General features: G+C 46.1%; 7 protein-coding genes and 1 non-coding gene across 26 annotated transcripts; 2 read left to right on the top strand and 6 right to left on the bottom strand.

The window, feature by feature from the left end:
* Window positions 1-4,074: 4,074 nt before the first annotated feature.
* On the bottom strand, window positions 4,075-9,739 carry zgc:112416 (uncharacterized protein LOC550509 homolog). 4 transcript variants are annotated; one of them, XM_064327527.1, is made up of 8 exons: window positions 9,306-9,739; window positions 8,465-8,522; window positions 7,461-7,534; window positions 6,338-6,538; window positions 6,016-6,127; window positions 5,643-5,797; window positions 5,270-5,490; window positions 4,075-4,906 (listed from the first exon to the last, which is right to left on the bottom strand). In XM_064327527.1, exons 1-8 carry the CDS (start codon window positions 9,360-9,362, stop codon window positions 4,891-4,893), a joined length of 894 nt encoding a protein of 297 aa, XP_064183597.1. In that variant the 5' UTR covers window positions 9,363-9,739; the 3' UTR covers window positions 4,075-4,890. The 4 variants fall into 4 exon arrangements, with proteins under 4 accessions (XP_064183597.1, XP_064183598.1, XP_064183599.1 ...); XM_064327528.1 differs by having other exon boundaries at window positions 4,075-4,911; window positions 5,254-5,490; window positions 9,306-9,738; XM_064327529.1 differs by having other exon boundaries at window positions 5,254-5,490; window positions 9,306-9,738.
* A 1,122-nt stretch (window positions 9,740-10,861) lies between these two features.
* On the top strand, window positions 10,862-64,573 carry pcnt (pericentrin). Of its 9 annotated transcripts, none has more exons than XM_064327518.1 (56): window positions 10,862-11,034; window positions 16,121-16,297; window positions 16,982-17,128; window positions 17,942-18,088; window positions 18,497-18,640; window positions 19,032-21,173; window positions 22,661-22,756; window positions 23,534-23,632; window positions 23,915-24,149; window positions 24,557-24,636; window positions 25,257-25,458; window positions 26,528-26,649; window positions 26,908-27,007; window positions 27,251-27,497; window positions 27,716-27,794; window positions 28,259-28,475; window positions 29,381-29,595; window positions 30,184-30,503; window positions 30,614-31,574; window positions 33,468-33,677; window positions 35,362-35,472; window positions 35,964-36,086; window positions 37,054-37,214; window positions 38,120-38,286; window positions 38,669-38,883; window positions 39,547-39,709; window positions 39,839-40,030; window positions 40,363-40,389; window positions 40,794-41,026; window positions 41,390-41,509; window positions 41,767-41,787; window positions 43,255-43,491; window positions 43,910-44,077; window positions 44,702-44,854; window positions 45,590-45,757; window positions 45,944-46,981; window positions 48,308-48,478; window positions 48,907-49,434; window positions 49,540-49,642; window positions 50,266-50,438; window positions 50,852-51,019; window positions 51,259-51,429; window positions 51,667-51,862; window positions 52,271-52,493; window positions 53,105-53,255; window positions 53,664-54,593; window positions 57,045-57,256; window positions 57,764-57,863; window positions 58,198-58,371; window positions 59,459-59,623; window positions 60,252-60,490; window positions 61,788-61,876; window positions 61,971-62,118; window positions 62,249-62,379; window positions 63,454-63,606; window positions 64,127-64,573. In XM_064327518.1, exons 1-56 carry the CDS (start codon window positions 10,987-10,989, stop codon window positions 64,165-64,167), a joined length of 13,551 nt encoding a protein of 4,516 aa, XP_064183588.1. In that variant the 5' UTR covers window positions 10,862-10,986; the 3' UTR covers window positions 64,168-64,573. The 9 variants fall into 9 exon arrangements, with proteins under 9 accessions (XP_064183588.1, XP_064183587.1, XP_064183586.1 ...); XM_064327517.1 differs by having other exon boundaries at window positions 10,863-11,034; window positions 38,672-38,883; window positions 57,042-57,256; XM_064327516.1 differs by having other exon boundaries at window positions 10,863-11,034; window positions 57,042-57,256.
* Window positions 64,574-67,536: 2,963 nt separating this feature from the next.
* On the bottom strand, window positions 67,537-71,641 carry LOC135250798 (hatching enzyme 1.2-like). The gene is made up of 9 exons (XM_064327515.1): window positions 71,514-71,641; window positions 71,352-71,403; window positions 71,188-71,253; window positions 70,781-70,933; window positions 69,452-69,569; window positions 69,169-69,347; window positions 68,984-69,065; window positions 68,275-68,399; window positions 67,537-68,034 (listed from the first exon to the last, which is right to left on the bottom strand). Coding segments are annotated over exons 1-9 (843 nt in total). The 5' UTR covers window positions 71,580-71,641; the 3' UTR covers window positions 67,537-68,032.
* Window positions 71,642-72,221: 580 nt separating this feature from the next.
* trnak-uuu (transfer RNA lysine (anticodon UUU)) lies at window positions 72,222-72,294 on the bottom strand. The gene has a single exon. It is a non-coding gene; the product is annotated as a tRNA-Lys (tRNA).
* Window positions 72,295-75,845: 3,551 nt separating this feature from the next.
* Window positions 75,846-78,470, bottom strand: LOC135252043 (stabilizer of axonemal microtubules 1-like). The gene is made up of 3 exons (XM_064329927.1): window positions 78,211-78,470; window positions 77,584-77,690; window positions 75,846-76,585 (listed from the first exon to the last, which is right to left on the bottom strand). Exons 1-3 carry the CDS (start codon window positions 78,246-78,248, stop codon window positions 75,936-75,938), a joined length of 795 nt encoding a protein of 264 aa, XP_064185997.1. The 5' UTR covers window positions 78,249-78,470; the 3' UTR covers window positions 75,846-75,935.
* A 1,820-nt stretch (window positions 78,471-80,290) lies between these two features.
* On the bottom strand, window positions 80,291-93,245 carry atg9a (ATG9 autophagy related 9 homolog A (S. cerevisiae)). 2 transcript variants are annotated; one of them, XM_064327514.1, is made up of 16 exons: window positions 93,081-93,245; window positions 92,615-92,675; window positions 91,383-91,566; window positions 90,542-90,585; window positions 90,158-90,222; window positions 89,797-89,946; window positions 89,563-89,704; window positions 88,110-88,858; window positions 87,393-87,546; window positions 86,739-86,918; window positions 85,849-86,088; window positions 85,307-85,581; window positions 84,683-84,800; window positions 84,366-84,570; window positions 83,832-83,977; window positions 80,291-83,183 (listed from the first exon to the last, which is right to left on the bottom strand). In XM_064327514.1, the coding sequence occupies exons 3-16, from the start codon at window positions 91,483-91,485 to the stop codon at window positions 83,175-83,177; spliced, it is 2,580 nt and encodes an 859-aa protein (XP_064183584.1). In that variant the 5' UTR covers window positions 91,486-91,566; window positions 92,615-92,675; window positions 93,081-93,245; the 3' UTR covers window positions 80,291-83,174. The 2 variants fall into 2 exon arrangements, with proteins under 2 accessions (XP_064183584.1, XP_064183583.1); XM_064327513.1 differs by having other exon boundaries at window positions 91,383-91,531.
* Window positions 93,246-93,907: 662 nt separating this feature from the next.
* On the top strand, window positions 93,908-107,286 carry ankzf1 (ankyrin repeat and zinc finger peptidyl tRNA hydrolase 1). Of its 7 annotated transcripts, none has more exons than XR_010329016.1 (17): window positions 93,908-94,148; window positions 94,972-95,107; window positions 95,303-95,433; window positions 96,388-96,490; window positions 96,668-96,879; window positions 98,061-98,170; window positions 98,334-98,487; window positions 99,410-99,632; window positions 99,744-99,851; window positions 100,125-100,301; window positions 100,717-100,842; window positions 100,925-101,201; window positions 101,745-101,856; window positions 103,039-103,206; window positions 103,329-103,562; window positions 103,704-103,720; window positions 104,088-107,286. XR_010329016.1 is itself a non-coding variant. In XM_064327510.1 (16 exons), exons 2-16 carry the CDS (start codon window positions 94,978-94,980, stop codon window positions 104,212-104,214), a joined length of 2,229 nt encoding a protein of 742 aa, XP_064183580.1. In that variant the 5' UTR covers window positions 93,908-94,148; window positions 94,972-94,977; the 3' UTR covers window positions 104,215-107,286. The 7 variants fall into 7 exon arrangements, 1 of the variants encoding a protein (XP_064183580.1); XR_010329018.1 differs by lacking the exon at window positions 103,704-103,720 and adding an exon at window positions 103,721-103,817 and having other exon boundaries at window positions 103,329-103,471; window positions 104,088-104,212; XR_010329017.1 differs by lacking the exon at window positions 103,704-103,720 and adding an exon at window positions 103,721-103,817 and having other exon boundaries at window positions 103,329-103,507; window positions 104,088-104,212.
* glb1l (galactosidase, beta 1-like) lies at window positions 105,890-118,369 on the bottom strand. The gene is made up of 16 exons (XM_064327511.1): window positions 118,049-118,369; window positions 117,226-117,395; window positions 116,877-117,027; window positions 116,358-116,418; window positions 114,845-114,939; window positions 112,824-113,004; window positions 112,329-112,387; window positions 111,978-112,099; window positions 111,111-111,151; window positions 110,820-110,938; window positions 110,547-110,621; window positions 110,317-110,406; window positions 109,651-109,764; window positions 109,295-109,426; window positions 108,509-108,730; window positions 105,890-107,918 (listed from the first exon to the last, which is right to left on the bottom strand). Exons 1-16 carry the CDS (start codon window positions 118,112-118,114, stop codon window positions 107,715-107,717), a joined length of 1,902 nt encoding a protein of 633 aa, XP_064183581.1. The 5' UTR covers window positions 118,115-118,369; the 3' UTR covers window positions 105,890-107,714.
* Between the last annotated feature and the right edge of the window lie 591 nt (window positions 118,370-118,960).

Here is a 118,960-nt window from a genome sequence, read left to right as displayed (position 1 = left end):
TCGGCAATCAAAAAAAAAAAAAAAAAAAAGTAAAATGAATTTTTCTTTAAAGTATTTTAAAGAACAATACTTCTGTTCCCCAAGTACTTATTATATCATTTTTATTTAAGTGTTTATTTAATGAACAAATACATTATTTTGATATTCCTGGCCACACTCAGTGAGAATACCTGTTGGACCAGTTTGGGCAGATATAATGTCTATCCCTTTTTTAATGAGCATGAATTCCATCAAGTCTGCAGCAATTCATGGCTTAGAGGGAACAAGAAGGATCTGAGGTTGAAGAGGGCTTTTCTGATCTGTTGAGTTCAGAACAAGATTCACTGGCAGCTGGGCCAACTGCTTGGGGGAGGGGCTCTTTTTATGTGGTCAGCAGTGTGCTTCCTTTCTGACTGATGGGGATAGTCTGGCAACAAACAACTGGTCCCTGCCAGGTCACTGAAAACAGGTGAGCCACACCAGGTGGTCTGAAATGGGAACATTTCAACAGTAAGGTACTGTGTCAGAATCAAAGTCAGTCAGTCTTTCACTAACAACTAAGGTACTCACCGATAAAGTGCAATGTTGAGGCTCTCGAGCAAGCTATTGCATGTTATCTTCTGTATCTTACCATACCAGAACATACCATAATTTCTTAAACAGTGCAAGTTTAATTTACATAACTGTCCAAATAACTGTAGCTATATTCGACAGCTAATTACAGAAAATAAATTCAGTCCCACTCTCTTCCACACCTACACATGTTGTGTATCAGATACAGTACTAATTTTCCCAGGTGCAGATTGAATGTTTTCTTCAGTTAGCTCCAAACTATCCTGTTTTTGTGAAATAACTGATTAACAATAGATGAACAAATACAATATATTTTCATATATACTTCAAACATATCACACTTCTGAACAAATAAACAAATACATTTTCCCTGGATGAGTGTATGAGTAGGTTAAACTTATTTTTCCCCTGTAGCCCTACAGCTCTAGTATGCCTGTTCATGCACAGTCTACATGGTGGATAGCAAACCATGATTATAAACCACATGTACGCACTATCGTTTTATGGAGCTGTAATTTTGTGGTTATTTAGAAAAAAGAAGAATGAATGCAAATTTTAGTAGTAACTGTAACTAACTGTAACATATTTTATTAACCTTAAAGGTGAAGAAATAGCTATTAAACCGAACAAATTCCCTACCTGGGATGTTTTTGGGAGGTTTGGTGCAAGTCTTAATAAACTTTACAGCCAACACTCAGCTCATAAAGAGAGCACAGATAAAGTTGTGAGAAAGCAGGTGTTTCTGGTAGTGTAGTGTAATGATTCTGCTCTGAGGTTATAACTGTTAAGATTGCATATTGAAATCCAAAGTGGGGCATTACTATACTGAATTTGAGCTTCAGTGCTGGTCCCCTGCTCTGATACCATGTTTTTCATTAAAACTCGGGTTTAATGCTGGCGCACAGCTGCAGCCGAGTCCTTTGTAGAATCATGGAGCCATTTTGTTAGAATCGGTTGGATTCTGATCACATTTCACCATTTCCTGCATAGCAGAATGAATTTGAGTGTTTGAGTTTACAAGAGTTTCTGTTCCCCAGCACTGATACCATGTTTTTCATTAAAACATCCTTTGTAACGCATATAGACCTTTCTCACTCATGACGAGCCAAAACCACTTCACAACCATAATAAAAATGTTGGCTTTATAACCAGTTACTTCAACTACATAGCTATAGGAACCCTCTGAACCTATCTGTGTCGCTTTATACTTTGCCTCAGAAGTTGAAAAAATATATATTATATCATCACAAATGAAATATTTCCCTTTGAACCACACTTGGTGGTTTCTTTGTGTTAAAGTGTCACGCAATTGCATTTATGTTTTGTCACAATATTTTCATACTGGACTGTACATTTACATTAATTCAAGTGTTTTTCACCTCTGTTGTTTTTGATGTCATACATACAATTGTGAAACTGATTTTTAAAATTTATTTTAATTTTAAAAAGCAAGCTGCCATTCCTTAATATGTCTGTCAGTATTAAGGTTATTATAGTTTTATTATAAAGTATATGTTTTTAAAAATTTAGTTTTCATTTCTACTTTAGTTTGAACTACACTTTCTCATTGTTTAGTTTTGGTTTTAGAGTATGTTTGTTAATTGTATTTTAACATTTTTCTTTCACTAATTACAGTTTTTTTTTTGTAGTTTTTTCATATTTTGTTTAATTTTTGTTTTTGTCATTTTATTTCGGATCAATAGGAAGAAGATGTCTAAAAATGGCTGTGTATAGGGAATGTTTATTTTATGTTTAAGAAAGTACACCATATAAATCAATGAATTCCCTTGAGATAAACAAAATATGTTAAATCTAGTTTTCAGATAATAATGAGTGACTAAAAAACAATCGTTGTTCTAAATTTAAAGACATTTATTTATTTTTTATGTACTGTTTTGGATAATGCTGGAAACTACCACCAGTAGTATAACATTACCAGCATACAATTTACACACTAAAAATAATGGGTTGAAAACTACAGAAATTGGGTAGTTGTTAATTCAGCTGATGAGTAAATAATGGATAGCACACATTTTTGGGTCGATTCAACACATCAGTAACATTCCTGCACATTGGGTTGATCTTTTATCTCAAAGTTTAATATGGGTCAAACTAAATCATTAAATGGTTTATGTTCTCATGTTCTCATTTATTTATTTTTTAAAGTTAAAGTCACCAGATTTTATAATGATGCAGTTTGTAATATGCAACAGGTTTGCTACTTTGACAAAAGCCAATACACTGCAAAACCACTAAAGTTTTAAAAACACTTTATTTTAAAATGTTGCCGAATGGGGTTCTGACATTTGACAGGTCCTTGAAAATTCATAAAATGCCACAGAAATAAAAAAAATATCTAAAAATCTCAATTTATCCCTATTATCGAGGTGGTTAATGTAACATCCTTGTTTTTGAACAAAGCAATATAGATTCATTCTGTTTCACATAATCTTATTTTCATTTTTATTTCAGGTTATGAATATGTTTCATCACACCTCTCTATTTTAGTTTCAGTTAACGATAATTGGTTCAAGATTGTTTTTTTATTTTTAAATAAGTGGCTGCATACATATCTGAGTTTATTGGCGCTTGTGTAACTTAGGATTTACAGTATATAATAAATAAACTGCTCTTGTAAATGAGGCTTCCAAAGTGGTACACGATGAGCAAAGTCTGAATCATTAGATGGTCTCATAACCATGATTACCTATGTTTCCTTCATGAAATCACTATAAAATCCTAAATTGTTAAGATATGGTTCTACAGTTAAATACAATATAGACTTAAAGCTGTGTCATTAACAATAAGTAAAATCAAAAAGAGAACATATTTATAGTGGACTTTTTTTTGTTGCAAATCCACTGTTAAATATGGAACAGAAATGTATTTTTAAACATTTGGGGGATAGTCTTGCTTCAAAACTAAACTCTGACTTTATTATTTTATACATTGTAGTGTAATTTGTGTAGGTTCTTAGTACTTGTACTGGTACTTTACCTTGTATGTCAATAATGTAACATTTTATTTTTATATAATGTAATGTAATATTTTTATATGCTCGTAATATATTGCTAATGTGCACGTGTATGTATGTGTTATACCATGTTTCCTTTTATACTGAGGATTGATTTACAAAATGTCTGATCCCACTGAATATTCACCATTGGACATTAAGAGCAGGTATGTAGTCTCCTCCAAAGAGAGCCAAATGATTTTGGCTGTTTGCAAGCTAAAAGCATAAACTTCAATGGTAATTGCATTCTGTCAATCGGCGAGAAATTATTTTTAAAGTCACAAGCCAAAAAATGAAATTACCTTCAAGTCTAGCGCACCTTTGCTTGTCAGCCAAAACATTTGGAATCATATTAAGGTAAACAAGATTCCATTAAGAGAATGCACAAATTTTGGTCAACATTGGGATCCCAAGATATCTCATACTGTGATACTAGACATCACTAACTCTCAGTTGTTTTTCATGAGTTTTATTCTATGTTACCAAAGATTAAGACAACAACAAAAATATATATTGAAAAGATAATTATTTTAATATAATAATATCTATACAGAAACACCCTGATAGACCTAATGCAATGATATGAACAAACAAATGATTGCTGCCAGGTAATCTGAATCTAATTTTATGAGTGCCATTCTTACTTCAGATGCCATTATTTGTCTTTAAAAAATCAGCCTATACCTTAGCTGAGAAATATATTCTAGAAGTGTATTAATTCCCATGAATTACACACTGCACTTGGGAACAGAAAACACAATTACTTGTATAATCGTTAGCATTTCAAACATGGTCAGCTTGTAAAATAATGATTCTGTCATGTATTAATTTACAACATTAGAAAACATCTTGTAAATTAAATTATTCAAATGTAGATTTGAAATCATTTGACATGCCTGCTTCTATTCAAGTAAAAGTCAGAAATCTACCATGTTTGTTTGTTTGCTTTTCTGCTGAAAGTGACAGTGCTCCTCATATAATTAAAATCACCTGTTCCTTCAAGCAGGAGCTAGAGCAGATCATGGCCCAACAGACCAGTAAACAATGACCAGTCATATTCACACTTAAGGAATCTATTATAGTGTATTGTAAATACGTGGCTCTTTTGGAGGAAAATATAATGATAATATGTAATCATTTACATATACAGAGTGCTATAATATTTTATGGTCTTATTAATATATCCTATTTCAATGTATTGCAGTACATTCTGTAAGGGCAGATACAGAAATGAGTAAATAACTGTGTAGGTCGAGTTATTTATCTGTCTTCTCCTGATATCTTCAGTGCTCTTTTTGTCTCAAAGACCCTGTGGGATCCTTTGGTTATACCCATCCATAGCTACCCTTAAAAAGAGAACACAGAAAAAGAGCCAATGTGAAGCAGTATAATGCAGGATGATGGGGTGTGGGCATATTAAATATTTTAACCATTCATTTGAACAACATGCCAGCCATATCCATTTTCTCTGAAGAACTTAGTCACTGTGACTTTCAATTTTGTATTGTTTGTGTTGGTATATTGATAGTTATCATATTCTATAATTCTTTATCTCTTAATTTGCTTTATTCAACATTAGAAATACTGCCCAACTTTCTTAACACACAACTGTCTGGTTGCACCAGGCAGTAGCAACTGCAGTGGACCAAAATTCCCCACTGGTTCTATATATTGTGAAGTAGCTTCACCTTAATAACAGCTTACAGATTTAGTGGTGGAAGTGTGATGTGTCCAGGTGAATGCTGTACTGTTGGATGATAGGCTCCTGCTGGCCCAGGAGAGATTGTTGACATCATGGGAGGCCACACTGGATAGCCAATGGGAGGGAGCTGTGGTCCAGGAGAGCCATAGTGGTGGTGATGATGGACAGAACTTGCTTTGGGCTTGCTTGAATGCAGAGTGATGGGTGCTCCCAAGTAACTTCCCTAGTTGACGACATTTATCATAAAAATATTACTAATAATAACATTTATCATGACCAAATATTAATAATAACAATTATCTTAAGAAAATACTAGTAACATTTATAAGTCTAAATGTATGAAGTATCTTTTTAAGTAATAGGGACTTCACTGACCTGGCAATGAGGAGTAGCAGGATGGAGAGCAGAGTTAGGGTGGCTGGCGCCCCCTGGAGGCGAAAATGCCATGGGGGGAATGGCCTTCAGCATCATATTGTGCATAATGATCTGGTGCATTTGAGCATTCTGCATGAGCATCAGCTCAACCATGTCTAGGCCAGAAACATAACACATTCACTGATTCTGCTCCACCATACATGAGTCAAGAAAGGAACACTCAGACGAACATGTTTACAAGTGCTACACTACACTCGTCCTCAGACACCTTAGCAGTGCTGTTCTTATCAATATTGAATATACCAGCAGCTGCATATGTGCTTATGTCATATGCTAATGTTCTTGAAAAATGTATGTGGGCAGCTTATGTTACCCTCTTTGATGCTCCCTGATTTGACTGGTTGAAAAGGCTGTGGAGGCGGGATTTGTGCAATGAGAGGTTGCTGTGGGAGCTGTTGGATTATTGTTGCTGGCTGTTGTGGCATCTACAATGACAGAACACAGGAGGATCAGGTGCTTGGTTGCACCTTTAAAATAAAATACTGTTTTTTCTTTGATGAAACATTCTGAGGACATTGATTGTTTTATGGAGGAGCAAGCGTGTGCAGGCTTTGATCTCAAAAACCCCAACACATCACAGACAGATACACTGATGGCCTCTACCAGCAAAGTCTACATCGAGAGGTGGGTCCCACCATGTGCTGAATGATGCGTGGGGGTGGTGGCGGTGGTGGTGCTGGCGGTGGGGGTAGCACTGCAGGTAGTGTTGCGGGCAGAGGCGGTGACTGGTAGATGTGGATGGGCTGAGGTGCGAGGCGAGGGTCCTGTCGGTATCGCCTGTGCGTCATCCCACCCCAAGTATGAGGCCGCCCGTTATCATCCAGTAACTGCTGGTCCTAAAAGAAGGGCACAGATACAGTATGCACACACTCACACACCAATGCATGCACCTGTACTGTATACAGCATGTGCTAAGGTTTTACCTAAAAAAGGCAATAAGAACATAACCTTGAGCAGTAGCAAAACTAGTTATGATTGGATATCATAAAACAGCTATGAGTGCAATAAAATATTTGCTTTGAGATTTTTCGGATGAAAATTCAGTTTTTAATGCAGTTAATCAGTGAAAGTACGAGCAATAAACAGGAAACATAACAGCACAATACATAGGGGGCCTGTGCTCTCCTTTTCCTACTCTTTCTACTTCCCATACATTTTCCACAGTGAATGAATGGCAAGCAAAAGGACTGTGAAAACTTGCAACATGAAACATTCTGCACACAATTAGATGAACACATGAAATTACATTCATTTAAAAATGAATTCAAACTGAATTAAATTTGACAGAATTTTCCTGGTTTGAAAATATGGACAAAACACAGAAAAAAGTTTGTTTTAATGCACACTAAGGTGTGAATCCCTTCAAGCACGCTTGGTATGAAAGTGCACTTATTTGTAAGTTGCTGCTGGTGGGTCATAACAACCGTTAATAATTACATTTTGCAAAGTTGAAGTTTGAATCAATAATCAGACACTTTTTTTGGTCAAAGGTCAACCAAGAACTGAAGATTAGTATTGTGCTTTAGAGGTGACTAATGTTTCTGAGCTGAGTGTATGACTAGCTCATGATAAGCAGGTTGTATGTAAACAGATAATTGTCTGAACTGACAGGCGTGAAGTGGTAGAAAAAAATCTTGTCATCGGCTTGTGTGCCACACAGTACATGCTGAATATCAACTAACATAACTGTTAATATCTAATAAACGATAATATATATATGTAAACCATAACATTAGGATATGATGTCTATAATGATACCCTCAGTTTCTGAAGCAGGTCCCGCTTTCTTCTCATTGCATTGTGCAAAGCATCTTCAAGACCATCAGCACTCCCTGCACCCATAAAGTAAGGACAAATATTATGAAATACTCTATATGTTGTTTAAATTCTCTGGTTTTGCTTTAAATTCAATACTTTTAATTAACTTTAGTGCTGTTGCACTAAGTTAAAACACAAAGCATACTGTGCATACAGTCATAAATGAATAAAAAATAATAGGAATGCTAATCTTACACTACAATTTTTTTTTCACTGAATCAACATCATTTTATTTGAGCTCACATGCTGACAAAACAATTGCAAAAACAAAAGTGTCCAGGTGCACAAAAATAAAATAAAAACAAAAAACAAGATGTGCAGATATTTCATTTGCTCATTCAGACCTTCATCACACTCTTGATTTTTTAAACCATTTGTTTGTTCTCCATGTATTTGTTTTCTCCCAGTTTATAATTCCCAATTGAATTTGCATGCCTGTACCCCTACATCACCATCTCTGTCTATTTGAGAGACCAAAATATAGCGTGCCCATCTTCTAAAATGCACACAGTGAACTGCTACATCTTTTTACTCTACAGCCCACCAACTGACATTTGCAGCCATTGCTTCAGAGGAAACGAAAAGTATCACAGCAACTGAAACCCTTCCTCAGTGGGCAATGCTATTGGCAGTTATAAATGTCCAGTACGGCTGAAAGATTCCATGGACAACCAGAAATGAGCAAATTTGCATGCCTGTACTGTGTGCTTTGATTTTAACTCATTTTGAAGCACACAGACATTTTATGATAATATTCTCATTTCTTGTTAAGGCACTGCAATAATTACTAATGTGGGCCCTCTATATGGAAGTGATTAAATGAAAGTGACTTTCTTTCACGCTTAGCCTGTACATTAATGTACAGCAATGCTGAAATTCAATCTGGTTATGCATATCAGATTACAGGCTAACACATAAAGTCCAAGGCTCTAACAGACTCTTACTCATGGAGAGTGCTGTTCCTGCTCTTTCATCAAGATTCTCCCTCTCATTCTCCAGTCTCTGTAGAGGACACACATTTACAATTGAACATGTCACAGCACACAATCCAGCGTATTGTTGCTCTGAGAGAACAAGCAAAACAGGGAGTGTTTATGTCCCCTCCCAACCATAGCAATGCCTCAATTTAGAAGAGGAAACGGGGGACTGATGCTTAACTGAAAGGGTGACCTAGGAAGTGGTTGAAACAACGGGATTTCCCATAGGGGAAACTTTAATAACACAACCTCTCTCTCCAAACGACGTGTTTCCATTATCAGTTGATTGCAAAAAACAATATTTTAAAAATATTAATAAAATAAAAAACTACACAACAGGCGTTTATGTCATAGAACACTCCACGACATTCTATGTTGTTGACCAGCAAGAGCTTGATGGCACAATAGTCTGATGTATAGTTTTTGATATTATTGTAAATCTGGGGATAACATTCTGAGGCCCAGTCACTTCTATGTAGTAGGTGGGACTTTAACGCTCTATTATAGTGCTTTAGATGATACAATAATTGGGGGGAAATTTGTCAAAAATAACATATTAATTACTGACACCAGCCAACAGTCAACGAACTAACCAAAGAAAATTAAGTACAGATCAAAATTTGCGCTGGAAAGCCTTTGGTAGCCTATTTTTTTCTTTGGTGAGAAGAGAAGCACCATTCTCACACCGGTTCACAATGGTTTGAATAATGGATCAGAACTATTCCATTAAATTGTTTATGACAGAACTCTGGCTCAGCTGAGATAATAAACTGCATGTAGCACATCAAAGATAACATCGAACACTCACCTTTTCCAGTAGCCTCAGCTTCAGCCTGGTCATCTGATCCAGCACAGGGTCTGCCATGGGAAGTGTCCGAAACAAGGAATCTTTTTCACCTGAGCCCTGAGGCCAAGCAGCAGTGTGGCTGGATTTATCTTAGTGTGATAGAGTGAAAACATGCATCCACAAAGTCATCTCAGAATTATGAAAGCTGCTAGCAAGAGCATGGGGAGTCATTGTCTCAACAGCCAAAAATGCGCTCAACCTTGGCCCTGAATCTCTGGCCTTCTGAGTCAGGTTTTTTGTGTTTCCCTTTTCGTCTCCATGTCAAACAATGGTCACCTGCCCTGTTGCTATGCAAGCCTGTTTCCTTCAGCCCAGCCCTACTCTACAAACTGGTTGCTAGTAACCAGGGTAGCAACCTGCCACTCCAGTCCAGGCTGCCAAAACAACCCATCTCCAGGCAAGCGGAAGCATGTCAGACTGACTTTATGATTAAATACCACATTTCAATTCATTCTACATGATCATTTTTATATAGTTTCAGCCCCCTGCCCCCCTCCCACCCACACATATTAACATTTATTAATAAAAGTAATGTTAATCAAAACAAAATACTTAATTTAAAAAAACTGTATTCATTTAGCTTTCATATTCCATATTTAAGTTATTGTACGTCGCTTTGGATAAAATTGTCTACCAAATAAATGTAATGTAAGTGATTTAGCTATCGTCCTGGTACAGGATGACACCATGTCACATGCAACAGTGGCTCAGTTGAGCTTCCCTGTAAAGCACTTTGAGGCCATTAAAGGCAAATGTAATACATTATTACAATGATTAACAGTATATAACTGCAATATATAAAACCAAGAAAGCTCATGTGAATATATAAGAATCAGAATCAGAATCAGAATCAGAATCGGGTTTATTGCCAAGTAGGTTTACACATACAAGGAATTTGTTTTGGTCAGGTGGTGCGTAACAGTGAACATAAAATAAGATAAGAAAGGGGACTATGATGCTTTTAATAATTAAAATCTAGTGGTTGGTTACACTTCAGAAATATTTTTACGGTAAAATGTTGGTAAAATAAAATAGCATCGTTCAATGATATCAGTCCCACAAACGTTTACTTTTAGTATCGCCGTTGTTAAGAGGCGGTGTAAGTAAGTAACAGGTTTTCAAATGGCCCGCTTAAGTTACCCGGGCATAAAGTTTGCGCATTACTATTGGCTGTTTTGTGGTGGGGAGGTCTTATGGACTACAAATGAACGAAAAAAATTATGAAAACCAAACAGTTGTGTAAAAGCTCTTCGTACTTAAACAAGAGGTCAACGCGTTTATTTTCTCATTCACTACCGATAGGCCATTACACATGCCAAATGAGAGGTCACTTGCAACTATTGGTTGTTGACTGTCCATCACAGATTCAAGTGTGTAGTGTAAAGAGTTTTCGAAGGTATCGGGAAAACAGTCTGGAGCGGTTTATTTCATTGGTCAGGAAATCTTCTTTGAGCGCTTTGATTGGCTTTGTCGAATAGGGGTATTCGATAAGGGCGGAGTTGACGGTGCTTGGCGGCCATGTTGAAATTGTTACTGACAGTTATTCGGAGGACTTTGTTGTGAACAGTGAGATAAGCATTCACGGATATATTTTGTTCACGCAAATATAGTTGAATATTTATTGTTTTATTTTATTTAACACATGGACCAAGAAGAAAGGCAAAAGAAACTGGAGGCCGGAAGAGCCAAGGTCTGTACCCGTGCATTAAGTAGCTAGCTAGCAATCTTTATGGCAAACTAGACAATGCTATTCATGTTAGCTTGCTAGCTAAGTTGCCTAGACTAATGTTAGTTTAATTAATTCTCTTTAACAAAAACAAAGATGACCTTAAGCTTATTTCATTGTCCGGTTTTCGAATGTCAGAAAAGTTTAATGACATTAATAAAGTTTAATGTTGGCTACCGATAATCTGGCTAACATAGTTAACTATGCGACATGATAAAAGTGTAACGTTACTGTTTAAAATGGCTGGCTAACGTAATTGCTAGCTAAATAAACGTTGGTGTTTCAGCTAGCTAACTAAAGAAAGCTTGCAATACTGGATTAATACACTCTACTTTTATGTATAGCTATCTAGCTAACTATGCAACTGCCCTGGCGGTTTGCATCCTGGACAGCTAACTAGTCTAATGCATTCGGTGGCAGTTCCCCATGAGCGAACCTGCGTGTTAAACTTAAAGCAATCGTGGCTAACGTTAATCAGCAAACTTAATCATCATAGGTTAACTTGCTAGACTAGCTAAACGTCCACCTTTTTTACAGGTGACTTTTAGGTAGACTAGGCGACGTTGTAACTGGATAGATAACCGGTATGGTGATAATAAGGAAAGGAAAAGCGATCTGTTTTTTTCGCGTGTGTAGCAATTGGCTAACTGACCGTTATAATAATGTAGACCAGCTAGTCTAATCAATTTGAAACCCTGTTGCTCTAGTTAAGGAACGCTCCGGTTTCATCAATAAATGAAACCGAAACCTTATGAAAACTAGCGTTAGCTAAGTTGCTGGCTCGCTAACTGCACAGCTAGCGGTTGGTAGCTGCTTAAACTGTCTTAATTTAACCGTAAAATGTTCATAATAATGTACAACTGTGAAATGCCTGTGTCACATTTATAATGCTTATTTTGAAAAACAAAAAGCTTAGCTATATTAGGTAGCTAGTTCCACAAATGCAACTTCGGCGCTATCTTGGGCATATCTCGAAGTTATTTAGACTAGCTAGCTAGCAATCGGTAGCAAAATGAATTTATTAAAACCGTTAGTCTAGCGATATACCCGGAACGTGATCCACCTGCGCATAAGCGCGTGCAAGCAGTTTAGCAGAAAAAGTAACATTAAAAAGTACCCTGCAAATGCCGACAATTAAAATGTTGTGAATATGATTGAGATTAGGTTGAATAAACTACCAGTGTGATGACCTGGATCGAACCGTTCCTAAACACAAAGTGCGACGCATACTTGGCCAAGTTACTTGTTAGATTACGTTATCTTTAAGAGATCGTGCTGTTATATCAACGGTGAGTGATACGAAGCGTGTCGGTGTCTACACGTCTGATCTCAGCACAGTGGGTTAACATTAGGTAGTATTTAACTGTTTCTGAGAATGACCTGCCTGTGCATAGGTGCAGGTCATTTTCTAGGCAGCTGGTGAGGCTGTTGGAATTTGATACAAGCCTGTCTCCGGGAGGGACCGGTCCTCCTCACAGCTGGCGGGTTAAATATAGCTCGCTTGAAGTGCTGACAACTTTTGAGATCTTCTGGGGAAATATCTCGGAGAGCGCAACGTTTAATTCCGCTTTATACAGATTATTGTTTTCAAAGCTTCTTCTTGACAATATTCCTCTAGTTACAGTAAAGAAAATCTGAAGTACAAAATGAAAGCTTTTCTTTTTAAAATAGTATAGCGTGTGTATAAGAAGGCTATGCCTTTTAAATTAAGACTTATTGCAAAAGCAATTTTTGCAGATTTATGAAATATCAAAATAATACCAAACGATGAGCTATTTCGAAATACAGATTCTGTTCTACAGAAACTTAGCAGAAGTTAGTTTAATAATTAAGCGTAGTGTTTAACGCACTGCTAAAGTCAGAGCGATGTACAGTCTGTACTGGGAAAAGACATTTGCCCCCTTTACATCGCTTCCTCTTGTAGTTAATTGCTCTTGCAGACTACGATCACGGCCCGTAGGTGGCACTTCAGTTCTTCCGAGAACTTGACTGGGAAACTTGGATGCTAATTCACCAAAATCAATTTCATTGTGCTTCGAACAACTTCTCCATCTGTCATGTTTGTCGTTAAACTTTTGCATAAATGAGATGTATCTGGCCCTTGAAAGGACTTTGCTTTGCACATTCAAGTGGCAGTAAGACAGTAGCATGAAAACACTAAGTGCAAAAAGTTAAAATAAGTATTTTTTCTTTTTTAAAGTTAAAGTTCTTGATCATTCAGGAGGTCAAGGACCTGAATTCTTGAGGGTAAATGGGGTCATTTTTGTTCTTGTTGGAGCCATTGGGTCACACTAGCCAGAAAGAAAGGGCACATACATACATCTATGTACAAAGATTTGCATGTGAAAAATGTTAGTGTGATTAAAATTACAACGTTCCCAGTTCAGTTTGATTTTTTTAAGTGTTTGAAATTGCTTTTTAAAGCTGATTCATAATAGCTCATAATAAATCATACCATGCAAACATTGAGCCTACAAGGCATTTTGCTAGTTTTTGAGGAAAGTTAAATTCATTTCAATGATAGCATAACCAAATGCTGACTACGATTTTTACTTTTGGGGATATCTGTCACTTATTGTTCAAAATAGCTAGTAATACTAAAAGTAGCTTAGGAAAGCAGGGTGCATATTTTTGGAAAAAATTTTGGAATGCAGTCCTGACTGAGCATGATAACTGACACTACTACATGTCGTGTCTAACTGTTTTCAGACATTGATGCTACTCATGTTAGCCACTGATGCATGGTAGGTGCGCTCCTGCAGTTGCCCTTGGCCTCAGAACTGGAGTTGGTCTCTGGGCGCTGCACTGTGGCTGCCCACTGCTCCTAAGTAACTAGGATGGGTCAAATGCAGAGGATAAATTACCCCACGGGGTTCAATAAAAGTATATCTTATCTTACGGACGTAAGTTCACGTGGACAGCAAATTCACAAAAATGCTTTGTATATGTACCTACTTCATATTGAAAGCCTAAAATATTTCCGTAGAGTTTGGCTGAACTATCAGTTGTCACAACATGAGCCTTTATTAAATCTTTAATCTGTTCTGGAAATAACTACCTAATTATTTCGTACTGCTTTGTGTTACATTTTTATCATTCCTGTTCAGGTTTGACTTAAACCTGTATGCAAGGTTTTTTCCTTGAATTCAATTTTTTTCTCATCAAACCAGAAGATCAAGGAATACGTACTTTTTCACATTTATAAACAGAAAAATAATACATTTCCTTTGATATGAAGTATGTCAAGACTGGAGCTGTAAGGCTAACATAGCATATCTGTTATGTACGGATATCTTCTGCTGTTTTACTTCTTCCAGGACCATGGTCTTTGAATGGCCAGTATGCGGTAGTCCCGTCGTGGGCAGTATAAGGGGCAGACTTCTTTCAGGTTATATTTTAAAAAAAAAAAAAACCCTTTACAATCTCAACGGAATGGTATTAGAGTTGCTTTATTATGTGTAATTTAACTAATAACTATAATGAATTGCATTATTTTGATTGGCTGGGCTCTTTAATCACACAGCTGCATATAAGTCTGGTTTGACCTCACCGTCTCCACGATGGCCGCAGAGTGCACAGCTGCATATAAGTCTGGTTTGACCTCACCGTCTCCACGGAGGCCGCAGAGTGCACAGCTGCATATAAGTCTGGTTTGACCTCACCGTCTCCACGGAGGCCGCAGAGTGCACAGCTGCATATAAGTCTGGTTTGACCTCACGCCCACAGAGTGCACAGCTGCATAAAGTCTGGTTTGACCTCACCGTCTCCACGGTGGCCGCAGAGTGCACAGCTGCATATAAGTCTGGTTTGACCTCACCGTCTCCACGGAGGCCGCAGAGTGCACAGCTGCACGCCGTTGCATTCCGGCTCATTGCCGGTGACTGCTTCGGACGTTCCGCCGCACTGAGCGCGCTCACATTGCTTATTTCTGCTCTAATGCCAGGGGCTTACTTTTATTTATTTCCACTTCATCTGATGCGACAGTGGGGGGAAAACAACTGGCTTGATGAATATTGCCGAAGAGGAGGATCTCCGCCTAACGATGCGGAACCCGCCCACCCACCTACGCGCTCGATGCCCGCTGTTCACACGCGGGTGCAGAACTGGGGCAGCGGCAGCGACGGTTCGGGCTTTTTCCCCACCTCTCTTTCCTTGGGATACGCGAGTACTCCCTTTGAGAGTCTGCTTGCCGTGAGATAGCCACGCTCGTTTTGCGCTACTTTACCGCCACTTTTCCCGCTGTTAGTCTGGGGGGGGGGGGAGCTTTACCGGGCGCGCGTCGTCCCCGGGCGCAGATGTTGGCCGTCGGGAGGCGTCGCATTGTCCTGTCCCCGTCAGAGACCGTTTAGCGGTGTGCGGTGTGCGCGCGCGGGCCTCTGTTTGAACACTAATCCCGCGTAAGCAGCTTAAGAATCCATCGAGAGGGATGGGCTGTGGAATGAAATCAATATTCTGCGCTCTGGTACTGCTGCGGAGCTCTGGCAGTGTGTCTCTGGACCCGTACCTCTCTCTCCGGGCAGGTTCTCCTGCCATGTGGACTTCGCTTCCGCCGGGGGTGATGGGAAATTCTGGGTCCGAACCGCAAAAGCGACCGAAGGGTCGTGGATCTGGAGCGATACCAGCTGGAATGGGTTTTTGAAGCTCAGGAAACCGAAGCGTTCTGTTTTTTTTTTCGTGGATGAAAAAGAATGGCCTTTAGAAGAGATGTTTTTCAACCCTTGATATTCAAATGTTGAGTGCGGTGAACTTTGAGATGGCATTAGTACAAGCGTGCCTTCCTGTGATTATTCCATCTGACGGCTTGTATTAGGGCCGGTTGTGTTCCTGGTTCCTCTTTCCTTTGGTGCGGCGGTGCTTCTTCAGCCGGTCGTGCTTACATCGGGAGAAATGGAGCGAGAACGCGGAGGCGTTTCCTCCGCACGGGACGCAGTCGACCCCTGACCCTTGACCCCTGACCCTTGACCCCCCTTGGCAGCATGCTCCTGCTTTGGTCCTGCTACCTCTTTCTCACGTACCTCTCCCTCTACCTCTCCTTCCACCTCCTCCGCAGCTCGCTCACTTTAGGCAGCGAAAGGCAAAAGGCGACGGCGCGAATCCGCAGAAAAAGACGCCGAAGAGGAAGAGCGCTGTCCACGCGAATGACCTTCCGACGCAAGAGCGCCCACTAGCGGCCAAGGCGTGCCCGCTGGACAGTGCGCCAAAAAGAAGCAATGGAACGCTTGCAGAGGTCTGTCACGTTTTTTGCCTTTTTTTTAAATAAAGAATTTAAAATATGTGAGGCTGGCCTGTATAAGAGAGATGAAGACTCTAGATTGACAGAACAATTAAGAGGCGGGCATAATGCATTTTTATCAATTGGTTAACAGCAAATGCGCATTTATGGGAAGTCCAAAGTCACCTGCACATGTATGCGTTGTTTTTGTGTTATTCCACCTGAGGCAAAAGCTGAATGTCTTTTATATACTGTATTTCAAATTTTAGTGCAGTTTGTGGAGAATAGATTCGAGGCTGTAGATGTTTTGTCTCTGTGATGTACTTGTGTGCCGTGCAAGCATAATAATATGCTTGCAACAATGTAATGAATTGGTTTATCATAATGCTTATTTAGATTGTGCAATGCTGCTGGATTAACCTGAATCTGATAAAAGCGAAAAATGAATTTTGTGTTGTTTCTTAGCCACCAGATGCGGCTTCATTTTTTGAGCGTTAAATCAGATTTGTCTCGGCGGAACGAGAATTCAGTCCTGGTGTTCTGCAGAGGCTAAATAGTTCTGCGGGCAGTCCTGGCTCGATATTGTAGCATTCATTTTTTATTTTAAAATGAAAATAACTCATTTCGGCTGTGCTTGGAAAAGCGAGCGGCGGTTACACGCGAGCCCTTGGTAATCGCGTGAGCGCGCGTGTCCTTTAGGAGGCGCCGAGGCCTGCTGTGGACTCCGCGCAGACGGAGCCCGAGCACGAGGCCGCTCCGGGAGACGAGGCGGCCGTGGGCGTCTGTGAGGAAGAGGAGGAGCCGAGGGGTGCGCTCGTCAGGAGCAGTGAGAAAGATCAGCGGCAGGTAGGTCCCCACTCAGCCACGACCACCCACCCACTCAGTCAGTGAGTTTGACAGGGACCTGGACTCCCAGCCAAATCACTTGCAGTGGCTATCAGTGAGGGCCGTGAACGTACCCTCAGTGTTTCGCCACCCCGGTTGCATTGGGTAAATGCTTTCCGTAGTAGCTGGTGCATTCAGACAAGTCTGGTACAGCTGTGCCCCAGGAGCCCCACGGTCAAATTCGGTTAACCAATGGCAAATCGCTTGCTTTCAGGGGACATTCATAGGCCAGTAATATTAGGAAACGTGTAATTTGGGGGATTCAGGTAGTTGGTTGTTGATCTGCAGCCATTATCCGTCCGTAGCATCCTTATTTCAGAAAAATTGACAAATTTAAATTTCCAAGATAAGGTAAAAGGGGCAAAACTGTTTAAAGACATAACATAATAAATTGACCTTCTGGGCTGGAAGAACTTACTCTACTGATCATTAGCTCTTCGGCATAGTATATAAAGTGGAAAATGTGTGTTTTAATTGGGTAATTTCCAGTGGAATTAAAGAAATTGGCACAAACTTGCATTCAGTGGTTTTTAGGCTATGCACATGTGCTGTATCTTTGAGGAAAGTGTCTGCAGTGAACTGAAATCCTCCTGTCCCTTACAATTGGTATCAAATGACAAGAGTAATATTTTATTCGTGGAGTCTGATGTATAGTGCAGAGAGTTTTAAAATCCTGCTACAACCCATATGGAGTTTTGTCAGTCTGGCAGGCTTCTAAATGTTTGTTTTGTTACACAGTTGTAAATGAACCCAACGGGACTGTTTCCTCTGCAGCTGCAAATAGCACTTGAGGAGCGCAACGAGATAATATCTCAGCTCACCGCCAACCTCCAGGTGGCGCTAGGGAGCCGGGACCAGGTTCAGGTGGAGGTTATGGAACTCACCAACCAAATCCAGGCCCTGCAGCAGCAGCTCCAGCAGGTACACCTGTATTCATACTGTAATTATACAGCACACTGAATTTCACTGTACAGCACATTTTTCCCCTGCACAACCGCTATTGTAACATAACATAACATAATGAGGAGAACAGGCCATTCAGCCCAACAGTGCTTGCCATTTTCCTAACTAAATTGTGCCTAGTTCTCAGATTACCCACTGGCTCTGTATCAAGCCTGGTCTTGAAAACCCCCTGAGTTTCTGCCTGTACTACGTGACCTGGTCTTTATCATACAGCCTTTATGCCACACACCTGTCAGGATGCCACACACCCACTGCCATTACACGTGAATTCATACAGCTGAAAGACGGGTGGTGCGGAACATCAAATAAGCAGCCAGAGTCTGGCGAATGTCAGGGAAATTGGCAAACGAAGGTGGCTCTTTTCAGGCGAGCGAATTCCTGCGGGCGCGCAGCCAGAGCAGCGCGGAGCTGTCCCAGGCCCAGCAGCAGATCTCCCTGTTCCAGCGCAGCCTCCAGGACCAGAGCGCCCAGCTGGGCCGACTGCAGGAGGAGCTGCAGGAGAGCCAGCAGGTAGGAGTCGCGCGCTCCCCACACAACCGCAGACCACACAAAGATTCAGTTCGAGCTTCCATTAAAAATGTGTGCAGGCCTGAATTTCCCTAAAGCTGTAATGCAGGGGTCTCAACCTCCGGTCCTGGACGGCTGCAGTCTCTGCTGGTTTTTGTTTTTTCCTTTCACTCAGAAGCCAGTATAGGCCTTGGAAGCAAGGTGCGCAGTCTCTTTAGCCAACCGATGACTTAAGTTTAGCACTTAACTGCAGGAACACATCAGAAGCCAGCAGATTCAGCAGCCCTCCAGGATTTGAGGGTGAAGTCCTTGCTGCAATGGATAAACCGTTTTGTTTAGCTTAAAGCTTTAGCTTTTAGCTCACTTTGTAAGCTTGTCGTTCGGCCTGCTGTAGCTCACTCGAGAGCAGCAGTGCCTCCTCACACTGAAGGAAACGGAGACGACGGGCCTGCTGGAGAAGCTGAGCACCACAGAGTCACGGCTGCAAGAGGCGCTGTCGCTTCGGGACCAGGAGCCAGCGGCTCCGCGAAACGGCGGCCGCGCCGCAGAGACGCACGCGCAGGACGCCGGGGACGGCGCCGACGCCCTGACGGAGCGGCTCCGGGCGGAGCTGCAGGCGGAGAGGGGGCGCAGCCGCGGCCTGGAGCGGCTCGTCCGCGACTTCGAGGAGGAGCGGCGGGCGCTCGAGGAGCAGCTGGCCGAAGTCCGAGAGGAGCTGAGCATGGAGGCCCGGCAGGTGGGCGAGGAGGAGGAGGAGCTGAGGCGGGAGCTGGCCCGGCTGAACGACCTGGTCCGCGGGGCCCAGGAGCGGCTGCAGGAGGAGGAGGCGGCCGGCCGCCGCCTGAGGGCCAAGCACGAGGCGGACATCTCCAACTACGAGCTGCGCCTGCGGTCCCTGGCCGAGGAGAAGGGCGGCGACCGCGAGGCCGAGCTGCAGAGCCTGAGGGACGAGGTCCGGTGGCTCCGGGAGCACCACGGAGACCGCAGCTACCAGAGCGGCTCGGAGGACCCGGGGGAGAGCCCCGGAGGAGCCAAGGCTCAGAAGGAGCACGTGAACCAGGAGACCGCCGGCGAGAGCAGGGAGGAGCCCGGCCTGGACCTCCCCTTCCCCAGCGACCCCGACCACCTGATGGAGAAATACCTGGCCTCCGTCGCCCCCAGGGACAGCACCTGGGGCGAGGACAGCCTGGAACACAGCCTTCTGGAGAATTCCGGGAATTACAGGTTCGAGGTGGACGGTCAGGTAGAACTCGAAAGACCAAAGTCTGCGTGCCTAGTCCAGGATGACAACGAGGCAGCCGGTCAGTTCACGGATATGCCATTGCCTTGCGGCCAAGGCTACGAAGCGGCTGAGCCTAATGAAGAGTCACAGATCTCAGATCAGTGGCAGACCCACTTCTCTGCCTCTCTGGGCCCAGACGAAGGTGGCGACTCGCTGATCTCGGGTCAGGGGCCGACCCGCTCCTCTGCCTCGCCCGGCATGGACGGGGACTCTGAGGTCGTGGACTTGGGCAAGGCTCTGCTGGTGGAGCAGTGCAGGGATCTGAGCGCCCAGCTGGAGGAGAGAGACCGGCAGGTGGAGGCGCTCGAGGGCCGGCTCCGGGGCGAGGCGCAGGGAGCGTCGGAGAGGTGGAGCAAGGCGGCGAAGGAGCTGGAGTCCGCGCGCTGGGAGCTGGAGGCGGAGCGCGAGCAGAGGCAGCGCTGGGAGGAGGCCGTCGGCCTCAAGGCCTCCGAAGCGGACGACCTGAGGAACCAGCTCAGCCTCCTCCGGAGCCGGCCGGAGCGTCCGGACCAGACCGGCCAGCCCCCGGGCGCCCGGACCGCCGACCCTCTGCTCCTGGCCACCGGCGACCTGATCGGCGACCTGAGGGAGGAGAAGGAGCTGCTCCTGGCCCAGCTGAGGGAGCAGGAGCGGCTGGTGCGCGACGTCCAGGAGCGCAAGCTGGCCGGGGACTCGGTCACCAGCGAGGTCCAGGCCCTCTTCGGCCGCCAGCTCTCCGCCCTCCAGGCGCACCGGGACGGCCTGCAGGCCCAGCTGGACTCCCAGAAGGCCAGGGGCCAGGCCGCGTCCGAGCAGCTGGGGCGGAAGGCCCTGGAGCTGGAGTCGGCCCTCGGGGAGCTCCGGAGGCTCGGGGAGGAGCTGGAGGAGAGGGAGGGGCGCCTGCGGGAGGCCGGCGAGGAGGAGGCGGACCTGCGGTCCGGGCTGAGCCGCCTGGAGCAGGGCCTGGCCGACGCGGAGGAGGCCCTGAGCCAGGGAGCGGAGGAGCAGGCCGCGCTGAGGGAGCGTCTGGGAGAGGCGGAGACCCGAGCGAGGAACGTGGAGAACACGCTGCAGACGCAGAGGGAGGAGTTCCTCAGCCAGCTGCGGACCCTGAAGGAGAAGGAGAGCGCCCTGGAGGCGGAGCTGGAGAGCGCCAGGAAAACCCTCGGAGAACAGGGCCGGGAGCAGGACGAGGCCGTGGAGGCTGCCATGGCCCAGCTGAGACTGGCTCACCAAGAAGAGCTGTGCAGACTGCAGGGACAACACCAAGAGGAGGTCAGTGCTTTGGTCTTCAAACCACTCTCCTATTGCTCTGTTTTTCCTGGTTCTGTGTTCTCCTGCTTTCCCCTGGTTCTGTGTTCTCTCCCTTTCCTGTTCTGTTTCTCTCTCCCTTTCCCTGGTTCTGTGTTCTCTCCTTTCCCTGTTCTTGTTCTCTCCTCTTTCCCCTGGTTCTGTGTTCTCCTGCTTTCCCCTGGTTCTGTGTTCTCTCCTCTCTTTCCCCTGGTTCTGTGTTCTCTCCTCTCTTTCCCCTGGTTCTGTGTTCTCTCCTCCCTTTCCCCTGGTTCTGTGTTCTCTCCTCTCTTTCCCCTGGTTCTGTGTTCTCTCCTCTCTTTCCCCTGGTTCTGTGTTCTCCTCCCTTCCGTCTGGTTCTCTCCCTCTGGTTCTGTGTTCTCTCCTTTCCCTGGTTCTGTGTTCTCTCCCCCCTTTCCCCTGGTTCTGTGTTCTCTCCTCCCTTTCCCCTGGTTCTGTGTTCTCTCCTCCCTTTCCCCTGGGTCTGTGTTCTCTCCTCCCTTTCCCCTGGGTCTGTGTTCTCTCCTCCTTTTCCCCTGGTTCTGTGTTCTCTCTCTTTCCCCTGGTTCTGTGTTCTCTCCCCCCTTTCCCCTGGTTCTGTGTTCTCTCCTCCCTTTCCCCTGGTTCTGTGTTCTCCCCCTTCTCCTTTTCTGGAATATTCAAGTGGGTTACGGTTTAATACACCACGACTGTCTTAAGTACATTTTTGTCCTTCAGAGATTTGTTACTTATTCTCAGCTAAGCTTTGAACCTCTTATGACTTAATCCTATTATGTTAATATTGTTCTTAGCCGTCAGCATTGTCTACATTTAAACACATAGAAGCATTTGGCAAAAACTATTCAACGTTAAGTTACGAATTTACTGATGGTGTATGAAATAAGGAACTGCAGATGCCATGATTGTCTTGCATGCCTTCCCTGTTTGGGGCTAGCTGTAAGTGTCATAGTTATTAACTGGCCATGCTTGCTTATTTATACCTTCTTAGTGTTCTGGTTCCATATGCTGCATCCTCACAGAAACATTCACTGACCATTCCAAAAAAACAAAGAAGTGTCTAAAGACATGACTTTTTTTCACAGAAAGATTGTGATGTGTAGACTTTATAAAAAGCAGCTGTCCATCTTTGGATAGGTCCTAACATTCATGTTTCTGAATTGTTTACACAAGTTAGTTGATATTTTGATTGCTTTTCTTGGCACGGTGTTTTTGGAGTACATGTGAATCGGTGCTTTTAGTGTCCACAATAAACAGCTGTGGTACTCATGTTTCTTTAGATTTGGTTTTAAAAACTTTGCTTTTAAAAATTCACGTCCCCGTGTATCGGAATGCATATTGTGACCCGTGTCGGGATACGTATTGTATCATGACACCTGTATGTGTTTTGTATTGCAAGGCACCTGACAATATCCAACCCAAATATATATATTTGAACCAGACTCTAGTGCTGAGTGTTTTGCATGTGTCCCCAGGTGCGCGCTCTTAATTTGGAGATGGAGAGGGCTCTGGCAGACCAGAAGGCCAGGCTGGAGGAAGAGCAGAAGAAGCAGATTGCACTGATCAAGCAGGTACATTGGGCCTCATTTACGAAACATGCGTACGATCACACTTGATCGGTAATGTGCTTATGAACGTTTCAACAAATATTTCAGCATTAGTTTTTTCTTTTATGAAATGCGTCTTTTGGTAACATCAAAATCTTAACATCAAACTCGCGTTCAAGGCATCAATGTTTCTATTTAGAACAAGTGTTATGTTAACATAATAATAAATTAATGTGAAATGTGATATTGATTTGAACTACTTTAAATGTGCGTATTGTAAGTTTGGAGAAACAAGCGAGAGCTAGATTTTGGAAAAAAATGTTCCACCCCCTCACCTTAGCTTTCCCTCCAAAGCCCCGCCCTCCAAACACATGCACTGCTTGTCATCTGAGTAACATTGCTGTTGAGAGGACAATATGGAAAGGTTTTTTTAGTTTTACAGGCATTTAGCAGACGCTCTTATTGGGAGCGACTTATTGTATCCATTTATACAGCTGGATATATACTGGAGCAATGCAGGTTAAATACCTTGCTCAAGGATACAACGGCAGTGTCCTACCGGGCAGTCGAACCTGCAACCTTTAGGTTACAAGACCAACTCCTTAGCCGTAAGGGAGAGTGAAAGCACATCATGCCTCATTCACAGTTAGAAAATAAAACGCATAACGTCTTCATAATGAACGTAAACTATGAACATAGCTGTAGCTTTTATTTACTACTAGCGGCTAACAACAGTCAATAACTGTATGCAGTGCATCGTTTGTCCCCATGGAAACAAAGTTCCCTGTCCTCCTGACGCAGGTGCACGAGCGAGAGCACCAGCGCGAGAAGGCGGAGCTGGCCAGCAGGCACAAGGACGCCATGGAGGCGGCACACCAGGAGCACCTGCTCCAAGCACAGGTTGGCACGCGCGCAAAGGCGCTCCTGCTGACACACATTGGGTCACACTAATTCACACTGTCACAGGCACGTACTCACATGGACACACACATCCCACGCAAAACCGCTTGCTACGCCTGCCACTGTAATGGGCATCCCCATTGTTTTTATTATACTTTAACTGGATTGTTTTTTTTTTTTGTTTGTTTTTGCTGGTTTGGAATATGTGCTATTTTGTGGAAATGTCAGCCATTTTGTGCCGGAGTCCATATGAGTCCAGTGAGAGCTGCGCTGTGTCCCCAGGCTCAGCAGACCCTGGAGCTGGAGGCCCTGCGCCTGAGCCTGACCAACCTGCACACGGCGCAGCTGGAGCTGAGCCAGAGCAACCTGCAGCGCGACAAGGAGGCGGCCCTCAGCGAGCTGCAGGCCAGCCTGAGGGACAAGTGGGCCCAGGAGAGCGCCATGCTGCAGACCCGCCAGCTCTTCGAGCTGGAGAAGACCAGGGAGCAGTGCCGTCTGGAGAACCAGCGCGAGCTGGGTGAGTGAGGGGGGCGGAGTCTGTGGGCGGGGCTGTGGGTGGGGCTGTGGGCAGGCTCTCTGGCCAACACAGTTTATTTTTCTAAACGACAGTCAAAGGTAGTTAAAAAGATTAAATATTTCAATATTGTTTTTAAAGTGTGCAAACCCTATTAAGGTCATGCAGAAATAGCAATTAATCAAATTAAGTGGGGTAAAATGGAATTTAAAAATGTAATAATTGGGGGAAAAACTTGATTTAATTCAGCTTGCCTGTTAATTCTTTCTTTTTTTTATTTATGAAAATGCACATATTCCAGTTTCCTGAGGCCCTTTGTAGAGAGTGGACCTTGGGCTTATAGTTTTTGAGTTGGTTCAGTTGCCATGGTGATTTTTCCAGTGTCATGCATGATGGTGCATTGTTTTCAGATGAACTGAAGCGGACATGGGAATCGCAGATCTCCGAGGACCGTTCCAAGATGGAAGCCCTGGAGGCAGATAAAATCAAGGTATTTGGGCTTCTGGGTAATTCACCTAGCTGAAGTCGTGTAACGTTACAATGGGTTTGGAAGCTTTTGTAGAATCAATTATATTTGTCATGTTATGTTGCGGTCAGGGTCTTGAACATCCAACTGCACTCTTGGCAAGAGGCAATCCATGCTGTACAGTATGTGTAATTGTCAGGCAAATGGAGCAAATAGCTTTTGGCAGTCCAGCATAACTGGTCCACTGGATCGTCTGATGAAGTCTTCCAGTCATTATATGCTCTTTTTAATAGTGTCCCCATGTTCTCTACATACGTCCAGTAGTGGTTTTGATGGTGACAGAGCGAACAGCTATTTGGTTCGTTTAGAAGTAACAATAGGAACTGCTATAGTCTCTCCTACATGATCCAAATGCCTGAGCAAGCTAGCTTGCCAAACTATTATGCAGAAAGCTTTATTGTCTCGCTAGCTGGCACAGGTATTGGGGGAGTTCTCAGCCAAATTACATTTTAGAATTTAACACAATGACTTGCAAGCAGTGCCACTGCTAAGGGTATGAATGTAATACGTGTGTATGAGGAATTTTCAGCCTCTCTGTCCTGACGAGTTGCAGTCATGTGAAAGTGTGCGCTGGTTTGTCCCAGGCTCTCAAACAGGACTGGGAGCGGGAGGCAGAGAAGGCCCAGGCTGAGGCCCAGGCCACTCTGGCAGAGACCCTGCAGGCCCTGTCTGACACCAGGGGGAAGCTGGGACAGCTGGAACAGCTGCAGGCCTCCAAGGACCAGGAGCTCCGCTCCCTGGAGGAGGAGCTGAGGCAGGCCTGGTCTGATCGAGATGCGGCCGCCAGTGAGTGATCACATGACCGTGCTCCCATAATTCCAGAGCTATACATCAGGCCATGCAGCCCAGGTCAACACAGGCTTCGTCAATTAGCATTATTTAGCTAGCTAGACTCTTAATTTAACTGGAAGTTGCTGGAAACTGCAAGACTGATGACTTTGAACTGTGGTTAGAGTACATATGGCAGTTGGTAAATTGTGACTAATATGAGTTCAATTATTCAATGCTGACAAGTATTTAGAGCGTTTACATTTTCATTTTTTGGCATGCTGGGATGTCGCCAGAGGCCTATAGCTATGAACAGCAGTTTGCAGAGCGCTGTAATGAAAGTGGTGAATCTAAAATTAATGTAAAAACAGATGGTGCTGCTCTAGGATGTTACTGATACAGGACTTTTGGCAGCAGTACTTGGTGGGGTTCTAATAATTGGGCAGTGAAAAACATTTTGGGCAGTGAAAAACATTTTTTGTGTGAATATCTTTGGACTGTGAAGAGTAGTCAGTGTGGACATATTCCTCCAAATTCTGTACTGCTTTTAAGAGTTACTAGAGGAAGAGGAGAAGTGAGAGATGAGAGCTGTTCATAGCTCTGAACAGCCTCCTTCACCCAAGTAGATTTCTGGCTTTTGCAGTATGCATCATCATCCAGCTAGTTAAATTCATCTATACAGAACTGCATATATTCTCGTCTAGATATCTGGCACATACAAGTAGGCACATTACGTGTACCCTGCCAAGTATGTTTTAAAATGTGGGGAATGTAGTTTCAAATTAAAAGCCATTTGTGGAAGTGCATTCCTTCCCCAGCTGTTTTAAAAAGGTTACTAGGGCGCCAATTCAAAGGGCCAAGGTACCAAGGTGAAAGACCAGTTTGCAAGTGTATTTGCTGAGCCTAGTGCACAATCCTTTTAAAGAAAACAACTATAAAATCAAGGAAGAGAACTGATTTAGTGAATCACCAACATGTACTTTTTTAGAGGTGCTTCTGAAGAGGTTCTGTGCGTTAACTTGGAGCTTTTATTTGCATACCGCTGCTTGAGATTTGGAATAGTAACCGATGGTAACCGTGTCTCCAGGAGCTGTGGAGGAACTGGTCTCCAGCCATAACGTGGTCCTGCAGGAGCAGCGGGACCGTGCCCAGCACCTGGAGGGCCTGGGCGCGGCCGGCACTGAGCGGGAGGAGCAGCTGCAGCAGCAGGTGAGAGTGCGGCTGGTTCACACCGCCCCCGGGCTCCCGCCTGCAGAGGAATGCTCCTGCTCCTCTGCCATTTCCCTTTCCATGCGCACTGATGATCTCACTCTGTCTGAGTAGTTCGTCCTCACCAGTCTGCCTCCCTGTGTGTGTGTGCTTGTGTGTGTGTGCGCGTGTGTGTGTGTGTATATATGTGTGTGCATGCATGTGTTTATGTTTGTATGTGTGTGTGTGTGTGCATGCATGCGCGCATGTGTGCGTCAGTTGGAGAAGCTGCAGGCGGAGCACACCGCAGTGAAGCAGAGCTCTGAGCATCTGTGGACCCAGCTGGAGTGCATGAGGGCCAGCCGACAAGAGCTGGGGGGTAAGTGGCCCGCCCGTTCCCGCCGTCGTCTTCATCATCCTCAGTCCGAGCGGCGCGAGCAGTCTGGTGAGGCTGAAACACACAAGTCAACAAAACAGGGTGAACCCACACGGCAGATGCTCTTGAGAGCTGAGCTTTATTTGACCTCGCGTAGCGCGGCTTGTGCTGGCTAACTAGCCAGCCGGCGGGCTCGGCGGCAGGAAGGGGGGCGGTTGAGCAGGGTGCGCTGTGCTCTGCCCGCAGAGCTGAGGGAGCAGCTGCTGGCCCGCTCGTCCCGCGTGGAGGACATGGAGCGCCTGAAGCAGGAGTTCGCCCAGCAGCGCCGCGACATCCAGGAGCACAACGAGGCGGAGCTGGAGGGCCTGCGCGCCTACTTCGAGCAGCGCCTGCGGGCCGCCGAGGAGGGCTACCGCCAGGAGATCGCCCTGCTGCAGCTGCGCCTGGTGGAGGCCGACCTGGAGGACTCGGTGCTCAAGACCGGGGACGACAGGTCAGCGGGGTCCTTTTTGTAGCAGTATCGCGATATACCGACGGTGCTCGTTTATAGCAGTGTCGTGACATACCGACGGAGTTTGTTTATAGCAGTATCGCGATGTAGCAACGGCGCTCGTTTATTGCATCATGTAGCAATGGCGCTTGTTTTCTGCTGCAATGTACAAAGTGCTAACCCAAACTGAAGACTGACCGAAGTGTGCCTTTTTTATCCAGCTACCTTTCTGAAGGGAAACCAGCCGAGGAGAAGAATGACCTCATTGCAGAGATCACTCTTAAACTGGAAAAGCACAAGGTACTACTGCACTGAAGTTCGGTGTTTCCTTTGACATTAAAGGAATGCACGAAGGATGAACAGTGAGGCCATAATACAGGTTTGGTGTTTGGTTCGGTGACTACGTTTACATGCAGCCTAACATTCTGGTGATAAACCAAACTCAAATGGGCCACGTCTGAATGAAATTTTGGAACTGCCAATTTACAGGAATGAAGGCTCTGCAGTAATTCCGAGATTATGATATTCAGACGAAATGGTTTCATATGTTAAGCGAGTCCCTACCGTTACACCACCTGAATTTTGCGATCATATAAACCGTTTGTTTGGAATGTTCATTTGCCATGAATTCCAAATGGCTGGTGTCTATCAAATTCAGCTGGAAGGGTTCACTGGCTTTGCAGACTTTTTACGTTTTCCCCTTAAGATCGAGGGCTGTGAAACGCGACCGCGTGACGTCAGCCTCGTTTCCCCGTCTCCGGCAGGAGGAAGTGGACGCCCTGCGGGTGGACCTGGAGGGCAGGCACCGGCAGGAGCTGGAGCACCTGAGGGCCAGCCTGAGCCTGGCCTACAGGGAGGAGCTGCTGCAGGCCAAGACCGACCTGACCGACCGCTACTTCTCCCAGATCCAGGACCTGAAGAGCCGCCACTCCCTGGAGCTGGAGCAGCAGCGGGCCAGGCTCTCCAGCAGCCACATCAAAGGTCTCCGCCCCGCCCTGTTTTTAACCCTTTAAGGCTCAAGAACGTTCATAACTGAACAGTCTAGTGCTGATGGTAACGACTGGTAATTTGGAAGCAATGGAGTTACAGAACACTGACTTGGAATTTTGAAAAAAACATTCCAAAAAACCTCGTCTCCCTTAGGCCTCTGACTGTCCAGAGGCCCAACCCTTGTCATTCCTATTCTCGTTCTGACGTTGTTTACTTTGTTGCTCTGTGATTGGTTGAGACTAGAAAGCCTCCTGATTGGAGCTTCAGTGGGGAATCCTCAACTATGTTAGCGTGAGTCTCAACATGGGTGCAAATCTGGCGCAGTCCAAAATGGGTGGTTTCAAGATTTTCACCAAAAGGCATTGTGGATTTTAAAAAATAGTGACATCCAGAATTAGCTTTTAATATATATATATTTTTAAAAAGTGCTTAACATTTTATTTATTACACCGCTGGTCTACAAATACTGCTATGTTGCATAAAATGAAAAAAGTAAACTTTCTTTTCAGCAGTAAAAAAAACATCTGTTTGTATGCACTTCTAAACTTCCCTTGTTTGAAAATCATAGTAGGCAGATTTTGCTTTTATTGGTTTTCAAAATTGAGTACTGGTTTGTAAAATATTTAAATTAATGATCTATTGTTTTAACCTGTGCTTCCGTTTGTGGTTCTGACCCATTGCCTCAAGCGCACCACTACTGGAGATGCAGCTTGCTTCCTCCTTGGGCTGCAGGGTTAGCTCTGAACGCTCCCCGACCGTTTAGCCTTTTTTAAAAAACTGGTTTGGGCGGGTTTTTCCGCGATCCGTTGGAAACCCGCGTAGCCGCAGTGTGAAGACAGTCGGTCCTCTCCGAGCGCCTGCCCGTTCACACTGAGCTCCCGCTCGCACCCTCACAGAGCTCACCAAGCTGCGCGGTCAGAGCGCTGAGGAGGCGCCGTCGAGCACGGAGAAGGAGCCGGAGCCGGAGGTGGAGAAGGAGGCGCGAGCTCGGCTGGATATGCGCATCCGGGAGCTGGAGGCGCGGGCCGAGGCGCTGGCGGAGGAGCACGCTGCGGAGCTGAGGCGGGTCCGGGAGGAGCACGGTGACCTCCTCTCACAAGCGCAGGAGAAGGTGAGCCCGGAGCTCTGGAGCTCTGGTCCTGCATGCTGTTATTACCTGTGAGAAACGGCTGTGTGTGCATGGATTGGGTTTTTCCTCAGGCTAAAACGCTATCTGTCTGTGATCAGAATTGATTGTTTGACTGTCTGTCTGCTTGTGCTCTGGGGTGACTGTGTCTGTCTGCCTGTGCTCTGGGGTGACTGTGTCTGTCTGCCTGTGCTCTGGGGTGACAGTCTGTCTGCCTGTGCTCTGGGGTGACAGTCTGTCTGCCTGTGCTCTGGGGTGACTGTCTGCCTGTGTTCTGGGGTGACAGTCTGTCTGCCTGTGCTCTGGGGTGACAGTCTGTCTGCCGGGGTTCTGGGGTGACTGTCTGCCTGTGCTCTGGGGTGACAGTCTGTCTGCCTGTGCTCTGGGGTGACAGTCTGTCTGCCGGGGTTCTGGGGTGACTGTCTGCCTGTGCTCTGGGGTGACAGTCTGTCTGCCGGGGTTCTGGGGTGACTGTCTGCCTGTGTTCTGGGGTGACTGTCTGCCTGCCTGTGTTCGGGGGGTGACTGTCTTTGTGGATGAAGTGTAACAGTCTGCTGTCTGCTGTGATGTCAGCTGAAGCAGGACTGCGAGGAGGAGCTGTGCGCGGCGGTGGAGGAGGCGCGGAGAGAGGAGCGGGAGCGGGCGGCTCTGGAGCTGACCCGGCGGCGGGAGGAGGCCGTGGCGGCTCTGACGGAGGAGAGGCGGGGCCTGAGCCTGCAGCTGGAGGCGGAGCGGGAGCGACTGCGCGCCCTGCAGCACAGCCTGGAGACCGAGCGCGACCCTCAGCTCGCCGCCGCCCGGCAGGAGATCCACAGTGCGGCCGAGGAGGCGAAGGAGCTGAGGGCCCGGCTGGAGGAGCGGGCGGCGGCCGATCTGCGGGAGGCTCGGAGCAGGTAGGAGGGCGGGAGGGAGGTGCGGGTTGACTGGGGTCTTTGTTCTATACGCAGCTGATTAACCAGCAGGGTCGCTGTGGCTGCTGCTGTAATGGGTTTGTGGGTTGCAGGCTGCAGGAAGAGCAGCAGGCAGCCGCTGAAGAGCTGAGGCTGCAGCAGAGCGAGGAGCATGGGGAGAGGCTCAAGGCGGAACTCAATGCTCTGGAGGCGGAGCTTCGTGGGAAGCACAAGACGGAGCTACACGCTCTGGAGGCGGACCTTCATGGGAAGCACAAGGTGGAGCTACACGCTCTGGAGGCGGAGCTTCATGGGAAGCACAAGGCGGAGCTACACGCTCTGGAGGCGGACCTTCATGGGAAGCACAAGGTGGAGCTACACGCTCTGGAGGCGGAGCTTCATGGGAAGCACAAGGCGGAGCTCGATGCTCTGGAGGCGGAGCTTCATGGGAAGCACAAGGCGGAGCTGGATGCTCTGGAGGCGGACCTTCATGGGAAGCACAAGGCGGAGCTGGATGCACTGGAGGCGGAGCTTCGTGGGAAGCACAGGGCCCAGCTGGACGCACTAGAGGCGGAGCTTCGCGGAAAGCACCGGGCGGAGCTAGACGCTCTGGAGGCGGACCTCCGTGGGAAGCACAGGGCGGAGCTGGACGCTCTGGAAACGGGCCTGTGTGCGAAACACAAGGCGGAGCTGGACTCTCTGGAGGCGGTCCTGCAGGAGACCAACCTGGCCCAGCTGGAAGCTCAGGAGGCGGAGCTTCAGGCCCGCCACAGGCAGGAGAGGGAGGAGCTGGAGGCCAGGATGCTCTCCAACATGGACACCCTGGAGACCACCTACCTGGCCGAGATCCAGGCCACCCGGGAGGAGGCGCAGAGGGAGCTGCGGGAGCTGAGGGAGTCGTGCGACGGGGAGCGGGAGGAGGCGGAGGGAGGCCGCGCCGCCGAGCTGGAGAGGCTGGGGGCGGAGCACCGCGCTCAGCTGCTGTCCGTCACCGAGGAGCTGAGGAGGGAGCTGGCCCAGGTCCACATGGACAAGTTCACAGCCATGGCCGCCGAGCTCAGAGACGCCCAACAGGTGAGAGACGAGCATGAGCGCACGTCCCCTCTGTGCCTCACAAACGAGTTCAGACCCCATAAAACCGTTTAATTTACTCCGCTGTACAGCATTGCAGTCCTCTACATTTCTGTATTTTACACATTTATATAAAGGAACATTTATGTGTGAATGCAGCTGTAACCCTGAGTAGTCCTGCTGGGTAACTGTAGTCTGGGCGTGTTCCACATGCTGATGGTGTGTTTCTAAATCGATGTCTTCTCTCTGGTGGGTTGATTCACCTGCTTAATTCGCAAGCCAATTAATTTCCGGACACCTGCTGACTTGCTGTGTTTAGCTGCTTGTAAACACAGCTCCCTGTGTTCAGCTGAATGGAATATTTATCACATGTATGTCGATTAGGGGTGTGGCAGTTCTCCAAATCCATGGTTACTTTGAACTAAACACTTAAAGGGTTTGGTTTATACCCCGGTTCTTTTTTGGGGAGCTTGGGTACATTGAGGGGAAAGTGCAGGGGGGGGGGGGGAGGATCGTTATGATGCACTAATTTGGTTTCTAAAACAAGTAAATGAAAAGCAAAGTAAATTCTCACTTGTCTAGACAATCCGAAAAGGAACTCTTCTGTTGCTGTGCTCAAGTTGCTAACCGCGCATTTGTGAATGGGCTTGAGTTGAGCTTGTAGGGTTTCCCTCTGTGCTGTAACCATGAACCCTGCTGTGGATGCTTCTTTATTAGCCGTCAGTGAACGAATCCACTTTGTTCTTGTCTGCTCGTTTTACCTCGGCAGTTAGGTCATGATTGGACTGATACATTGCGCACATACATACCGCACACCTGTTGTGCTTGGAAACGGTATCAGCTTTCTCTAAATTTGCTGCTAGAACAATAATTCCGAGTTGATCTATGTGAGGTTACCGCGGTAATGATTAGCTAGTCACTCTAGTTCTGACAGGTTCTAACAATGAGGCCAACAGCCAAGGCCCAGACGGTTAACTACCGGGCTATTGAAACGGCTAACGACTCTGCTTTAAAGACTTCCAGAGCGGGGGGCTGCTCCCAAACGCCTCTTCGTTGCCATGGGAATGGAACGGCTTGCTGCCACCCCCAACACCGAGCCGGCGTTTCGGTTTGGTCGTTTGTGTGTGTGTGGAGACGAAGTCACAACGGCTTCATGCTCACCTGGGTTAAACAGGCTAGTTAAATATTAACGTTGCTATAATAACAGTGTGCTGAGCTGAACCGTGTCTGAAAGCTTTGCCCTGCTTCTCTTGTTCGGAGGTTTGTTGATTGAGGGAGGTGCTTAAGTAGAATGGATCTGTATCCACGGCACAGCATTGTTTTCTGTGTTGTACCACATTCTTTTATTATATTCTTTTATGAGCAGCTAAACTAAGCAGTCGATTAGTTCTCTACTTCTGATTTGTTCCGTAAACATCCTGTGGCTGTGCTGTCCGGGAGGGAGAGCAGGCTTGCTTGCACACACACACACACACACACCCACACACGCGAGCACACACACACACACACGTGCACGCACACACACACAGACCTAAATCAGATGTCGATGGGGCCAGCTAGATTCCAGTCACACTGGTGCGATCAGTGAAAATGCTTAGTGCCACTAGGCAGGTTTTACCCTTGTACACGAGTGAAACGGTTGCACTCTGGAGCCCTGTTTAGTGATGTGGAAATTACAGGCTAATGCTAGTGTCTTAGCAGTGTCTTGCGTAGGTGTTAAATGGGGTTTGTTTCACACGCAGTATGTGTCGGGTCACATTTCATTTTACAGCCCCAGTAATGGTAGAGCAAAGTCCTGCATGCCCAGCCCCCATGTATTCAGCGCCGTATACATCAGTGTAACCCGCCGTGCGCGTGCGTCCTCCGGAGTGACCCCGCCCTCTGCCCGTCCCCCAGGCGGAGCTGGCCCAGGCCCTGGCGTCTCAGCGCGAGGCTGTGGAGGCGGAGCACCGCGGGGCGCTGCAGACCCTCCGGCGGGAGCTGCTGGCTCTGGACCAGGCGCACGGCGCCGCCCTGCAGGAGCTGGGGGAGCTGCGCGCCGCCGAGGCGCGGCAGGGGCAGGAGCGGCAGGCCGCGCTCGGGGCTCTGCACCAGCAGCAGCTGCAGGTGTGTGTGTGTGAAACACGGGCTAGGGCTGCGCTCTGGCTGTGAGCGCTGTGCAAGTGTCAGCACTGTGCTCTGGCTGTGAGCGCTGTGCTCTGGCTGTGAGCGCTGCGCTCTGGCTGTGAGCGCTGCGCTCTGACTGTGAGCGCTGCGCTCTGACTGTGAGCGCTGTGCGTGTGTCAGCACTGTGTGTGACTGAGCGCTGTGTGTGACTGAGCGCTGTGTGTGACTGAGCACTGCATGTGTGACTGATCGCTGTGTGTGACTGAGCACTCTGCATGTGTGACTGAGCGCTGTGTGTGACTGAGCACTGTGCATGTGTGACTGAGCACTGCATGTGTGACTGATCGCTGTGTGTGACTGAGCACTGTGCATGTGTGACTGAGCACTGTGCATGTGTGACTGAGCACTGTGCATGTGTGACTGAGCGCTGTGCGTGACTGAGCGCTGTGTGTGACTGACCGCTGTGCATGTGTTACTGAGCACTGTGCGTGACTGAGCACTGTGCATGTGTGACTGAGCACTGTGTGTGACTGAGCACTGCATGTGTGACTGAGCGCTGTGTGTGACTGAGCACTGTGTGTGACTGAGCACTGTGCATGTGTGACTGAGCACTGTGCATGTGTGACTGAGCACTGTGCGTGACTGAGCACTGTGCGTGACTGAGCACTGTGCGTGACTGAGCACTGTGCATGTGTGACTGAGCACTGTGCATGTGTGACTGAGCGCTGTGTGTGACTGAGCACTGCATGTGTGACTGAGCGCTGTGTGTGACTGAGCACTGTGCATGACTGATCACTGTGCATGTGTGACTGAGCACTGTGCGTGACTGAGCACTGTGCGTGACTGAGCACTGTGCATGTGTGACTGAGCGCTGTGTGTGACTGAGCACTGTGCATGTGTGACTGAGCGCTGTGTGTGACTGAGCACTGTGCATGTGTGACTGAGCACTGTGCATGTGTGCCTGAGCGCTGTGTGTGACTGAACACTGTGCATGTGTGACTGAGCGCTGTGCATGTGTGACTGAGCGCTGTGCACGTGTGACTGAGCGCTGTGCGTGACTGAGCGCTGTGCATGTGTGCCTGAGCGCTGTGTGTGACTGAACACTGTGCATGTGTGACTGAGCGCTGTGTGTGACTGAGCGCTGTGCATGTGTGACTGAGCACTGTGCTCTGACTGTGAGCGCTGTGCTCTAACTTAGTGCTGTGTGTGACCGGTAGAGCTGTGTGTGTGACTTAGTGCTGTGTGTGTGACTTAGAGCTGTGTGTGTGACTTAGTGCTGTGTGTGTGACTGAATTAGTGCTGTGTGTGTGATTAGTAGAGCTGTGTGTGTGACTGAATTAGTGCTGTGTGTGTGATTGGTAGAGCTGTGTGTGTGACTTAGTGCTGTGTGTGTGACTTAGTGCTGTGTGTGTGACCGTTAGAGCTGTGTGTGTGATTAGTAGAGCTGTGTGTGTGACTTAGTGCTGTGTGTGTGACCGGTAGAGCTGTGTGTGTGACTTAGTGCTGTGTGTGTGACCGTTAGAGCTGTGTGTGTGATTAGTAGAGCTGTGTGTGTGACTTAGTGCTGTGTGTGTGATTATTAGTGCTGTGTGTGTGACTTCGTGCTGTGTGTGTGACTTCGTGCTGTGTGTGTGATTGCCTGCCATTGCTGTGTCACATGACCCTGTTTGTTAACTGATCCCAGGAGCTGAGGGAGTCCTCTGCTCGGGAGCTGGAGGAGGAGGTATCCCGGCAACGACTGCGCCTCCAGGAGGAGGCGGAGAAGGTGCTGCAGCAGCGGCTAGACCAGCTGAAGGTGAGGGCGTGGCAGAGGTGTGGCTGTACTGTTTAGGGTTGAAACTCAACCCCATGCGCTCCACACCGGCGTTATTGGGGATCGGTTTCAGGTGGCTATAGCAACAGGGCAGACGGCTGTGCACCAGGCATAAGAGAATCAAGGGGTTTGAAGGGAGTCACTGATTGGTCAGTACAAACTGTGTTCATTCATTTCCTGAGTTGAGGTTTTCCGTGTTAAAGAGTGGTATAGAGTCCACTCAAAGCCTTGGTCAGTGGTGTATGAAGCCCTTCCCTGGATCACTCCCCGTCTGGCTTCATTCCCAGGCAGTTTATCGGAGCTCTGCCTCTTTACTCCATGATCCCTCCCCCGTGCCTGTGTAACGCTGCAGGACAACCCAGATGTGATCTTCTGCTCTCCGCACTGACGAGCAGCCCGACTCTCTCTCTCTTTCTCTCTCTTTCTCCTCTCTCTCTCCTGGCTGTGTCCTGCCGTGTCCTGCGGTCTCTCAGGAGGAGCTTGCGGTGGAGAAAGCCGCCATTCTGGAGGAGTGTGGGCAGAAAGCGCAGGTGTGCGGGGAGACCGTGGACCAGCTCACCAAGCAGCTCCAGGAGCGGCATGCGGAGAGCTCACAGGTACTGGAGCGCACACCAGAACAGCCTCTCCCTCTCCCTCCCTTTCGCTCTCTCTCTCTCTATGTCTCTCTCTCTCTCTCTCTCTCTCTCTCTGTCTCTCTTTCTGTATCTGTCTTTCTTTTTCTCTCTATACTTCTGTCTGTCTGTCTGTTTTATCCCCCCTCTTCTTACTTTCTCTCTTCTTTCTTTCACTTTCTCTCCCACTCAGTTTCACTCCCCCTTTCTCCATTTTATGTACTCCCTTTCTCTTCTCCCCTTGACTATATCTCTCTATATCTCTCTGCATATCACAAACAAGCACACCTCTTATCACATATAATGAAGACAGGTGCCAGCAGTGATTTCTCCAGTCATTCTCTGGGCTTCGGGTGCAGGTTAAATTAAACTTGCCACAACATGCCACACTGTAGCGTACGCCGCCTCTCCCCGCCCAGTTTAATTGTGCCGGTCCCAAGCCGCTCTCTCTCTCTCTCTCTCCGAATCCCCTTGTGCTTTCCCCGGAAGAAAGCGCTCGCGCGTCCCGTCGCCATGGCGTCGGCTTCGCCTCAGGGGAGGCGTCCCGTCAACCTGAATGCAGAGGGCAGAGGCGGTCGAAGTTCGGGGGGGACTGTTCTGTCGCCCGTTGCCGTGGAGACGGAGTCGCGTCTCGGGGTGCGCGCGGCCAGGGTGCGAGCTCGCGTCGCGGGCGGCTCCGGTTACTCACGCGGAGGTTCAGCTGGCGACCGTTCGCTTGTTTTGTGTCGTTAAACGGCGGGTTTGAGATTCTGGAAGCAGTCAGGCGGGGCTGGCTGAAGTGGACGCGGTCACAGACGACAGGGCTGGACTTTGTACTGGGTTCTGAGCCCCGGTGGCCCCCTGGAACAGAGAGAGAGAGAGAGAGCTGTGCGCGGCGGCAACGGCGGGAGGCGATGGCGCGGCCGTAATGACGGGCTTTCTGTCCTTGGCCTCCGTCCTGTCTCTGCCCCAGCTGCGCGCGGAGGTGTCCCGCCTGCGGGGGGCGCTGCAGGGGAAGAGCTCGGAGATGGAGACCCTGGAGACGCTGCTGCAGCGCAGGGAGAGGGAGAGCCACGAGGGGGAGAACCTGCTCACCATGCTGAGAGCTGACCTGAGCACAGCCGCGCAGGAGAGGTGAGGGACCGCCGGCATCGCACACTGACCTCAGAACAGCTGCTCAGGACAGGCTCTTCTGATGTGCCCTAATAGTCAAAGTATTTTACAATGAGACAATTGTTTCACTGCAGAGCACTAGCAAGGAATAATGCAGGTTCAAATGTTTCAACGTCAAGTTTTTTCAAATGTGAATGATACATTTTTAAACCGGAACAAAATTAGATTCTTAATTAAGTTTTCTATGTTATGAGTTCATGGTTGTCCAGCAGAGGTTCCCTTTACATTGTGTTTATGCATGTGTTTGTGTGGGTAAATTTGTAGCTCCAGTTAAGGGTCAGTGTTGATGCGTGTGTGTAAATATGTAACTCCAGCAGAGGGGGGCATGTTTTAGCACGTGTGTGTGTGTGTGTGTGTGTGTGTGTAACTCCAGGAGAGGGGCAGTGTTAAAACGTCTGTGTTTGTATGTGTGTGTGTGTATATGTGTGTTTGTAAATGTGTAACTGCAGGAGAGGCTCAGTGTTTATGTGTGTGTGTGTGTGTGTGTGTGTGTAAATGTGTAACTGCAGGAGAGGCTCAGTGTTTAAGTGTGTGTGTGTATATGTGTGTTTGTAAATGTGTAACTGCAGGAGAGGCTCAGTGTTTAAGCGTGTGTGTGTGTGTGTGTGTGTGTAAATGTGTAACTCCAGCAGAGGGTAAGTGTTGAACGTGTGCGTGTGCTGCGGGGGTGCGAGTGCTGTGGGTTGCTGTGAAATGTGTAACCTCCAGCAGAGGTCAGTGTTTAAGTGTGTGTGTGTGTGTGTGTGTGTGTAAATGTGTAACTCCAGCAGAGGGTCAGTGTTTAAGTGTGTGTGTGTGTGTGTGTGTGTGTAAATGTGTAACTCCAGCAGAGGGTCAGTGTTGAAGGTGTGTGTGTGTAACTCCAGGAGGGGGCTGCAGAAGGTGCTGCTGGAGGTTCTGCGGAACACGATCGCCACCGAGGACCTGATCAGCAAGAAGATCAGCGCCTGCGTGAACAGCAGGGCGAGCGCTCGCGGCGACGAGCCCCACCCTAAGGCCACCCGCAAAGGGAGCGTGGACACCCCGGAGAAAGGTGAGGCCCGCTCACGTTCTGCCCCACACCTACCCTGCCCAACCACTCCTTCTGCCCCACACCCGCCCTGCCCAACACCCATTCTGCCCCACACCCGCCCTGCCCCGCACCTACCCTGCCCAACACCCATTCTGCCCCACACCCGCCCTGCCCCCCACCCATCCTGCCCCACACCTACCCTGCCCAACACCCGTTCTGCCCCACACTTGTCCTGGCCCACATCCAAAACCACAGAGCTCCTACAGAGCACGGCCACGTTCACAGCAAAACTCCCAAACAAGGTTTTTACCACCCGGGCTCAAATGCGCGCAGGGTAACTTTAGCCAACAGCCGGGCGACAGAAATGTGTTTCTCTGAGCGCCCGTCTCCACGTTCTCCCCAGCAGAGGAGGGCGAGGAGGAAGACTCCGGTCCCGACAGCAGCCTGTGGTCGGCGCAGACGGACGAAGGCCTGGAGCTGTCCCAGAGGCTGTCGGAGAGCCTGTTCGCCGGGGCGGAGCTGGAGGCGGAGGGGGAGGAGTTTGTGCTGGGAGCCTGCGTCCGTCTGCGCGCCGCCGTGGACAAGCTGCTGGAGCTGGTCACCGAGTCCGCCCGACAGGTATGGGGGGGGGGGGGGGGATCACCCCGCCCCAAATCTGAACATCCTCCTGAGACCCGGGGAGAAAAAATGTCATTATTTTTTGACATAATGCAGGTTTCTGGGATGACAAAAAAATGTCAAAATGTTCCAGTGGGAATATTTTCAAACACATACATTTTTTTTGTTATTGAATGCCCCTTGAGTACGTTTCAACATAGAATATGTGGTTCTTGAGATGAGGACCAGAGACTGAAAGATGAATTGCCGGGCCTCAGGAGGATGGAACTGGCTTGTGGGTAATGCTGTGAAAGACCGGTCCTGTGTGCCGCCTTCTGACCGGCTCATAACCCTGTACACGCCTCACACCTGAGCGTGCTCATTAGCAGCTGAACAAGATCTCTAGCTGTTCAATGAGGCGTGCGCTGTTATTGTTGGAGTCAAAACCAACAGGACAATAGATCTCCAGGAACGGGGTTGGTTACCACTGATCTAATGTGACATTTGTACAGTGGGTAAGCAATACACCGAGTCTTCCTGGCTTTAGGTATCTAAGGTCTGGTAAGGTCTGCGCAGTCGGAGCAGCCGGTAAGGTCTGCGCAGTCCTGAGCTGCCGCGTGTTCAGCTGAAGGGCAGCGTTGGGTCTGCGGTGCTCAGCGGCGTTTCCCCTCCCCTCCCCCTCAGCTGGAGCAGACCCACGGGGCCCAGGCCCACCTGGAGGAGCGCTTCAGCCAGGGCCGGCAGGACGCCGCCCAGCTGGTGCTGCAGCACCGCCGCGTCCTGGAGCAGCTGGACCTGGAGGCGGGGCTTAAGAGCCAGCTAGAGCTGGAGCTGCACAAGGCTGAGGGTGAGGGGCCTCCTCCTATTGGCTGCTGCCGTTTTCACTCATCAGCAGACTCTTTTTGATGCTTACTACTGCATTAGCCTTGTAAACGTGAGTGTGTTTGTTTCACCGTAACGCGTACGTGTGCTGCAGGTCTAATGGAGGGCTACGTGGCGGAGAAAGCAGCCCTGGAGGAGGTGCTGCAGCAGAAGGAGACGCAGACGGAGAGGCTGGTGGAGGAGCTGGAGGGGCTGCGGGTGCAGCTGCAGGAGCTCAGCGAGGAGCACACCCTGCTGCTGCGTCAGAGGGACGCCATCGCTGGGGGGCTCGGGGAGCCTGAGAAAGGTGAGCAGGAGCAGACTGATCTACGAGTGCCTTGTAATTATTGCACGAATGTCCAGAGCAGCTGTTTTTTAAAGTTCGGTTTTTAACCTTTTGAAGAGTGGGTTTTTTGGAATGATTTTTTTTTTCTTCCCTAAAATTATAAATCTGTGTTCTAGAACTCCATCACTTTAAATTACCATTAGTGATTGTTACATATGCATCAGTTAAGAACATTTTTCTTACAATGGTCGTGATTTTACATCTTACAGAGTCAATGGAAAAGTTAGCAATGTCATTGCTGTTGGTTACAGTGTGGTTTTATGGGTAATGGAGTTGTTTTTCCTGCCCTGTAGGCTGTTCTGATGATGCAGATGACGCAGGTTTGTTGCTGTGCTCGCAGTAAATGTAAAGCCTTGGTGTGGGCTGGCTTTACGGTTTACTTTGCGGTTGGTCTCCATAATTTTGACTGGACCCATCCTGGCTTTCGATTGGACAGATTTGTGAAGCCGCTTTGTTTCCTGCTAACCGCTTGTGTTGTGACGAGCGAAGGCATGGCATGTCTGTGTGCGCGCGGAGTGTATGGTTTTACTCGTCAGCCAATCGGGCGGCTTGCCTGGCAATTATCACGGTAATTGGCGACGGGCTGACGAATCGTTCTACTGGTTGTGCTTGTTCCCCTAACCCGAATGTGGATGAGTTTGCGGTGCGGTGATCGTTCGGTGTTCGTTTCGGGAAAGGCCTGACGGGGGCGCCGTTCTCCTCCATCCCCCCCCGCCCCATGCAGAGCTGCTGCGGGAGGCGGAGCGCCTGGCGCAGGAGAAGCTGGACGTGCAGCGGCAGGCGGAGAAGGACCGCGGAGGCCTCCTCTCCCGGCTCAAGCTGCTGGAGAGCGAGCTGGAGGAGCAGGAGAGCAGCCGGCAGGAGCAGGAGGAGAGGAGGAGGGCCCACACCGAGGACCTGCAGCAGCACATCCAGGCCCTGGAGAGGCAGCTCAAGCACCACCGCCAGTTCATGGACGTGAGTCTGCAACCCCCGCCCCGGGACCTGCGGTCACGTGACTGTTCAAATTCATCGCTGAGAACTGCGGTTTCCCAATGTTGCACTTGTTGTACAATGTTGTATTTGTGAATGGTGTGGTGTTCATGGTAGAAAAACCAAACGTTCTGTCAGATGCAGGACTATAGCAGAGATGACATTTACTGTACGTGCCTTTTTGGACAGGGTAATGTGCCTCTAAGACTGAGCTGCAGTTACTGAACACTTTTAAAAGCGTGTGTGTGTATGTGAGACAGAGAGAGAGATCGAGAGAGAGAGGGAGAGCAGGCAGTGGAGAGTTACGAACACTTTGTGAATATTGTGTGTGCGCCTGTGTGTTTCCAGGAGCAGGCAGTGGAGAGGGAGCACGAGAGGGACGAGTTTCAGCAGGAGATTAAGAAACTGGAGGCTCAGCTGAGGCACCCGAACAAGCCCAGCGCCGGAGGAGACTGCAGGGGGCAGAAGGTACGGCCGTCTGGAACCCCCTTCCTGCATGCGTGCGCCCTTTTATGGATGCAGCGCCGCTGTTTTTTCAACCTCCATCGAAAAGTGCACTTAATAACGTTTTAAAGTCGTACGAAGAGCAATATCTAACTGCATATCTGTGGCAGGAATGTGAATGCTGTGAAGTGTACTGGGGTGTTTTAATAACCCGAGTCTTTTGAAGAATCAGCGTTTGTCATCTTAACTTCTTGTGTTCTCTCTTGATGGCCCTGTTGCAGATTGAGGACTTGGTTCTGCAGGTACGGTGTCGAGCTCGGTAGTAGCTTCTGCTTCGCGCGCGCGCGCCCCTCGACGTGCACGCGCGTCCGATTTATCCGACGGCCCGTCGAATAAATCGAGGCTGTGCTTCTGCTCCGTCTCGCAATCACGCTCAACTTCCTCTTAATCGCTAACACGAGAATTGGTGTGGAGATCGTATTCCGATCTTCTACAGCAGTGGCTCTCCACCTCGCTCCTGGGGGACCTTTGTATGCTGGTTTTCCTTGCAACCACAATGGCAATCCCAGAATTTTAACAGGCTGTGAATGTGAATATGGGACTTTTATTCTTTGCATCATGCGTAGCTATTTTTGACCTAATGTGGCTTAAGAGGGTAAATAATCCCTCTAAACACAAAAAGCACCTAATTAATTAAAATGAACAGCCTTTTAAAAATTCTGGAATTGTGGAACTGTGGTTGCAATAAAAACCAGCATACGGAGGGGCTTTCCAAGAACAGGTTGGAGAACTGTTGTGTGACTGTAACTGAGGTCACTTTGCTTTCATGTTGACCTCACGGTGTCAGTGTGATGAGGGACAGGAGCTCTGCTGAGTCTAATTGGTAGATCAGTTCTTCTCAACCCTGTTCCTGGAGATTTACCATCCTGTAGGTTTTCACTCCAACCCTATCAAAGCACACCTCACTCAACAGCTGGAGATTTATTTGAGCTGCTAATTAGTAGAATCAGGTGTGCCAAATTAGGGTTGGAGTGAAAACCCGCAGGACGCTAGTTCTCCTGGCACAGGGTTGGGAAGCACTGGGATAGACTTCCCTTCGTCCTCTGTCCGCTCCTCCTCTCTCCGCTGCATGTGCTGTGCAGTTAGCTCTGTGGAATGGCTTCTCTGTAGTGCTTGTGCCTCTAATCATAGTGGTCTTCCAGTGGCTGCAAGTCTGTCTCCCTAACTCAGTCCCTAACTGCTCCTGTAGCTTTTTTTGTGATTTGCATTGTCGTTTTGTCACACGTTTAAAAAAATGTATGTTATGTGTTGGTGTAAAATATACATCAAGTAGAATTCTGAAATGATCTGTTTTGATTAGTATAGATTTCTGGGGGAAACCCTGCTAAGGTGAATGCTGTTAATCAGTCCATTCATGCTTTCTGTTGCATAGACATTTTTAAAATAAACCAAAATTTGTATGCTTTTTTGCTGAAAATTAAATTCATTGGAATGAACCTATGTACCTGTCGGAAGTGCATTTGATTCAGCAAGATAAACAGCGTGATCTTTGCTGAGCTCTAGCAGAATAATCGTTCAGTGCTTTCTGAGCTCTGTAGATGGTGCTGGAATGCATCCGTAAAATGGAAAAAGCAAATGAGTCATGAGTGACGTTACTGGGTAAGGCTGTCTATGCAAATGGAGTGCAGGGTTCCGCGCGGAAGTCACTTTCATTTCAGTGGAGGGCTTCGGACGGCGTGTTGAACCCTCGTGTGCTCCGTCTTCCGCAGGTGGAGACCCTGCAGGCGGCCATCAAGGAGAAGATGGAGGACTACAACTCGCTGCTGCTGACCAAAGAGCAGTACCAGCGCGATCTGGCGGAGCAGAACGAGGAGATCGACAAAATGGCCGGGCGGATCCGCGAGCTGGAGCAGGCTCTGCTGAACACCTCCGAGTCCAGCCGAGCTCTGGGTCAGCTTGAGCAAGAACTGGAGAAGGCCAGGAAAACCGAACAAGAGCTCCTGCAGGTAGGGCCCCCTCTCTCTGAGCTCCTGTAGGTAGGGCCCTTGGCTCTGAGCTCCTGCAGGTAGGGCCCCCTGCTCTCTGAGCTCCTGCAGGTAGGGCCCCCTCTCTCTGAGCTCCTGTAGGTAGCGCCTTTGGCTCTGAGCTCCTGCAGGTAGGGCCCCTGCCCTCTGAGCTCATACAGGTAGGGCCCTTGGCTCTAAGCTCATACAGGTAGGGCCCTTGGCTCTGAGCTCCTGCAGGTCGGGCCCCTGCCCTCTGAGCTCATACAGGTAGGGCCCTTGGCTCTGAGCTCATACAGGTAGGGCCCTTGGCTCTGAGCTCATACAGGTAGGGCCCTTTGGGTCTGGGCTCCCATAGGTAGAGCCCCAGCTGTGAGCTCTTGTCTCGTCATCTTAATGAAAGTGTCTTTTGTTCCCGCAGGACAAAGAGGCGCTCCAGCAGCAGCAGTACTCCAGCCGGCTGCAGATCTCCGCTCTGCAGTCCAAGCTGGACGAGGCGCGCCACCGCTTCCCAGAGAGCACGGCGGAGCAGGCCCTGAAGGAGCAGCTGGAGGCCGTGCAGCAGACCCTGCTCAACAAGGAGAAAGAAGTGAGTCCCGGCCTCCTCCTGCATGGGTCTGGCTCAGTCCGCCATTACTTCGGATTCCTTATGAAGAATCTGGTATCTGAACATGTTAACAAAGAAATGAGGGTTTAGCTGCCACATCTTATCAATCACAGGGACCAGACTGACCTCAGCCGGAGGTCATGCATTCTGTTATTGTCCCGCTCAAACACCACCTCTAGAATGCACTACCGAGACACTCCCATCATATAAGATGAGCATAAAAACTTGCCTCTTCATGGCTTTTAGCTGAATTTCTTGCCAATGTTTGTCTTCCCTGTATTTTATTGTGAGTAATTAATTAGTATGTTTTTATCATCTATTGTATTATTCATTGTACAGCACTTTGAGGTTGTCTAAATGAAAGGTGTTTTATAGGTAAAATGCATAGTAGTGAAAAAAATCCAGAGTAGTGAAAAGGTAATATCAGTCTGTGAAGTTGTGTCCTCTGTAGACCAGTTTATGGAAATGCAGGGTGGGTGGTGGTGTCTTTATGGGTGCCTGTATTAAAATATGGCTGTCCTTAGGTGTAGTTCACTTCCCCTGGGCCAGATGCCCGTTTGATAGCGCTGGTAGAAGGGTTGATTGTGGAGTCCTTGTGTCTCGCAGGCGGAGGTGCTGGCGGAGCAGCTGGAGCAGGTGCAGCGGGACCTGGCCGTCAAGGCCGAGGAGGTGCTGCAGCTCCACCTGCAGCTGACGGTCCTGACGGAGCAGAACTCCATCTGCGTTTCCCAGCTGCAGAACGAGATCAGCTCCCTCAAGGTAGGGCATGGGTCCTGCCCGGACTCTGAGGGGGTTTCATAAGAAGCAAAGTAGAGGGCTAAAGTGTGCGGTCATTCCGAAACTTAACGGGTATCCTGCTCTAGGATTGCCTTCCAGTTTCCAAATTCAATACTAGCTTTGTTTGTTTCATCATATTCTTAAAGGCTTCTTAAAGATTAAATTATAGAACCGAACCCAGAGCAGGATTACTGAGTTAGCTGTATATCTTCGGTGAGTAAAAACCTAAAGCCCTCCCAAATCTGGGGAATGGGCTAAAGTAAAAAGAGCTACTTCTGGGTTTTACTCAGCACAGTTATCCTAACGACTCCATAATCCTGCTTCGTGAAATCAGATTTTTTGTGTTGATTTTGATTTATACCCATCTTCCAATTACTTTTTGCAGTAGCACAGATTTGAATATAAGTGTGTAAGAATTTGTTTGGAGAAGTTCTCCTACTTGCATAAACTAGTGAACGGTTATCAAAAAAACAGGGTGTGAAAATGGCAGAGTAGCAGAAAATGAAAATGCATTTTTCAGCTCATATGAGCCTTTATGACCTCATACAAGGTTATGCAAGTAGGGAAACTTCCAGAAAATGTCTTATATTGATATAAAGCCTATTCTGAAGTTTCTGTTGAGCATTTCGGCCATGGATATTGTATGGAGTAGCGTTCCAAACCCATGTATCAGTTTGTTGAGTATAAGGGTGTGAGCAGCTCCCCTGTCCCCCGCAGGAGACCGTGAGTGAGCTGCAGAGGAGGGGTGGAGGCGAAGGGGACGACCCGGCCTCCGTGCTGCAGCTCCCCCTGGCCCTGCTGGAGGAGAAGAACCAGGAGATCGATCACCTGAACGAGCAGATCCTCCACCTGCAGCAGGAAGTGGACGTCTCCAACGACGACAAGGTGGGTCGGCAGGGCGGTTGCGGTGACCCTTGGGCGGAGGCTCGACAAATTTAGGAGCTGAATTTGGGAATGAAGGGTTTCCCGTGGCTGTCACTTCCAGGGTATCCATAGTTAACTATGAGCTTTTTCAGCTCCTGAGGCGTCAGCAGGTTTAGCCTCTTAGCGTCTCTCCCTTTGCCGCTTCAGGCCGTGGAGGAGGTGCAGGCGGAGGTGGAGGAGCTGCGCTCCCAGGTGGAGCGCCTGCTCGGCGACCAGGCCCGCCTGCGGCAGGACAAGGAGGAGGAGGTGGAGCAGCTGCACGAGGTCATCCACAAGCTGCAGGAGGAGCTGGCGCAGCTGGGGCCCAACCGGCACGAGGTCAGCGACTCCCAGGAGCACAGCCCCCAGCCCCACTCCTTCTGGCCCCCCCACGGCCAGGAGGAGAGCCTGTGCCAGGAGCTGAGCCTGCAGTCGTCCCGGGAGCGCCTGGACGAGCTGCGCGCCCAGCTGGACCTGGCCTCCGGCGAGAAGGAGGCCCTGGAGCGCCTCCTCCACACGCAGGAGACCACTTACCGCGGCCAGGTGGAGGCGCTGGGGCAGAGCCTGGCGGAGGAGAAGCGGCGGCTGCTCCGGCTGGAGGAGGAGGGCGGGGCCTTGAGGGCGGACCTGTCCCAGCGGGAGGCGGAGCTCGAGCGGCTGTCCTCTCGCGTGCGCGAGCTGGAGGACGAGGCCGGGAAGAGTGACGGGCGGCTGCGGGAGGCGGAGCTGCAGAGGGACAGAGCGCTCGCTGACCTGGGCAAGGAGGCGGAGCTAGAGGAGGAGCTGCTCGCTGTGAAGGAGGAGAAGGCTCAGCTGGAACAGCGGATGGAGGTGCTGCTCTCTGTGAAGGAGGAGAAGGCTCAGCTGGAACAGCGGATGGAGGTGCTGCTCTCTGTGAAGGAGGAGAAGGCTCAGCTGGAACAGCGGATGGAGGAGCTTCAGCAGGTTAACGAGGAGGGCTCAACTGCTGCAGACGCTCAGAGAGCAGCGCTTGCCGAGCAGGAGGCTAAAATTGAAAACCTGGAAACGGTGAAGCAGGAGCTGTTCCAGGAACGCCAGGCCCTGAGGCAGCGAGAAGGCCGACTTCAGGAGGAAATAGAGAGGCTAAAACAGGAAGTCACATCGAACAGCTATCACATCCAGGAACTGAACTCCCAGCTGGAAGAGAAGGTGTCCAGGCATGCGGAGGCCCAGAAAGAAGTGCTGGTGAGTATACTGGGCTGCTGCTCAAGAGTGTGTGATGTGCTGAATTTTCAGCTTTGATAATATACGGCTGTACCCGATGTGGAATTTTCTTTTTTTCCGGACTTTTTGGCGATCTGAAAAGGCGTTGGCATCTGTTCAGTGCTGATTTAGATCACGTTAGCAACTGAGTCACAAGAACGTGTTTTTGAGCCTTTAAAATGAGTAAATTCATTAAGATAGCTGCTTTTGATGCCAGATTTGAGCTGCCGGCAGATTTGAATTGGACATGGAATACATTAGGCTACTGTGATTTGTCATAATTGAGACAGCACACAGGTCTTTCTGGTTAAATCAAGCTCTTCTAATTTATTTTGCTTTAAACATTATAAACAAATAAACGTAAATGAAATGAAACCATTACTTGGGAGAAATGAACCTCCTCACCACGTTCAGCTTCTGACAGTTTTCCCCACCAGCTCAAGTTGTCACATAGAATTTTTATAGCACGCTTCATCTGGTCCTGCAAGAATATAAAAACTACATTTATAATTTGCATTATTTATAATTCTCTATTGTAATATGTAACCTGTGTCAGTTTTTTGTTACTTTCTATACGTTTTATTCTGTTTTTGTAACGCACATTTAAAAAAAAAAAAAAAAAAAAAACAACTATCTGATCGACTTGTTGACTTTCAGGGGGGCACCCCTAGTAATATGTTTGAGTCCCACAAAACAACCCTGGACCCCAGGGGGCCTAAATCTTATTAGCCCCCAGGTTTTGGCCCGCTGAGAGGGAGAGAGACGGTGCTCAAGTCTACAAAGTGAAGTTCTCGCACACATTTGTTTATCTCCAGTTTTTTTTTTTTCGGCCTGGTTTCAAGGTCTCTCTGTGGAGGCATCATATGGAACAGATTCAGTCCCAGAGTGGGCAGGTTTAGCTTGGCTGTGGGTGGGTCTGCAGCGGAGCGCTGGTCACAGGAACGGGAAGTGTGCGAGAGAGGAAAGGGGAAGAAGGAGCGTCTTTCCATTCTCTGCTCTTCTCTCAAGGTTTCTTTAAAATTGAAAGAAGCTCAACTGTGTGCTTTTACTTGTTGGGGAAAAATTGGGTGGGGGAGTTGATTGTTGCCAGAAAAGGGACTGGAGGACTTCAGAACTGCAAGCTGTGTTACATTAGAGGTTTTTACAGCCTCAAATCTTCAAGCATTTTACCACAAGAAGAGGAGTTAAAGTTAGATGTCCTGTGCTAAAGACAGCTTGTTTATTTTTTTTCCCCAAGGTGACTCACTGTGCGAGTAAGACATGACTGATATGTTCAACTTTTAATGAGGGCCGTTGTGTTCCCACCAGACGTGCGCAGAGGAGACGCTGGCCAAGGCAGAGGGAGCGCTGAGGGAGAAGGAGGAGCAGCTGAGCCAGCTGAGGGCGGAGCACGAGGCCCTGAGGGCGGAGCTGGCCGCCGTGAAGGAGGGGCTGAGCTCCAGCACAGAGAGGGCCGAGAAGCTTCTGGAGGAAGGCCAGGTACCGCGGCTGCGAACGCTGCGCCTCAGAAACGCTGCTCTGCTTGCACTTGTCCCTCTCTCTCAGTGTATGCGAAATATTTGGAGTGCTTTCTCTTCAACCGCGTTGTGCAGCTGCTTCCGTTCGTGTGTAACTGCAGGCAGACTTAATGGATGTTTTGTTCTGAGGTCGTTTTGTGCTGCTTTAATCCCTGTTGGAAAAAGGCATTGTGCTTTTTAGTTTGTACACACCTATATTTAAAGGTGTTTCTGCTTCATTAATTACATTGATTATTAATGTGTAACTTGAGGTGGTAACAGCTTAGAAACAGTCTAGTTTGGTAACCATGCTTATCCTGGTTTGGACATGGTTCGGTAGCCGTAATTATCAAGGTGGTGAGATTTGCTGGTTTTTGAGTGGACGTTCCTCTCCCTCAACCTGCATTTCAGACGAAGGACAAGGCTCTCGCCAACCTCGAGGTCCACAACCAGCGTCTGAAGACCGAGCTGCGGGGCCTGCAGGAGGACCTCGCCCTGCAGGAGGAGGAGGTGGCCTACCAGCAGCGGGAGCTGGCGGACCTGCGGGAGCGCTACAGCCTCCGGGGCCCCACCTCCAGCTCCGCCCACTCCCACTCCCACTGCCCCGCCCCCGCCGGCAGCGCCCTGCGCGGCAGGCCGGAGGACGGCTTCCTGTCGCTGCTGTCCCACGAGCGCTCCCCGCCCTCGCCCGAGGTCCTGCGCAAGCTGGACTGCAGCGAGGAGCCGGCGGCGGTGTTCCACGCCTCGCGCCTCTCCGAGCTCAGCGGCCTGCACAACTCCAGCCTGGACCTGCACATCAAGGGCTCCCCCGTGGGCAGGGCCAGCTCCCAGCCCCCCGAGCTGCTGTCCCCCGAACTGGAGCCTCCCTCGAGCTGCTCTCCGGACTCCGTCGCGGCCTCTGGCAGTCTCTCGGCCCTGGACTCGCTGGATGCTCAGAAGGTGTGCGTTAGGTTTTGGTGTTGTTTAACCCCTGCAGTGGGCAGGATGGCTTGTATGTGTGTGTGTGTGTATTTTGAGCTTTAATTGAAATGTAAAATCTTGCAGGTGAATGATTTTGAGCAGCTTGGTTTGACCCCGTCTGCCTCCCCTGGATGTTCCACCTCCACCCTCTCTGCTCAGGAGTGGGTCAGTGACGGCTACGGCAGCAGTGAGTGTCTAGACCACGTCCAAGCCTTTTACTCAAGGGAGAAGTCAGAGTAAATATGAAGGATATAGAGAAGTTTATATAAACATGAAGGACATAGAGGAGTAGTTTATATAAACATGAATGTCATAGAGGAGTAGTTTATATAAACATGAAGGACATAGAGGAGTAGTTTAAATAAACATGAATGTCATAGAGGAGTAGTTTATGTAAACATGAAGGACTAAGAGCAGTACTTTATATAAACATGAAGGACATAGAGGAGTAGTTTATATAAACATGTATGGCATGGAGGAGTTGTTTATATAAATCTGAAGGACATGGAGAAGTAGTTTATATTAACCTGAAGGACGCGGAGGTTTCGTTTATATAAACATGAAGAACGTGGAGGTTTAGTTTGTATAAACATGAATGACGTGGAGGTTTAGTTTGTCAACATGAAGGATGTGGAGGAGTACTTTGTGTAAACATGAGGTCATAAAGGAGATGTCATTTAAAAATAGATAACACAGAGGAGTTGTTTGTGTAAACATGAGGACATGGAGTAGATTGTAAATAACCAGTTCTAATCAGTTCTTGCCTGACAAATAAAGACTAAAACCTATAACTTTTTCCCCCCTCACCAGATGTTAGTTCAGAGCTGGGCACTAGGCTGAATGTAGAACTGGCAACAACTGAACGTCTGGATGCCAACTTTTTGGAGTACCTACGGAACCGTGACATGGACCTGACAAACAACACGGACAGCGCTGCTGACAGCGAGGGGCCGAGTCTCGAGCTCCTCTCACCCGAGCTACAGGTACAGGAAAGGCCGCTCGCCTCATCCCCTGTGGGCATACTCGCACCCAGTGACCCCCGCAATGCCAAAACGAGAGCGTGAGCTTCCAGGTCGCTGAAAGCTTACTTGCTAGCTGGCTATGCAGTTCACATTTAATGTCATATAACGAGTCAAAATTAAGTCAGCTTTGGAGGTGCGCACATGAAAATCTGAACCCAAAAATAGCAAGCACGTGAGGTCAATGAACCAAGTGAATAAGTTAATGAAGTTGAATGTCCTTACAGCTTAATGCTCCCAATGAAGTTTATTTGAAAAACATGAGAAGAAAAACGTTTAGTTTTTTTGTGGATCTTAGTCAGCGGGATGGAAACGTTGTGGTGTCAGCGTCGGTGCAGTGTAACGTGTGCCTAACCCTTCCGTTTTGTGCTGGTCAGGTGCTGCTTAAGAGGGTGTACCAGGAGGGGTGCAGGGTCCTGGCCCTCTCTCACCGCCCTGCCCCCGACGCCCCGCCCCAGACCTGGCAGACAGAGAAGCGAGCCTTGCAGGAAACGGTCCTCTCCCTCAGGGAGCTGCTCTGCAAGATGGCCGACAAGCATCTCAAGGTTGGCGCGCCCGCCCTCGCCGGCCCCTCCCCTCAGCTGCGGCTCGTTTCATTTCACCTTCATTTAATCCCAAGAAGTAGGAACTACTGACTGTGCTTGCTCATTGCCGTGCTTCCTGGGCAAGGGCGTCTCATTGGTCAGCGCGTGTGAAGTACATTAAGCGAAGGCGTTTGAGCGTGATGTCGGTGTGCGGTAGAGCTAGCGGCAGTGAACGTGAAGGCCTCGCTGTGCTCGCGCAGGTGGACGGCGGGGACGCGGACTGGCGCAGGGAGCTGCTGCAGGCGGTGCGCGGTGTGTTTGACAGCGAGGGGCTGTCCCTGCGCTCCGAGCTCCAGGCCCTGCTGACGGCCCAAGGGCTCCTGGACCCCGCCCCACTCATGAGCCAGCTGGAGCAGCTCCTCAGACAGCAGGTACTGAGAGATTCGGGAAGCCGAGTGCTTAGGATGTTGGGGGAGAGGATGACACACGCGTGCTCTGTTATGCGTTGTTGGGTAGAACCTTTGTTTTCTAATCTAATGCATTTCTCGTGGTATTTACTTGCAATTCACATATAAAGCATGGGGGTTGCAGTCGTGATGTTTTTTTTCTTTCCCCCCCCCCATCCCCCTCCCCTGTCTGCGGTTGCCGGTGGTTACCCGTCTCCGCAGGAGGAGCAGCAGTGCCGCTCCCTGGAGCAGCTGCTCTGTGCCGATCGGCGCAGCCTGCTGGCCGAGGTGCAGAACCTGCAGAGCCAGCTGCGCATCTCCAGCCTGCAGAGCCAGGAGCAGCTGCAGCAGCTGCACGGGTCCCTGAGCGCTGCGCAGGAGGAGGGCTGCCAGCAGCAGCACCAGCTGCGCAGACAAGGCAAGCGCACACAGCTTTAATACTTACAACTTGAAAAAACAATAATAATAAAATAAGTTGTGGTGAGATTTGGTTTTATTCAACTGAAAGGAAATGCATCTGTTGTCTGAAAGGCAACTTGTTGTAGTTGGTTTCATGCTTTCATTCAGTCTTGTGAAAGTGAAAGTTTTGGGGAATTTAATTCCCATTTATATATATATACACACGTGGGCACACACACACTTACCATATGCATGTAAGCAGTTAAAGGAAAATTTGAGTAATGGCAGCCAACACACTGCCTACATCAGTGTTTTAAAAATAATTAAAACAGCAGTTATTAAAGTTATCAGTTATCCAAATGCATATTCAGAAGGATGTGTAAGACTGACAGTCGTGGTGACTCATCCGCACCCCTGCACTGCGCAGTGGAGCTGCTGGAGTACCGGCTGCAGCAGGAGCAGACCTGCGCGGAGGACCTGCGCGGCTCTCTGAGCGCGGAGCAGGCGCGGGGGGCGGAGCAGCGCGCCCTCCTGAGGGCGGAGCGGGACGCCGGCGAGCAGCTGAAGCGCCGGCTGGAGGAGAGCGGCGAGCGGACCAGCGCCGGGGGCCACGCCCAGCAGGAGCTGCAGCAGGAGGCCCGCAAGCTCAGGTACCGCCAACGAGCGGGGTCACACGCAGACTGTGTGTATGCGTGTGTGTGTGTGTTTGTACACGTGTGAGTGTGTGTGTGTGAGTGTGTGAGTGTGAGTGTGTAGTGGAGTGGATGTGTGTGTGGTGTGTGTGTTTGTAGGTGTGTGTGTGGTGTGGTGTGTGTGGGGTTGTGTCACGGTGGTGTGTTGTCACGTGTGTGTGTGTGTGTGTGTGTGTGTGAGTGTTTGTACACGTGTGTGTGTGTGTGTGTGTGTGTGGGTGTGCGTAGGTGTGCGCGGTGTGTGCTGGTGGTGTGTGTGTGTGTGTGCGCGGGTGTGCGCGGGTGGTGTGTATGCGTGTGTGTGTGTGTGTTTGTACACGAGTGTGTGTGTGTGTGTGAGTGTGTGTGTGTGTTTGTACACGTGTGTGTGTTTGTACACGTGTGAGTGTGTGTGTGTGTGTGTGAGTGTTTGTACACGTGTATGGGTGTGCGTAGGTGTGTGTTGGTGTGTGCTGGTGGTGTGTGTATGGGTGTGTGCTGGTGGTGTGTGTGTGTGTGCGCGGGTGTGCGCGGGTGGTGTGTGTGTGTGTGTGTGGTGTCGGGACTGTAAGAGCTGTGTGCTTCGGCAGGATGATGCTGGAGAGCGAGCAGGTGGAGAGGCAGGCGCGAGAGGAGGCCTTGCAGCGGGAGCAGCTCCAGGTGCAGCAGCTGCAGGAGGAGCTGCAGCAGGAGCGACTGCGCAGCCAGCGCACGCAGGACCAGGAGGGCCAGGCGCTCGAGGTACGCTCCGGCATCCCCCCCCCCACCCTTTCTCCACATAGCTTCTGAAACAATGCCTCCGAGGTGTTAATATAGTAAATGTACGGTGGGATTTTATATTCACACAGAAACTCACTTCAGGGCCCATTCATTTAATTTATTCCCCATCCTAGTACAGTACTGGGCATTGTATCTAAAGAACAAAGTTTTGAGAACGCATCCATCATTCACGTTTCCTGAGGTGGTTGCTTGAGTGGCTTGAGTCCGCTTGAACTAACACCGGTGTTAATTACCACTGGAATTAGTTCAAGCAGACTGAGGAGTTGACCTCAGCAGAAGTGCAGTAAGGGGGTGGAGCCTCAGGGGCCCGTAGCGAGCGAAGCGCCGAGGCTGTGCGCGCCACTTTCTGAACCCCTGCTCTCTCTGCAGGCGCTGAGGTCCTCTCTGGAGGACTGCAGGGCTCAGATCACAGAGCTGAGAGGGGCCCTGGAGCAGGAGCGCGTGCTGAGCAGCAACCTGCGCATGGAGCTGCAGATCGAGCAGTCCCGCTGCGAGGCGCTCATCGCCCAGGAGAGGAGCCGCGCCGGCCGCGCCCTGGAGCAGCTGGAGGAGCAGCGCGCTCGCTGCGCCCAGCTCACCGACGCCCTCACCCAGGGGAAGCAGGACCACAGCCGGAGACTGGAGGAGGAAGTCGCCCGGGAGAAACAGAACTACGCCCGAAAACTGGAGGAGGAAGTCACCCACGTGAAACAGAACTACGCCCGAAAACTGGAGGAGGAAGTCTCCAGTGCAAAACTGGACTACACCCGTAAACTGGAGGAGGAAGTCGCCCGGGAGAAACAAAACTACGCCTGGAAACTGGAGGAGGAAGTCACCCAGCAGAAAAGGGACTACACCTGTAAACTGGAGGAGGAAGTCACCCACGTGAAATTGGACTACACTCGTAACCTTGACGACGAGGCCCAGCAGCAGAGGAGGCTGATTGTGGAGCTGCAGGCCCAGCTGGAGCAGGAGCGCAGGCTGCGGGAGGAGCAGACCACCGCGCTGCAGCGCCTCCAGGAGCAGGCCGCCCAGACCAAGCGGCGGCTGGAGGAGGAGGCGCAGCAGGAGGCGGGCTCACGCCTCCACGCCGCCATGGAGGGGCTCCAGTCCCAGAGGCAGGAGGTGGCCCGGAGCCTGGAGGCGGAGAAGCAGAGGGCCGCCCTCCTGCAGGCGGAGCTGGATGCCCTGAGGGAGAAGATGAGCTCCCTGAAGGAGAAGGAGCGGCTCCGCGAGGAGCAGAGGGACCGGCAGAGGAGGCTGGAGCGGCAGGAGCTGGCCGACAAAGAGCGGCAGCAGGAGAGGACCAGCGAGAGACTGGTGAGTTACACAGCCCTGACAACAGAGCGCTGAGTTGCACAGAGTTACACAGCCCTGACTGAGTGCTGAGTTACACAGCCCTGATAACAGACTGCTGAGTTACACAGCCCTGATAACTGAGCGCTGAGTTACACAGCCCTGACAACAGAGCGCTGAGTTACACAGCCCTGACTGAGCGCTGAGTTACACAGCCCTGACTGAGCGCTGAGTTACACAGCCCTGATAACAGAGCGCTGCGTTACACAGCCCTGACTGAGCGCTGCATTACACAGCCCTGACTGAGTGCTGAGTTACACAGCCCTGATAACAGAGTGCTGAGTTACACAGCCCTGATAACAGAGCGCTGAGTTACACAGCCCTGATAACAGAGCGCTGAGTTACACAGCTCTGACTGAGCGCTGAGTTACACAGCCCTGACTGAGCGCTGAGTTACACAGCCCTGATAACTGAGCGCTGAGTTACACAGCCCTGACTGAGCGCTGAGTTACACAGCCCTGACTGAGCGCTGAGTTACACAGCCCTGACTGAGCGCTGAGTTACACAGCCCTGACTGAGCGCTGAGTTACACAGCCCTGATAACAGAGCGCTGAGTTACACAGCCCTGACAACAGAGCGCTGAGTTACACAGCCCTGACAACAGAGCGCTGAGTTACACAGCCCTGACAACAGAGCGCTGAGTTACACAGCCCTGACAACAGAGCGCTGAGTTACACAGCCCTGACAACAGAGCGCTGAGTTACACAGCCCTGACTGAGCGCTGAGTTACACAGCCCTGATAACAGAGCGCTGAGTTACACAGCCCTGAAACAGAGCGCTGAGTTACACAGCCCTGAACAGAGCGCTGAGTTACACAGCCCTGATAACTGAGCGCTGAGTTACACAGCCCTGACAACAGAGCGCTGAGTTACACAGCCCTGACAACAGAGCGCTGAGTTACACAGCCCTGACAACAGAGCGCTGAGTTACACAGCCCTGATAGCTGAGCGCTGAGTTACACAGCCCTGATAACTGAGCGCTGAGTTACACAGCCCTGACAACAAAAGCTGAGTTACACAGCCCTGATCGAGCGCTGAGTTACACAGCCCTGACTGAGCGCTGAGTTACACAGCCCTGATAACAGAGCGCTGAGTTACACAGCCCTGACTGAGCGCTTGTGAGCTACACAGCCTGATACGCCATTACCACCTGACTGGGCGATTCAGTATAGGGCGGGGTTTACGCTTGATAACAGAGCGCTGAGTAACACCTGACTGAGCGCTGTTGACAGCCCTGATAACAGAATGCTGAGTTACACAGCCCTGATAACAGAGCGCTGAGTTACACAGCCCTGACTGAGCGCTGAGTTACACAGCCCTGATAACAGAATGCTGAGTTACACAGCCCTGATAACTGAGCGCTGAGTTACACAGCCCTGATAACAGAATGCTGAGTTACACAGCCCTGACTGAGCACTGAGTTACACAGCCCTGACTGAGCGCTGAGTTACACAGCCCTGACTGAGCGCTGAGTTACACAGCCCTGATAACAGAATGCTGAGTTACACAGCCCTGACTGAGCGCTGAGTTACACAGCCCTGACTGAGCGCTGAGTTACACAGCCCTGATAACAGAATGCTGAGTTACACAGCCCTGACTGAGCGCTGAGTTACACAGCCCTGACTGAGCGCTGAGTTACACAGCCCTGATAACAGAGCGCTGAGTTACACAGCCCTGACTGAGCGCTGAGTTACACAGCCCTGATAACAGAGCGCTGAGTTACACAGCCCTGACTGAGCGCTGAGTTACACAGCCCTGATAACAGAGCGCTGAGTTACACAGCCCTGACTGAGCGCTGAGTTACACAACCCTGACAACAGAGCGCTGAGTTACACAGCCCTGACAACAGAGCGCTGAGTTACACAGCCCTGACTGAGTCTGCTTGCTGAAGCTGCACATAAGCTACTTCCTCCAAATCATGTCTGTGGGGACTTGTATTGTGGGCTGTGGTGCTAAAAGAAGCCGCTGGCAACATCACATGCTTTGGAGGAGCTCCTCGCGCACTCCTGCATCGACTGCAGAGGTCCCAGCATAAGCTTGGCTGTGTATGATTGGCTAGTCAAAAATAAGGACAAAAGCATTAAATATTTGCTTACAATATTTGCTTAGTCCCTCCCTCTTGGAGGGTAGTGTTTAACATTGAACAATATCAAAAGGAAACATTAAAAGTGAAGCACTCCTTTTAGTTTGGGAATTGTTTAAATTTTTACTTGGAGGTGGGGGGATTTGAAAAATTCTGTGTACAGTTGTTTCTTTATTCAAGTCGCAGTAAATGTCAAGTATGTGGTGATTTGATTATTCAAACCTGAGGTTTATTCATTTTTAATCAAAATATGAATTAAAATGATAGAGAAGCGATGAGTTCCACCGGAGAACCGCTCGTGTGCTGATGCTGCCCCCTGTTGGCCCACAGCAGGAGCTGCAGCAGCAGAGGGCGCAGGACCAGCAGCGCGTGCGGCAGCTGCAGCAGACGCTGGCCGACCTGGAGGAGAAGGAGCGTCAGCTGACCTCGCAGCGCCGCCACCCGGACTCGGCGCAGCCCAACCTGCCGCAGCTGCGCCTGGCCCAGCAGCAGCTGCAGCTCGCCGCCGTCAAGCTGCGCAGCTTCCTGCACGGACCGCCCGTCAGGTGACTCACACAGAGCGCCGCTGCTCTTCTGGCTCAGATTACAGGCCTCAGGCTGCTGTTTTTCAGTTTGCCTGTGATCTACAAGAGGCGGGGAAGTTGACACCCCACTCTTATTGTACAGTTCTCCCCGCCGACAGTCAGAGAAACTCCTGTTGGCTGTTGATTTCTTTTGCACACAACTGATTTGGAGTCCGTTTCACCTTACGATATGTTCATTACAGGCAAACCGTAAATTGTGGAAATATGTAGCTTGTTAAAAATGTTTTGTTGACACTAATGAGGTCTGCCATATTGAATTTTTTACTGTTGCAACTTTCTTCGTCTTTAAAAGCTGTATAATCAAATTGCTGCATAAAAAATCAAAGTTGTAGTGAGCCAGTCAATATACTGTGTTTGTGTGTATCATGGGTATGAGTTGCGCACATGAGAACAGACAGAAAGACATGAAACTTGGTAGATATTGTACTGTATGTAATGTTTAAGGTGTTCATTGATACGTTCGTGCAGGAGGGAGGGTGAGCTGGCCCAGGCAGAAGAGAGTGAGCTGCGTCACTTGCTCCGCACCCTGACCGAACTGGACCAGGACCTCAAAAACCTGTGCTCTCAGGTGACTGGCTACAAACACCCAGTTTACAGCAAGCTAATGCACATATACAGAGATCAGATTCATTTAACTGATGGACTGGCAAATATTTTTCATAACTAAATGTTAATGCACTTACAATGATTACAGTAAAAGCATGGCTTTGAATGCAAGGTACATAATAACACAGGTCAGTAAATGTTAATATACTTGTGAAGTCTGAGGCAAATGTATGTAATTGTGTCAATAAATAACTATGCAGTTGTGATGTCACAGTGAATTGTGATGTAAATATGATGACCTTGTGGTTAATGCTGAGTGTAAATGGCACACCTCTGTGTTAAATCTTTTACTGCAGAACCCCTCTCAGATGTCCTCCTCCAGCCTGGTGGAACGCCTGCTTAAGGAGAACTCTGATCTGACCAATCAGCTGGCTACGCTGAGTGAAGACAAAGTGACCCTGAAGCACACCGTGTCCTGCCTGGAGAGGGAACTGCAGGGCCAGAGACGAACCCGTGCCGCCAGGGAGCAGGTACTGCAGAATGGGCTTCAAAGCTGGGGTCGGGACGCCCCAAAAGATTTTGCTTATCGCCCTAGATGTTACCGAACATACTTGGAACTCTTCTCATGAGTCTTGGGTCAGTGAAGTGGAAGGAAAAAATTGTCAGTGGTTCCCTGTTTAAAATGAATCATGACAGTGTGATCTGTGTGTCAGTGCTGTGGTGTAATAGTGTGCTCTGTGTGATGCCCTGCTCTGTGTCAGTGCTGCAGTATTACACCCTGCTCTGTGTCAGTGCTGCAGTGTGACGGTGTGCTCTGTGTGTCAGTGCTGCAGTGTGACGGTGTGCTCTGTGTGTCAGTGCTGCAGTGTGATGGTGTGCTCTGTGTGTCAGTGCTGTAGTGTGACGGTGTGCTCTGTGTGTCAGTGCTGCGGTGTGACGGTGTGCTCTATGTGTCAGTGCTGCAGTGTGATGGTGTGCTCTGTGTCAGTGCTGCAGTGTGATGGTGTGCTCTATGTGTCAGTGCTGCAGTGTGACGGTATGCTCTGTGTGTCAGTGCTGCGGTGTGACACTGTGCTCTGTGTGTCAGTGCTGCGGTGTGACGGTGTACTCTGTGTGTCAGTGCTGCGGTGTGACGGTGTGCTCTGTGTGTCAGTGCTGCGGTGTGACGGCGTGCTCTGTGTGTCAGTGCTGCAGTGTGACAGCGTGTGCTCTGTGTGTCAGTGCTGCGGTGTGACAGTGTGCTCTGTGTGTCAGTGCTGCGGTGTGACGGTGTTCTCTTTGTGTCAGTGCTGCAGTATTACACCCTGCTCTGTGTGTCAGTGCTGCAGTGTAACGGTGTGCTCTGTGTGTCAGTGCTGCGGTGTGACGGTGTGCTCTGTGTGTCAGTGCTGCGGTGTGACGGTGTGCTCTGTGTGTCAGTGCTGCGGTGTGACGGCGTGCTCTGTGTGTCAGTGCTGCGGTGTGACAGTGTGCTCTGTGTGTCAGTGCTGCGGTGTGACGGTGTTCTCTTTGTGTCAGTGCTGCAGTATTACACCCTGCTCTGTGTGTCAGTGCTGCGGTGTGACAGTGTGCTCTGTGTGTCAGTGCTGCGGTGTGACGGTGTGCTCTGTGTGTCAGTTGAAGTCTCCAGAGCCGGTGGATGCAGCTGTGCTCTCAGAGAAGCTGGCCTGGCAGAAGGAGCGCGTTTCCCTGCAGACGGCTCTGCGCAAAGCGGAGGCTGAGCTCCTGCGGGTCACCGCCGAGATCGAGAACCGCCCCGTTACCGACGGCAGCAGCAGCAAGGTCAGCAGGCGCTGTCCTCTCCATGTCTCCACACACTTTCACTAGAACATGTCTGATTCCCTATAGGGCACTTTTTAACATTAGGACAACATGCAGTGACCTGGTGTCAATATCTGCTCACTTACTGACTCCAGATCATTACCACAGTCTGTTCTCCTTAACTGAGGAGCGTTGTATAGGGGCTCAAACACACTCCGTGTCTGTTTCTTCACTCTACATTCCATGTGTTTGAGTGTAGAGTGAAGAAATGGACTGCTATATAAGGGAATTCTATGTGAGGGTGTCTGTATAGTTTATATTTATCGTGGCTGGTTGACAAATTGATCCGTTCTAATTTACCAGCTCAACTAGAAAGCCAGCAGTTCATTAATGAACCACATGTATAATACCAGTTATTTTCAGTCCTCTGATTAATGTTTTTTTAAATTTTTTTAAAAATTATTTTTAAAAAATGTTTTAAACTTATAATAATGAAAATTATAAGTTTGAAAATCAAAAGGGTGGAGATGTTAATAAATTTTGAGGCTGTGTATGGTTATTTTATCCTTATAGTTGAATAGTTATGTATATAATGGTGCGGAATGATAGGCGGAATATTTTCAGGAAGTTTTCGTCTTCCTTTACCCAGATGGCCCGTCTGTATGGGAAGTACCTGCGTGCGGAGAGCTTCCGGAAGGCCCTGGTGTACCAGAAGAAGTACCTGCTGCTGCTGCTGGGCGGGTTCCAGGACTGCGAGCAGGTCACCCTGTCGCTCATCGCCCGCATGGGGGCGTACCCCTCCTCCGCGGACCTCCAGGCCGCCGCCCCCCGGTCACGCCCCATTAACCGCTTCAGGACCTCCGTCCGCGTGGTCATCGCCATTTCTCGGTGAGACTGACGGGATTTTAGGTGGCCGGTGTTCCTTATTGTGGAGCTTCGGGTTTTTTTTTTCCCTGTTTTGACCCTATGCACCCTGTCCCTTTTAACATGTTCATTAAGCCATTTGAAAAAAAATATTTATATTTACAGTTTAAAAACGTATACACTGAAACATAATACCTTTTCCTTTTGATGTAATAGCATCTCTTTAGAGGAGAGCTGGAGGCCTGAGGAGGGGTGTGGTCTTTGTGTAGTGAATATTCACAGATTCATTTTTGATTGACAGCCCACTAAACTGAATCGCACTGTAGTGTGTTTGGCTGGTTAAGTAGTAGAACATGTAGGGGAAAAAACCTGCATGTGCAAACCAATGCTAGTCAATCCCAGTGACAGGAATGTCCCCACCGGAGCTGGATCTAAAACCACTGTCTGGGTAGCTAGCTAGCTTAAGTTAGCAAGCTATTGGCATCTGACAACTCAGGGAATTTGTCTTCAAGCATTCTGGTACATTTCCCATGTCAGAAATGAATTTGGATCGATAGCTTGCTAGCTAGCGAATTTAATCTAAGGAAGTCATAACGTAAACCATGCCGTTTTGTCTGAACCTTGGTGATATTATTTTACTGCTCACCCTTTGTTGAATAGGGAGAAATAAAGTGGTTCCTGCTCTACATTTCCTGAATAATTTAGATTCATGTCAGCTCCATTGTTCTGTAGTGGAGGATTTAGGCTTGAGTGCTCCTGAGTTTTTCAAATTAAACCATTCGATTTATATTCTAGGTTCACAGCTGTTGCATGTAATGTACCGTGCAGAATAAAGCAACAGTATGCTGACAGCTTTGCTCTAATCATTTGGATGAAACCTTGTGAGTGAAAACCCGCATTGTGTTTTGCATGGCGCAGAGAAGCTACAGGCAGATTAGTACTGGATAATCCAGTTAATCTGTTCAGACTCAGCGCTGAGAGACCAAGAGGAGATTTGAATAAGGGTTTTACTTGTTTTTTCACAAAACATTAATTTGGGTTTCAGGAACTGAGCTCTGTCTTTCGAGTGGGGACATGAGTGATGCACTTCACTCTGGCACTTGGAATATTTTTTCCACTCAAAGTGTTGATGCAGTTCACCAGGGCTGATGGTTAGAGACCCTCAGGGTGTTCAGGACCAGGCTTTGAGTCGTACTTGCTGCTGGTAATGTGATGGGCCTCGACTGGCTTAACGGCCTGCTTTCATCCTCAAACGTCCTCCGGTTTTGACACGCCGTCGATTTGGTATAAACGGCGTTCCCCGTTTTTGTCTGGCCCACAGGCTGCGTTTCCTGGTCAGGAAGTGGCAGAAGGCCATCAGGAAAGGCCCGGGGGCGCCGGCCGTGGCCAACGGACACGGACACAGTGGCGGTAAGGAGCCCGTCCCTCGCCGGAGCAGCTGGGCGGAGCCGCTCGCCCGGCGTCGGGTTTCAGCCTCTCTCTCGCTCCCTCTCGTTCCCTGCAGGCTCCGGCCCCAGAGCCGAGGTGCTGAGGCAGCAGCACCCGGGCAGCATCCTCAACTCCCCGCCCACCCGCGACCCCGCCCTCTCCCGCAGGGGCGCGCCGTCGCCGCTGGCCCCGCCCGTCAAGTCGCCCTTCAGGCTGCACAACAGGTACGAAGCGGCTGACCCGCCCGCGCGCCCCTAGCCGGCCGCGCGGGAAGCGGTGAAGTTTCGGACGGGTTTCAGCGGCGTTTGCTTTAGCATCGGTGTCCGTCGGCTAACGGTGAGGTCTGCTCTCCAGGCTGTACCCCAGCCCTGCCCTGATGCCTGCAGAGGGCTCCCTCACCCAGGCCCAGGACCCCGAGCGCTCCCTGACCGAGTACATCCAGCACCTGGAGGCCATCCAGCAGCGGCTCGGCGGGATGCAGCAGGGTGAGGACGGGAGGGGAGGGGCTTCTGCGTCACATGTCACCCAAGCCACACCCACTGACTATTCACAGAGATGGGTGCTTCTCTTTTACTGAAGTAGGGCTGGATTATGGTCAGGTCCATCAGGATACAATATCTATCCCAGTATACTTGGGGATGTGAATTTTCAAGTTGTTTTTACAATCAAATCGGACGTCATTACGGAAAACATCACCGAGTACAAGAGTTGCTCATTATGAACATTTAAAGTTTTAACTTCAGTTTAATGGAAACATCAAATACCAGCCAAGAGCAACAAAATACACTAGGGCCTTTGAAGTCCAGTTATCTCCCACACAAATAAAATAGTAATGAATGCTTAGTTTTAGTTTTCACTAAGTTATTTTTTTTTTTTTCAATTCAATTTCAATTAAAATATTTAGACTTAAAACAACGCCTCATTGGTAATGCAGAAGCACACATTTCGTGGAAATGCATTTTTTATATGAACACAAAAACCATAAACATATCTCCAATCACTGTATGAATAGTGTCAAGAGGTAAGTTATGATGCTGTATTTTTGTATTTTGATGCTATTTTGAGCACAGTCTTGGTCTGCACCGTGGAGAACTACCGAGGCTAAGCTTTATTTGTAAAATAACATAAATAGATTAATATCTGGTACAGTACATGTTCAAATAGTGATTCATTGTCACCGGTCACTGCCACTTCCACATCGCTTGGTGGTGACGGGTCCAGGGTTGATTGTCACATTCCCACAAACCTGCCACGGAATGCTGTCATAATACCCACAATCCCACACTTCGGCGTCGCTGGTGAGCGGGGGAGCACTCGCACAAGGGGAACCGCTGTGTAATCATACACCGTAGCACTACTCCGAAGGAATTCGATCTCCCAAAATTTCCTGGGAATATACATTCGTGGTAGTTGTAGAAGTAGGAAAAAACTAGCCCCAGATTGAACCCGATTTGTCTGTGACTGATTACACAAGGCGGTTTACCGTTTCGGGGTCGGTGGCGCACGGTGTCACTCCGGGGGGGGTTTCCTCTGTTAACGGTGTGCTAACTCCAACGCAGTAAGCGGCGGCTGCGTAGGCCTGCGAGAGCCGCGGAGGCAGAGTCCTCTGTCGCAGTCGGGCGCTATGATGGGATATCGGCAGAAGTGGTTGCGCGAGAATAGAACCTGGCTGTATTTGAGTTGTCTGTCGCCCGTGTACATGTCCGGCCTAGGTGAGTGCGCTTGCCCCTCCCCCCCCCCCCCCCCCCGCTTAGATTTAAACCCCAACCCACCCCCCCCGCCCCGTCGGTCGGACACCGGACGTCCCGCGAGCGTGCACCGGCTTGTGTGATTGGTCACAGACTTTGAGTCGTCACGAAACAGTGCTCCCATTATGGGAGCATTTAGCCTTGGAAATGAATGTGTGCTAACCAGAAAAATAATTTAGGAGCACACTAATAATGTAGAATCTAGTAGTTGGGTTGCATTAGTGTGCTACTAAAGTTTTTAGCGTAGGAGCACTTGTGCGCCGTGGAAAAACTGTTGGTGTAGAGCCCTGCAAAAGCAGCAACACGTCACTTCAGTTAGTGGCTGGGACTACGAAACGCCCATACACACAAGTAGCCTACACTAGGCGCAGCGTTTTACCAAGAGGGGAGTTGTCCGTTTTTTTTCACCGAGGTGAACACAAGTCTGGGTGCTCTGCATTTGCAATATTTTAAATGTTTTTTTTCTCTCTCTCTCATTTATCAGGCTCTGCGGCAATCTCGTTCTCCAGAAAATCGGACCGATGAAGGAATGTCTCTATTTTTAAAATAACTGTCTTCGTACGTCACTCTGTACAAAGAGCGCTGTTAAGAACAGCACTGATCTTTTTTTAAAATAATATAAATTATTTTTTACGCCGTGTAATCTTTGCCGTTTTCTATTCCTTGTAGTACTCACTGATGGTGTCACCTTAATGTGTTTGGAAGAAAGTGAAACTTTTTCTAGGTTTTTATATATACGTTTCTCTGTATGTTCTGTGGATCACAGCTGTTAAAATCGTTATGACATGTTTTACAGGGAATGCACTGCAAGGCCAAGATGAAAAGTAGTCACTGTTAAAACGCACAATGGTGAACAGTTGTTTCTTTTATGTTTTTTTTTAAATGTCAACATTTATACAAAACGAATAAATATTTTAATAATGCCACCTGACTAGATGATGTGGTGTTTGATTTGGAAATGAATAGCACCTGCAATAATAGGCATGTTCTGGAGTGGGTGGAGGTGGTTTGTAAGTGAACTTTTTGGTTCTTGAATCATTTGATTGTGTCTGCATTATCATACCAGCAGTGCTGATTAGTTGGAGTAGAAAGAATTGCAGGCTCACTGTTTCACTAAAGTGATTAATCTTAGCTGTCTCTTCCTGTGGAAATGAAATGTGGTGAATTGAAGGGTGCTTCAAACCCTAAATCGTGTCCCTGATGACTGGAGTTAAGCTGCCTTTTCTCTCTGATTCAGCCTCAAACTGGATTTTACCATCAGTTTTATGGAGGTGTTTTTGTAGAAGTCACAAATCTGTAGAATGGATTCACACATCTGTAAATGGGTTTCACTGATCTGTGGAATTAATCCGCTCAGCTGATTGGTTGGAAGAACAGCGATAGTCCCTCCTCACCAAAAGTATTAGCAAAAGGACAAATCCAATTTTACATGTTTGCAGATGGGTACACTGCAAAATTTGGTGCAAAAGTCTAGAGGTTCTAAGAGATGATTTGAGAGGTTGTAACTACTGAGTTGTTTTTGTACTAGTTTGAAACTGTTATTGTGTGATTTCTTGCTTTAATTTAAAGCTTTGCGAATTCATTCTGCAGATTTGTGAAACCAACTACAGATTTGTGGAACCCATTTACAGATGTGAATCCATTCTACTGATTTGTCTTACTACAGATATATCTCTACACTTTCCCTCTTTGGCTTAATAAGCGTGAACTGTATCATGAATTGAAAGCAGATCCATGCTAGGCCTGAGCAACAGGATGATGTAATCTACAGTTGGTGATGGTGGGCGTCACTACAATGTGAGGGAAATAACTGATGCCAAGCCATATGCTGGTTCATAATCTACCACCGCCATTGCCTTAACAGTAGTTCTGCTACCCGTACAGAAGGCATTCATACGATTCTCACATTCGCTTTCCAATTTTCCCTTCTTTTAATGATAGATTTTTATCTGCCATTTAAAAAAAAGAATAGTCATCCCTGTGGAATTCCCAGTCAGGTTTGCTTGCTGATGTGTGGGAGAGGATGGATTAGCACACGGCCTGTACTTTTAACACTGCAGTCCACCAGCTGAGCTGCAGCCATTGTGCCACCTCCACTGAAAGACCGTCTCAGACAGACCATACTCCTGGACAGCCTGCTTTAATATGGTTCATCTTATTTTAACATTTCCAGTAATTGGCTCTTACTGCTTTTAAAACTGATGGAATACATAGCATTGAGAGCATTGCGCTGTGCCAGCCACGAAGGGAAAAAGCATTGCGGTTGATGTGTTATTCAGTGACTCTTTCACCATCTGTAGGCACCACAGTACTACAGGAGAACAAGCACTGGTAAGATGTGAGACTCGTCTCATTGACAGCTACTGGTAGCTTGTGTCAACATGGCGTGCCATTGAGGATAGGTTCAGTACATCTTACAAGATTTAGACAATGCTAATATGCTCTTGAAGGAGATTCCCATTTTTTCACAGGTGTTTCCACTCGTACTTGCAGATTAACTGGAGATGGAATGAACGTCATTGATGTCACAGGGTGTTTACCCCGCTTTGGGTGGCTCTGCTTCTGAGGTTATGTCACTTTCTGCCCTGTCCCGTTATTGGACCTTCAAACCCCTCCTTTCTTCCAGGTGCCGTGCACCGAATCTGCTGACGGAGCAGACGTGGGCCTCAGCCCCCGTCTCCTTCCTTCGTCACTATAAACATTTCTGACATCATGCTGATAATGACACCAGCCTTCAGCAGAAACGGTGTATGTGACAGTGACCTCAATCCCTGACTACACCCTATACTTTGTGATAAACTATCTGCACGCTGAGGGGATGGTAACAAGCTTTGATTAGAGGTGGAGAGGTGACCTGAAACCAAGGTATTGTTTTTCTTTTTAACCTAATACTTGTTGATGGTTTGGATGTGTTTTCTTCTATAAACATCAATTTAATATTACATTGGAAAGGATTGAGGGGACATTGATATGGTGTACTTCTGTAGTCTGGACAATGACGTGGTGTACTTCTGTAGTCTTGGATGTATTTTCAGTTTGAATGGGTCTAGCTCCTGAGGTTTTGTTAAAATATATATTATTCCAGTTTTAGTGTATATTTTTATTTATGGCCCAGGAAGTCATGAGCTTGTACATGTGTATATTTCTACCCTTTCCTTCAAAACATTACAGTTAATTTTATGTTTGTGTGAAATGGTTTCCTACAGCCAGGTACCCTGTTAAAGGGAACTGGCGCTGATTCCTATATTAACATTACTGCACTGGCCTGTGGGGGTCAAGAGCTTGTGCTGTTGAACTGAGAAGGAAAAAGACGCTATTAAAAAAAAGTAATATAAAAAGTCATATTTACAGTTTGTTCAAAGTTTTCCAGAACCGATTTGGGATTAAATGCAATTCAATTTTTTTTTTCTTTTCCAGTTCGGCAACCTTAGTGGTCATTTAATTGAACCACAAAAAAGAGCTAACGTTTGTGTCCATTGCTAAAAGAGCAAACTTTGAGTTGGGCGTAACCGATTTGTTGTGATGCTGTATGGTGTTCTTTGTAAGATTTTTTTGGTCAGAGAATGTGCCTGATGGACAACACCTCTCCGTGACCTTTTTTTAATGTGGAAGTGACAAGAAACATCTACCCTTGTTTGTTACTTGTCTGTTTATGTATCAAACAAAAACGTTGAAACTAGTTTTTGGACTAATGGGTTGTGATTAAGTGTAGTAATGAGACTTGGGTTGTGTTTGGTGTAGCTATGAGACTTTGCTTGCGGATAGTGTAGATATGAGATTTAGGTCATTGTTAATGGAGTTATGAGACTACTTTTGCTGTCAGTGTAGATGTTAGACTTTTAGCTTGCAGTTGGTTTACACATGAGATTTATGTCAATGTTAATGCAATTATGAGATGGTTAGCTTGCAGTTAGTGTAGATATGTGTTGAGTTCTGAATTGTGTTTTTGAGACAGATTTTAGATTGTGTATATGAACACAAGATTCATATACACTGTTACTCTGTGGAAATTTGTGAGTGGAGACTGATATGTTGCTTATGTGGAAAATGCAAGTCTGAATTTGTTAACCTTTAGTTTTTTTTCTCTCTTTTAGTGTAGTAGTTCATTTGGTTCATCATTGAAATAAGTGGACAAGGCCAGTCGAGTTCAATGCTGGAATATTTTTATTGACTGAAGTAATGATTTCATATTGTACTGAAGTAATTATTCAATATTTTGTACTGAAGTAATGATTCCATATTGTACTGGAGTAATCATTTCATATTATATTGAAGTAATTATTCAATATTTTGTACTGAAGTAATGATTACATATTTTGTGTTGAAGTGAGACGCTGCAATCTGTGGACCCGAGTGTCCTTTGGCATGGTTGGGGCAGTTCATCTCACACTCCTAAGAGACAACAGAAAAACAGTGTTTCATCAGGGCTTAATGCACGACTGCAAAAACTAGAGTAAAACAACAGCCACTATTACCTCAATCTCTCCAAAAGTGCAGCCCGGGAAGAAAAAAGTGCCACACCCAGAACTAGCCTGCTAGAGCTTTGCACTACAACCTTATTCTGTGCAACTGCGAGTGGTTGAACATGAGTTGTACACAAGTACACAAGGTTTTCCTTAAACATGCACTTACAACACTTGTAGAGTTTGTTGATTTTCAGTTTGTCCATAGCACTGGGTCCAAATATCTGACCCATCCTGGCATTGGGGTTCTTCTTTGGAATGATGGTAGGCTCACCATCTTCAGAGTAAGCAAACCTGCATTTGCATACAAAATTGATGATCAGATATATATATGTATGTACACATAGACATTGTGTTTGTCTCTTTGAAAAATGTTCTTTCTAGAGGATTTATGGATCTATGCCAGTGGGAAGCTCTATGCTTTTTTCCATCTTTTATTTTAAAACATGGACATAGGTGTTGTGGGTGTGGAGTGGTCACTTTAAGTCTCCTGTGTAAGTATTCAAACCAACACATTTACATACAGGCATCATGAACAGCCTTTGAGAATCAATATACAACCCACGTGGGCAGTTACTATGCAAATGTAGGCTTTTCGCACCTTAAGATCTTGGGATCACCCAGACCACTCTGTGAAGTATTGCCTTCAACTAACTGAAATTTCAGTACTGAAAGTAGTCTTTAAAGTCATTTGTAAGCTCTTAATGTTTGTGCTTTAGTTTTCCATGCTACTTGCATCACATTTGGTAAAAATAAAAGCAATTTTCTCTGCAGTGAGTTTTTAAGGCACAGTAATGAAGTTATTTGTTATATCTTGGCATAACAATCAGTGTTTAAAAGCCAACCGTCAAATGTAGCAGATCAAATGTAGCACATACTTTCCAAAGTGCATGATGGAGCTGTAATCATAGGGCATATCCATGTTGTTTGTTTTGTACTTCCCGAAATTCCTGACCCGATCTGTTGGAAGTTACAAATCACACGACACACAAGGTCAAAGTTCATAAGCGATGGCAGTAAAAACTATACAAGCTGGAGGGTAGGGTGACCGACTGGACCTGACCTTTCCAGATGTTGGCCCACAGGATGGTGACGTATTTGTCGCGGTCGGCTCGGGACTGCTCGTGCAGGAAGCCCAGGGCGTGCATGAGCTCGTGGGCGGTGACCCCCGCTGACATGCAGTTGGGAGCCTCCAAGGAGAGGATCTGTGTCCCGCCCTGCACCCCCAGGTAGGACCAACACCTGCGCCGCAGAGCACACCGCGCCGTCAGCGAAACGGGCCTACTGAAGTTCCGGATGAGACGTTCACAGAGGAAAGGTTTCGACGGACGGTTGCGGTCGCTCACCCGGACTTGGGCTGAATGTCGATGAAGTCCCTCTGGTGAGTCCGCGGCACGAAGCGTATGCAGGTGCCGTTCTCAATGCCTTCCATCCCGCCTTGAATAGCGACCCTGTCCATGTCATCTGCAAAGAGCATTTGATACCTCATAATCAAGTCCTACCATTGACGCGTCTGGAGAGCAAATGTAGGGTTGTGAGGAGTTGGCTGTTTGGTTCCATAGCCAGATCTCCTGTTGATCCCTGGCTGGGGTTCCACGACCTGCGGGGAGTTCTGTGACCCTATCGTCTGGCCAGATGGCTGAGTCTGGAGCGCCCAGATTCGAAAGGAGCCGAACACTGTTCTGTGGATAACCCCTCCTGGAAGGGACCCATGCCCCCCTTACCTTCAAATAGCCTGCCATAAAAACTAAACGTGGTTTAGCTGTTAAACAACTGGGTGTCTATAAACTGTTTGTGTGCAGCTGGTCCCTTGAAAACACCTCTTGGTGAACAGTGGGGGTACTGTTTAAGTTTGCTCAGAGTTGTGTAAATGTTTGGCCCCTTGCTATTTAAACCCAGGGAGTTCATTTGTTTTTACAAAAACTACAACTGCTTTAGAGGTATTAAAACGTTTGGTGGGATATATGTTAATGTATTATTTTATTTTGGGGACATTCCTGTGTACTTAATTTCACCCACTCATGCATGCAGTGAATGCTCCATGTCCCTGTAAGCACAGGGTACCTGACTCATCCAAGGTGAATACAGAGGTTTCAAGATCTTTGCTCCCGTAGCCTCCTAAAACCCAGAAATTAATTTCTGTCCCTTACAGGGGACATGAGTCTCTGGTATTTATCTCAAGAACCAGATATTATACTATTCTGAAAGCTTCACAAGAGTAATTCAATAAAAATGAAATATTTTCACTCCAACATGTTTTTGTCTTCCAAGACTCTTGTATAATATGAAAAAAAGATGTGAATACTTAAAAACAATTCTGCCAGGTCTCAGGGGTATAAGGCTCGGAGAGTGGCAGTAGCACATATTCCCCCAGAGAACACACACAATTCTAGTGCTTGGGTTTTCAGCTCCAGAGAATCACAGACTGGCTCTATTTATATGATCACAGTATTTGGAAGTTCCTGACCATTATTACTAACAGCCCTGTCACACTGCACACATGTAATAATATCTCTGGGCACAGTTGTTAGACATATTAATATTATTTTCCAAAAGCACCTTTCCATGCAAACCGTACAAATTGGCATAAAGCTATACATGTGAACAATTAAAAAAAACAATCCTACAGAGAAAATCACAAATGAATGAAATCATTAACACAGCTGAACACTTACCGTATTCTGTAGAGATGTAGTAGGGAACGTACACGTATCCATCCACAGACTTGGCCCACAGGCAGCTCCGAGCAAAACAGGTCTTCACACCCCTCCTGCTGGTGACGGCAATGTCGCCCTCCCTCACGTTGGTGCCCTCCATGACTGGGCTGGCTGAGTGAACCAGAGCCAGAGATGAGTAAACCAGCCGCGAGTCAGCATGTCGGAAACAGTCTGCTTTATTATCATGACTGAAATGATAATAAAATGTTTTGTAAATGTATTGGATGAATTTTAGTGTGAAGATTCAGGCTATAAAATGTGTATTGGTGGTAAGGTTGTGTATCTCTCTGAATCATTCCTGAATGTGTCTAATGTGCACTTTTTCATGTAATAAACTGTACTGCGCATCACAGTGATATCCTTACTCTGCAATTCATTGGCCTCCATGATTTTGTCCATTGCTGTCATCTCATTTTGAAAAGCGTTCTCGCCTTAAAAAGAGAAGAAAAAATTAGATTCCTTGCTGCCATTAGCGTTGATAATATATTATGGCATAGAATGTTATGGCGCAAGTAGAGATAACACTAACCCAAATAAGCTCTTTTAAACCTTTCAGCATGATCGTTTATACCAGACGAGTTCTGTAGAGAAACAAATAATGGATATGCGCAGTTGTCACATATCACATAATCTAGCTGAGATGTTTAAAAACTTTTAATATGAAATTTTTATACGCGTCTAATGCGCTTACCTGGACGGGCAGGGCCCCGGTGTGAGCCGCGACAACCAAGACGGTGAAGATGAGGGCGGGGTCCATCGTGGGAGCTGCAGTGCTGCTGGTACCGCTGCTGGTTGCTCTTCTGTCCCGATGCCTGCAGCTCGCGCCTTTTATACCCCTCTCCTCCCAGCGCATACCTGTGTAAACGGTCGTCAGCGGTCAAACCGGCAACGCCAAATCAGTATCAGGTGTGCGCCCCAATCCGCTCCGAGATTACCTCTCAGTATGGGTTTGATGTGGAGTGACGCAATGGGCAGCATCCGCGCCTTACGCCACGCACCTTCTGATCGGGCGGAGTTGCAGCGCTGGTGTCGAGGAGATTGCAGCCTAGGGCTGCTTAACCCCTCCATCATGCTGTTTGTTGACAATAATTACCTGGGTTTAAGCTTCCTGTGAGTGTGTCTCACTCCTGTTATCTGTGACGTGTAGACAACACCTCTATAAATTAATGGGCAGCAATGCAGGCTTGCTGGTATCAAAACACATTTACTTATAAATTGCAATGAATATTTTCGGACAAGATCCATGGACAGCCTTGTAAGGAATCAGATAACCTGTAATTTATTCTTCAAAGTTTTGACGAATGTCTAGCCAGAGCTGCAGTTGCTCACACGTATTTTATTTGTTGCCATTTACCCTTCTCTCTTTAAGGCATTTGTGTTCATTAGCGTTCAAAATCATCGCCTGAACAGGGACTTGAACCCTGGACCCTCAGATTAAAAGTCTGATGCTCTACCGACTGAGCTATCCAGGCCCTGCTGTGCTGTGACTGACACCTAGTAATGGGTGTCATCAATTTACATGGACCAGTTTAAGACCAGTTTGACTGATTTCAAAGGAGAGGGAGGTGGGGAGAACGGTCTCAGGCACACAGCTGTGTTTGCATTATCTCAGCTGTCGCTTGTCAGTAACCACAGACTGTTAAGGGAACATGACTGTTAAAATGTGGTCTTATTAGGAAATTAGGAAAATTATAAAAGGTTTCAATAAACAGGGAGGACCAGGGCACGCTTTAACAGGACATTTGATGCCTCTACGACACTATGAACACACATTTTGCCTTAAAGGTATGGCTAACTTAAATTTTTAAATTTTTAAATTCTTAAATTTTGCCTAACAGCCCAATACCTTTCCTTCCCTTCCCCTTTGTATGGGGGAGGGATGAGAAACTCCATGCAGTGCTCAGTTTGGCAAATAGATGTTGACATTTTGTCTACTTTTTTCCCTCACTAAAAGGAGACAAGCCACAAAGGTCAATGTCAGTATGGGAACTCTTGCAAAGTGAGCAAATTATATGCACTTATAATCCTCCAACAAATCAAATCCATTCCACTAGTTTATATGTAATTTACAAATCCAGGATGGAGTTCACCATAGAACCAGGGCCCTGTTTCACAAAGCGGGATTACTGAGTTAGCCGGATAACTGCACTGAGTAAAACCCGGAACCCTCCCAAGTCTGGAACATGGATTGAAGTAAAAAGAGCTCTTCCGGATTTTGCTCAGCACAGTTATCCAGCTAACTCAGTAATCCTGTTTTGTGAAATACCCCCAGGTCAGAGGTAATTTCAGTACAATCCCAGTAAGCTACATTGCTCTATTCTCAAGGACTGCAGTGTCATGAGGAGTGACTGAGATGCCTGCTCACCCCCACTAATCTCTTTTTCAAAAAGGAAGGAAAAATTAGTCAAGCATCCTTGCTGAAGTTGAAAAAAAAAAAGAACGGTCATAACCTCAGCAGAACCTACCATGTTCTTCTCAAATGTTCTTCTCAAATGGCCATATTTAAAATTATTAATTCAATAGTTCCATTGCACACGAACAGTCTTGCCTTTTAATTGAAATCACAACATAATAATACATTGAGTGTAGATCAATGTAAGGTACAAATACTGCATAATCTATGTCTATGTTAATCTTTGAAGTGTATCAGATGAAAATGTGGAAAATTCATAGATACAACAGGCCATATCAAGAGATTGTTGATTAGATTCAGATTGTACTGTTATGAAAAACTGAAATGAAATCTATTTTCTTCCCAAGCCTCTATGCATATTATAAAAATGCTATAGAAATATTATTTAAAAGTCTGAATTCTTCATTTATTAATGCCAGGACATTGTACCAAGAGTATGGTACCAATATTATTCCCGATAGCATTATATCCCCCTCTTCTTCCAAACTGTTAATCTTCCTTTGAAGGTTGGATATTATGATTTTCTTCAATAAAAGTGAGATTTATATTTATTTTAACTTCATCATGAAGAAACTGACATAATCAAGGGACATAGCTGATCCCATTGCTCTGCCTTGTAGTTGCATAAAATAACTGGATTAAAAAATAAATATTTAGTCAAGCCTAAATTGGTAAAACTTAATAGTAACTTGGTTAATCTCTAGTGTCTTGTGTGTAGAAATCCTTTCATATCTCAAAAATTTCTCAGTGCTGATAGGCTAAGGACATTGGGGAATATTCATACAGACTGGATACGCCAGTCGCCATTGATAGGCAGTGGCGTAGGTTTCGTTTGAACATGGGTGGGGACACATTAAGCGACACATTTATGGGGGTCCTCCCTGAGGAAATTTTGAACGTCAAACACTTCATTTCCTGCATTCTGGTGAATTTTTATGCACAAATTTGTGTCTTTTCTGCATCTATTTAAAAGTCCTCTGCTTCTTTCATGTTTTTATTGGGAAATGCAAATGCACGTGTTCTAGATATTGAGGGGGACGTATCCCCTGCGTCCCCCCCAAAATCTACGCCTGTGTTGATAGGTAATTTGGCCAATTGCCTAATTCATTTTATTTTTTAAAAACATCAGATATAACTTTCAAATAAGATGGAAGCAATGGGGGCAAAATAGTAGGCTATGTAATCTACATGCTTCCAATACCTGCCACTATGGGGTGACCTGCTGGGGAATCCAGCCATTCTGGATTATAGGCAGTTCATAAACATAACCGGATTGTATTGGTTTGTGTTGATTTCTTTTTTGAAAACAGGTATAAGGTTGTTACTTTTAGAAAGAGTAGACAGATAACTAGACAGAGAGTATTTATTTTCTATATTGTGAGATGTGTTGCTCCACCACAGATCTACTTGTATCAGTATTTTTGGTGACCAAATCATGTCTGGAATGTCACCGACATTTCCTTCTCATAAGATTAGCACTCCTTTTCTTACTGAAACCAACAACTTTACAGCACCCAGCTTTTCCCAGTATCATCAATTGGTGACACCCCATCCTCACTGACCCCCTGCACCCCCCTTAAGTCCTGCATACCTTCTCACCACCGTTTCAGTTTCAACACTCACAAAACCAGCTGGAAAATGTGTATTTCATCAGGTGAGATAGCCGTGCAATAGGACTGTAGACTGTAAGGAGCTGATCTTAGAGACGTACAGCAGGAGTAAATATGTTTTCATTTCAGAAATGGTAAAGTGCAAAATTACATATCCGTTTGTGAAAAACAAATAGAAAGACAGCGCCATCTACTGGCGTTATGTGTGAATGGACTGGATTTGTAATTGTTGAAGGGGCTAATTGTCTGTTTTTTTAGTCATGGTCTGTGTATTATTGACATACATATAACAATTTTTTCTGAGTAGTGGTAGTAAATATTTGTTTACATGGACTGTGTTCAGTGAAGTGTATTGAATGCCTACTTTTGTTTTACTGAGACAAACTCTGGAGTTCTCCCCTTCTGTATGAGAGCTACTGGATAAAACTGTCTGGTAAGTCCTTATGATGTCATTTTAATGAGAAACAAGTCACAGCATCGGCTGCATCTCAATGGAGCTCATCTTGTATGGGTGTTAATAAGGACAACCACACGGGACAGCAGACTGAGGGAATCGGTTAACAGCCAACAGCTGGGCTCTGTTAAAAAGCAAAATGTTCACTTCTATTAATCAAGATCCCAAAAAAAATAAATAAATAAAATACAAGGAAAAATTTGGCCTATTCAAAGGAAAGTTTAAAAATCATGGTGGTGGATAGTTTTTAAGAAACCTCTGGCCATAATACATACTCATCGAAGATCAGAATTTTAAAAATGCCACTAATTATCTGGCATAAGAAATACAGGTTGCTCAAGAGTGCTCTGAAAATAAAAATGCATTTACTAAATTAGCACTGCATACTCTTAAGCGCCATAGTGTTACATAAACATGTTTTCAAAAATCTTTTAAAAAGGGTAATGAAAGTATTTTTATTTGTTCATTATTAAAATATATGAGTTCAGATATTTGAAATGTTGATATGAGTTTGAGATGCAATAACGGATAAATAAACAGACATAAAACTTCAAAAAAAAGAAAGAAAGAGGAACCCCACATGTGGTACGTGGCTGGCAGAAGGCCTTGCACGTCCTTGTTCTTTGGTGGGCGGACTTATCGCCTCTGTGCCGGCCTGGTGCGGCTGGGCGTGGCCACCTTGGATGTGTAGTCCGCCAGGTAGGTGGTCGTGTGCTGGAAGGAGCCCTGTGGCCTGAGGAACTGCTCCCGCTGAAAGATGTTGGGGCGTGACTGATCCCCCCAGGGCCGGTAGTCCCAAGCATAGGAGGTGACGAACTGCATGGTCCCCTTGGGGGGGTCATAGGAAGCGTAAGCGTGCTGGTAGACAGGTGACGTGGGCCACGCCCTGTAGCTGTCCTTGTACTCGGTGGAGTGGGCGAAAATGTGGCGGGCACCGACGCCGGCCGCCTCCCTCGCGGCTTTTGTGGGCAGGACTGAGCTGGGCTCCTCCCCCCTCTGCCTCCTGGGGGCGGAGCCCACGTCCCCACCAAATTGGGCACTGGCGTTGGGGGCATAGATAGCCCCCTGCGATTTGGACGGCTGGGCTGGCTTTGACATGTACTGCAGGGCGTAGGGGACGGCACTCTGTAAGGGCAGGTCCTCGGGTGCCGGGGGATCCGCGGAGGTCTTGTAGCCGTAGTCGGCCTGGTAGGAAGTGATGGCCTGGAACTTGGCGTTGCTCCGCGTCAGGTTGTCAGGTGGTTTTAAGGATTCCGGTTTTTGAGTTGCCCAGTTGCGGTAATCCGCTGCAGGGAGCAGGAGAGAGACTAGTATTTAGGCCCCACCCCCTTGGAACACAGGATAGAATCACAACATACAACCCATCCCCCCCTTACTGTTACAGACAAATCTTTTATAATGGCGCTGTTGCCCTAGTTTTCTAACTCCCCCCTGATCTCGGAGAGAAATAAAGCTTAGTTCAGATTCCTGTCAAAACTTTGACAGCAAATGAGATGAGAGTGGTAGCGTCTCATTAATAAAAATCTTGCGACTGTTATTGCCTAACTACACAGTCCACATCAAAGCAACTGTTAACAACATAAATAACTTGTTTCCATAACGATTTCACGAGTCACTCTGGACTCAAGATTTGTCAGGTTGATCTCTGACACAATAACATTAGGCATCAGAAGGTCTTGCTCATGACTTGATCTGGCCTTTAGTGACTAAGAAGCCATACTTCTCTCATAAATGGAAAAACCCTGACGTACTGTAAACCAGAGGTCTTAAATTCCGTTCCTGGAGAGTCTGCAGTGTCTGCTGGTTTTCTGTATGTTCCAATGCTTGAAGTAAGCATTTACTTCCAGCAACCTTGTTTTGAAGCCTATGGTATCTTAGCTGATGATTGAAGGCAATCTCAAAGACCTGTGTGCACTGCAGCCTTTCAGGACTGGAGGCCAAGAAACCTGCTTTAAACCTTAAATGGTCTGACTTGTGCCGTGTCTTGTCTTGTCTTCTTAGGAACGCTATATTTTAGGCATTTAGCAGATACTAATCTAGAGCAGCTCACACTTTTAAAATAGTTTCCATTGTGCAGCTGGATACCGAAGCAGTTCAAATTAAGTACCTTGCTGAAAGGCTCAAAGTAGTGCCTCAACTGGGAACTAAAGATGCATCTTCTAGGTTACAACTACAAGCCCAGTTCCCTAATCATTATGCAGTACTACACTGCTGCACAGTTTTTTCCCTCTCAATAGATATCAGAAGTAAATTTACTTATGTGTGGAAAGAGTGAGACACTTACCTCTGTAAGAAGTAGTGAACTTTTCTCCAGGTGGCCTGTGCCTACTTGTCTTGCTCTCGGTGGTCTTATAAGGCCTTTGTATTGTATTCTGCAGAGCATAGCCAGGCCTACAATATAGGGCACTCTGCATTAGGCTACTTCAGTTCTCCTTACAGCTGTATGTCCCTTTGTTCAAACTTTGGTGTGTTTTTATTGTGTATAAGCAAGTGTCAGGGTAAAATACAACCATAAACACCTATGATACAAAAACAAAGACTTCTGAATGTCAAGACTTCTCAACATTTAATACCTCAGGGCCCAACCACTTCTCGCATAAAATACCCATTACCTGCCTACTGCCCTTAAACGTATCTTTAACAACAGACATCGGGTGGCCAGCGGAGGACACTCATGGGCTACCACCAATTCCACTATTTTGAATGACCCCCTAACAACCTACTTTGTTAGGGGGTCATTCAACTAGAACAACGTGGTGAAATTTCACTCAATAACCTGTGGTCGACTTACCATCAGTCTGTTTATTTGTTTATTCAAAAACGGAGCCATGCAGCATCAATACTCCCTTCTAGCCCCAATAAAGTAGGATATGATGTAAATATACTAAAACCATTTGACAAGAGAACTCACCTGAGTGAACCCGCAACGCTAAAGCTCCGGATAGCCATAGCTTTGCTGTTTATAACGGTCAGTGTCAGCAAAAACCGCCGAAACCTCCAGCCGATATTAAAGATTTGTCTTACCAAAACAATACGTTTAATTAAATGTCCCTTTTCGTGTCATGCGTAGGTTTATTTAAAGTTTTGCTTTTACTTTTGTGATGCAATGGAAATGCGTGACTAACACAGGTCTACAATGGAATGCTCACTGTGACGACGACAGTGTTGCTGTCAAAATTCTATCCCCCGTCGCAATGTCAGCGCACATGTGATTCTGAGTAGGCCTATTGAACTGACTGCAGACTTCGGTGCTAAACTTGATTATCAAGCGAGTCTTTTATAAGTCGTTACACACGAGCTATACATTTCTTTGATCAGTCCTGTTGGGAGACTTTTTTTCAGTAAAATCCCATTTCTAAACCTGTTCTAGAAATTCAGAGAAAATCAATTAAATCCACAAAAATAACAATTTAATAAGCTTGTATAATACACTTATAGCTAAATTATATAGTACTTCATTTAATTTGTGCTATTATTTTTGCATGATTTTGGCGCATAACCCATGCTTTCGAGGTTGTGATGAAGAATTTTAATGTGTTAATTATAGATGTTAAGATTATGTAGATATGCTGATGGGAAATGTTACACAAATATTTATATATATATATATATACACACACACTGTAATTACCATACTAAATATCCAGAAAAAGACAAAGAAACTTTGGTTTAAACATGCACTTACCGGACACTTTATTAGGTATACCTATCTTGTACCGGGTAGGACCCATGCTGAACAGCCTAGCATCATGCAGATTCCGCAGATTGCTGCCATACATTCATTAGGAACTTCCTGTGCACATCTCATCCCAAATGTGCTCTTCATGCTGCAAATTCTGGACGTGCAGGCCATTGGTGTAAACTGAAATCACGCCCATGTTTGTGGAACCAGCTTGTGATGATGCTCTACGACATGGTGCATTATCCTGCTGGAAGTATCCATTTTAAAAAGGGTAGACTGTGGCCATGAAGGCATGGTCAGGAACAAGGATTAGGTAAGATATGACATTCAAATGATGCTCAGCTGCTATTAAAATGTGTGCTACGAAAATGGTCCCCATTCCATTACACCAGCGCCATAAGCTTGCACCTTTGACACAAGATTGGATAGATGGATGGATGGATAGATCATGGATTAGTGTCGTTTACACCAAATTCTGACCTTACCAAATTGAGGTTCGTCAGACCAGGTGACTTCTGCTGCTGTAGCCCATCTGCTTCAAGGTTTGACGTGTTGCGCATTCAAAGATGTTCTTCTGCATACCACTGTAGTAAAAAAGCTGTTATTTGCGCATTTGTGGCCTTTCTGTTAGTTTGCAGAAGGCTACCCATTCTCCTCTGACCTCTCATTAACCAGATGTTTTCACCCACAGAACTGCTGCTCACTGTGTTTTTTGTTTATTGTTTATATACTATTCTCTGCAAACTCTATCACCATGTCTGGCATCAACAATCATGATATTGCCAAAGTTTCTTAGATCACATTCAAATTTTTGGTCAAATAAAAAACTACACTTCTTCACCATGTCTGCATGCTTATATACTGAGTTGATTCACTGTTTGGAGGAGCAGACTATCTGTGCTAAAGAGCAGGCTTACCTAATAAAGTGGCCAATGAGTGCAGAGCATACTGTGAAGCTGGCACTAGCACAAGATGGATAATCCACCATACTTTGTCTACACTTCAAGATTTGTCCAGAAAAAAAGTGAAGCATGGAAAGCATTTTGTTTTATGAAATCTGTAACAAAATGTAACTGACTGATTGATTGAGGGCATACTTTCAAATATGTATAGTTGTAGGATCATGTTTGGGTTGAAATGTCAGAAAAACGGTTTCCAAAGGTGTATTCATAAAAAGTATGTGTTCTCAAAAGAATGGAAGATATTGTCTATAAGGCAAAAACATTGTTTGGAAAAACACAATATGAAAGCATACCACTAAGACATGATGTTTGTTTGAGTACAAGATAAGAAAAAAATAAACAAAACATTAACTTATTAAATACATTTTATTAATGGCTTTACAACTGTACAAAATATATCATACATAACTTCAGTCTATAAAACAAAAACAACAGAACAAAGTATGCACAGTTCTACTGAGACTCACGCAAACCATGAAGATTATGCTTGGGGATGACAAGGTATGTGGTATTTGAGCATGTACTACCACTGTGGGCTAAAGGAGAAAGGGCATGCATGTATTTGGGCATCATTCTACACAACACACAGAGAAGTTGAGTTCAACACAGAGTATGTCTGTGAGAAAACTGGGCTGTACATAGGGAATTAATCTGTACAGTTCTGAACATTATGTTTCAAAGAGCTCCACGAAGAGTGGTTTAACATATCTGGAATGAGTGACTACCACGCCTCACATGATCCTCATACACTCTTCTATCTTCAGCTAACAAGAGTTGGACCAGGACAAACTCTTCCCTGTGATAACATTTGGTAAGGTTTTTGCAGTAAATGAAGTAAAGCACACCAATCTCTGTGAGGCATGTTTTCATCTATGTACACAACGCATACTTTCCCATGACCTGTCAGTAGAGAGTGCACATTGCAATGAAAAAGAAAAGAATTAACTTTACATTTTCCTCAAAGCAAACTGCACCATAAAAGGATACGGTTTGTGTAATCTCACTGTAAAAAAATGTTCTGAATGCTCAATATTTCAAGACAGCAATTGCTTCAATAATTTTTGTTAGTATTCAGCTTAGATTTTAAAATTTTGAGTTAAGACTATGCCAACTAACATTCATTAGTTCAGAAAACATACATTTAATAGTTAGAAAAACTTAACAAAAGTTTTGAACAAAATGACTAATGAATTCTAGTTGCCATAATGACTTAAATAGTTAAGCTTAAAAATACAAAATTATCCGAAGCAAGTTGCTTTGAAATATTGCATATTCTTTTTACAGTGCTGAAAATGGATGTTAAGCCTTTACATTCTGAAGCAATCCAAAACACTCTTCTGTGCTTTTATCCTACTGAACATACAAGACCATGATACTCCAAAACCAATTCTAACTACAAAACCTCAAATATGGCGCACCCCTTGGTACAAAAGTTATTAAAACATCATAACCAAACTACACAAAAAGTTTAGAATTTAACAACCAAAGATCATTCATAATAGATATCCTTTGGATATTAAAAATGTAAAGTAAAGTGCATTATTTTAAACAGGTGCAAACAGCCAGGAACATGCGCATTAAGTGCAGAAGGTTATCTTTACTAGCATTTTGCTGGGATATTTTACAGTGTCTTACTGGCTCACAATCCAGACTAGTGTGCCCTTCACCATAAAACCTTTGCAGGATGAGGGCCATTTTATAATGCTTCCTGGCTTAATATGGCACATTCATAAATGTTAAAATCAGTGCTCTTTGCCAAATAAGATACATGCTGAGGAGAGGGGTACAGTCTTAATTTCATAAACATAAATATTGTGTCATGAGTACACTTGGAGTATTTCTTTACCAAAATGGGTCTGAGCTGTCATATCACCAGAAGGGTTCAATATTAAAATGATTTTATTGCAAATAAGAAAACAAACTATCTGAAGAATTTCAGGTGTAATAAAGTGCTACTGTGATTGCTTCTCATTATCAGTGTTCAATTCCCTTACTATAAAAAAGCTTGCTGTCAGGCAGCCACAGTACCAGCCTGCTAACAATAGCAATAATATCTTCAACCCTCCATGCTAACAAGCCGATAATAAAATAAGAACTATTGTTTTGCATTCTTAAATTGACAGGACTGTTAAACGTATATTTTTTTATTTGCACATTCTTTTTTCTCCCTGCTACCTTGTTGACAAGAAATATTTGTGAATTTTGAGATAGAATGCAGTATGTATTATTACAATGGGAACAGAGCACATTCATTTGGACGGAGTCTGAATGACTGGGACAAAATGTGTTGTATAATTTACACCTTCCTCCGATGTTCCTAGTCACAATCTGGTAGGAAACACACACTGGCTCACTCACTCTAACCCTAGTGCCTCTCTGTCCTTAAATTTGTGTAACATATTTAGTCAAGGTTTTAACATTCTGTCTATTCTTGTACATCATTTTTGCCGGATCCTGAGGGACAAAATTGATGGGTCAAAGGTTCCTGTTTCTGACAGACTATGTTCCCCACAGGCTGTATCCAGGGCCCAGCCGAACCTGGCTTGCCTAGTCTTGTTCACGTAGTTCTGCAACTACCTAATTCATATCTCATACACAAAAATAAAAAAAGCCAGAGTTTCGTATAATTTGTTACTCAAATTTAAGGATTAAGTTCAATGTGCAATTAATATGAATCTGGTCCTAGTTAATTATTCCTTGGTTAAGCTCCTCAGTACAAACCATAAACAGATGCACTGACCTAAACTGGATGCATTATTCAATGGGTTTTAGCGGTTTGGTCACAAGATATAGCCCAATGTAAGCAGACGAGACACAGCAGTTATGGTTTGAGCAGGATGTTATTAGTTTCCTTTGTCCTTCAGTTTCCACTATATGTCACTGTAGTTTGGGGGAAAAAGACTTAGAAAGAAGAGCACTGTATTGACATTGACTTTGTCTCGTTTGGCACTGAAGTCAGGCTGCATGTCTCGAGTCACAGAGAGCAGCGTCCATTCGTCTGTACAGAACATGTTCAGCCTGCTTCTCTGTTGTGATGAAAAATAAGGATTTTTTCCAGTGTCTTATGAGATGGGAGAAAGAATGCCAAAAAGCAACGTTAAGATTTCCTGGGTATAGTACAATCATTGTTTTAAATGGGTCTACGTTTTGAAAGGGGGGATGTTTGTCTGAGGAAGGTAGCAGCGAATCCTTCTTACTTAAATATTAAATGGAAAAAGTCCTGTTTGTCAGTTATGTCACCTGTAAAGAGAAAGAAAAAATGTGTATATTTTAGAGATTATATTTTATATTATATTTTCCATTGAAAATTGAAAAACTATGAAGTGCATAGTAAGACAGAGTAGATCATCTTTAATTGAATCTGTACTTAAAATTATCTATACATTAGATGGTGAATGTTTGGTTCCCTAATAGAGGACATAATCATGAGTATGTGCTGTATGTAGACTGTATCTTATAGGTGTGCTATATGTAGACTTTACCTTGTGGATATGCTCTATGTAGGCTGTGCCCTGTGGATGTGCTCTATGTAGGCTGTGCCCTGTGGATGTGCTGTATGTAGGCTGTGCCTTGTGGATGTGCTGTATATAGGCTGTACCTTGTGGATGTGCTGTATGTAGGCTGTGCCTTGTGGATGTGCTGTATGTAGGCTGTGCCTTGTGGATGTGCTGTATGTAGGCTGTACCTTGTGGATGTGCTGTATGTAGGCTGTACCTTGTGGGTGTGCTGTATGTAGACTGTACCTTGTGGATGTACTGTATGTAGGCTGTACCTTGTGGGTGTGCTGTATATAGACTGTACCTTGTGGATGTGCTGTATGTAGACTGTACCTTGTGGATGTGCTGTATGTAGACTGTACCTTGTGGATGTGCTGTATGTAGACTGTACCTTGTGGATGTGTGGTGGGAGCTCGTCCTCAGAGCCCTCCTCTGGGACAGGGTCATGGTGCCTCCCTGCCTGGGCCTCCTCAGCCCAGCCACCCATGGGGAGGCGGGACTGTCTCGGGGCAGTCCTAGGCCCCCCTCCGAGTGAGTCTGGGGAGACACAAAATTACCACACAGTGGTTAAGCCACATTATTGAGTTATTATTATTTGTTTGTTATTTGATGTTTCACATGTTCCTTGCCATGCCTTGCCAATACAAATACAAATTTTGTCATGCCAATAAAGCACTTTGAATTTGAATTTGATTAAGCCATGGGAGGACACAGCCGAGCACATGCACCACTGTTCAAGAAGGAACACAATGGACTGCACATCACAGGGAAGTTCTAGGTCTGTTAGCTACAGTGGTCTCTCAGTCCACCACTGTTTAAATTATGAACTATTAGAATATAAAGTAAAATCTAGAATCAGCTAGTATCTTTCCCTGAATTCCCCCTGGACTCTCTCCTTTGCTCTGTGACTCCCTGAAGCTTGTACCTATGGTTCCCCCATAGCGGCGCTGGGCGCTGCTCTGCAGCGGCGCCTCCTCCTGGTGGGCGGCGGCGGCGCGGGGGAAGGTGTTGGAGCGCGGGAGGCCGCGGGGGGCGTCGCCGTCGTCCGGGGCGCTCTCGCTGCTCTCGTCGCTGTCCTCCCTGTGCCAGGTGTGGCGGGACAGCTCGCCCCGCGACTGCTGCTTGTGGAGCTGGGAGAGCGGGGGCGGACGAGCACGGAGAGAAGCGTCACGTCACTCAGCTCAGTCACAGCACTCCGCGCCGGAGACAAGACGGCGGCGGGCGGCGACGCTGGGGCCGTACCTCGTGCATGTAGAGGGCGTGGATGCTCATTTCCGTGGAGGCGTACTCCGACAGGACCAAGCTGGTCAGCTGACCCTCCCACGCGCTGCTGCCGGAGCTGGCCGTCCGGGCATCAGTGCTGCGGCAGAGAGAGAGAGAGAGGGAGAGAGAAAAGGTTAACTGAAATAAGGCCATGGGGGGGGAGGGGGGGGGTCTGGATTCAATCAAAACTTGTCTTCAACTTGGACTCATAACTGAAAATGAGAGCATGAGAACATGTGCATAAGTTCCATAATCACTAAACAATAGCTACAAACTGCCAAACTGCAGCGCGTCTTCTGATCTCAGCTCATCTTCAGATCCTTGATGCCTTCTACTTTAACCCAACCTTCCCTCCCGTCTCATATCTGCTATCTTAGTCATCATTAAATGCCGAAATGCGGCTTGCTGCAGAGCTGTAATGTATTTTACGGACGAAGCATCCTGTATTATATATTGTTATTCAGACTGGCGCCTTGACTGTATGTCCTCCTTATGAGGCCAAAAACAAATTTCCACAGCACTGTACAATAAAGCCTAATCTAATCTAATCTGATCTAATTAGATTAGATTAGATTAGATTAGATTAAGGCTGGGGACCCTTACCCTGACCCTGCCATGGCTCTGCCCCCGGTGGTGTCACTGCGGGACGGGCGGCTGGAGGTGAAGCTCCCGCGGAGGTGCTGGCTGGTGCTGAGAGGAGAGAGGGAGCGCAGGGCCGAAGCCGCGTCGCTCCCGCCCATGCCTGACGCGTGATTGGCCACTGAGCCGCCACCCACGCCCACGCCTGACGTGTGATTGGCCACTGAGCCGTCCCTCCCCAAATGCAGGGATGCCAGGGATGGAGGTCCCACCAGGAGGTTAGCAATCAGGCTGTGAGGCTAAACACACAAGGAAGGAGAAGTTCAACAGACAGTACAAGACTACCTGATTCCTCACAACAACAGGACTCCTCATAACTACTGAAACGCCTGGGATCCAAGTAATCCACTCTTTCTCAATGTGAAGTAAACTGGAAGCATTTAGCACAAACTCACTACAAACTGGGTGTTATTGTGAAGGACTAAATGAGTATCAGGATTGTAAATACTGTGAATTCAGTTGACCCTAGAGCACAAACTGGGAGGAAGTGGCATAGACCGTCTCACCTCAGACTCTGACTGGATGGACTGGATGGAGGTGAAGATGTGATTATCGGCCAGGGCTCCCTGCTGCCCCCCGATGGCCTCGCGCTGCACCTTCTCCTTCAGCTGGCTGATGAAGTGCGTGCTCTCGCGCGGCGGCTGCCACTGGGGGTTGGTGATGGCGAAGTGCATGAGGGACAGCTCCGTCTTCCCGTCCTCCGCCTGCTGGTAGATGGAGGCCTCCGTCTTCCCCGCTGACATCCACTGCCAATGCACAGATAAAAGGGTGACCACTCCAAACACACACACACACACACACACAAGAACACAGCAGACATGTACATTCTAATTATGCTAACCCATATATCTATTAAATGATATATGATAAGTTACTGTTTATGTTGTGGAGTGCACTTTCCTGGCATGGTTTTGGTGAACTCATACCCTTATTGATAGATTTAATTGCTGCTCAATGATACTGATTGATCAGTGACTCTGTGCCAAGATACATACTGATTTCACTGGCAGCAATTATTGACCCAGTGCCCTACTACAGGGATGGCCAGCCCAGGTCCTAGAGAGCCGCAGGGTCTGGTGGTTTTTGTTTTTACTCAGCACTTAATTGATCAATTAAAGAAGTTAATTACACAGTTCTCAACTCAACTGGATTCTTTGGTCTAAGTGGTTGTTATATTTAAGGTGAAAACAAAAACCAGCAGACCCTGTGGCTCTCCTGGACCAGGGTTGGCCACCCATGCCCGATGGAGTTACTTTATACTGACGTTTTTGTGTTGTGAATGGTTTTATTACTTACTCAGAGCGAGAGTAAACCTCGGTTTTGATGGAGAGACACTATATGGTCACTGCTGTGTCTGAACCCACTGCCCCGCCCCCTCATCCCCCCTGGCGCTCACCGCAGGGTGTCCGTGCTGACGGACGTCCATCTGGGCGAAGGAGCAGGTGTCTCCCACCCCAACCACCTCCACGGTGAAGTTGCGGAAGAAGTCGATGATCTCCAGCGACTTGCGGCGGAGGCAGAAGATGAGGATGAAGGGCGTGATCACCGGACTGAGCAGCTCCTCCAGGATGAACACCTGCACAGGAAGTGGGCGGGGCAAATGAGAACGCAGTGAACACACTCCTGACATCATAAGCACTTCAAAATGTGGATGCCTCTACAAGGTAGGCTATGTTATGGTTGACAGTTACCATCCAAAACTGCTGCTAAATCATGGAAAGCACTAAATGGAGGAAATCGTGAAAATGGCAGCAAATTGGGGAAAGTCACTGAACCGTTACACCAGCAACTTCCGTGACAAACACCCAGTCTCATTAATTAATAATAACCTTATAGTTAATTCCAGGGAACTGTTAGCCCTGAGTCTGTATTGTATACCATTTAAAGCCTGGTCTGTGGAAATTAGGAGAAAAAAATATATATACTGTGATATATATCGTCAGTCTCCAAAATTCAAAATATGTCGTCATACAAATTTTAGGCCATATATCCCTATGCGCAGGTGGAGCAGGTTACAAGAAATGAAGTGGGGGATAGTCCCCGCACTCACGGCTTTGTACTGAAAGAGCTGGGAGAACTCATCGCGGGTCTCGTAGCGGTGGGCGCTCCCCTGCCAGTGGTCAGGCATGTAGTGTATGTGCGCCAGGATCCCCTTCAGCAGCTGCTCTGGGCAGAACACCAGGTGTTTGTCTGGGATGAAGGACCTGAAGCGGAAACGATCAGGTACGCTGTAATGTCTGACTGCTGCACAGATACCACATTTATGCCAGTTCAACACGTCCAAAGAAAACAAACTGGCCTCAAGCCAAAACGGAAAGATCAGTCATATGAAGGCTACAGAAGATATTTCTTTGATATTTGTGTTTCCTTTGATATTAACGAGGATAGACATGTTGCATCTTCTCACATTTGTTCCATAAGTCAATACATCTGCATGTTACTCCATCCTACTGATGGACCATCCTATAGTTGGCCTAACAAGCTGAGCTCAGGTCCTTTAAATCACCACTGTTCTTATACTTTATCCCTGTACCCCACCCATTTACTCAACCCCTGTACCCTGCCCATTTACTCAACCCCTGTACCCTGCCCATTTACTAACCCCCCGTACCCTGCCCATTTACTAACCCCCTGTACCCTTACCCTATACCCAGTCCTAGTATCCCACCCCTATTCCCAGTCCCAGTATCCCACCTCTATACCCAGTCCCAGTACCCCACCCCTATACCCAGTCCCAGTACCCTTCCAATGCTCCGCTGTCCCTCACCTGCAGATGGTGATGCAGACGCCCAGCAGGGTGATGCTGGTGAGCACGTGCTCCACGGCCAGCACGTCCTCGTCGTAGATGGTGAGGGCGATGAGCACGGCCAGGATGGAGCCGGCGAAGAAGGCCACGTTCTTGGCCACCACCGTGCACAGCGGCGACATGAAGCAGTTCATGTACTTGGAGGAGGCCTTGTATCCTTTGCTGAGGCGCGACATGAGCTCGTGGTCCAGCTCGTTGAAGTGGCGCAGGTAGCAGCGGCCGTACAGCGACCAGCACCGCGCGCCCAGGCTGCCCGGCTCCCGCTTGATCACCTCCGTGTAGCTGAAGAAGGCGTACAGGATCTGCCAGATGAGGATGACGGGGCAGAGCAGCAGGTTGGCCACGCCGATCCACAGGATGCGCGAGCTCAGCTTGTCGGCCAGCTCCAGCCGGTTCCCGCCGCGCTTGTACTCCGGCTTCAGGCTCCACTCGTTCTCGAACAGGGAGCCGGGGCCCCAGAAGAAGATGAGCTCGAAGTTGTACTTGAGCCCGCGCGTGTAGAAGACGACGTCGCCCAGCGCGGGCAGGCGGAAACGCACGGGCAGCAGGGACTTGTTGACCATGGCCACCATGTAGTTCTTGAAGCGCAGGATGCGGTGGTAGATGTCCAGCTCCGTCAGCTCCTTCTTGTGGATGCAGATCTGGTGCTCCTTCTGGATCTCCACGATGCGCGCCTGAACCTCCTGCCAGGTAAAATACGGCAAATCCGCCTGGGGAACAGAGAAGGGGGGGGGGGGGGTTTGTAACCTCCAATACACAATCCTGTTCTGTTCTGCAATATTCCGCTGTTCTCAGCTGACTGCACATAAACCCTGAACAGATGAACAGAAGGTTTTGGCGGAATTGGTATTTTCAGTCCTTCACTGTTATATAGTTTAGAATTACATTTGGAGGTGTTTTTCTTACCCTAAAATGATTAAATCAAAGCTCTCGAAAAAGCCACTGGAAAAATCTGCTCTTCAATTGACTAGACTTTTTTAAGACAATTTATTCTGGAATTTGAATGAACACAAGTAGGTGTTATTCTATAAAAAGAGTCCCTTCAAGTTAATTAGAACCACACAGTTTGATACATTCTCACTGAAAACTAATTGTGTCATGTGACGATGAGTGCATTTAATTTTCTTAGTGTCATATAAGTGCAAATAAGCTGATAAATGTAACCACAAGTGTAACATGTCACTGCTTTTCGTTTTTTTCTGATAATGGTAAAGACGCAAGTCTGCAGAAAAAAAGAAATGAAGCATCTGTTTGGCATCTTTTTTACCAGTGAAATAAATCTAAAAAAAACTGTGAAATTTTCTGCACCTTGTGAATCTCTGACACGTTATTATCTTTTTATTGGATGGTGCAAAGACAGCTTCCTCTGCCCAGCCCTTGGGAAAGATACGATACAAAAAGTGGTGTTTCTCACCATAGACATCTTCAGTGCACTGGTGTAGAACGAGCGGATCTCCCAGTAGCAGCAAATGTTATAGATGAATTTGATAAGCCTATGAAGCCAGAAGACTCCGGAGATCACCATGATGAAAATGACAAAAACATTATCACGGATCCTGAAAAACACAGCACCAACAGGACCATTGTGAGACTGAAAAACCGAGCGATTCAGAGAAAATTATACGATAAGACCGTGTGTAAATCTCACCTGGCACTACACACGTCTACGGGCAGAAATGCATCTGGAAGAGTCACTTTGGAAGAGTCCGTATGGTTCACCATTTTGTTCGCAAAGAGGATATCATAGTCCACGCAGTTTGCCAGAAATACAGTGAAGGCAACAACAAACACCAATTGCCTGCAGAAGAACATAAAACAATTATCTGAGAATGTGCAATTCTCTAATTTACCAGAGAATCACCAGAAGCAACAAATGGCTGCTCTTCTTTCTTATGTAGACAGAACACAGTTGTTGTATCTATTTCATGGTTTGGGTGGTTTGTCTAACCTTGAGGGTACACTTCACTTTGCAAACCCGGATGTTGATGTGTAAATTCCAGAATACTCACACAAGTTCAAATATCTCTCCAAGCAGCATACATGTGAAGCCATTCTTCTGGTGCAAATTATAAACGTTATATATGTTAAGGAAATGCTTTTTTTTTTTTTTTTTTAAACCCACACCTAGTAAAACAGCTGACTAAAACAGAGAAATACAGATAAATTTGCTACTATGCAACAAACACTTTCTGTTTTAACATATGTTTACATACATGCAATTATGCTTTCTCTATTGCTACAGATCTGTTTGGACTGCGATAACTTACTGTATGTCATACAGTTACTCTTGTGTACTAACTGACCTTTACAGAAAATAATACGATAAAGTAACTCTGCTGCAGTAAAGGACCGTGATTGTTTATTATATATGCAAGGAGCTACAATAAGGATATTCTCTGGAAGAAGAGGTCCAGGTTCTCTATATGGTGCCATTGAGCTGGATTGGGAAAAAACAGAAAACATTACAGTAATACTCTACAGGGTGTAGTGAAGCATGTACTGTACCTAGGATGTCCTACAATTCTTTATGTTTTAATGTTAAGGCATATATAAAGACCATGATTTTTAATACTTATATATAAAGAACTAAAGCAAACAAATGCTATATTGGTCATATTTAATTTAGCTGAGATTAGAAATAAACTGTCATCCTGAATGCAGTTTTTCTACTGCCCATTACAGGATGGCTTGGTACCGGTCTTTTGAAGACCATGCTGCTTGCATAAGCAACATTACAATGTATATTTAACCAATAAGCTGTGTGTCCTTTACGTGGGCTGCCAATCAGAAGATAACTTGGAGTGAATATCGATATAGAACAGACACATTTCCAGCTCTTGTGTTTAGAAATGACATACTTCACATCAGACTCATTGATCATGATTCATTTCCTGTTTCTAAATAAGAAAAAGTATGCCTATAAATCTTTATCTTGTTCCTTACTAAGGATGTTTAAATGCAAGCAAAATGTGATAAAACTGGGTTTTGAATAAAAAGATAGCACTGGTTTATAGACTATATGTTGTGAATATGATGTGAAGCAGGGTACAGGTACTTGTCCCAGACAGCCATTTCCAGACTATCAGACTATGTATCAGAATAGCTTAATATGTATTTGTAGAGGATACTAATCCTACCACACTGTGAAAGCCCTCAACTGGGGCTCTAAAAATAAGCAGACACACTAATACTGTAATTCACAGAATGGAGAAGGACCACTAAAAAAATGGTTACATTTCGATCCCTCTGGAACATGGACCAGCAGATTCTCCTCTCCCGGTGGAGAGTCATTGTAGGACGCCTCCAGGCGTTGGTACTCAGTGTCAAAATGGGCCATGGCGTGGTCTACACCGGCATCCCCATCACAGGATTACCTATACCGGCTGCATGTAGAAGACGGGTGTTGACAGTGAGGTTTCTGGGCATCGCAGTGGGGCAGCAGGTAAGAGACAAAAGACTATGAAAGACAGCATTGAGGAGGCTGAACATAGGCCTAAGCAGTTAAACGGAAAGTGAAGTTTGAAGAAACATATGCAAGTTCCAACAGACACAATTATAAAAATGTATAATCGTGTATAATGAATTGTTAATAAAGTCTGTGGCTAGAAACTCGAATCATCCACGTGCCAGCAATATAAAAATATAACAAATATTCAAAGTGTAAAAACTAAAATAAGTACAGTACCCTAAAAACAGATTGTAATATAATTGCTGTAGAAAAAAGTCTGACTCAGAGAATGGGAAGTTTTCATTCAGAGGGTTGCTTATTCCTATCAATAACTTTTCACCAAACATATAATTACCCGGTCGCATCATGCAAATAAATCATGGTATAATCAAAATTATACGCTCACGGATATTACGGACAACACTGTCGTTGTTCCGCTGTCAGAGGTGACATGCTTCTTTCTGTGCGCATGTCTTTTAGTACCCGTGCAAAGCAGCTAAGACACATGACAGTACGCTCCGTGGTTGTACAACTTCATTGCGAAATAGAATTGGCCTTCGTGTATTCCTTTAGAAATGTACACGAATGAGGAGAGAAGACATTTTTTGAGTCAATATGCACTTTTAGAGGGTATTCGGGAATGAGGGCCGCGTGTCAGACTTTGTAGTTGTGATCTTTCGCAATACAAAACCCGCGTTAAGCGAAAGAAAAACCAAATAAGCATCGACACAGATGTGTAGCCTTAGTAGCCTACACGGTAGGTAACAAAAGCTATCGATTTGTGGATCTTTGAAACGTTACAGAATAACAACGTAGCCTTGAGTTCAGTTATGTTATATAACAAGAAACAAACACGTCGCAAAGTAATGAGAGTTAGGCCATTCGGTTATTTTTTCCTACTCAGCCTGTAGGCTACCATGCGGACACCTAAATTGTTCATTTAATAACTACCGACATTAAACACTTGATAAATCTAAGCTCCAGTTCAATGGATATAGTTTAGACGCCCTTAGTATACCTCCATTCCAAATTAGAACCACCTCTGATCTCAGCTGCTGCTGAGCTGACATTCACTGCGTCTGTGGTTAAAACAGAAATGCGGCAATAAATAATTGTTCAAATAGAAACGTTCTCAACACATACTGAAAGCACATCGATACGATTGCTAATGAATGTTAGCGATACGTACACAATACCATTTCTTTGTTTTTATGATGAACTACCAAATACCCCAGAATTACTGTGTTTTACATTGCTAAACGACCGGTCATTTTGTATTCTAGCAAGCTATATGCCAAGCTAGAATTGCAACACATTGTAAAGCCATTTAGCTAATGTCATATATTTATTTTGTTTCACATAAAACAAAAACAAGCGTAAACAAAAACAAGCGTTACACCCTCGGGTCCTGTAATTCTACCAAACAGGAACAACGCTAGTATAATATTAGTCGTTTCGTGTTACGATGGTCCTTTAATCCTTACCTTGACGCTATTAAGAACCTGATTGTTCAAGATGTATAACCTGGCTAGCCCAGCAGCTTATTTTATTCCGTCTTCTTTTTCTCAATTAGTAAGATTTGGTTTCGTTTTGCAAAATACATTGGGATCTACTGTCAGTTACTGTTGTGATGAACATAAACTGAAGCCAACCACAACCGACAGCTTTGACGTAGGCACAGAAACAACCAATCAGAGGAAAATGTGGCTTTGGTTATTGTCTGGGCTGTCACCTCAAAACGACCAACTTCAGGCAGTCTTAGCAAATCGTTGCCAGTGCCTTTGCTCTCTTAATAACCTCCGTTTTCATAGGTGCTATGAATTCTCGTTTTCAGCAACCTTCTCAATGCCTACTTTATTTTTGCTGTAACAGTGTTAGCGTATCATACTAGACTGTCTTTAAAACTGATCTTATGAATGCAAAATATTTTCTAAAGAGTTTTGTACAAAGAATCTAAAAAATGTTAAATAAATAAAATACTATGATATTGAGCATAGCTGTGTCATTTAGTTGATTATTTGCTTTTCTGTATTGAAAGCGGCCAAGTTCTCATACTGCCCACTACAAGATCTGGTATTAGTCTTTCATTTTTATAAGGTTACATCAAGCAAACTATTTCACTGTCATGATTAACCTTGTTAATTAGACTTAATATAATAAACATATTCAATTGGTGACATGTAAATGAAACATATCTTGTTTATTAATGATTTAATACTTAATATTTAGTAAGCATTTTTCTGAATACACATTACACGAAACACCCATTCAAGGTACTTTTATTTTGAAATCACATTACCGGAAGTGCCTAATTGTTGCCAGAAACTTTCTTCTGGCTTCACGGAAGTATAGATAGGCAGATGTCTGTTTTTAGTAGTAGAGATATTTCTGTCACCACTGCCAGCTTGCAGTTTTTGTGGAAGTCTAACTTGACCAGCTCAGTACCTTTGACTTCTCAAAGTTACGAACATCGTAACAAGCGTGTCTAAAACCTCTGTGCAAACTCAAACTATTAGCTGGGATAGGACTTCAGCAACCTCGTGGCAGTAGAGGTAACATTAATTGACATTTGCTATATATTTTGTGATGAAATTAACGTGCTATCCAGCTGGCGCTAACGTTGGATGGATTTATAATGTTGGGTAGCATAGCTGCTAGCTTGCATTTTGCGATTTAAGCGCAGTCCAGCCGTTGTTACATTTCTCAAACTGATAATCACGTTGCATATCAAGCCCTTGCTTCATCTATAAGCCAACTAGACCAGCTAGGTAGTGGCGACGTTATTGGCAGACACGTGACATGTCTTAGGTTCTTTTAAATAGTATTCTTAACTTTTACGTTGTTTAGCCTCCAGTTAAATATAACATACGCCTAACAAACCCTATGAATTTGTATAGCTGAAGCTAGCCAGTTGGCTGCTTGGTCAATCGGGAATGAATATGTTGAAATTTGAGTGTCACAAGCTGCCCCCGGCTGTGGGACATATACAGTGAGCACCATAATAGACTTCAAGCAGTCATTGCAGGCAAAGGATAGGCGACCAAATATTAAAAATGATTACTTTATTCTACATTATGTTAAACTGTCCAATATTTTTGATGCCCGAAAATGGGGGGGATCATGTACAAAAGGTGCTGTCATTTCTAAACGGTTCATCCGATATGGATGAAAATACCCTCAAATTAAAGCTGACAGTCTGCACTTCAACCTCATTGTCATTTTACCCTTTCAAACTCAAAGTGCTAGAGTACAGAACCAAAATAACAAAAAATGTGCCACTGTCCAATGAATTATGGTGCTCACTGTATGAAATTTTCACAGATAATCTCGTTTTCCTCGTTTTATCAATGCATGACCAAAGAGATTCTGTTTCAGTTCATCATGACAGCAGTTCCAGAATACTGCACCCTGTTCGATTGCCTTCAAGACCAGTCACTGCTAGAGGGGATTCGAGAGATTCTTGCTGTCCAGGAGCCACCCCTACCTGACGACAGTACATCTAATAATGAAGGTTTGAGCGAGTCAATTGATACGAACCCGTTGTTTCATTTATGACCTGGCGTACTGTAGACGCCTGCAAATTGCAGCTGCAGTTTTGAACGCAGATATCTATGGACTGAGCATATTTTTACTGTGCTGCTGCAGTAATGTATAAGGTTCAAACTCCAAAAGGCATTTCTTTCCTTTGTATTTCTGTGCAACTTAGATGTGGGGGACTTTCTCTGGGAAAAGAGTCATTTGGATGAAAAGAAGGCAGAGGGTGTTCCTGTTGGGGAGGTCTCAGACAGGATGTTTTGTTCAGCCTGCCAGTGCCCCTTTGACAGCCGTGAAGAGCAGGTGGGTGTACCAGAATCTCCACCGGCTGTGTCTGTCATAATTAGGGCCCAGAGTTAATCTCAAGCATGTGACCGACAACCTTGACTTCATCAGTTACTCTCCAGGTGCCCCTATAGATCGGTTGCTAAATTCAGACTTTCACCATTCAGCACAGGCAAATAAGGGACAATTTATGAGGTATTTATCAGTGAAAGAGAGTAAAATCATCCAGTTAGTGATCATTACTAAATAAGCGTGGAGGATGTTAAAAATTGACATACAAACAATCTCAAGATTGATGAAAGAGTATCCTACAGTATCCTACTAGTACGTAGCACGATGACAGATTTGGTTTGTTTTGCACATCTTGGAACTCACATTAAGATAATCTTACAAAGATTACAGTAGATCCTATGCTGGCGCCAAAAAATGTTTTTAGCTGCATGGAGAGAAGTGTGCGATGTTGACTTTTCCCACTTTGATGAATGGACCTTTAATGAGCACCTGTTTATGGGGGGTGCATTCTTACTACTTTTGTCAGAGAAATGGTACTGGCCTCAATTCTAAAAATGAAGCTAATTATTTGATGCCTGTACTTTCCAACAGTTTAACAAGGATGGATTGGGTATTGAATGGTGGGCAGTGGGGTTCTGAGTACGACAAACTAGAGGGAAGATGCCCATGTGTGCCTGTGTGTGTGTGTGCGTGTGTGTGCGTGTGCGTGCGCCTGTGTGTGCGTGCCTCTGTGTGTGTGTGTGTGTGTGTGTGTGCGCGCGCGCACGCTTTCACTCATAGGGGTGCCAATCCACCGGGGATTGTGGGCCAGATGGAAAGATCCTATAATGGGCACCCCAGAAAATCCCGTTCTAATATTTTTTGAGGGCCCCTGTCGCTCGTTCATCCACTCGTGCGTGTCAGTAATAAGTTGCCGAGGCATTTGGCCGCCTGACCCACCTGATCTTCTGGTTTCGGCAGACAGAGCACTACAAACTGGACTGGCACCGCTTCAACCTGAGACAGAGGCTGGTGGGGCGAAGCCCGGCCACGGCTGAGGAGTTTGAGAGGAAGACGGGAGCAGGTGAGACCCAAGCATTAGGAGGCAGGAAACCGCGAAAAATAGTAACGGGAGCCATTAAGTGAGATTCGTATTCTGGAGTTCAGAAGAGAGTACTGTAGGTTAGGTTAACGCCTGTTTATTTCCTCGTTCGTGAATTCTTGCTGAAGGCCAACATACAGTATGCTGCTTTCTGTGCAGGTGATATGTCCAGCATCTCAGGCTCAGACTCCGAGGACACGGATTCGGGCAGCGATCGGTGTTCCCATGGTGTTGAGGACCCGGCCTCTGGTGGGACTGAGAGCCCTGTTAAAATGGAGGAGCCCCTCAGCCGCCTGAGCCCCAGGGTGGTCTTCCAGAATGCTCAGGGAAAGTTCCTGTCTGTGTATCGCTGTGTCCTGCAGAATAAGAAGGTGGGTTTCATCTTAAATATAGAAGCCCTGGGAAGTGCATGTGGCTTTGAATGGTCATTGTTAAATGACTTAAAGGAAAGGAAAGTATGTCCAGTATGGTCCTAAAGGCAATCATTTGCTCATTTTCGTAGTTTTAGTTATACGTTTCATAACTCACTGTACAATTCGCTATAATCTCAGAGATGGAAATAGATGGTATTTAATCAGCGTTTGCAACTCAGTCATTACACAATCAATGCAGTTTAAAAAAAAAAAATGACAGGGGCCTCCAGTGGCGTAGCCCATAGAGTGCTTTCCACATGCTCATTGCGAGCCGCGACGTTGGCGGTTCGAGTCCGACCGCCGACCTTCGCATGTCTCTCCCTCTCTCTCCTCCTAGTTCTTCCTGTCTCTCTACACTATCCTGTCTAATAAAGCTGAAAAAGCCCCAAAAAAAATGACAAGCTTTTCAACAATCAGTTTAGCCGAGTCTGGCACAACGGAACCAGTTCTAAACAACAGCAAGAGGCTTTGTGTATCTCCGTTCACTTAGTCAGGTAAAGCTGTTTCAGCTTGCTAGATATTTGCCATTTTTTATTTAGAAGTGGCTTGAGGATTTTAAAAATAGTATTTATTGAGGGTAAACATACATGATGTCAGGCCTGATTTTAAAAGCCAACTGAGAGAAATAACATGATACCCTAATGAGCTTCCAAGACGGTTTACTGTAATCGTACTGCAATTGTAAGGTACAAAACAGTACAGCATCAGGAGGATCGCATGACTTTAAATATAAAAAAGGCTGAAAATGAGGTAATTTTACAGTTCTGACAGAAAGAGAATATGCAATATGCTCAGATTAAATATCCATACTTGTTTGGCTGCAATGCTGAATTGGAAAACAATTTATGTCACATTCAGTTGGCCAAATAATAAATTGCAGCAGGCAAATTGCAAATAGATTTTTGAAATCAATTCGCATTGTAATTATTTTTGGAAATTTCTGTGCGTAAAAAACTGTGTTGTTGAGAGTTCATTTTACACACAGACTAAATGAAATACTTGCAAAAAAACATTGCTACGCATTTCATATGAAATGCTGTAATTTACCGTGCAAACTGTTGTTGTCGGTTCTGTGTGGGTGGCACTGCTTTCATCCAGTGCGTGGAGATTAACGCCTCATCTCTCTGCCTGTCCTGCAGATGGAGGAGGTGGAGGACCTGGTTCCTACCCTGCTGAGTTTCAGTAACAAGTCTGTGTGGGTCGTTTTGATGACTGGAGGGGGACACTTTGCAGGAGCGGTTTTTCAGGGGTGAGCGGATATGTTGTTCCTCTAAATGCCAAACCTGGCTCACCGCCTGTGTGGAGACCTCAAGTGTGTGTTAAATCTACATTGTGTTGGTACTGGAATTCATTTTATTTAGTCAATAATGTTACATTCGAATGTGTTAAATGCTACTCCCATGCCGACGCAGGAAAGAGGTCCTGCAGCACAAGACGTTTCACCGGTACACGGTGCGGGCCAAGCGGGGCACGGCTCAGGGGCTGCGGGACTCCCAGAGCCGCGGCAACGCGCCCAAGTCTGCCGGCGCGACGCTGCGGCGCTACAATGAGGCTATGCTGGTTAAGGTAGGGAAGGCGCTAGCCGTTACCCGCAGAGCCTCCTCTTTACGGAACACCTGACGCTGAACAATTGCTTGCATCAGCCCTCGCTTGCTGAGTCATTACGTGATTTTTAAAAACGTTTGTTGTTCTTTTCTGTGTAGGCTAGGGATGTTCAGCTGGAAAGAGTGTTAATGAACCTTCGGGAAATGTTTAGTGGTATTTGTGGGGTCCCTTTAATGCTCTGAATCAAAGTTCGGGGAAAGAAGCAGTATTAGAAATGACATTGACTCCCCCGTTCATTCTAAAGGCACAAAAAGTAGATACTTGTACTAGCAGCTAGGTATATAAAATGTTTTTTGGTCAAACATGCATTTCTACAGATGTTTTCTGCAGGTGTACAGGTGTTTGTGAGAGCAGGGGTTAGTATTTGGCTGACCTCAGTAAAATAAAATAGTATTTTATATATAATTGTATTTGAATATGAAAAATTTTCTAACAAATGTTTTGCATTTGAAGGATTCTCAAATACTTCATTAAATGCTATTGGTATTTTAAAATTGCTTTTCAAATGCTGGTTTATTTATTATATACAATGCCCTATAAATGAAATACAGTAACCATGAGTTTTGTGTGAAAGTCCATTGGTAGATAATTTTCTCTGGATAATTCTTTCTCTGGAGTTATAGCTGTGTAAAGATTATCTGTCTTGTCATGCCTTGTTACACTACAAACTGTTGTTTGTTAAGCTTTTAGACTTACATTTACACTTACTGATTATAAATCTTTGCCTTTTTGGTGATACCACAGTTTGGTCTTCCTGACAATAACACTGATGTCATCACTACTGTAGGTCGCTCAGGTTGAGAACGTCTGCTAAGTGATTTTAATGAATGAATATTGAAAGAGTGCAAATCAGAGAATCCGTCCTTTCCCCTGTCTGTCCCAGGATGTGCAGGACCTGCTGGAGAGTTGGTCCGAGCACCTGAAGGAGGCGAGTGTGATCTTCCTCCGCGCCCCCAGCTACAACCGCAGCATCTTCTTCGGGGGGCGGGCGGCCCCCCTCGACAAGAACGACCCCCGCGTTCGCACCTTGCCTTTCGCCACCCGCCGGGCCACTTTTCGGGAGGTCGTAAGGGTGCACGCGACCCTCTCCACACTACACATCTACGGTACGCCGAGTCTACCTTACCCTCCCAATCATCACAGATTGGAGTGCCCTCGTGGTCTATAGGTGGAGGGGTGCCATGTGTTTACTGAGCATTATCATTTGTCTCCTTTAGGGAAAGACACTGATGTCTCCAGCATCTTCTGCCCTTCAAAGAAAGCATGGAGAAAGAAGCCCAGTAGACCAGAAGGAGCAGCAGACACCAGCCCTGCTCCTGTAACTGGTGAGCCGTACAGCAGTCCCTCATTCTCTCACATATTTTTCATAATTTTAAAGTCAAATTATGGAAAATATAGTGAAGACGTAATGGAGTACTTTGTATATGCCCTATATGGCAGATTTAAATACGATTCAGTCAGATTCAGAATGTTCAGAATCCAGTGTTGCCTCACTGCTTCACAGGATTCAGTGCTTCTCATTTTCCTCTGCACACATGACACAATGAGGCAACGCCGGGCCCTTCTTCTTTATGCGTTATGTTCCTCGCTTCCCACAGCGCCCCCTGTGGCAGCGGAGGAGGGAGAGCCGCAGGAGGACGGGAGCACAGACGAGGGGGACGTGGAGCTGGTGGAGGTCGAGGTGACTCTGGACACTCTGGAGCTCCGCGAGTTCGAGGTCCACCCCAGCAGGAGGCGCCGGAGGAAGAAAAAAGAGGGACACAGAGGGGCGGAAGGTAACCCAAAACGTAGTAGCATCAGATGCTCCAAGTAACGTTTCAAATAAAAAAATCCAGGGGCCTTGTGTTCATCGAGTGTTAGGACTCCCTAGAGATTTTCAGCTGTTGATTGTCAGGCGTAGTATGACCTGAACAGGCTATTATCAATTCCTGCCATTGATGTTGCAGTGGTCCCACTGGCACTTATCATTTCTGACTGATCCTCATCTTGAAACTTCGCATTTCGTTCCTCTACCCTTTTGAGTAGTCTGAACGAATATGAAGTCACTCTTTGAGTAATAGTGCATTTAAACCGTTTTTAATTTGATCCAGTCCATGTCAAAATTGAATTGGGTGCTGTTATACTGCACCCACTCGTCTAAAAGGCACAGGGTAACTTTTTGGACCGTGACCGTGAGTCTGTGTGGTTCAGTACCCATAGAGCCGGAGGAGCCGAGGGAGGGCGCGGACCAGAACGGGGCGGGGCACGCGGACGAGGAGGAGAGGCGCGCGAAGCGGAGGCCCAGGAGGGCCAAAAAGACGCAGCGCGCGGAGGAAGGTGAGACCGCGGCGTCGCTCTCTCCCCGCAGCGCCCCCTACGGGGAAGGGTAACCAAACCGGGGCTCCGCTTCCCTTCCCAGACGCGGGCGCGGACCGCGGGGAGTACGGCCTGCTGGACGCCGTCTACACTGCCTGCAAGACGGGGCAGCTGGACGCCCTGCGCGGCCTCCTGCGGCCGCCGGGCCGCGGGGACGAGGAGGGGCGCGACGGCGAAGACCGGGGGCGTCCGCCTTCCCCCGCCTTCCTGAACCGGGAGATGGACTCCTCCGGGTTCACCCTCCTGCATGTGGCTTCGGCCGCGGCTCAGCGGGGCGTGGTCAGGCTGCTGATGGACGCAGGCTGTGACCCAGCGTGCAGGTAATACCCCCCACCCCCTTACTGTGATTAAACATGCAGGATTCACTGGGGGGCGGCAGTGTAGTATAATGGTCAGGGTCCAGGGTTTATAACTCAAAGGTTGTGGGTTCAGTTCTCAGACAGGGTGATGCTGTTTTACCCTCGAGAAAGGTAGTTCACCTAAATTTCTTTGGTAAATATTCAGGTGTGTATGAGGATTGTATGTAAAAATCTAATCTGTGCAAGTATTGCCTAATTCTGATAGGTATGTAATGTAATGTATATAGGGAACACTCACCCGCTTAATCAAAAATTAAGGGAACACCCTCCTCCACCATAATAAAAAATGTATTTAATTCCATTGCATTACATTACATTATAGTCGCTTAAAAGGAAATCCAGTAAGAAAGAGAAAAAGACAGGCTTTTACCTCCCAGGTTTATACCTGCATTTTTTATTGGAAAAAATGCTTTCCGAAGTGCAGGAAGGATGGGAATAATAAATTGTTATTTAAGTGTTAATGAACTGCACTGTAGTCATGGGTGTTGTGGTCACTGCGTTCAGAGCTGTTAAGGGACAGACGCCCTACGCCGTGGCACCTGACAAGGACACCAGGAACGTCTTCCGCAAGTACATGGCTGAGCACCCCGATAAGTACGACTACAGCAAAACGCAGGTGAGCCTGCGTCCTGACACTGCGCTGAATAAAGAAGGCCGGCCTCTGTAGCACAGCGCAGACACTGCAGTAAAGAGGAGGCGTCACCACGGTCACTGCGCTACTTTAAAACCCACGAGGGTCCTCGAAGGACAACTTAGATAGAAACTTAAATAGGGAAACTTAAATAGAAGTACTGAAAGTTGTCAATCAGTGAAATGAACAGAAATGTTGACAGACATACTGCTGAGTGCTTGAACAAGGTTTTTTTTTTGCCAGAGAGAGAATTTTTGCCAGAGAGAGAATTGGCCATTCGTCCTATGATGCTTCTTGTCCATGTTTTATAGAAATGATGCTCATTGAACAGGGGAGGCCTCTTTGTGTTCCGGAAAGTCAGGGGGTTTTCTGATTTCCGTTGTTACATCATCACTACAGCAATTAAAACAGCTGATTACACTTAATTCATCTCCATATTTTATTGGGTATAAATTGGTTTCTGATTTTAAGGTGGAATCATAAGCCAGCCTACATTGTGTTGTCACCCCTGCCTTACTGTAGAAACTGTTCATGGGTTAGAATCTACTTTATGCTTAAAAAGGTTGGCAGGGATTGAAAGAGCTGATCATTGGGCAGCATTTTCCTTTTCAGGGATACTGAGGCTGGTGATCAAAGAATGAGGCTCCATGACAACAAAACTGGGTGGAGCTACCGTGTGTTTACACTAGCTCACTGGTTTGAACCAATCACTATTTTTCTGTTCATAGCAAACTTTTCCTCTTGGTTCAAAGTCAGTGAATGAAAGCTCTAGCTCTACCCAGTATCAGGTTCATAAGACATAATTTTTCATCATCACTAATTGAGGCCAGTTCATATTATTTGATTCTCTGGAACACTTGGGATGTAGCCAGCCTACTGTACCATCTTTCTTGGTTTTTGATATATGAGAATAGAACACTGAAAGAACTTCCCTTGAATTGGTGTAATCATCAGGAATCATAAATTCCCAGTAGAATGATCAGTGCATCAGATTCCTCTGGGATGTTCAGGGTAAATACAAAGGTTCATTTCTCAGGACTTGTGGCACCACGGCAAGATGTGGCACCACGGTTTATGCACTTATTGTACGTCGCTTTGGATAAAAATGTCTGCCAAATAAATGTCATTTAATGTAATGTAACGTGCGCGTACGTCCGTGCGTTCCAGATCCCGGGGCCGCTGACGGAGGAGATCGAGCTGAAGAAGGCCGAGAAGAGGCGCGCGCAAAAGGTCGCCAGAAAGCAGCGAGAGAAGGAGCAGAAAGAGGAGAGGCAGAAGCAGGAGGCGGAGCTGGAGGAGCAGAGGAAGTTCACGTCTCTCAGCGACAGGGAAAAGGTAGGGCGCGGCGGGTCGGAAGCGGCTGTGTGGAGCGAGGGCTTGTGTTCGCTTCAGAGGTGTGCCCTCGCTGTTTGTCCTCTGACCTGACCTCTGCAACCCTGTATGACCTTGTGCCACAGAGGGCCCTGGCTGCAGAGAAGAGATTGGCACAGCAGATGGTCTCCACCGGGACCGAGTTCACCAACACCAGGTAATGCTCCACCGGGACAGGGTTCACCAACACCAGGTAATGCTCCACCGGGACAGGGTTCACCAACACCAGGTACTACTACACAAGGACAGAGTTCACCAACACCAGGTAATGCTCCACCGGGACAGGGTTCACCAACACCAGGTAATGCTCCACCGGACAGGTTCCACACAGGTACTACTCAGGACAGAGTTCAGCACACAGGATGCTCACCGACGGTTCACCAACACCAGGTAATGCTCCACCGGGACAGAGTTCACCAACACCAGGTACTACTACAATCAGTACAACACAGGTAACCAAGGAGTTCACCAACACCAGGTACTACTGGCAGAATCTGCTTGTGTATTTCTGTAGTGCAGAATCATGACTATCACTCCCAATGCCCCACTCATCTCCAGTTCAGTATTTATGCAAGGTAATGGACCTCATTTATCAAATGATCATGCAGGGTTGACCGTGAAGTCGGTTTATGCACATTTTCATGGAAAGCATCCGATTTATTAGCTTGACTGTAAATCTAGCTGAGATCAAATATGCAGGACAGGTTCAGATCTTGCACGTGCACTTTTCCAGCACGTGCACATTTCCTTTGTGCTGCAGACGAGCGCATGTCAAACGTGGTTCGTTTGTGGTTTGTTTGACTAATGTGAAGAAGCGCTTCTTCTTTTCTCTCTCTGTGCCTCAGGCGGTGCTGGCAGTGTGGAGAGTCTCTGCTGGGGAAGATCCCCTTCGAGTACCTGCACTTCTCTTTCTGCACACCCCGCTGTGTCCAGCTGCACCGCAAGGCCAAGGCCTCCGACACCAAGCCGTGACCTTTGACCTCTCACGTCCTGCCGTGACCTCTCATATCTGAACCTCACCAGATGTAGAGCAGTCTGGTTAGGAGAGAGGCCTGTTGCTACTGCCACTGCCTCACCTCCTGCCTGTTGCCCTCTATGGACAGTTAATCTGGATGAGCATTACCGCCTGTAATACTCAGGGAAATGTAGTTTCCTGACTTAATAATGTTATGTTTAATTTAACATTTCAGTATGATTTTGTACATGCAGGGTCTTCTGGCCTCATGCATGTTGCATTTCACATGATACTGTGTTGTGTCATGACCAGCTGTATTATAATGTTTACAGCAATAGAATAATTGCAGGAATGCATGCAATTATAATAATTATTAATTATTATTATAATTAATTGTAATATTTATTCATATAAAAAATAGTAATTACCAGTGTCCACTTACATGTTGACCTTGTAATCTGAATGCTTTTAGTTGATTGCAGCACTTGGAAATAATGGAAAACCATTTAATGTGCACAAACCACATAATGTTTTGCAGTTTTGTGTAATTGCCACTTCATTTGATTTAAAACCCCACATGAATATTTGTACAATCAGAAATGATTACCATTTTGAATTAAATGTTTTACAAGTACCAATTAAAGATTGAATATGGCCTGGGTTGCTGCACAGCTCATTTGGTTAAGGCACTACACTGTGGTGCATGGATGAGTCTTGCAGCCTCTGGACCATGCCAGTGCTGACTGTGGCTGGTGGCTTCATAGGGTGACATGCAATTGGCGATGAGCTCCGTGTTCATTGCTATCTAGCGACCCCCGCTGGTTGATCGGGCGCCTGTAGATTGCAGTCAAAGCAGTGAACAGGTCTTCCTCTGACTCCGCCCTGTGCGAGCTCAACTGTAGTCTGCTGTGTGTAAGTAAGCAGCTGGTGACACTACGTGTTTCTGAGGAGAGCCGTGGATGTCTGCACTCTCACAAATAGTGTTACAGTTTGTAGTTCCAAAACCCGGAAGGGAGTTCGCATATTTCAGCCATGGGATCCCTTCGCAGATTTCCAATGCTTTTTTCCCCCTGGGGATTTAGATTTCTGTGGAAAATAAGGTCTGTGGTTAACGTAAGCCCAAGAGAGTTTCATATTTTGTACTAGGAGATAAATTACACCCCTTAATATCTCAACTGTGAATTTCGAAGCCATTATGTGTTTTAAAAGTTAAGTTGCTATCAAGCAACCTGCTTTTTGAAAGCACATAATGGTGGAGGAATGTGTATAGTTTAAGGGTTTAGGAACTGGGTGTGTAACTAAAAGCTTGCAGGTTTGAGTCCCAGCCCAGGCACAGCTGCTGTACCCTTGAGCAAGCACTTTATCTGAATTGCTTCAGTAAAATATCCTGGTGTATAAATGGATTGTTCGAAAAACTAATCTGTGTAAGCAACTCTACTAAAGTGTCTACTAAAGTCTACTAAGGCTCACCTCTCAGACAGAACTAGGTCTGTGATGTAGCACTGTGTGGCCTGTAGGGGGCAAAAGTGACCAGTCTGTAGGCGAGGCATGAAATCAGAGCGCATGTCCTTCAGTCACTGTGCTCTGACTGTGGAGGTGCAGGTGGCAGAACTTCAGAGGAACATTTCAGCACCTGGTTATTTTGTATTTCATGCATGTCATCTTAAAATAAGTGGACGTGGAGCATCACGGTTCGGTATAGTGCATTTTAATGTAAGGCATGAAAAGTTACAATATGAACAAATTCTGCATTTGCTTGGGCAGCAAACCTCTGAACCACACCAACTCTCTGGCTTTATTTGATCACATCTCAACACAGGTCCTATGAGTGGAGGCTTTTCTTTTCCTAAGCTATCAACTGAAAACCAGACGTCCTTCCTTCACCTCTTTCACACTGAAACGTTTGAAAGCTGGAACTGTACATCATAGCGCAGGAACTGTTGCAGTGGAGATAGTGAGAGACAGATTCCCATTGCTTAAACGGAAGCAGGATATTATGGTACTATTGCATACGGTAGAGTGACATCACAACATTTCCATTGGTCTGAATTTATGCACCTTTAGACTGCTGATTTCCAATATTGTGGGACTTAATGGAAATGAGCACTGTGCATATAAAACATTCAAGTTATTTCAGCCAAGTTAGCAATAAAAATGTACTGCAAGGAAATGGACAGTTTTAATATGCAATGTTAAGTACCCTGGTCCTTGGTTATGTAAAAAAAAAAAAAAAAAATTATGACCAAGTAATTGTCATGACTGAATACACTGTGTGAAGCTTGAGCAAATCATGACACCACTTTTCATAAAAAAAGAAATGAATAAATCATCAGTCAGTAAAAAAGTTGTTATAGTTCTAGTGTATGTTTTTGATTGGCCCAAAGGTTTTTGTGTGTGTTAAAGGATATTTTAGACGCAGAAATTTCTGTGTCTAATCATAGGGGCATTGACAATGTAACTCAAAAGTAACTCCAGAACAGCTTGTGCAGTGACATTGTTTCCAAAGGCTCTACATACGAACACATACTTTTTATAGCATTTATTCACAAGTGTAAACATAAAAATGTTTCTATTTCGTGTCAGTATTTCTCAGTTTGTAAGCTGTGTATGCTCTTGCCTTTGTTCTTGCATGCCTGACATTAGCAAAGCTTCTTACAAATAGAAACCGAAGCTACTATTCTCAGAATATGAAACGGAAGATAGTTTCAGTTACATTTCTGAAAGTTATTTGCGCCTGAATTTACGGATGAGGAGTTTCAACTGACAGGCTGAGAGGTCAAAGAGGACAGCTGAACCGGCATGCAGACATCCAGAGGACATCGAGCCCCAATTTCAATAAATCTGGGTTGTCTTAAGATAGCTGGTGAAAGTGACTCAATGTTTTTGTCAGTTTTGCCCCGTAAGTTGGAATTGCACTAGCAATAACCCTTTTCGGTTCTGTTCATTTGCTGTTGCTTTGAGGGGCTTCTCTCGCGGGTAGTACCGTTGATACAGGAAGCCGGGCCACGCCTTTCCTTGAGCGTCACGGTCTATGGCTGCATGCTTCATCAGAGACAGTTTCAAATGAAGATAGGAACAAAAGTAATATACACATGTACAACCTCCAGAGGTGTAATGTCACTGTACAAACAGTTTAAATGCATTTTCTTGCTTTCAACCGTAAACCCCACCAATGTCCCTATAGTGGAGCAGTAACTTGTAAGGTCTGTATCTAAAATATCCATCACACAGAAAGATTGTCTGGACCAATGGAAAACTTAAGCACTAAAAGTAAAAGAATATCAAAAACTCCAGAAGGTGAACTATCCTTTTAAGGGAAACGTGGCCACTGATTGGGTGGTGAAATGACGAATTGGATTTTTCAGTTGGTGAAAGGTACATGCTGAAGCATGTTCTGGTTGACTGGCTGAGGATGGGAATACAGTTTGGACTCTCGGCAGTACAGGGCCTCGAGGGACGGGCTGACAGGAATGAAGCAGGTCCTGACTGGCAGGCGCTCCGCCGCGGTGCCCCCGGCTCAGGGCTTCTCCGTGGCGTTGCTCAGCTGTGCCCGGTCCATGAAGAGAACCCTGGGCTCGTGCGGCGCTTTCTCCAGCTCCAGCACCGTGATGTTGTTGGGCTGGGAGGAGCTAAGCACGGGCCCCGGGACGTACAGAGTCTGCTGGGGGCCTTTCTGTGGCCAGTACCTGCCCAGGTTCACACCATTAATCCACACCTGGCCCTGGGAGAATGCGAGATTGAGACACGGCGTTAGCCTTGTAGGGCAGGACAGGGACACCCCAATGCCCCCCCCCCCGGCCCATATCAGACAGCCAACCCCCCAAAAAAGCCTTACATATGCCACAGCTGTCCATTCTTCTCACTGCAATCTCTGTATTTATGTAATAAAGCAGATTTCCATTTACAGTCCTATATTTGTTTCTGTTTCACTGAGAGCTTTGCCTGCTTCACTCAGCTGACTATCCAGGCACTGGGGAAATAATCTGGTTTGTGCTCTGTCTACTGCAGACAGTCCAGTCATAAGGACACTTAGAAAGGGCCGTATGGGACTCTGGATTGATTCTTTTCATTTTCATATTTCTTATTCCTCAGTTTTTCATATTTTCTCCCATATTGAAATACCTCATTCCCCTCATCCTGGTCACACTGCGGTCACACTGCTCACTGTAACCCAGTTCCCCTGAAGGATGCTACACTCTGGACACAGTTAGCTCTGACGTGGTCAGTACATCGCTACACCACAGACCACTGCTTCTGCTATTCTGTGGCCTCTATGTTTGCTAATGAGTATCCTGCTATGGTTTCACTCACCTTAGTCCATCCGTGTAGCTTCAGGAAGGTATCCCAAGCAAAGCCAGTGGGATCCAGTGTTCCCATATAGAACATGGGTCCATCTGAGCTGGCAGTGCTGGGAATGGCATTTTCAAGGCCTGAGTGAGGCCACCCATTGGCTATGGCCCCATCAATGTCCAGGGAGTAGATCAGCCAATCAGTAAGGACGTCTTCGCCCAGAATGAGGTCACTCACCAAGCCCTAGAGACAGGATCAACCAATCACAGTGACTCGTTGATTAATCACAAGCATATTACTGCAAGGTTCTGTTCACATACCTGGTGCACCTAAGGAGATGCAGGTTTAGGATGATAATAATGTATATGGTCTGATGCTGAGAATAGACTGCACTATAGCAATGCTCTTTTCGCTGGCCTCCCAGAGTGATGTCATTGGAGAATTACAAATGATCTATAACACAGCAGCCAGTGTGCTGACAAGGACAAAGAAGTGGGCATACATTACTGCAGTACTTCGGTCTCTGCACTGGCTCTCAGATTTAAACAGATTTTAATATTTTACTGTCGGTTTTTAAAGGCATACACAGTACGGCACCTGAGAGCCTAACAGACATGCTTGTACCTTTCTGTACTGTAAACCAGAAAGAACACCAGAACGGACACAGCTAATCAGTTTTACAAAAATTGTACGTGGATACACAACTGGCATCTGTGAGTCACACAAGCTTATGCCACCTCCGTGTGTCTGATCAAAGGGCAGTGCAGTGCTGGGCGTGCTGCAGGAGCAGGCTTAGATCAGACGTGCCTTGTGGTCATTGATCTTCGTGCCAAAGTTGACCCTCCCCATGTTCTCCACCAGAATGTCCAGCTGGTCCCCGGCCTGTCCCGTCACCTTCATCGCCAGGGTGATGTCCCTCTCCAGCAGACCCTGGTACTCCTAGGTCACAGAGGCACACGTTTCTGAGATTACAGTCTGAAACACGCAACATCAAAAAACGACATTTACATTACTACTGACACTGAATATTTAAGACTGCAAATCTACCAATGCACTCGTTTCTGAACATTGTGAATGCCTGGCACTGTTCCATCAGGGTCAGGTTTGGTTAGGACCAAATCACCTAACCAGGCTGGTTTAGGTGATTCTGGTCGTGCTCTTACCCCGTTGACAGAGACGTATGCGCGGTCATGGACGCCGTTCAGTGGAGAGAGGAGGGGTGTCGGCTCTGTGAGAGTCCTGGGCAGTTTGGTCCGATAATGTATGAACCCATAATACTGAAAAACAGACAATATTAACCGCAGTACTGCAACAGAGACAATGTTAACCACAACCCTGCGATACATACAAATATTAACTCCCAATACTACAAAACAGACAATATTAACCACAACACTGCAATACACACAATATTAACAACAACAATGCAATACACATATTAACTGCAATACTGCAAAACAAACACCGTTAACCGCAACACTGCAATACACACAATATTAACAACAACAACAATGCAATACAGACAATATTAACAACAACAACAATGCAATATAGACAATATTAACAACAACAATGCAATACAGACAATACTATCTTGCTTAATTAGTCAAGCAGACCTCATCATTTCTGGGGCCAGAATCTCAACAGCAGTGAAATACCAAGTAGCTTCCAAACTCTGATCTTGTCCTACCTGGGAGCTCTTTACCATAGAATGTGTGATGCCGTTTATAGAACAGTGTGTGAGGTGTAATATTTAAGTGTTTTCTCCGAGCAGCAGGCCTGTCTCAGGGGACATACTCACTCTAATGCCACTGTGTACAAGGTCCTACCTGTTTTATCTCCTCAAAGGTCAGGGGATGCTGTGATTGGACAGGGCCCTGGGGTGACAGCCTGTCCAGCAGGCTGCTCACATTGGAAACCTGCAAACAGTGCAGTTCAATTAAGCGAATATCACAGAGTACACTGTACTATACAGAGAGGGGGGGAGGTTTGTATACACAGCATGATTGGCTGTTTAGATATCAATGGGCCAATTACAGGAGAGAGGACACGGACGCACCTTTTGTAGAGTGACAAATCCATAGCCAAACTTAGGGGTGGCGGGGGGCATAGGGCCTTCAGGAACCGTGTAGAACTGGATAAAAGGACATTACAAACAACAACAATAACAACAAATATTTGTAGTATTTAGCATACAACTGGGTGGAATGCCTTAGTTGAATAATATTTTCTGCTCGAACAACAGTAATTTGAGAATGTGGTCAATTCGGATTAAATCAATTCAGGTATTACAGAATCTGTGTTGGGCAGCTTTGGACTCTCTCAGACTTACTCTCTTTATAACATCTCTGATGGCCAGCAGCTTTTCTGTGGGGTCTCCTGCCTCCGACAGAGGGGCATTGTAGTCGTAACTGGTCACCACTGAACGGAACCTTGTGTCATGGTCAGCTCCTGAACAGTCAAGTGATCAAACGTCAGACGAGCAGCCTAGCATGTGTCTCTGCTTCCCTGCAAGTCATTACCACATAACTGAATGATACTTATGATACTTTCATTTGGTGTGACTGGTAGCTAAGAAGAATGCAATTAAGAGGAGAGGTACATTCATGAAAAGCTGACAAACCGTTCCAATAGCCAAAGTTTGTTCCTCCTTCAAACATGTACCTAGAGGGAGAGAACAATAGTCAGTATGTATAGATTATGTTTCAGAGGAAGTGGGTGCTATTCCTCAAACAGTACCTCCGTAAACGTGTTCACATATACTGTACCACCGAAATAGCTGCAGCTTTCTCTTACGTTGCAGCTCAGTCTTACGGTTCATTTCCTGTTAATCTACACGTTCTCATATTTTCTAAACATACAAGTCATTTGTGGGGGGTTTCACATCTCTAAAACCACTACGCAGCGGATGTCTGCTGAATATAGCCTGCTTTCCCTGCTAAACAGAGAAGTGCAGTTTTTTTTACCGTGCTGCAGCCTTTATACAAATATAATGGTGGATGTTACAGCACAGGTCACAAAATATAGGTGTGAATTAATGCAGAATGATGAGACCCAATGAGGTTCAGTCTAAGGTGTTGTGAAACCATGCGTAAACTTTGTGTCTGCAAATGAGAATGCCTGAAGCCAAATGGCTGCAGTGAATAAGCAGGCATTCAAGAACAGTAACAGAATACCCGTTGCCAGTTACATCAGCTGTGTTTATTGGTAGCCTATTTAGCCGGTTATTGCTTTATAGCAGAAGATGACATTTAACACGTTTTCCTCACTGTGATGCATATATCAGTTGGTTAACAAACAATGTGAACAGTATTCCACAGTTGGCATATTCCAGTTAATTTTCGTGAAGGGAACACGGCCAAGACTAAGATATACTCCCCAACGCCATCTGAGAACAAGAGTACACAAACTCCTTCATAATGCCTGTCTTATTACACCCCCCCCCCCCCCCGGATGTTACCCTCAGCCAGCAGAGCAAGGTGTCACTCACATATTCACACTGGCACCCATGGACAGCATATCTCCCAGCATCTTGCAGACTTTCTCAGTGTCCACCTGGGCGTGCTCGTCTCCCCAGTGATCCAGCCAGCCCGTGTAGAACTCTGAGTTCACCTGCAACACAGCTCAGTCAGGCATGCCCTGGCATCCGGATCTATCTATTGAGCTTATCTTCCCTCATAATATGTCTGGCCAATTCAGTGGTAATTCACAGAAAAAAGAATTCAGATGGACAATTGCAAAAAGTAACGAAGACAGATTACACCGGTTCCAGACACGCCGCGTGTGAGAGAATGCCAGACGATATCGTTTTGGAACATGATGCATGAAATACATGACTCACCAGAGGACCTCTTGGTTCAAATCTCCGTTGACGATTGAAAGCTGTGCTGATGTTAGTGTCTGAGGAGAAAATAAGAGGGAGCAGATAGACGGGTGTTATGGGTGTCACGTGCACCTGACCATAAAGCTGAAACGGACTCAAACACCATTTACACTACACAATCTGAATGGAAAAAAATCTGGATTTTAATATAACAGAAATTTCTTGCAAGATGTTGAAGAACACATTATGGTTGCAATATTAATAAAGGGCACGCTGGCTATTATTGAACTCTGAAAGACTTGTGCTTCACCTTCTTTTCATTATGAGCAGACTTAGATATCAAATAGTTGTTTCTCAGATGTTAATTAGCCAATCAGCTTGTGAAAATGTGACTTAGTCCTGTATACAGGCAAGTCGAGGTCTGACAAACTCCCAGTCAATCTATATCTTTCAATATTTGAACTTCCTACAGTGACACTGCGACCCGCCGTCCCCTCCTCCTTCGTACAGTACCTGTCCCAAAGTCTATGGTGGCGTACAGGCCCTGCAGGCTCCCGCAGATCATCTCCCGGTCCGTGTTCCCGTCGGTGGTGAAGAGAACTACGTCCTCTCCCAGGAAGTAGCGGAAGAGCGTGCGCAAGTGCCGCATGTAGTTGTAGTCACAGGCGAAATAGCTTCCATACTCGTTCTCCACCTGATTACCAGAGGAAAGATCAAGGAGGGAACTACATTTTCCATCTATCTGAGCCCTGACTGCTGTTCATTATTTGCTGTTCAGTCAACCAAATGGGACTGAACGCAGCGTGTAGGAGTGGAGTGCAGCAGAAGCAACACAAAATTACACCTTAGCAAGCTCCTCATTATCACTGATGCAAAAAAGGCATTAAACGGAAATGAGTCACACTCTCCTTGATAAAAACTGAAACGCTATAAAGATCAGACAAAGGGGCATTCATTATTTTCTAAAGAATACAAGGTGGGAAATTCTATTGTTTATGGTAAGGGCCAGAACAAAGTAATACAGTTCACAAGAGGACAAGGGCAAAGATAGTGCATCACCCTCAGGTCTGATTTGAAATGTTATTCCAATGAGGTCCTGATTACCACTGGTTTGACTTCTGGTTGTTAAGTTAAACTAAGGTATGTAAACACAAACTGAGAATAAGTTATTTAAGAAATAGAGGATTTTTCCTGGCTCAAAATGAGGCAGAGGTGATAGTGTGAGTAATCAAGCAAATTGTAAACATGTTGTCCCCCACCAATAATGTAGTGTAGCCACCTCCGATTTTGTTGGGTGGGGGACAATTACTTGACCTTTTCCCAACTGCACAGTCTCTGGCTCCAATTTGTAAAACACGGTGGGACACTTTTCACAAGCCCACGGAGAATCGATGGGTGATGTCGATGTCTATTTTCACTACAGTCTATGGGCACGTCATTGCCCAGCCATTTAATGATGGCTAAACGAAATAAATAAATATATTTTTTTTTTAAACAATTTTTTGTGTCCTATTTAATCCCACGAATTCTGCTGTATCGCCCCGCTTCTGTTACTGTTAATAAAATCATGAACAACATAAATCTATTGTGTTATTATTGTGAGAGTTGATATTTCTTGACATAAAATGTTATCAGAACATAAGTGCATCAGTGTAAAACACAGATTTTGAAATGAGGGAGCTCGGAGTAACATCTGATCATGCACTCCGTGCATACACCTCGATACAGCCACTGTAGCTTTGTGTTCTTCAGTAGTGACTTTCCTAGTGCAGTGTGCTGATTACGATACAGCCCCACAACGGAGTAATGCCGCCATAGCAGTTATAAAAATCCACCATGCGTGACACATGCATTTATAATGTTTTTTCATGTTGACGTCGGTCAGAATTTTGAGGAAGCAGTATAAAATTCAATTGAGGCGCCCACCTCTCAAGGCAGAAAAAATCCTGAAATAAAGCAACTAAAAATAAATAATGAGTGAAATTAAAGCATTTATATATACAGTGCAGTGTGTAAGTATCTGAACAGTGACATGATTTTTTGTTGTTTTGGCTCTGTACTCCAGCACATTAGAAATGAAATAAAGCCATGAGCATGAGGTTAAAGTGTGGACTGTCAGCTCTAATGTGAGGGTATTTACATCCATACTGGGTGATCCATGTAGGAATTACAGACTGTTTTATACATAGCTCATTTTAGGGACGCAAAAAAATTAACCAATTGAATCAAAGTAGAATTTTGTGAATCTAGTGAATTTAATTGAATACTTCAGAAAGTAATATTCTTACACCACACTGAATTTTATTGAATTATAATAGTATTACATTTGTGTTACTGTATAGCTGTATCCCTTATGTGCTCACACTGTATGTTTTTACCTTTATCTGTAATATTCCTTAGCTGCATAGCCAAGACAATTTTTCAGTTCTATCTTAGTGTACCTACCGCCTGTCTATTTTACAGCCATTTTTAAAAATGTTTCCTCCCAGAGATTTTCTTTCCTGTACAACAGCCATCCACAGAGTTCCTCTCACCTGCACACTGATGATGTTCCCCCCATTATTGTAGAGCCGTGGCCTGATCTTGGGCAACAACACGGCCAGCCAGTTGCTCACTGCTTGCAGGTAATCTGCGGAAACAGAGACTGGGATGTCAAACAACTTAAAATAACAATGAATCCGTGTAATCAGTATCCAGCTGTGGGTTCCTCAGTCTGATTCACAATTTCCCTCACTGACTCATTTACAATCATGATGCTCAGATACAGGGAATCTCTTATTGAAGATTATCAGACAAGATTTATCTTCCCTGTTACTAGGGTCACCATTTTCCTTCTGGGGGAGGAGACCCAACCGTGGGTCTCCTCCCCCATATGTTACTCTGAGTTCCCTGCGTTCGAATGGTGACCCTAGGTTGAAGAAGGTGACAGGTTCCAAAATCTACTGTAACCTTGTAGTAGTGCGTTTTGGAGCCTGTCACCTTCTTCAACCCTCACAAATTTGCTGCCCTGTACAGTATATAAATACAACAAATAATTCAAAGAAATTATTATTACAAAGCAACCATCCTGTGTGGTGATGTTTTCATATGGAATCGAATTAGAACAGAATGTTGTTTTCTCAGTTTTAAGTTTTGGACTTGTTCAATTTAAAGCATCGTAACTTGGGCTGTGATTGAGATATCTAAACCATTGAAGAGAATATTGTTCGTAACAGCTCATAGAATTCATAAATCAACTCAAAAACCGAAAACAATCTGCCATGTGAAGGGGTTCTCCTCGTGAAGACCCCCAGACCCCCTGTCCACTTGGCCCTCACGCTTTCAGATTCAGTAAGGAGCCCATGGCGCCTGGCACAATGCACACAGGTGCAATATATTCTTCAGAGTTTGCAATTTACCCATAAATCCAGTAAATGCACACAAAACAAACAAAAAATCAACCTATATAATAAAAACATGTAGACCAACAATAAGGGGAAATCGTGTGTCAACAGGTCACGAGAAACCTATGAGCAGATGTCATCCACAAATTTAACAATGTATTTTTGAGTGCAAACATTCCACTACAAAAACTAGATACCCCCCATATACTGTATATTTCTCAATAAGCATGTAATCAGTGGTGAAGCAGCTGCCTGTTTGCTATATGTGACAGTGTGGGAACGCTGCTACACAGGCCGAGGGATCGCGGAAATGCAGGCGAGAAAACTGCTTTTGTGACAGGATGTGAGTGACAGGCCTGGTCTGTGCAAGAAAGAGTTTGGGAGCGCGCAAAAGAGCTACAGCTGTGTGAGAAGGCACTTCATCTTTTGCAGGAAGGAAGTTGAGCTGTATCAGAGGAGCCTGGCCTGTGTGGAGAGGGGCTTGTGGTTTGTGGGGTGAGGTTTAGGCTTTATGGGAGTGGCTTGGGCAATAGAGGAAGGAGCTTGTGGTTTGTGGGATGAGGTTTAGGCTGTGTGGGAGTGGCTTGGGATTGTGTTTTGTGGAGGAGGAGCTTTGGCTTTGTGGGGAAGGCCTAGAATGGTGCGGGAGGGGCTTGGACTATACCTGGATCAGCAGAGCGAAGAATGATATTAGGCTTCTGAAGCAGCCAGGCAGGTAATCCACCCTGGAGGAAGAGACATTCAAAGTAGACTCAATATTGTGTGTGTGTGAAAGACTTAGGAGGCCTTAATGGAAAAGCAGGAGGCTAGGTCTTTAACTCCAACATTCCAATGTCTATATGTCTGAATCATTTTGGAATTTTTTCTGCTGGTCCATATTTGACCCCTGTCTGGCAAAAGGAGAAACACAGACCTTGATGATGTGTAAAAGCTGGCAGTTCTTTCCAAAGGTTCCTCCCTACTCTCATGTTCTCATGATGAGTCCACTGGGTATGACTAAACTGTGACCTAGTTCCTCATCTGATCTCTAAAGTGAGTGTCACACAATATAGTCCTTACATAATAAAAAGCTACAATAAAAACAAGTTTGCTAGATGACACAGCTACTGTATATACTATCAAGCAATCATGAAAGTGTGCCAGTATGCCAGTATGAAAGTGCAAAGTCTACAGCAGATCTTACCATCTCCCATTCTGCACAGATGTAGGGTCCTGGCCGAAGGATGACCAAAAGGCCTGTCTCATTAGCCAGGTCAAGGAAGTGTTCAAGGTCTTGATCTCCAGTGAATTTGTACACGCCTTGCACAGTCTCGTGGTAGTTCCAGGGCACATAACTAGAGGGAGAAAGGGCAAATGCTGTAGAATACTGTTTCCCTACAGTTGTGCTAGTCTGTAAAACAATACAGTTGAAGGTGAGAAAGAACTGGTAAGAAAATAACATATGATGTCCAAATATTTTAAGTGATTATGCATTTATAAGGTGCGATTACATGTGCAATTTACATTAGAACTGCATTTGGATTTGGGCCTACATTTGAATGGCGTTCAGTCCAGTCATGTACATCTTCAGCAGGCGGTCCTTCCAGTAGACCCGTGGAATACGGGAGTAGTGTATGCTGCCAGAGACATATTGGAATGGTGCACCATCCTTCAGGAAGCAGTTGTTCTTGTAGTCTATAGAGAAACTTGGGGCTCCGGATGCCTGGAGACCACAGGAAAAACACAACCAAATACAGCAAAAAGTTCAGTGTACAATCAACTCTCACAACACCTTTAGTAGAGTACATTTGGTCCCAATTTGACACAAGAACTCAGAGTTGATTCAGCACCAATAATCCCCCAGGGGAATAAGAGATGAATGAACTACAACCAAACATATTAACAAAAACAGGACAGGCATCTGGACAGTATTCATCAGGTGATCTTAATTTCCTACACTGAACAAAGTTGAACATTGATCAAAAAAAAAAAAAAAAAAAACAGATGATGGAATGATTCACAAGTTAACTCAATGTAAATCAATAAAATATGTTAACAAAATTGATAGATTTAAACTGACTCAACTTAAAAATACTTCTTATGAATCATTACCTTTTTTTTTTAGCTTGATCAATGCTAATTTTTTCACAGTAAAATTGCTAATTGCAATGTAAGAATTTGGCAGGTTGTTACTTCAAGTTAACTTTTATTTCAAAACAAATCCACGCTTTTGTAAAAGGGAGCTACTTTCTTTTCATTTTGCAAATAATTAACTAATAATTAACTTAAGCAAATAAAAGTTAGTGAATTGAGTTAGCTAACTAACTTGGATTTACCATACACTGAACTAGCCGACATAACAAGCTTGATACTTACCATATCTGTATTAATAACAAAACAAGCCAGACTAAGAACAGCAGTGAAAACAAACGGGGTATTCATAGTCTCTAAAGCGTTATATCACACGACCCGAACATCTCCCTCAATGTATCCTTTCACGACGTACAAGATGTGAAATTAGCTAGCTCTTTAGAAGTTATCTGTATAACAGCTTTTTATAATGGTCAAATTAAATGCGATCCAGTCACATAGTTCAGTCTTCCCTGGTGTACGGGGACAGGTAAGAAGTAACAGTCCCCACGTAACTAGTTTATCAGTTAGAAAATGCTTATCATGTGATTCTCGTGTAGCTTCCGCTAAGTCTGTAACGAAAAAACGCACAGAGACTATTTAATATTGGTTGAGAGGTTGTACGTATTGTTTTTCCCTAGTTCCGTTATTAAAGTTCCGGTTTGTTTTCAAAGCGAGGAACAGAGAAGTTCCGCTCTTCGCGATATGTTATTTAACAGTGACATGACCAAAATTCTTAAGTGGATGAGTAAACATTCACCCAAATATTTCAGTAGAGTATCTTTGAAACACATTCCACGAATTTTAACCAGTTATTTGCTCATTTTAACTTCATCAACTGCTTGAGTGTACAGGGATGTTTTTATTTTGTGCCTTTATTTTATTTAATGTTTTCGTGATTGTATCTTTAATTTTATATCATTTTTATTTTATATATTTCTTTTAATTTTTAAAATTTTTATTTTATATTTAAATAATTTTGTCCTTGAACATTTTCACTGAAATTTCACCAGTGACTAAGTGTACTGGGCCAGAGACTGAGAAAGTAACTTGGTCCACAAACTTGAAATTTTACATCTGATTCATGTATTTACCACTGTCACTCTCAGGCACCTCACATTTACTGCTAACCGATCACCAGAGCTGAACACTACAGAG

This window comes from Anguilla rostrata, chromosome 3 (genome assembly GCF_018555375.3).
Source record: "Anguilla rostrata isolate EN2019 chromosome 3, ASM1855537v3, whole genome shotgun sequence".
Classification (NCBI taxonomy): Eukaryota; Metazoa; Chordata; class Actinopteri; order Anguilliformes; family Anguillidae; genus Anguilla; species Anguilla rostrata.
The sequence above is the reverse complement of the archived record's forward strand: the minus strand, read 5'-3'. Positions and strand labels throughout refer to the sequence as shown.

Bases quoted from the DNA above. Each gene is read 5' to 3' on its own strand.
- LOC135250798 (XM_064327515.1), bottom strand. From the start codon at position 71,579: ATGGACCCCGCCCTCATCTTCACCGTCTTGGTTGTCGCGGCTCACACC. The intron at 69,570-70,780 runs GTAAGTGTTCAG...TGCTCTTTGCAG, and splicing joins CTACATCTCTACAGAATACG to ATGACATGGACAGGGTCGCT. The intron at 68,400-68,983 runs GTATGTGCTACA...ATGCAAATGCAG, and splicing joins TCCATCATGCACTTTGGAAA to GTTTGCTTACTCTGAAGATG.
- glb1l (XM_064327511.1), bottom strand. From the start codon at position 118,114: ATGAATACCCCGTTTGTTTTCACTGCTGTTCTTAGTCTGGCTTGTTTT. The intron at 116,419-116,876 runs GTAAGATCTGCT...CTCTTCCTCCAG, and splicing joins TCTGTGCAGAATGGGAGATG to GGTGGATTACCTGCCTGGCT. The intron at 107,919-108,508 runs GTGAGTGAAACC...GCATTCTCCCAG, and splicing joins AGCTACACGGATGGACTAAG to GGCCAGGTGTGGATTAATGG.
- zgc:112416 (XM_064327526.1), bottom strand. From the start codon at position 9,362: ATGGCAGACCCTGTGCTGGATCAGATGACCAGGCTGAAGCTGAGGCTA. The intron at 5,798-6,015 runs GTAACATAAGCT...TTTCTGGCCTAG, and splicing joins ATCAGGGAGCATCAAAGAGG to ACATGGTTGAGCTGATGCTC. The intron at 4,912-5,269 runs GTAAGCTGTTAT...TCTCTTTTTAAG, and splicing joins ACACTTCCACCACTAAATCT to GGTAGCTATGGATGGGTATA.
- pcnt (XM_064327516.1), top strand. From the start codon at position 10,987: ATGGACCAAGAAGAAAGGCAAAAGAAACTGGAGGCCGGAAGAGCCAAG. The intron at 16,298-16,981 runs GTCTGTCACGTT...CGTGTCCTTTAG, and splicing joins GCAATGGAACGCTTGCAGAG to GAGGCGCCGAGGCCTGCTGT. The intron at 63,607-64,126 runs GTGAGTGCGCTT...CTCATTTATCAG, and splicing joins CGTGTACATGTCCGGCCTAG to GCTCTGCGGCAATCTCGTTC.
- atg9a (XM_064327514.1), bottom strand. From the start codon at position 91,485: ATGGCCCATTTTGACACTGAGTACCAACGCCTGGAGGCGTCCTACAAT. The intron at 90,586-91,382 runs GTAACCATTTTT...TTCCCAATCCAG, and splicing joins TGTTCCAGAGGGATCGAAAT to CTCAATGGCACCATATAGAG. The intron at 90,223-90,541 runs ATATCCTTATTG...AACATATATAAC, and splicing joins TGGACCTCTTCTTCCAGAGA to GTTTATAATTTGCACCAGAA.
- ankzf1 (XM_064327510.1), top strand. From the start codon at position 94,978: ATGACAGCAGTTCCAGAATACTGCACCCTGTTCGATTGCCTTCAAGAC. The intron at 96,880-98,060 runs GTGGGTTTCATC...CCTGTCCTGCAG, and splicing joins GTGTCCTGCAGAATAAGAAG to ATGGAGGAGGTGGAGGACCT. The intron at 103,207-103,328 runs GTAGGGCGCGGC...CTTGTGCCACAG, and splicing joins CTCTCAGCGACAGGGAAAAG to AGGGCCCTGGCTGCAGAGAA.
- LOC135252043 (XM_064329927.1), bottom strand. From the start codon at position 78,248: ATGGCTATCCGGAGCTTTAGCGTTGCGGGTTCACTCAG. The intron at 77,691-78,210 runs GTGAGTTCTCTT...CCTATATTGTAG, and splicing joins AGCGTTGCGGGTTCACTCAG to GCCTGGCTATGCTCTGCAGA. The intron at 76,586-77,583 runs GTAAGTGTCTCA...TGCTCCCTGCAG, and splicing joins GTTCACTACTTCTTACAGAG to CGGATTACCGCAACTGGGCA.